Here is a 144,179-nt window from a genome sequence, read left to right as displayed (position 1 = left end):
GATTGTTTTTGTGCAGCTGCAGTCACTGGGAGGACGTTCTGCTGGTTGAAGAGGTTCCCACTATCAAATGGGGTGATAGACGATACTGTTAACGTGAAGGCTCTCATCAAGGTAGGAAATTCTAATTCTTCTCTTCAACCTCAACCTGGTTTTCCTCCTCCAGACTTGGGTGGAAATAAGAAGAAGAATAGAGAGAATTTGATCCTACCCGGATCAATTCTTTTGGGAAGCTCTGGGTTTCTCAACTTACTACTCTTATTGATAATTTCTTTGGCTATTTATTATGGCTCATACCATAAGAAGAAGCTAAAAACAAAGATATATCCCAGCATAATTGGAGTGAACCTAAGGTCTTTTACTTACAAAGAACTTGAAGAAGCTACAGATGTGTTCAAGGAAGAATTAGGTAGGGGTGCTTTTTCGACAGTCTATAAAGGGGTTCTAGAATCATATACTGGAAGTCTTGTTGCAGTTAAGAAGTTAGACAGATTGGCACAAGAAACCGACAAGGAATTTAAAAACGAAGTCAGTTCAATCAGCCAGACCAATCACAAGAATCTAGCCAAATTAATCGGATTCTGTGACGAGGGCACCAACAGGATACTGGTGTATGAGTTCATGAAAAATGGTTGCTTGGCAAACTTCCTCTTTGGAGGTTCAAGGCCTGAGTGGCATCGAAGGATTCAAATAGCCTTTGGGATTGCTCGAGGGCTCACATATCTTCATGAAGAATGCAGCACCCAGATCATCCATTGCGACGTAAAGCCTCAAAACATACTTTTAGATGACGCTTTTGTTGCACGAATTTCGGACTTTGGATTAGCAAAACTTTTGAAGACTGACCAAACTCGAACAAGTACGGGTATCAGAGGGACAAGAGGGTACGTCGCACCCGAGTGGTTCAAGAAGATGGCGATCACAGCTAAGGTGGATGTCTACAGTTTTGGCATCATGTTACTAGAGATCATTTGTTGTAGAAGAAATGCTGAATTTGAACTGGAGAATGAATATGCAGTGATACTGTCAGAATGGGCTTATGATTGCTGTGTAGAAGGGAATCTCCAGTTGTTAGTGGAGAATGATGAAGGAGCAAAGAATGATGGCAAGAGGTTGCAAAGGCTGGTCATGGTGGCTATTTGGTGTATTCAAGAGGATCCCTCCTTAAGGCCTACCATGAGAAAGGTGACACAGATGCTAGAAGGAGCTGTTGAAGTTTCCATGCCCCCTGATCCTTTGTCCTTCATTAGCTCAATTGTATAAGATTTATTCGCTTTCAACAAATGGAATCATGATCCTCCACAAATCTAAGCATGTGTACTAGTCCCATATGTATTATACAAAGCCTATGACTTCATAATAAAAAATGTTGATTTAGTTTCTTTATTGGGTTATTAGTATTGATTTGCACATAAGTACTTCAATAATACAACAAAATTAGTGATTTGGATCAAAATCCTAACCCAGAACCCCACTAAATCTATTAGTTGCATCATATCAATACTAAAACTGAATTTACCAATTGAAGTGGATGTAGATTTGATTTGTAATCAACTTTAAACAAACTGAGTCCCCAGCTTAAAACAATCAATTATCATCACTGTTTACACCCTATACAAATTTCTAGAGTCGTGCTTCACCATTTAACTCAATGTTCCTTCATATATATTCTCTTACTATCTCTATCCATGTCATTTTGGTTCTCTTGCCATTTTAAAATCCTCAAGTTGCAGCCAAACGCTGTTCATCAGTATTGCTTATTGTTTGTTATGCAAATTCTCAAACCGCATTGTTTATTCTTTGCTATGCAAATTCTCAAACCACTATACTTAATTTTATCTCCAACTGGAGATATTTCCAAATCCTCTAAGTATACTCATTTCTGATTTTGCTTTTCCTAGTTTTATTGCTCAATGTCCTCTGTATGCTTATTATACGAACATGTTAGTTGTCAATACAAACATATTGTTTCTTGATAACCAAATATTCAGCTACACATATAATGGCTGATCTTGATCACGTAACACTATAGAAGCACTCTTCCACTTTTCCACCCATCATTGATTCTATAGGTCACAATCCCACCAATTACTCCCATCTTTTTGTATAATAATTAACTAGCGTTTCATCATTGACTATATTCTAACTTGGTCCAATTTATATTAAAACCTTTCATTTTTCGAAGTCACTTAGCAAGGTCTTAGGATGAAATAAACATTCCATCTATTAAACAAGAATTGTTCTCTCATACGGCTAGTGGAACTTAGTCTTCTAACTGGTGGGTAATAATTGTCGTCGTGAGGGGCTCCAATGATGGTTGTTCGAAGGTTCAATCCAATCATTGTGTCCCCAACATTTTGATTGAGTTTAATCATTGTCAACCCTCTATTAACATCCAAAATCCCATATAGACATTATGATTTAAAGCATATTGGTTTTTTTTCAATCTCTATTCACTGCACTCTAGCCCTTTTTTCATACGACCAACCCCACTTGATGAACTGGTCATTTTTTATGTTGGTGTTTAATTCAATCAGCCTGGAAATGGAAACATTTGGGCCCTACATGATACAGTTTAAAATACAATAAAATACGAAGTTTTTGCAATTACAACATTGTAAATTAATTTCCAAATATTTTCAAAACATATTTCCATTTTCAGGCTGACCGAAATGTACACCAAAATTGAAATTTAATGCCTTGATTAGCTCTCTTTTATGTCTTATTTTCAATTCTAGCTAAGCGCCTGCACCACCATCACAATCCATGTAGCTTCTTGTGTTATACAGGCATCATGAATTGGTATTGATGTAGGCATGCTACAATTAACATGTTGAGATCAAAAGTCAAATCCTAGCTCACCCACACCTGAAGGTAAATTATAGAAAAAAAAAAAAAAACTAATATAATACAATCAATTCAAGAACCATTAAGCATCTATTGATAATATATTGAAAAGAAACTCGACATTGCCGACCATGTGAATGTATTCCCGGGAATGTTCCTTATATGAAAGTTCTAACTCACTCACTCTTGAATCCATGGCTTTTAAATGACATGGATTGCAATTGATTTAAATAAAATGAAAAGAGATAATAATTGTACATGTATGTATAATAATGATAAAAATACATGTTTTTATTATATAAAACTAACATAAACATTTCAATGCAGATTCATTTTTTACAAGAAAGAATGATGTAAAGAACTGAAAGTTACACATGGGTTTATGCTTTTCCTTTTCTCTTGTCATATAGAGCCTGCATGGAAAAGATGAATTACAAATCCATATATGAAAATCTAATAAATGGAAACTAAATTATATTATATTCATAGCAATTCTAAAGCTCTTAATCTACACTATAAACTTGCATTTGGGGTACTTAATCTACACTATCATGAGACCACGAAGCTCACACCTTATGAGGTTTTGTATGGACAACTGCTACCAACCATTGTGGTTATGATGGACTATCCAATGTCCACCATGTGGATCGAGCATTACAAAATCGCAATCAAGTTCTCAAGGTTTTGAAAGAAAATCTCCAAGATAATCAAGAACGCATGAAAAACAAAGCCAATAAGCATAGGTCTGAACGCGATTTTCAAATTGGTGATTCGGTGCTCCTAAGGTAGCACCCCCCGTATCATCAAACTTCAGTGGCTACAAGGGGGTCATTCAATTATCTCCAAGGATTTTTGGTCCTTATCAAGTGATGGATGAGTGGGCAAAGTTGGCTACAGACTCGCATTTCCTCCAGTCTAAGACTCATCTGGTATTTCACGTTTCATCACTTAAAAAGAAGCTCGAATCACAAGACATTCACTCTACCACGCTGCCACCAATTTCTGAAAATGGTATCATATAAGTTAAACCTCAAGCAATCCTTGAACGACAAATAGTAAAACATCATAATCAGGCTGTTACCGAAGTTTTTGGTTCATTGGGCCCAGCCCATTTGTCGCCTAAAGACTCCACTTGGGAAAAGTGGCATTTGTTGCAACAAAGATTCCCTGATTTCAACCCTTGAGGTCAAGAATTTTTTTGGTTGTCATTTGTACTTGGATTGCCAATTTTCTCAAGATAGATAGCATATGCATTTAGGGTGGAATCAAATTTCTAATTCAACCAAAATGATACAATGATTCTTCGACTTTTCAAGATTTCAAAATCGCATTTTGAAGTTGTTTGAATAATTTATTTATTTTAGGTTTTAAAGATAATTTTGTAAGTTCTTTTGAGAAATATTTTAATGTTTCATCCCTTAATGCTTAAGATCTCATTTTTTATAATCTGTTTTCAGTCTTGAATTCACACTACTTTGAAAGAAAGAGCTTATATAAGCTTTTTATCTTCCCTCTCTTCTCATCTCTTAACTTATATTAAGTTCCAATGGTACCCCTAATTCTACTAACTAATGTAAATAAATATCAATACTCAGCTGATGTGGCACAAACGGAATTATAGATCAATATCTTCTAGAAACAAAATTGCACATTTTTTTATGAGGATTTACAGTTGTGTATTCCAAGGAAACAGATTTATGATTATGTGTTCATACCACGTCAACTGAAGACTTTCTGGTTACTCTTTTAGAAGAAGTTGCTATGAAATTAGGAAGCGATGAATTTTCATAAGGTTTGAAGTTTCAACTGTTGTGTAGCGAATTGACCTCCCTGTTAGAAAAATTGGTATAGGAGAGAAGTTTGATACACAAATGGAGGAGCAAAGTTTGATTACATTCCATCCAAAAATGCCACGTGGAATAATTTCAGACCACTATCTCTTGATCATTTGCTCCACTCTTGGTGGATCACACAGTTAAAAAAAACTGCCAGGTGTCCATGCGTGATATGCTTAACAGTTAAATAGCAAAATTAAATCCTCACCAAGGAGAAATTGACTCCTTGATGTTATATAAGAAAGTTTTTGTAGACAAAAGAAATTTCTGAAAAATACTCCTCTCAACGTAAGATCTTCACTCTTTATTAGAGTAGAAGTCCTCAACCTCTCTCATATATATATAACATGTTACAATAGAATAAATTTCATTTGTTACTCTGAAACTAACTCTATAACAAAGTCTACAACAAACTCTTCTAACAGAATCAATTAACTACATCCATCTAGAACTCCAGCTGGATCCAAGTCATTATGATGAGCTGGACATGACTCACATGCTGACATGGATTTCCTATGGCTTTCATCCCCCCGCAAGCTGAAAGGTCATGGCACGATGCAAAGTCTGGACTTCAAAGAATCGAACCTTGAGCTTGACAAATGCTTTGTAAGCAAGTCTGCTATTTGATCTTCTGTTGGAACATAGCAAAGTTGCAACTTTTTTTAAGGACTAAGTCTCGAACAAAATGAATATTTATTTCAATGTGCTTAGACCGAGCATGAAAAACCGGGTTGGTTGCCATATAGTTGGAGTTGATGTTGTCAAACCATAGAATAGGCACGTCTCGTTGAGGGATACACAATTCTTGTAAGAGGGACAAAGTCCAGACAATCTCGACTGCGATTATGGCGAATCCCCTATATTCGGGTTCAGCACTACTTCGAGAGATAACCTTTTGTTTGGTTGCAGACCAAGACACCAGATTATCGCCAAGAAACAAATAATATCCACTAGAGCTTCGTCTATCATCAGGAGTGGAAGCATAGTCAACATTAGCATAGGTCTGTATTTGAAGATAAGTATAAGGATGAAGTCTTAAGCCTTGGTGCATTGTACCTCGCAAATATCATAGAATCCGTTTTGCAGAAAGCCAATGTACCGTTGATGGATTATGCATAAATTGACAAGCTCTATTAACAGCAAAAGTTATGTCTAATCTGGTTAAAGTGACATAGTGTAAGGCTCCGACTAAGCTCCTATACTTTGTTGGATCCTCAAAAGGCTCGCCATCATATTGAGATAAAATTTTACCAATAGCCCCTGAAGTTTTTGCTGACTTACATTCAAGCATCTATGTTTTCTCAAGAAAGTTAGCAATATACTTGGTTTTTGACAGTAATGTTTTTTAGGTTTATGGAGTTCATCAATGTCAATATCTGGAGATCACCTATGTTTACTCTTGATTGCATAAACTGATTTGGGTTGAAAACTGATTACGTAATAAGGGGTTATTTTCACATATGTGGAGGGTTCAAGGTGAGGTTGAATGACATTTGGGTTGAAAATCTAGACTGTTTCAATTTCTAAAGTTTTTTTTGAGAATTGTGAAAGTTGCGCAATCTTTGAGGCTAGTATCATCACTTGTGTTTTATTTGTGTTTTAGATTTCTTTCCCTTAGTTAGGTTTTTTTTTGTTTTTGTTTTACTCGAGGACTAGCAAAATATTAAGTTTGGGGGTATTTGATGAATAGGTTTTATATCTACAAATTAACTACTTTTAAATATAATATTTTAGAAATTTTATAATCTTTTAGTTGTTTTTATTTAAGTTTAGTTTGTTTTATATTTTTTTTGTGATTTTGTATTTTATTTGATTTTTATGCTTATTTTGCAGTTTAAGAACAATATGGAACATTGGGATACTTGCTAAAAGTTTAAGAGAAATTCTGGCTTTAAATTGGTTCACTCTAGAAATAAGGAAGCTAAGCATACAAGCTAAAAAGTCTTCAAGCCACAGTTTGATAGAAAACAAGGTTGCAACATGGATTCAAGAATTGCACAATAGAAATATAAAAATACAAGTCGCGGTATGACATGTTTTGAGGCCATGGCTTGCTTACGTTTCCAGCATTACTCGTTAATTTCTTGGGACCGAATTAGAGGCGGATTTTAAGACTCTTCAACCCTAATGACTCCATACCTATAAATAGAAAAGATTAAACCTTTTTGGAGAGGACAGAAGTTCTGGATTTTTCTTGAAGGCACAAGATCGAAAAAGAGGACGAGAGCTAGAGATTCGACTTTTGAGTTTTACTTTCCTGAACATTATCTCTTCTTTTGATCTTTGTAATCTCTAAGAATTGCTGCATATTTTTGTGATTTAGTTTTATTTCAATGATGAACTAATTTTTATTCTAGGGTTATAATGGAACTCATTCATAATGCTTGATTAATTTTCTGTCTTTCTTCTTTGATTACTTCCACATGTGATGGTTTATTTTATCCTATGTTTAATGCGATTTAATTAACTGACCATTGATTGAATTGATTTGGTGAACCTTCATAATATCGGCAGAGTTATTTTGTGTTCATGACCTAGATAGAATAACATATGCTAATTTGAGATAGGCATATACTCACGTTGCGTATGCATCCTTTATAAGGGTTTATTCTTAATGAATTCTTCTTGATTTAATTTTCATAGGCATATAGGGTGTTAGTTTAGAAGGGTATTTTTATATGATCATCAAAAGAGACTTGTAGATAATTTAGTGTTCTTGGATGACAATCATAGTGGATTAATTTATTATAGAAGGAAGGAGAATTTAATCAAGTGGATTATTTGGGGGAAATTATAAACCTAGATTTTATTATTCATTGATCTTAAATCTGTAAATTTATTCTCTACATTATTTCCTTGTTTATTCTTAAATCTTCCTTTTACTTTTGTTGGATAAAATTAGAGTGAAGTAGATTGGTAATTAGCAATAGTTTGATATTTAGTTTTCGTGGGACCGATACTTTCTCATCATTTTATTATTTGTTTCGATACGTATACTTGCATCTTAAATTTAGACAACAAAAAGCCCCTCAAATCTTCTTCAAAAGTATCATGAGGAATACCAAGTTTGTCATGTGTTCTATGATGTTGGGAAAGAGATGGAGGTAACTAGTGCTTCTACTATCCCAATTAGCCTTAACCGATATCAAGGATGAAAGGATTGTATAGAAGTTAACTCAGTTCAAATCAAATTGATACTGTAACAGTCCTAAGTTACGGATTAGTTTGGTTCCATGGCTGCAAAAGTGCAATTTTATAAATTTTTTGGATTCTGATTAGACATATTGGACAATGCAAAGCATCAATTAACTTGCCTCCATTTGAGTCGGAACATATAACAAGGCTGACATTCGACGATCCAAACATCGAACAAATTCCAAATTAATGGATTAAGCCCCTGCATGTTATGGTAATATCAGAAGTCAGAAATATTTATAGCTTCCGTAGTATAATGAAAGAACTCAATATTTAAAGGAAATACCTCAACATTGCCCTTTCGGATCTGCAAATTGATTAGAAACCAAACATCAAGTTATATTCAATCATATGTTTTATAAATGACAATTAGTATACAAAATTGCAACTTTATTGGTGGAAGACTAAAAAATGTAAGCCTCACATTTAAGTAAATTTGTGGTAGCCGTCCTCCCAAGTAAATAGCTACCATTGCCCAACCAAGGAAGCTTCTAATCTCACTACTTCTTTCGGCCTCTTGTCTCATAATTAGTACACCATTATTCTGAAGAACCCAGACAATTGAAAAGAAAAGGAAATCAATCATTAGTACTAAATTTTTAGCAGCATTACCAAATTCCTATCATTTGAAAACTCATTGTCCAAAAATTCTTAATTATAAAAAAATATGTAGCAACTTCAAGTAACCAAGAGAATTAAAAAATCTGAAGGAATGTTTAGAAGATAGAGTTGGAGCTGCAACTTCTACGACTCAATTTCATTTTGCCACTTGAATTGCAAACCCTCATCGGTTGCAATTCCCAAAACGCCTCTAATTCCCGAATTTGTGGAGAAGCTACTCCCACAAAAAAGAGATGGAGTTATTACTGTGTTTTCTTACCTACAAAAGTGTTCTTCCTACTTGGATTACAACTCCTTGGGGTGGTTTTTCTAAAACCACATTATGTCTATTAGACATAGAAAAGTGGAGATTAAAACTACTAACAAAGAATGTCACTGCAGAGATCTTCAACAAAAGAAAAGTTAGAAGATAATAAAATAGAAGGAATGTCAAAACAGATCAACATGCCATTTCCTTTTAAGCTCACCACACATAGCAAGCTTTTGGTGTTAAATGGTGGTGTAGATTGTGTAAAAAGATGGACACCAACCAAAGGCTCGTCAACAGAACGTGGATTGTGAGATGGGATGGGAGTTGTTCTCTTTTGATCATGTGAATGTGCCAAATAAGATCCTGCTTTAGGTGTGTAACTCTTTGCAAGAGATCTCGCTAACCTGACAAATTCATTGAAGTCCAAATAACAGAAAATTGAAAATTTGGAGAAAATTACTATGAAATGAACAATTCCACATGATGCACATGCATACATTTGGATTGGCACTTATCAAGGTCCTGAAACAGTTTATAAGTAAAAAAAAATCCAATCCAATCGGCAACCATAGGACCTCAATGGATGACTAGCTATACCTACATGACATGAACACCCATTAGGCACAGTCCTAGACTTCTACACATACCAATCAGGCATAGTGCAGGACATTTAAAAATAAAATTGTATGTACGAACTGTTGAATTAACAGTTCTAACATATTTTAAATACTAAATAGTGTAAGCATAGAAAAATGCATGAGAAAAATAACAATGAAATTTTCTGACGACTATGCACTACTATCAAGAAACAGGTGATGTAAAGGGAGACGGAATGCAACTCAAGCCACAACACAAACTGTTTCCTGAAATTTGATTTTTCTTTTAATAGGGTATAATAATAACACATACTTTAAAGAGAAAATGGAGAAGCCTTTCAGAAACTTACCATCAATTAGGTTATCAGTATAAAAGACTTTTGCATTTTTTTTTGTTCAAAGTTATTTGAAGAATTCAGGGTTTTTTATAATAAAAAAAATTTTAAAAAAATTATATATGTTCTAGGTTAGTCTACTCGACCTCCACATATCAAGCATGAGAAGCAAAAGCTAACCAACATGTATAAATACATATATGAGAAGCAAATAGAGAAAATAATAATGTGATCTCATATTAAGTCAAAGTGGTGCAAGAACTTACGTTATACAAATCAATCACCAATTCATCAGGGTTAGGTGAAAAGGCATTGTTAACATACACAAACTGTTGAGTGAAGGAAAATTAGTTAGGATCAGAATAGGTGATTGGTACTATGCTACATTTCGAGGAAGAACAAAAGAGAGGAAAAAAAAAAACATTACCAATGTGTCTCTATGAATTTGTCGGTGAAGAAATTCAATTACTTTGGCAAACTTGTCTGATCCCGGTATCTACCAATCCAATAGTTATTAGTAGGCATAAGCACATTATTAATGAAATTTCTAATAATCCAATTTGGAAAATTTTTAAGATCAATTTAAACTGATCAGCTAATTGCCAGATTCGGATTAATTAACCATTTTTTAATCTAATCAAGGTTAGCATTCTAAAATTTTCTTTAGAATTAAAGTGAATAATGAAACTTTGTCTATCCAGGGTTTTCGATTGTTACAACTTGCAACTATCAAATCAAGAAATAAATGATTCTAGGGTTCCAAAAATTAAGTTCAAGCATCCCAAATTCTTAGACAATTTAAGAAAATTGAAAGCAAAAGTAAACCTCAATCATGAATCATGATGATATACAGATAAATATGAATTTGGAAACGAAGAATAAATGCCTTGAACTTGGCTTGCTTAAGTATCGGAACATCTCTAGTTGCCCTCAAATGGACAACCACTGCAGGAAAAATCAGAAATAGATTGATACCTCTATTAACGAACTTAAAAAAAACATGAAACCCTAAACCTAATCTTGAAATCAAACAGAGAAGAGATTTGGAGGGGTTTGTCAATGGAGGAGAGACAAACCTTTGCAGACTGAAGTCAATAGGTCACTTTGAGAGAGACTGTAAGAGAGAGATGGAGAGGACGATCGATCGAGAGAGAGATGGAGAGATCGATCAATTGAGAGAGAGAGAGAGAGAGAGAGAGAGAGAGAGAGATGGAAAGAAAGAGAAAGAACGAGGTCGTTTGAGAGTACAGTGAGAGACAGAGAAGGAGATACAGTGAGAGAGATGAGATCGAGAGAGAGACTGTGAGAGTGAGACAGGAAACATGGTCCATAGGCCGTGGTTTTTGAGTTTTAAAATTCATCGGGCCAGGCCCAACAAATTTTTTGATTAAAAATAGGAATTTTCACGTAGTCTAAGTACTTCAATAATACAACAAAGTTAGTGATTTAGATCAAAATTCCTAACCTAGAACCCTACTAAATCTATTATTTGCATCTTATCAATACTAAGACTGAATTTACAAATTGAAGTGGGAGTAGAGTTGATTTGTAATCAACTATAAACAAACTGAGTCCCAAGCTTAAAACAATCACTTATCATCGTGGTTTACACCCTATAAAAATTACTAGAGTCGTGCTTCACCATTTAACTCAATGTTCCTTCATATATTCTCTTATTATCTTTATCCATGTCATTTTCGTTCTCTTGCCATTTTAGATACCTCAAGTTGCAGTCAAACACTCTTCATCGGTTTTGTTATTGGCTTGCTATGCAAATTCTCAAACCACTATGCTTAATTTTATCTTCAATTGGAGATATTTCCAAATCCTCTAAGTATACTTGTTTCTGATTTTGTTTTTCATAGTTTTATCACTCAACGTCCTCTACTATTTTTATCATACGAACATGTTGGTTATCAATACAAACATGTTGTTTCTTGATAACCAAATGTTCAGGTACATATATAATGCCTGACCTTGATCACATAAGACTCTAGAAGCACTCTTCCCCTGTTCCACCCAAGATTAATTCTATAGGTCACATTCCCACCAATTACTCCCATCTTTTTGCATAATAATTAACTAGTGTTTCATCATTGACTATATTCTAACTTGGTCCAATTTATATTAAAACCTTTCATTTTTTTAAGTTACTTAGCAAGGTCTTAGGATGAAATAAACATTCCATCCATTAAACAAGAATTGTTCTCTCATACGGATAGTGGAACTCGATCTTCTAACTGGTGGGTAATAATCGTCATCGTGAGGGGCTCTGATGATGGTTGTTCGAAGGTCCACTCACTATAGCAAAATAGGACTATAGTGATGGTCGTGACTATCGCTCTAGGGAAAAACACTGTCGCAAAATCATATAGCGACGGCCATGCCGGCTGTTGGTGGTTGTCACTAGAAGCCCCATCACTCACTATAGTAAAATAGGGATATAGCGACGGTCGTCGACTGTCTCTATAGAGTAAAAAGTTGTAGCAAATACATATAACGATAGCCACCCGGACCGTGGATGGTCGTCGCTAAAACCTCCAACGCTATATGTATTATTGACGGCCAACTATATATAAGAGTTATAGCGACAGCTGCTATTTTCCGTCGCTATAGGGTATTTTAATAAAAAAAATATAATTTATCCTTTAGCTACGGTCGCCGACCGTTGCTATAGGGTATTATTTAAAAAAATATATATTTGGTCTCTAACTACGATCATGGCCATCGCTATATGAACTTTTAAAAAAAATTATTTTACACCTACCCCCCTCACATGTTGCTAAATATTAAAGATACCCTTATGTTTTGAAATTAATGACCTAGACCCCAACTAGCAACATGAAAAGACCCAAATGCCCCTCTTCTTCTACTTTTATAAATCTAATTATTTTTTGAACCACCTATTGTAAATTATCTATTGTTAGAAAGTAAAATCAAACAATTATGCAAATCTAACTACTAATCAAAATTCTAGTCTACAATTTAAAATTATCGAGAACCCATTATTAGGATCGATCTCAAATGGGTTCTTCAAGTCCAACTCAACTATGTCCAAATCAAGTGTCCCCATGTATGCTTCGGCTCTTCGAAAAAGCACTTTTACATTGCTAGCTTCAAGCTTCAATACCTATTTTGAAACAAGTGAGGTAAATAAAACAAATTTATTAAAACAAAATAACTTTGACGCAGACCAATCAAATGGAAATGCAATCAAAATTACCATTGAGCACAGCTTAACAGCTTCACTAAACTCCTTCAAATTGGTGTTCTTCAAATTAAATAAGTTATAAAGCATACAAAATTATCAAGTATTTAATAGAATTTAAAAGATAGAACAATCCCACATTCATTCTGAAACCCCAAGAAGAAAAATGGAAGAACTTCATTCATCAACCGAATTTTGAGTTATTTTTAGGAAATCAACAATACTAAGATCTAAAATTCTATAAAATATAACAAATGGATAACTAAAAAGCATACAAACAAAAGCAAAATGAACACAAAAATAAAATAAAGAACTTTAAATAATAGTGAAAAAGATAAAAATAAAATAGAATTTTCCACATGATTGACGCAATTGAAGTAATATATTTCAAAACATGACAAACAATTATAACTAATAATCATGTAAAAGATAAAAATCAAAACTTAGACAAATAACACTAAAGTACTAATTAATGATTAATCCCCAAATCTACCATGTGACCTTCACCAGCAACAACACAACACTATAATCATAGAATACTAGTGACAATATGTAACTGACCTTAACATAATGTCTCAATCAGCCTTAAAACAAACAACAGGGCCATTTAATGGTAATAACGGTGTTAAGTGGTTCTGTTACTAGAAAATCAAGTGCAAAATGAAATAGATTTAAATGAAACTCAATTCATCTCCTTTAATAACTAGCATTGATAGTATAGGAACTTCTTAGATCAAATATACAAGGACAATTAGAATAGTAAGTGTCACCAAATAGACATACCTTTGAAAGATCAAATCCAAATCAACTCATTTGCATCATCCGTTGTGTGTCATTAGTGGCTGCATTAGCAAATACATATGAAACCATAACATCCGAAGATAGTGATAAAAAAAAATAGCAATGCAAAGATACTATATAACATAGTTAAAAAGCCCAGTTCACATATCTATGCTTATGTCTTATAGCTTGTGAAAAAATAACTTTATAATGGTTTCCAATACTCACAATTGTGTATACATGGGTTTTCCAGCCTTAAGACGTACCATAACACAGTTCTCCATAGAAATGAGAAGCGACATACTCTTTATTTCATAGTAGCCCTGCATAACCCACATTAAGTTTGGTAACCCAATCCTATTTGGATTCTTAGTTGCATTTTGATTTAAATGTTGGATTAAATCACACTTATTGTCAAGCATTATGGATAAATCAGGGGCTTGAACTCAAAATCTCACTCTTTCTGGAAGAATGCTTTGGCCATTGCGCCCAATGCTCATTGGTTTATTTCCTAGCAACTCTTGAACCAACACAAAGTTGAACTAGTTGGTAGAAAGTAAACTTACTCTCAAAATCTTATGTAAGCCTCATATATGCAAGAAAATAAGAAGATGTTGTAAGAGTAGAGCTGCAATATCAATTTTGGTTTCGGAAGGGGAAGTGAGAGTGGAAGAAGAATATCGAATGAGGTTCAATTACTTTGTTAAAAAATAATAGGTAGATGCACAAAGTAACTCAAATAATAGGTTGGTGTAGAGACTTATCCCTCTAGTCGCACGCCCCGATCCCACAGAAGTTTCACAACGGCAACAAGATAAGTTAGGAGAACATCGAATTTTAAACACACGAATAAATGGAGCAAACCCCTATCGCTAGTTGTACCGTTGAGCCAACCATTTAGAGGTTCTAAAGATAAGTTAATGATTATGGAGAGATTGGAAATGTCTTTTGAGACAAGGGAAAGAATAGATACATAATTGAAATTCTCTTTAATTATTTTTCTTCTTTACATTTGTGCAATCAAATTTCTCAAGCAAATACTTTACACCTTCATATTTTAACTTCATCAAACCCAACTGAAAATATCAGCAAACTGCAACTATTAGGTTCACAAATTTGTGGGGCATATGGTGTTTGTATTCCACAAACCCAAAAGAAATCATATAATTGGGAGGATCCAACAACCAAGGTCTAGCACAATTTTAAACCTCAAGAATTGACTCGAAACTTGAGCGTGTCAACTCCACTTAACTTGATTGGTTTCAAATTGACTCACCTTTAAAGTTTGTTTTAGCTTACTTGTAAAGTTAGTTACAACATTAAAGGTGAAAGTGGGTTTTGAATCCAGACCGTGGTATCAACATTCACATACTTTAACCAACTTCGTAGGCTAGCACCTTCAGCCTATACTTGATACATTGGGCCATTCTATCTTCTTTATATTAAAGTCTGGGTTCCCAATTATATCAATATTTAGCCTGGTAGAAATGTATAAACACATACGAAATCTCAACTGGTAAACACACAAGATCCAATGGTAGAGTTAAAATTCATATTTTGGAGTTATATCATGCATCCCTTAGGATAAATCTCAATGGTTGGATTTCATGTTTACATGGTCAAGCACGAGTCCACTGATCCCAACAATTAGTATTAAGGGTGTCAATGGGTACCCAATTACCCGATGTACCTGAAACCGATTAGATGGCGGTTTTGGGTCTACCATTATGGACCCGATTAGTAAATTTATTTTAGTTATAACATTTATTATTAAAATTATTAGTCTAATAAAATACTAATTAACAATAAAATATAATAAAGTAAATGTACTTAAACTAAATTAAAATATAAAGAGAACGTAAATTCTTTAATTTATTTTTACTTATTTTTTTCTACGTGAACCAACAAATAAATAGTCCTTACCATACATATCTACAATTTATTCTTAAAAGTTTGATTTGCTTGAAGAGTTCATTGTTGATCTTAACTTTCACTTGAGGAATTACAAGTTAAATTGTTACACTTATAATTTTTTTTTTCTCATTAAAAAATATTATCTATCTTAATGGGTATATGGTACTGGCTATTTGTAGGGTTGGGTTTGGTTCCAAGGATCTCATACCTGAACCAAAATTGATACGAATGGAACCGATCCAACCAAACCATTGACAACCTTACTTAGTATATAGCCATCAATGTGTGAGATATTTATAATAACAATAATGATTTTTTGATGCCCCCTTTAACTTATGCCCTTATCACAGAACCATAGATAATTTCCTCGGGATACGTAGAATCATAAATCTTTATTTGTGTATCCCGAGGTAAACTATCTACAGTTTTGTGAAGGAGGCATAGGTTGGAATATGTCAGAGGGGGGCATCATATTATCACAACCCTTGTTAGCAATCTCTCATTTAATTCTTAAAAATTCATGAATTTTTCGTGTTTTTTTTTCAATGAAAGTATTATTCTCCAGGTTATTAAACTATTCTAAATAATTCACGGATTTTAAGTTTGAAAAGAATAAAACATGATTTTTACGAATTTTTATTAAACTCATTGTAAAAAAAAATGTTACTATAACTTATTGTATGTTGCAAAGTGTAAACTTGTAAATTGTGACGTGTAATACAAGTCGACTTTGAAGTGAGCATGCTTCAAAAGTTTGGAGGAATCCACATTTTTACGTGACAAATGTCTATTTTATCTTTAAATAAATAATGACATGATCCTCTACATTTATTTGAGATTACACCTTAATTTTTTAAATTGATGATTTGTCCCTTGACTTTGGTCTTTTAAAGAACAATAACCTCGATGTCCTCATTATCACCTCCATCATTATTATCATTACCTTCACAATCACCAATTTCATCATCATCATCACTATTAACATCATTGTCATATGGCCAAATATTTGATTTTTGAATTTGTGAAATGAAATGGATAATATACGCATGAAGCATATGCAGTATATTTTTCATTTATCGAATGTTTGACCAAATTTTATATTGGATTTTTGCAATCTAAAATTGAATAGAACTCAAATTTTTGCCATATTCCAAATTGATAACAAGGTTCACGACTCTTATAATAAAGAGGTGTAGCTAGAAGTCTAGCAAGTGGACCCTCATTATGTCCATCTACCTTTGATTGCAACGTTTACAACACGCTTTGCAGGGAAAGAAATCTTTTGGGTCAGCGCAATTACCTTTTCCTTTGGGATACGTTAATAGTTTTAGGTTTCCAGTTTCCAGTTTCGACTCAAGATCTAAAATGGTACCCCATTCCAACAAAATAGGTTAGGTGTCTACCTGGTATGCATTTGTTGGTGTTTAAAACACCTTGGACTCCTAATCAAGCCGTTCACGCAAAAATGTTGAACCCCAATAAAAATATGACACGTAAACACGTAGTATTGTTATTGACGCGGGACACCGTTCTCGATCGTGCAGTTTCTTGTTGCTGCTCTCTTTTCAAGACTGTCTTGTACTTTGACTTTTGTCACATTTCGTTGACTTTTGCAATTGAGACTATAGAATTAGGTACGGATTTGTTAGGGAAAATTACTTGAAGGACCCTGATAGAGGAATTTGTTTTTAAATAATCCTTGAATTATGATCGATAGCGTGATGCTCCATTTAGTAAATTTTTTATTTTATTACAGAGAGATTTACTGGCGACCCAACTGTTGCAATTTTATTAAAAACTCCTACTGTATAAGTATCTTACATGAACAAACCTTACTTTATGAAACATACTAGAATGACTAACTTAGTAAGATTTAAAATCTTACTAAGGGTAGTTGGGCCCACATGGATTATCAAATTTACAATCCAACACCACAGCCTTTTGAATTTCATGGAAAAAATCAGATTCAAAGGAAAACATTAAAAAAAACAAAAAAAAAAAAACCTTTTTGATCTTGATCGCAAACTCCCAAATTTAAAATTAATATTCTACGGTGAAAATAAAAAAGAAAAAATTATATATTTTTTTCAAAGTTCTTAAAATTTTGTATTTTATAACTTGGCCATCACATCATATTTTTAAGTGCCACAAATTGATGCAATTAGAATCCACTCCAAGGTATGTTAAGTAACAAATTAACCCCATAAATTTTAATTTTATGAGGTGGATCTGGACTCGACGATTTGTTGGGTAACAAACTTCATAAAGCTAGGTTCCCATGGAGTTGTCAGAACTCCAAGAGAGTTTTTGTAATAGAAGTGCAACAATTGGGTTTGTAGGGTAAATCTCTCTTTTTAATAAACTCTCATAATTGTGAGGTCACCTCTTTTATTGTGGAGCTCACTAATTTTTATTTACAATCCATTTTGATTATAGTTATCCAATTCATTGGTGAGTTACCAAAGCGTGAATCAATTCGAACCAATCCAGTTTGCAATATGGTTCGCTGTCAATTTGTGAAATGCAACAAACTCAAAGAATTGTATTTTTCATAAATTTATTAGATGCCCCTCCACATGTTGCTAATATTTGAGGCATTCCTCAAAAATCTTAAATCGATAGCATGTCCCTTTGACCATAGTCTTTATTAATAAAATGATGAAAAATAATACCCTCATCTTCAACCTATAAAATATAAAAACTTGATTTTTCTTTTCTTCCCAGAATCTGTCATCTTCAATCTAGCTCTTTTTCACCTTACAAATCACTTCGACCTTCAAATTCCCTCACTTATGTCTATCCTAACAAATCGGGTTCATTTTCGAGTGCCAAACCACGAACCCGAATTCGAACCAAGCAACCCATGAATCAGGTAACATAGATTTAGATCAAAATAAATAGAGAGAAGAGAAGATAACAAGAAGATAACAAAATGCAACTTTCTCTCCACTTTGTTTGGATATATACAAGAGAAAAGAAGAGAAAATAATAGAATATGAAGTAATTTTTTTTTATTTTCTCACTTTCTCTCCAATTTGGAGAGAACAAAATTGAATATTTTTTTCTCTCTATAAACTTTCTATTCTCTCCTCACTTAACTCCCAAAATAAGAGAAATGGGGAGAATATCTTCTCTTCTCTTAATCCAAACAAAGTGTTATTGTCATGGTTAATATTTTTATTATCGAACTCACCATTTTTTATTGTCAAGTCTGACATCTTTTTTATTGTTGAACTTGACAATTTTTATAATTTATCTAATTCGACTCTGTAAAACTCACCCATTTTGAAAATTTTCGACTAATGGAAAATTGACTAAAAACTTTGCATAATAACTAAAATACCTTTGATCGATTTTCATCCAAAAATGAATAAAATTTTTGAAAAATTCCTAATTTTTTACATACGTCTACAAAATACTTGAAAATGACTTTTTCTTCTTTCTCAAATCCTTTACGTTTAAATGGAGTCTTTGAAATTCAATTGGGATACCAAAAATCCATTTTTTAGATGAAAATTATGCATTCAAACGATTAGGGCACATTCGACATTTCAATCGTGAGAAATGAGATTCAAGGACTGACTAGAAATAATTTTTTTACTAAATGGACTATTAAGAGAAGCCCTGTAACTTAAGGATTAATTAGAAAGAAATTCCCCCATCAAGGTCCTCCAAGTAATGTTTTCAATTTACTGATTATGGAATATAAGTTTCAAATCAATTTAAATCTTATCTAATAAAGGAAAAAGTGCACAACAAATGTAACATATAATTGAAGACTTTTAGCATAAAAGTTCCATAGGTTTATGACAATGATAAAAAAATGGCCATCTTTTTTTTTTTTTTAATATTCAAAATAAGACTATTTGCTATAATAACTCATGTTTTTGGATAGAAATGCCCTCACCAATAATTTCTCTAATAAACCCATGAAAAATAATCTTCTAAGTTGTAACTTCCTTCCTCCCAACATTTAATACCATCGAAATACAAAGAGAGATTCATTCTCTCTACGAAAGCCAACCAAAATGTCATTGAAATACATCAAAGAGGCTATAATTTGAGGATCAATAATGAACTTTGTAGATCTATGCACTCTTGTGTTCGATCTACAATCTATTGAAGATTTCCACCAAAGATTATCAATCTCTTCTCTAATTCTTTTTCTTTTTCTTTTTCTTTTAATTATTTATATATTCTTATAAGCTCAATACATTTCTCATCCATAGTTATATAAATGAAAAATGGTAGCACAAGAAAACAAAAAAAAGATTTTACAAAATTTTTATGGTTTTGTTCATAAAATTTACCCTATGTCAAACATTGACGTTGAAATGTATTATAGTGTCGATGCTCAACGATACCTATTATCAAGGTTCAATGTTGTGAATATTTTTCACTTACAGAAACTTCCATTAGAGAATTTCGTCAAGGTTTGACAGTAGGTACCGTTGAGGCTCAATTATATAAGATATTCCCACGTCGAGGTTCGACATTAGGTGAACTTAATGAACAAAATCATAAATATTTTGTGAAATCAATATTTATTTTTTAATTTTTTTTATTTTTATTTTTATTTTTATTATTATTTTTTTTTGCTACCATTTTTTATTTATATAATTGTGGAAGAAAAATATATAAACGATTTTAAAAAAATGAAAGAAATAAAGGACAAATTGATACCTTTGGTAGAAATCTTGTAGATCTACAAGGTTCACTATTGCTCCTCAAATCTAAAACCTCCAATGACTTTTTAATAGGTTTTGGTAGAGAGAATGAATCTCTCTCTCTCTCTCTCTCTCTCCCTCTCAGCTGTAAAATGTTGGGAGGGAGGAAGTTACAATTTAGAATATTATTTTTCAAGAGTTTATTAAAAAAATTGCAGGTGAGGGCATTTATGTCAAAAACATAGGTTACTGTGGCAAATAGTCCTATTTTAAGTATTAAAAATATAAAAGTGATCATTTTTTTTTTCCGTTGCCTTAAACCTATGGAATATTTATACTAAAATTCTTATAATTAATGTATGTATATATATATATATATATAGGGTCGGGTTCCTGCAACACACATTGCGACACACATATAGACAACGTGTTTGTCTTATATGGGCAAAAATGTTTGGAATGGGCTGATTTTTTGTGAGGATGATCTCTGTGATGAGGGGAGCATCCTGGCAAAAAATCATCCCATTCCAAAACTTGTAACCCCATCAAAATTGATTTACAAAAATTGGACGGTCTATAATTTTTCAACAAAAATTGGACGGTCTAGAAGTTTCATAATGAGCTGATTTTTGGCAAGGATGATCTCCTCACCACAGAGATCATCCTCACAAAAAATCAGCCCATTCTAAACATTTTTGCCCATATAAGACAAAACACGTTGTCTATATGTGTGTTGAAATGGTTGTCGTTTGAACCTGACCCATATATATATATAATTAGATTCAAACTTTTTTGGAACCCCAAAACTTGATCTGAATCTTTAATTCTTGGATCAGATTAAATCATGAATCAGATGTGAGGTACATCTGAATTTAAATTTTACTTGGATCAATGGAATTACAAGAAAATCATGTTGGACAATCTATTATACTATTATATATTATCGTAAAATGATCAACATAGCAAACTTTTTGTCCACTTTGATTTTAGGGACATGAGCAGATCAAGTTCAGATCAAATCATGATGGATTTTGAAATGATGCAATAGTAATTAGATTTAATCCAATGTATTATCATACATGTTTGTTTTAAGATTGAACTCTGTATGCATCGAAATTTTGAGGAAGTCTTCATAAATTTTTATGAATCAAATGAAAGTCCCTACATAAAAAATGGACTCCCAAATCTAAATAGAGTCCATTATTTATAATGAGTCTTGTATGGTTATGATTTGAGTTTTCACAGATAAAGCCCATGATCTAAACAAAGTCAAGTGATCCATATTAAATATTAGCACCTACACCCAAATAAATGGGTTTGACTCACCAACAATCAATAATCCTTAAAATTGGATTTTGACGAATTTTTCTTTTAGATGAACCAATCAAATCTCTTTAAGTCGAGTCATAATTGGAAAGTTAAATTATACTTAAGTTTATAAATACCAAAGTCTCCCTCAATTAAAAGGGGGATCTTGATCACTTTCTCTTAGAAGACAAAAGTTCTCTTTTTAGAAAAGTAGAAACTTTCAAGCCCTCCTCTAAAGATGAAGACAAGCTCTTCAAAAGAGACTTGGATTCTGATTCAAGAAAAGATCAAACTCAAAAATCCTTCTTCAGATGTCAAGAAATCATTTTCAATTGTAAAACGAAAAGCTCAAGTAGAAAAAAAAAATCAATATAAACCTCTATAAAAGATTAAAATCAAAAGCCCTTCTTCAAAAGTTAAAAAATTATTCTCAACCAATAAAAGGTGAAGTCTGAAGTGAAAAAAAAAAATCAATATAAACCTCTATAAAAGATCAAGCTCAAAAGTCCTTATTCAGAAGTCAATAAATCATTCTCAATCGACAAAGCGTGAAACTCGGAGATAAGAAATATCTAAAAAAATCTCTACAGAAGATCAAGTACAAACAAAATCACCGTCAAAGCAACCTTATCGATCTATCATGCGTGAAACTCAGAGAGAATAAAGTTACATACTTGTTCAAAAAATCCGAACCATCTTCTTTATCCATTCTCTCATTCCTCTCCACCATCACTACTTCTCTCTCTCCTTCAATCTTCTTATTCTTCATATTCATCAACTTTTGAATATCATGAGAGGTTGAATTAATGAAGATTAGTTTTTAGAATCTTTTTTCCTTTCAAAGATCTTATTTTTTATTTTATTTTATTTTTGCATTTAATCATCAAAGAAGATGGAAAAATTACTATAAAATATTCACAACAACGATTTTGAATTGAAGAACTTAGAGTTTTTTGACAAATTTTATTTGGTAGGTTTAGAACAAACTTGTTTTAGCCAATTCAATGGACGCCTATCGATTTTTTCTTCTTCTTCATGTAAGCCTAACACTTTCAATCGCTTCTACCGAATATATTTTGTAATGTTCGATAGTAAGTTAAGTCCGATAGGATACTTATCGAATATTCTAAAATAAGTTCTGTCTGAACCTACTGAACAATATTTATAATAATAAAAGAAATCTATGAATGCTTCGATAGGTTCCCACAGATTCAATTTTGTAATATTCAGTAGGAACTTATGTTCAGTAGGATACTTACTGAATCTACTAAAATAAATTTGACCTAAACTTATTAAACAAAATCTTTCAAAAAACTCCGAGTTCTTCAATTCGAAATCGTCGTTTTAAAGGTTTTAATACTGATTTTTTCATCTTTGATGATTTAATGTAAAAAAAAATAGAAGAAAAATCAAAGAAATTAGATTATTGAGAAAACAACCTTAAAACCATTACTACATTGATTTAACCTCTCACAAAACTCAAAAAAAGATGAATATGATGAAGAAGAACAAGAAGATTGAGAGAGATGTAGATGGTGGAGAAGAATGAGATAATGAATAGAGAATATGATTGAGATTTTTATTTTGTAGATAGATAGATAGATGAAGAAGATAGTGGCTGTGTGGAGTAATTTGATGAGGGTAGTAATGTAATTTTATTTTTTATTTTGTTTATTTTTTAAACTTATGTGGGCAAAAAGAGCATAAATGGTGGGTGTTAGTAAAAGGACTCTAAAAATAAATAAATAAAACAAAAACAAAAATTGAGAGGTATCTACTTGTGATTTGCTTAACAATGAAATAGCAACAAAAAGAAAGTTGTAATAAAGATGGTTTCAAATCTCACCCGTGACTAAGATGACTCCATCTCGGTATTGTTCAATAACGATTGAGATAGTGCATATGAATCATCTCGCACAATGTCTTACTTGACAATAATAGATGACTTGGACAATATTTTGTAAGGTCAAATTGGTAAAACTTGACTGAGTCAAGCTTTTTTTTTTTAAATTAAAACAAAAATCTTTATAATTTAAATATTTTTCATTTTAATGAAAAATATGAACTTATGACTACTAATCTTCTAATCCACTTTACTTTACTGAAAATTTTATAATTATTACATATAAAAATATATATATTAATAAATAAATATAAACAAGAGTTATTTAGATTGGTGGGGGTGACCAGAAGAAATACCTAAAAGTTGACCGAAAACGCACCTGAGTTTTAATAAGAGATTGACATGTGGAGCAAATGCTGGGATCAGGAGATTGACTTGACTAATCTCGATTACAAGAAAATTCTGCCCCAGAAAAGAGACGTGTATGACACACCATGAGATATTTGACTGAATAATTGTGGAAATCGAATACTAAGTTGGAATATAGTAAGAGCAGAGAAATATTCAAATCCTATGTTCTACACTATAATGGCCATAGTTTGATCAAGAACTCCATTACCCTTCAAAGATGAGCTGAGATTCTTATCTGGGTTTCTCTTTGATTTTCATTTCCCATTCATAATCTAGAGATATAATTCTCATCCCTAATTTAGCAAATCAGCTAAATTTGGCAGAAATTTTTTTGTTTGAATTGTACTCTTGCCATTTCAGGATTACAATTCACCTTTAGTAACAATCACCCCATAGGCTTCTTTGTTTTGCATTTCCAATTAAGATTCTAGAGAGAGAATTCTCAATTTCTCACCTCTAATTTAGCAAGAGCAGCTAAATTTGGCAGAAAAATGTTCATCTGATTCTTCTCTTGGTTTCAAATTCAGATTTAGTAACAATCCCATAATTCCTTCAATGACTTCTCTGTTTCCTCATCTTCTTTGTCTCTTACTTCTACTGCTCCCTCTCTCCACTTTTTCTCAAACTTCCTGCAATTCTCTATCAACTCTTCAGGGAAACCTATACTGCTCTTCGCCTTCGGGCGAATTCGCTTTTGGGTTCCATCCTATTCAAGGAGCAGATCATTTCTTGGTAGCAATCTGGTTTGCTAAAATTCAAATTGAAAACATTGTTTGGACAGCAAATGGAGGTAACCCAGTGCAGAAAGGTTCCAAAATTGAATTAACATCCAATGGTGTTCTTGTCCTCAATGCTCCAAATGGTACACAACTTTGGAAGGCCGAACCCACAGACGGTACCCGAGCTACCTCCACTGCTATGCTTGACACAGGAAACTTTGTGCTGAGGAACTCACAATCCATTATCAATTGGCAAAGCTTTGATGCACCAACAGACACAATCTTGCTTAACCAGACACTAGGCCTTGATAGTAAACTCATTTCTCGACGAACCAAGGACGACTACTCGACCGGAAGATTCAAGTTTATTCTACAAGGTGATGGTAATCTTGTTATGTATCCCTTAGCCCGGCCTAAGGAAAACAATTACAAAGCTTACTGGGCAAGCAATACTGTGAGTAATGGTTTAGCGGTGGTCTTCAACCAATCTGGCTATATTTATCTAAATCTAAAAGATGGGAGCCAATTCAACTGGTGGCCGTCAGACACGCCAATTTCAACAAGGGACTTCTATCATAGAGCCACCTTTGATTTTGATGGAGTTCTCAGGACATACACATACCCAAAAACCTCCCCAAACAATGGGACTGAAGCATGGTCTTTGGAATCGTTTTTACCTTCAAATATCTGCACAGCACCATTCGGAGATACCGGGAGCGGATTTTGCGGATATAACAGCTACTGCAAGCTAAACCAGGACCAGAGGCCTGAGTGTAAATGCCCAACTGGGTATACCTACTTGGATCCAAACAATACGTTCAGAGGATGCAAACAAACTTTTGCTCCACAGAGTTGTGATAAAGAAGGATCAAGCATTGCAGACGGATTTGAAATGAAGGAGTATATTAAATCTAACTGGCCATTCGGTGATTATGAATCGTTTCAAAATGTGGATGAAGATTGGTGCAAAAACGCTTGCCTGAATGATTGTTTTTGTGCAGCTGCCATCCTTGGGGGGACGACCTGCTGGTTGAAGAGGTTCCCACTATCAAATGGGGTGATCGACAATAGTTTTAACGGAAAGGCTCTCATCAAGGTAGGAGATTCTAATTCTTCTCTTCAACCTCAACCTGGTTTTCCTCCTCCAGTCTTGGGTGGAAATAAGAAGAATAGAGAGAATTTGATCCTACCCGGATCGATTCTTTTGGGAAGCTCTGGGTTTCTCAACTTACTACTATTATTGATAATTTCTTTGGCTATTTATTATGGCTCATACCATAAGAAGAAGCTAAAATCAAAGACAAATCCCAGCAAAATTGGAGTGAACCTAAGGTCTTTTACTTACAAAGAACTTGAAGAAGCTACAAATGGGTTCAAGGAAGAATTAGGTAGGGGTGCTTTTTCGAGAGTTTATAAAGGTGTTCTAGAATCATATACTGGAAGTCTTGTTGCTGTTAAGAAGTTAGACAGATTGGCACAAGAAACCGACAAGGAATTTAAAAATGAAGTTAGTTCAATCGGCCAAACCAATCACAAGAATCTAGCCAAACTTGTTGGATTCTGTGACGAGGGCACCAACAGGATACTGGTATATGAGTTCATGAGAAATGGTTCTTTGGCAAGCTTCCTCTTTGGAGGTTCAAGGCCTGAGTGGTATCAAAGGATTCAAATAGCCTTTGGGATTGCTCGAGGGCTCACATATCTTCATGAAGAATGCAGCACCCAGATCATCCATTGTGACGTAAAGCCTCAAAATATACTTTTAGATGACTCTTTTGTTGCACGAATTTCGGACTTTGGATTAGCAAAACTTTTGAAGACTGAACAAACTCGAACAAGTACGGGTATTAGAGGGACAAGAGGGTATGTTGCACCCGAGTGGTACAAGAACATGGCGATCACAGCTAAGGTGGATGTCTACAGTTTTGGCATCATGTTACTGGAGATCATTTGTTGTAGAAGAAATGCTGAATTTGAACTTGGGAATGAAGATGCAGTGATACTGTCAGAATGGGCTTATGATTGCTGTGTAGAAAGGAATCTCCACTTGTTAGTGGAGAATGATGAAGAAGCAAAGAATGATGGCAGGAGGTTGCAGAAGCTGGTCATGGTGGCTATTTGGTGTATTCAAGAGGATCCCTCCTTAAGGCCTACCATGAGAAAGGTGACACAGATGCTAGAAGGAGCTGTTGAAGTTTCCATGCCCCCTGATCCTTTGTCCTTCATTAGCTCAATTGTATAAAGCCTATTCTCTTTCAATAAATGGAATCACGATCCTCCACAAATCTAAGCATGTGTACTAGTCTCATATGTTTTATACAAAGCCTATGACTTTAGATTAAAAAATGTTGATTTAGTTTGTTTATTGTGTTATTAGTATTGATTTGGACATGAGTACTTCAATAATACAACAAAGTTGGTGATTTGGATCAGAATCCTAACCTAGAACCCCACTAAATCTATTATTTCCATCTTATCAATACTAAAACTGAATTTACCAATTAATTGGAAGTAGATTTGATTTATTATCAACTTTAAACAAACTGAGTCCCAAGCTTAAAACAATTAATTATCATCGTCGTTTACACCCTATACAAATTACTAGAGTCGTGCTTCACCATTTAACTCAATGTTCCTTCATATATTCTCTTACTATCTCTATCCATGTCATTTTGGTTCTCTTGCCATTTTAGAATCCTCAAGTTGCAGCCAAACACTCTTCATCGGTTTTGTTATTGGCTTGCTATGCAAATTCTCAAACTCCTATGCTTAATTTTATCTCCAATTGGAGATATTTCCAAATCCTCTAAGTATACTTGTTTCCAATTTTGTTTTTCCTCGTTTTATAGCGCAGCGTCCTCTGCTACGCTTATTATACGAACATGTTGGTTGTCAATACAAACAAGTTGTTTCTTGATAACCAAATATTCAGCTACATATATAATGGCTGATCTTGATCACATAACACTCTAGAAGCACTCTTCCACTTTTCCACCCAACATTAATTCTATAGGTCACATTCCCACCAATTACCCCATCTTTCTGTATAATAATTAACAAGTGTTTCATCATTGACTATATTCTAACTTGGCCCAATTTATATTAAAACCTTTCATTTTTCGAAATCACTTAGCAAGGTCTTAGGATGAAATAAACATTCCATCCATTAAACAAGAACTGTTCTCTCATATGGATAGTGGAACTCAGTCTTCTAACTGGTGGGTAATAATCGTCGTCGTGAGGGGCTCCAATAATGGTTGTTCGAAGGTTCAATCCAATCATCGTGTCCCCAACATTTTGATTGAGTTTAATCGTTGTCCACCCTCTATTAACCTTGAGAATCCCATATAGACATTATGATTTAGAGCATATCGTTTTTTTTTCAATCTCTATTCATTGCACTCTAGCCCTTTTTTCAAACGACCAACCCCACTTGATGAACCGGTCATTTTTTATGTTAGTGTTTAATTCGATTAGCCTGGAAATGGATACATTTAGGCCCTACGTGATATAATTTAAAATACCATACAGATGGTAATCTTGTTATGCATCCCTTAGCTCGGCCTAAGGAAAACAATTACAATGCTTATGGGGCAAGCAATACTGTGAATAATGGTTCAGCAGTGGTCTTTAACCAATCTGGCTATATTTATCTAAATCTAAAAAATGGGAGCTAATTCAACAGGACATCAGAGAGGCCATTTTCAACAAAGGACACCTACCGTAGAGCCACCCTTGATTTTGATGGAGTTTTAAGGAAAAACGCATAGCAAAACCCTCCCCAACAACTGGGACTGAGTCATTGTTATGTGGCATGGTTTGAACCTGAAAACAACTGCACAGCAGGTTTCAGGGATGTCGGGAGCGGAGTTTGCAGATTTAACAACTACTGCAAATTAGACCAGGGACCAGAGGCCTGAGTGTATTTGCCCATTTGGGTATACTTATTTGGATCTAGGCAATACATTCAAAGGATGCAAACAAAACTTTAATCCACATAGTTGTAGAATAGATGGGTAGGGGTGCTTTTTCGACAGTTTATAAAGGGGATCTAGAATCATATACTGGAAGTCTTGTTGCAGTTAAGAAGTTAGACAGGTTGGCGCTAGAAATCGACAAGGAATTTAAAAAAGAAGTCAGTTCAATCGGACAAACCAATCACAAGAATCTAGCCAAACTAGTTGGATTCTGTGACGAGGGCACCAATAGGGTACTGGTATATGAGTTCATGAGAAATGGTTCCTTGGCAAGCTTCCTCTTTGGGGGTTCAAGGCTTGAGTGGTATCAAAGGATTCAAATTGCCACTACAGGAAAAAAGGCAAATAGCTATGACTTTTAGTGACGGTCAGACATTAACTGTCACTATAGAGTAATTTAAGACGCAAATCCCACTCTCTCACTGAATCACTCTCTTTGTCTCTCGTCTCAAACTCGAAAACTCTCAAACTTGATAACCACTCTGATCTCACTCTCTCACAGAATCACTCTCTCTGTCTCTCATTGAATCATCTATCTCTCTCTCATCTCAAACTCGATTTACATTGATCTTTGTCTCTCGTCTCAAACTCGATTTACACTGATCTCCGTCTCTCATCTCATACTAGAATTAAGGTCTCCCTCTGTCGATCTCTCTCTTTCTATTGATCTCTCTCTCTCTCTCTCTATCTATCTTTCAGACGTGTGAGAGTTCAATTTCAATAGATCCGATCCGATCTCGACCTCTCGAAATTTGAGAAATAAACTTTCTTTGACAAAAAATGTATGTTTTCCTACATATTTTGTTGATTTTTTCTCTCCAATCAATCCCTAACCCTAGATTTTTTTGTTATAGGGTTTAAACTCTTGGTCTCACTTGGTGATATATAAATATATATATATATATATATATATATATATATATATATATATATATATATATATATATATATATATATTTCTTTTGATCTGTGAGGTTGAGCTCTCAATCTCTCTCTCTCTGTATAATCATAATTTGTCTAGTGTTGATTCAAATTTTGGTTCCATTTCAAACCAAAATCCCAATTTCTATAATTTTAATTCAATTTTATAGCTAAGATTTTAATCAAAGAAATTGATACTTTTTATTACAGTGTAGCAATCGAACCCTAAACCCTAAATTTCATTTTCTAGGTTTTTAATACTTTTTCTAAGAATTTTTAGTAATCAAGCTTGATTATACAATGTTGTATTGGGATCTGTACTAATACTCTTTAAATGTTTGCTCAAATTTATTGTTGTTTTGCTAAGTTGGCATTGATTGAAGATTATCGCATGGGTTCAAACTTAAGACAGAGGAATCTCAAATCATACTTTTGTCCCTGTTTTGATATTTGTTATATGTTATTTCAGGTTGCCATGTTTAGATATGGATTTTGTTTTCATAGGCATCAAACAACTTCCCATTAGATTAACTACAAAACTTCGAAAACAAATTAATGGGAGTGTTATTAATTGTTATTAGAAAAGTTGTTTCTTATGTGGTTTTCTATTGACATAGATATGGATTGTTGGAAATATACATAGGAGGAGGTGGGGGAGTTCCCACTGGTTGGAAAACACAACAAGGGATGTCATTGCAAGAAATCAGGATGCCCCAGGAAATTTCCATTTTGTGCTTATTTTGTATTATTTTCTTTTGTTTCTCAATTCCTTTGTTTACTTTTCTGGTTGTTTGATTAAGTTAAGATTGACATCCGGTGCAATACTCCTTTTAACATTCTAAATTGGCAATGCAGGAGAGGAGAACTTTTGATTTATGTTTCTGGATAGGACCGTAGTCTTTATTGGCGTATGTTGCTGCCTTTTTCCTATGGGATCATGCTCAGTGCTGTTTGCAGAATTTCTGTAAGAGTTATTTTCAAGCCAACATGAGCTGGGCTGACAAACAATTTTTTTTCTCTACTGGAAAATAATTAATTATAAAAATGTGCACAAGGTAGAAAAGAGAAGCCATTGCCCAAGTCATGTGGCCCATGTTCTTCCCACCAAGCAAGGTTCAAATGGCGGTTTGCTTTCGATTCCTAAATACGTCGTTAATGAGCAAAAGACATTGTGATGGGTGCCTGACTATTACAGAGAAGTACACATTCACCTATCTTGGAGGATGAACACCGGTGTTCACCCTTTTGCCTATGCAAAATATAAAAAAATAAAAAAATTGTGGACCATTCGTCATGTTTAGTCTAACCAATCTAAAGAATGCAGTGAAATCAGATGAATGTTGAATAGTTTATTAAAATCTATATTTGGTTTTGAATTATCAAATATTGTCTTTATACTCACATGTTCTATGTGCAGTATTCCATTTGGCAAAAAGGAAAAGAAAAAAGACAGAGCAACAAAAACTATGGTCTAGTACCCCCGAGTTTAACTTTTCACCATTGCAATTGCTTTTAGTTGTTTGTAGAAGTAGGATATTATGACATTATTGTCTATGAACTTCTCCCATTCTAATGAAGTGAGGAGTCTCTTGTATATGCAGTGATGCATCATTTGCTAGTTCACATTATGAGTCAAAGAAGATAGCTTACTAGTTTTCAAGTTGGTGGTTTCACTTTGAATGATATATGTGAAGTTGATAAGCTTCGAAATATTAATATAAAATTCCCGTCTCTCTCTTCACTTTTTTGTAGATCATTCCCATTTTGACTGGTGATCGAATGACTACAGCAAGCTGCTGCTGCTCAGCAGTGGAAAACGTGGAGTCCATCAATGTGACTAGTGACGAGGAGGTCACTCCTGAAACAAATGTATTTATTCCTCCTTTTCTATATGGGTTACTCTTTGATACCTATTTACTAGATCATGCTGATTTTCTTATTGGGGTTGGTGTTGACATGATCTAGCCCCACCCCAACCACTGCTACCACCAGGGCTCCAACTTGGGCGGTTTGGCCTAAACTCAACCCAGGCTCAACCTGATTGATGGCAAGCCTGGGCTGAGTTATGTAAAAGATGAGTTGAGCTTAGGTTAGAATATCTCAACCTGATCTCAATTCGGCTTGAGGGCTCGCGCAACCCAACTCAACCTGAACCTGATGTTATATGCTAATATATAAATATTCCATATTAGTTATATATATTTTAAATTATTTTTTCCTATAACTAAGAAAAAAATATTTTGTCTTTTCTTTCTATTTGAGTCCATTGCTCTATATATATATATATAGTATGCATAGATTTCTTGAAGATGAAGATTCATTTTATTAATGATATTGACATTAAGGACTAAGAAATAAAGGGAGGCATCATCGAGCATTGGTCGAATTGTGTTTTTATATTGATTTATATATCTTATCGCCCGCCTATCTTTGATGATCTTAACCTTTGTTCAATTTAAATTTTTTTTTTTTTTTTTTTTTACTAACAAATTTATCGTAAATCTTTCTATTCCATTGTTCTTCCTAATTCTTATAATAGTCTTGAAAGACAGATTAACTAAGAATGATACTGCATAGTTTTTTTTTTTATTTTTTTTTATAAGTATAATATATTTATGAAGGGGAAGAAAATACATGGAGGTCGAGGAGGCCTCTCAAAGAACAACAACAGAATGAAAGATGAGACGTTAATTGTTACAAAAAGAATTCCATCTAAAGAGAAAGTCATCAAAAGTAACTCCTGCAAAATTTATGTTCTGTTTAGCCCAAAGATACAAGTAGCCCAAGATCTCCAAGAAACTATCACGAGTATTTCTCATCTTATTATTGAAAACCCTGTTATTTCTCTCGTTCCACACCCCCCAAGCAATAGCCGAGGGAAGAATAGCCCAGAAGAACTTTTTTTCTGGAAGAGAACACATTGTTAGCCCACTCTTCTAACAACGAAGAGAACTTACCAGGAAAGGCCCAATGAGTACGGAATAAGCCAAGGAAAATTGACCAAATGTTATGAGAAAAAGAGCAATGAATTAAAACATGATCTACGGTTTTCCTATCCATCAAACAAAGAGGACAACAGTTTGGTGTAATCCATCCCCGAACAATCAAATTATCTAATGTGAGAATCCTCCCCAGAGAAGCCAACCCAACGAAAAATGAGATTTTAGAAGGGGTTGGCTTGGACCAAATGGTGGATCCCAAGACTGATCTCTTGGCAATAGAGATTAACCAGTTATAGAACGTACTTACAGAGAATCTTAAATCCTTGCTCCTCATCCATTCCCATATATCTTGTTGCCTTTCGTTGAGATGAACCGAATGCAGGAGATATAGGAAAGATGCCATCTTTGTTAGTTCCCAATCATTAAAGTTTCTCCTGAATCCCAAATCCCAAGTAGAGCTAGAATCGTTGGGAATCGAACACTGCTGGATGGAACGGTTCTTCTTCAAAGAACATGCGTACAATGACGGAAATTGAGCTGCAAAAGGCAATGTGCCACACCAACTATCCTCCCAAAATCTAATCCTATCTCCCTTCCCCGCTTTAAATCTAATCCCTCTTTCGAACTCCTCGCTAACTTTAAGGATCTCTTTCCACACATTACACCCATAAGAACCTTTAGTCTCACTACTATACCAATCTAACCTCCTTTCCCCATACTTGCCCACAACTACCCTCTTCCACAAGCTACCCCTTTCCTCACCGAACCTCCAAAGCCACTTCCCTAAAAGCGTTTTATTAGCTAGTTTAAGGCCCCTAATCCCCAACCCCCCATATTTTTTGGGCAAACAAATAACCTTCCACCTGACCAGGTAATACTTCCTCCTCCCATTCTTGTCATTCCACAAGAAATTTCTCATTAGCCTTTCCAATCTAATTTCGACGGACCTAAGAAGCGTGAATAGGGATAGAAAGTAAACTAGGATACTCGTCAATGTGCTTTTAATTAATGTAACTTTCCCTCCTTTCGACAGATAGTTAGCCTTCCACGTGCTTAACCTTCTTTCCAATCTCTCAATCACTCCATCCCAAATTTTGATACTATTGTAGGGTGCTCCTAGCGGTAAGCCCAAATATGATGTGGGTAAGATGTCATACCCACACCCTAAAGTTGCAGCCATCAAATGAATGTCATTCACCTCACCCACCCCAAAAAGCTTACTCTTCTGCAAATTAATATGTAATCCAGAAATAGCCTCAAAGCAACTCAATAACACACGCAACACCCTTACCTGATCCCTCGAGTGGTCTAGGAAGACCAGTGTATCGTTCGCAAATTGTAAATGGGAGATCCATGGACCAACATTCACCCTAAACCCCAAGAGCCTCCCTAGGTCAATTGCTCTCCTAAACAGTCTATCCAAAGCTTCTACTACTATAAGGAACAAAAACGGAGAAAGCGGGTCCCTTTGCCTCAATCCTCTCGACCCTCTAAAGAAATCAGCTGGACTCCCATTAACAAGAATAGAATAGGACACCGTTATAACACACTTCATGATCCACCTGATCCACTTAGCTCAAAAACCCATTCTCCCCATCATGTATTCTAGGAAGTCCCAACTTACATGATCATAAGCTTTCTGAAGGTCTATTTTCCCTACCATCCCCTCTTTCTTATCCTTAATCCTTGAATCGAGACATTCATTTGCCATCAAAACTCCATCAAGAATTTGTCTTCCCCTAATGAAAGCCCCTTGTTCTTCTCCGATAAGCTTAGGTAATCGCGAGGTTAGAACCTTAGCTACAATTTTGTACATTGAGCTCACCAAACTGATGGGTCTGAAATCTCCCAACTTTTCCGCTCCAACTCTCTTAGGGATCAAGGCCACAAATGTGTTATTAAGGCTATAATCCAGGCAATTCTTCTCTTGCAACTCTTTGACCACTTTCATAAAGTCTCCCGAGATGATATCCCAACAATGTTTAAAGAATCCCATAGTAAATCCATCGGGTCCCGGTGCCTTATCCCCACTCATAGAGAAGAACCGATCTAACCTCCTCCTCCCCGATTTGTCTTTCCAACCACTCCCTATCTACTTGATTTAATGAAGTGAATTCTAGGTTATCAGGCCGAAGTCTCAACGATTCCTTTTCCTTATACAAATCTTTGTAGTATTCTACCACGCCTACCCTTATCTCCTCTTCACCTACCACCATGATATCATTAATGAAGAGCTTAACGAGCTAATTACTTCTTCTATGGAAGTTAGCGACTTTGTGAAAGAATTTTGTGTTATTATCCCCTTCTTTCAATCATTTAATCCTCGATTTTTGTTTCCAACTTATCTCCTCCATAAGCGTTATTATTTGAAATTCCAGTTTCAACTCCATTCTTTTGCCTCTTTCTTCCACATTTAACGTCCCTTCTTCTTCCTTCTTATCCAAAATCTCAATTTGCATCATGATCTCCTTTTTTTCACATCGACTCTCCCCAGGACCTCTTTATTCCACACTTTCAACTTCTCTTTCAAGAACCTGAGCTTATTCTTAAACACACAACTCGGGTTTCCTATGGCAAGGCTCTCGCTCCACCAATTCTTAACGAAGTCTACAAAGTTAGGTTGAAGAAGCCACATGTTTTCAAATCTGAATGGAATGGGATGTTTTCTAGGGTATCCAGCTTCCAGAAAAATAGGAGTGTGATCAGAAACTGGATTGGGACTGGCTGAATGAATAACATTATGATACTTCTCCTCCCATAGAAGTGATTAGTGAAGCTACTAAGTTGTGTTCAATGGTAATCTTGATTGCATTTCCATTTGATTAGTCCGCGTCAAAGTTATTTTGTTTTAATAAATTTGTTTTGTTTCAAAACAAGTATTGAAGCTTAAACCTAGCAATGTAAAAGTGTTTTTCAGGATAGTCAAAGCATACATGGAGATACTTGATTTGGACATAGCTGAGTTGGACTTAAAAAACGCACTTGAGATCGATCCTTATAATGTGTTCTCGATAATTTTAAATTGTAGACTAGAATTTGGATTGATAGTTAGACTTGCATAATTGTTTGATTTTACCTTCTAACAATAGATAATTTACAGCAAGTGGTTCAAAAAATAGTTAGATTTACGAAAGTCGAAGACGAGGAGCATTTCGGTCTTTTCATGTTGCTAGTTGGGGTCTAGGTCATCAATTTCAAAACATAGGGGTATCTCCAATATTCAGCAACATGTGAGGGGGCCATGCGTAAAATCAATTATTTTTTTTTTCAAAAGTTCTTATAGCGACACCCTTGACCTTAGCTAAAGACCTAATTTTTTTTTTTTTAATACCCTATAGCGACGACCAATAGCGGCTGTCACTATAAGTCCCATACAACATATCACCAATGGGCAGCATGGCTGTCGCTCTATGTATTAGCCACAGTTTTCCCCTATAGCGACGGTCGGAGACCGCCGCTATATCCTTATTTTATTGCAACAAGGTTGCGCGAGGGCTCACATTTCTCCATGAAGAATGCAGCACCCGGATCACCCATTGCGACGTAAAGCCTCAAAACATTAAGGTGACGCTTTTGTTGCACGAATTTCGGACTTTGGATTAGCAAAACTTTTGAAAAGGCGATCATTTGTTAAGGTAGATGCCTACAGTTTTGGTATCATGTTACTGGAGATCATTTGTTGTAGAAGAAATGCTGAATTTGAACTGGGGAATGAAGATGCAGTGATACTGTCAGAATGGGCTTATGATTGCTGTGTAGAAAGGAATCTCTAGTTGTTAGTGGAGAATGATCGAGCAAAGAATGATGACAGGAGGTCGCAAAGGCTGATCATGGTGGTTATTTAGTATATTCAAGAGGATCCCTCCTTAAGGCCTATCATGAGAAAGGTGACACAGATGCTAGAAGGAGCTGTTGAAGTTTCCATGCCACCTAATCCTTTGTCCTTCATTAGCTCAATTGGATAAAATCTATAAGATCCTCCACAAATTTAAGCATCTCTACTACTCCCATATGTTTAATTTCTGCAAAACCTATGATGTTAGAGTAAATATGTTGAATAGTTTATAATTTAGTTTCTCTGTTGGGTTTGTCCTGACTTGCACATAAGTACCTAAATAATATAATGAAGTTGGTTATTTGGATTACAATCCTAACCTAGGTCCCCATTAAATCTATCATTTGAATCTGATCTATAGTTAACCTGAACTTTACCTCTTGAGGCGGTAATAGATTTGATTTGTAATCAGCTTTACCACAAAGTGAGTTGTAACCTTATCTCACCCATACACCACCTCAAAAGTAGCTTAAGTGTTCATAGAAAATGTACTCAAACTACATGATGCACCATCATCTATTTTTAGTGATCGAAACCACATTTTCACTAGTAACTTTTGGAAGGAAATTTGTCGTTTGAATGGTATTACATGTAAAATGAGTACTTCCTTCCACCCACAAATAGACGGTCAAACGGAGGTTGTTAATTGCTGAATTGAAACCTACCTAAGATGTTTTGTACGGACGAAGCCAAACCAATGGACCCATTGTCTATGGACTGAATAACACTTGATAAATGCAAAAATTATTATTATTTACCCCAATTTATGGTGATTAATTTAAATACTAATTGAACCTAATTAATTGAATTTACATATTTTGTATTTGTTAAAGGTCAATGAAGAGAAAAAGGTTAAATATGGATTTTTAGTGAAGAAAACTTATAAAAGAATAGACGAGCAATTATGGTACTAGTTAAAAGAATGGCTAAAGAAATAAAAGTTTCCAAAAAAAAAAAAAAATTTTATCTTATTCTAAAAAATCTTATATATCTTTTTTATATCCTTTTGTTTCTATTTCCTAATCTTTATCCTCCACATGTTAAACTATCTTACCTTCCATATACCTCTCATTCTATTTTATTATTTGTTTCTATTTTGCCTATTCTCCCACTATTATTTATTTTCTTTAGACCGTTCATTGTTCTTCATCTTCCTCTCCAATCTCTCTCTCTCTCTCTCTCTCTCTCTCTCTCTAGTTTTTTCTTTAATTTCTTTTAGTTTATTTTTTTAGATTTTTTTATTCAACAATTTTAATAGATTCATCTATGAAGATTATTGGTTAAAATCCTCGGTAGGGTTAAGAGTGAAACTCGAAAATTGTAATTTTGTTTTGTACAATAATAGTGGATTAATTTTTATATTTTTTGAATTGATCTAAGATGAGTTAATTAATTAATCTAGTTCAATATCCATAAATTCTTTTTGAGTTTTTTTTTGTACTCATCACAATAAATGCTTTAAAAAATTTCTTGATTCATTATGGATGAATGTTACGTTAATTGCTTAGAGAATCCCTATGGTATGTGAGTGTATTACATGTGGAAATCTTAGATTTTTCAGAATATTTAAAAAAATAGCTTTTTAGTTTAATTGTTATATCTGGTTACGGGGAATCTTTATTCGAAACTAATTGCAAAAAAAGTTAAATGAAATAAAATTGTGATTTTAGAATAGATCCTTGATACCTTAACACTTCTTTATTTTTATTTTTATTTTAAATCTTTTAATTTTTGCTCCATACATAAGTGTGGACAATCATCTATTTTCATGTTTTAGGTTAATCTTCTTTCAACTCACACATATTTTGTTTCAATTTTAACACAATCCCCATGGATCGATTTCGGACTACCAATATTTTATACTTTGCTACAACCTTCCACTTAGGGTATTTAATCTACACTATTTTAGTCGTAGCAACACCAACTATCATGAGGTCACAAAGCTCTGTTCTCATAGTTTAGGCCCATCTTCTCTTACCTCACACGTATTTTGTTTCAATTTTAACACAATCCCCATGGATCAGCCTCAGACTCCTGAGTTTTTAGTTACTTCACCACAACCTTGCCCTAGGGGTACTTAATCTACACTATTTTAGTTGTAGCAACACCAACTATGAGGTTGTGACCGAAGTTTTTGGTCCATTGGGCCTGGCCTATTCGTCGCCTAAAGACTCCACTTGGGAAAAGTGGCATTTGTTGCAACAAAGATTCCCTGATTTCAACCCTTGAGGTCAAGAATTTCTTTAGGGAGTAGGGAATGTTATGGCCCAAGATTTGGATTTCAGATTTGATGTTGTGCCAAAATCTAATCGTAACTTCTTTTGGTTGTCATTTGTACTACGGTTGCCAATTTCCTCAACCAAAATGGTACAATGATTCTTCGGCCTTTCAAGATTTCAAATTCATGTTTTGAACTTGTGTAAGTAATTTATTTGTTTTAAGATATATTTTAGGTTTTAAAGATAATTTTGTAATTTCTTTACAGAAATATTTTAATGTTTCATACCTTAATGCTTATGATCTCATTTCTTATAATCTGTATTCAATCTTGAATTCACACTAGTTTGAAAGAAAGAGCTTAGGTTCTTTATCTTCCCTCTCTTCTCATCTCTTAGCTTAGGTCCATTACCCTTCAAAGATGAGCTGAAATTCTTATATGGGTTTCTCTTTGTTCTTCATTTCCCATTCATAATCTAGAACATCAGCTAAATTTGGCAGAAAAAAATTTATCTGAATTCTTCTCTAGGCATTTCAGGCTTTCAATTCTCCTTTAGGAACAATCGCCCCATAGTTCCTTTGGGCTTCTTTGCTTTGCATTTCCTATTAAAATTCTTCTCTTGGCGTTGCAGCTCTCAAATTCAGCTTTAGTAACAATCCCATAATTCCTTCAATGGCTTATTTGTTTCCTCATCTTCACTCTCTCTTACTTCTACTGCTCCCTATCTCCACTTTTTCTCAAACTTCTTGCAATTTAAGAACTCCTTTAACAACTTTTGATGTAAACCCATACTGCTCTTCGCCGTCAGGCGAATTCGCTTTTGGGTTCCTTCCCATTCACGGAGGGGATCACTTCTTGTTAGCAATCTGGTTTGCTAAAATACAAGTAGAAAACATTGTTTGGACAGCAAATGGAGGTAACCCAGTGCAGAAAGGTTCCAAAATTGAATTAACATCCAATGGTGTTCTTGTCCTCAATGCTCCAAATGGTACACAACTTTGGAAGGCCGAACCCACAGACGGAACCACAGCCACCTCCACTGCCATGCTCAACACAGGAAACTTCGTGCTGAGGAACGCACAATCTGTTATCAATTGGCAAAGCTTTGATGCACCAACAGACACAATCTTGCTTAACCAGACACTAGTCCTTGGTAGTAAACTCGTGTCTCAACGAACCAAGGACAACTACTCGACCGGAAGATTCAAGTTTATTCTACAAATTGATGGTAATCTTGTTATGTATCCCTTAGCTCGGCCTAGGGAAAACAATTACAAAGCTTACTGGGCAAGCAGTACTGTGAGTAATGGCTCAACGATGGTCTTCAACCAATCTGGCTATATTTATCTAAATCTAAAAGATGGGAGCCAATTCAGCTGGTGGTCGTCAGAGATGCCAGTTTCAACAAGGGACTTCTATCATAGAGTCACCTTTGATTTTGATGGAGTTCTCAGGAAATACACATACCCAAAAAACTCCCCAAACAATGGGACTGAGGCATGGTCATTGGAATCGTTTGTACCTTCAAATATCTGCACAGCACCATTCAGAGATTTCGGCAGTGGATTGTGCGGATATAACAGCTTCTGCATGCTAAACCAGGACCAGAGGCCAGAGTGTAAATGCCCAACTGGGTATACCTACTTCGATCCAAACAATACATTCAAAGGATGCAAACAAACTTTTGCTCCACAGCGTTGTGATAAAGAAGGATCAAGCATTGCAGACGGATTTGAAATGAAGGAGTATATTAAAAATAACTGGCCGTTCGGTGATTATGAATCATTTCCAAATGTGGATGAAGATTGGTGCAAAAACACTTGCCTGAATGATTGTTTTTGTGCAGCTACCTTCTATGGGGAGAAGATATGCTAGCTGAAGAGGTTCCCACTATCAAATGGGATGATAGACAATAGTGTAAACGGAAAGGGTCTCATCAAGGTGGGAAATTCTAATTCTTCTCTTCAACCTCAACCTGGTTTTCCTCCTCCAGACTTGGGCGGAAATAAGAAGAATAGAGAGAATTTGATCCTACCTGGATCGATTCTTTTGGGAAGCTCTGGGTTTCTCAACTTACTACTCTTATTGATAATTTCTTTGGCTATTTATTATGGCTCATACCATAAGAAGCAGCTAAAAACGAAGATCTATCCCAGCATAATTGGAGTGAACCTAAGGTCTTTTACTTACAAAGAACTTGAAGAAGCTACAGATGGGTTCAAGGAAGAATTAGGTAGGGGTGCTTTTTCGACAGTTTATAAAGGTGTTCTAGAATCATATACTGGAAGTCTTGCTGCGGTTAAGAAGTTAGACAGATTGGCGCAAGAAATCGACAAGGAATTTAAAAACGAAGTCAGATCAATCAGCCAGACCAATCACAAGAATCTAGCCAAATTAATCGGATTCTGTGACAAGGGCACCAACAGGATACTGGTATATGAGTTCATGAGAAATGGTTCCTTGGCAAACTTCCTCTTTGGAGGTTCAAGGCCTGAGTGGCATCGAACGATTCAAATAGCCTTTAGGATTGCTCGAGGGCTCACATATCTTCATGAAGAATGCAGCACCCAGATCATCCATTGCAACGTAAAGCCTCAAAACATACTTTTAGATGACGCTTTTCTTGCACGAATTTCGGACTTTGGATTAGCAAAACTTTTGAAGACTGACCAAACTCGAACAAGTACAGAGGGACAAGAGGGTATGTCGCACCCGAGTGGTTCAAGAACATGGCGATCACAGCTAAGGTGGATGTCTACAGTTTTGGCATCATGTTACTGGAGATCATTTCTTGTAGAAGAAATGCTGAATTTGAACTGGGGAATGAAGATGCAGTGATACTGTCAGAAATGGGCTTATGATTGCTGTGTAGAAGGGAATCTCCAGTTGTTAGTGGAGAATGATGGAGCAAAGAATGATGGCAAGAGGTTGCAAAGGCTGGTCATGGTAGCTATTTGGTGTATTTCCTTAAGACCTACCATGAGAAAGGTGACACAGATGCTAGAAGGAGCTGTTGAAGTTTCCATGCCCCCTGATCCTTTGTCCTTCATTAGCTCAATTGTATAAGATTTATTCTCTTTCAATAAATGGAATCATGATCCTCCACAAGTCTAAGCATGTGTACTAGTCTCATATGTATTACACAAAGCCTATGACTTTATAATAAAAAATGTTGATTTAGTTTCTTTATTGGGTTATTAGTATTGACTTGCACTTAAGTACTTGAATAATACAACAAAATTAGTGATTTGGATCAAAATCCTAACCTAGACCCCACTAAAACTATTAGTTGCATCTTATCAATACTAAAACTGAATTTACCAATTGAAGTGGATGTAGATTTGATTTGTAATCAACTTCAACCAAACTGAGTCCCCAGCTTAAAACAATCAATTATCATCAATGTTTACACCCTATACAAATTTCTAGAGTCGTGCTTCACCATTTAACTCAATGTTCCTTCATATATATTCTTTTACTATCTCTATCCATGTCATTTTGGTTCTCTTGCCATTTTAAAATCCTCAAGTTGCAGTCAAACGCTGTTCATCGGTATTGTTTATTGTTTGCTATGCAAATTCTCAAACCACTATACTTAATTTTATCTCCAACTGGAGATATTTCCAAATCCTCTAAGTATACTCATTTCTGATTTTGCTTTTCCTAGTTTTATTGGTCAACGTCCTCTGCTACGCTTATTATAGGAACATGTTGGTTCTCAATACAAACATATTGTTTCTTGATAACCAAATAATCAGCTACACATATAATGGCTGATCTTGATCACGCAATACTATAGAAGCACTCTTCCACTTTTCCTCCCATCATTGATTCTATAGGTCACATTCCCACCAATTACTCCATCTTTTTGTATAATAATTAACTAGCGTTTCATCATTGACTATATTCTAACTTGGTCCAATTTATATTAAAACCTTTCATTTTTCGAGGTCACTTAGCAAGGTCTTAGGATGAAATAAACATTCCATTCACTAAACAAGAACTGTTCTCTCATACGGATAGTGGAACTCAGTCTTCTAACTGATGGGTAATAATTGTCATCGTGAGGGACTCCAATGATGGTTGTTCAAAGGTTCAATCCAATCATCGTGTCCCCAACATTTTGATTGAGTTTAATCATTGTCAACCCTCTATTAACATCCAAAATCCCATATAGACATTATAATTTAGAGCATATTGTTTTTTTTTTTTTCAATCTCTATTCACTGCACTCTAGCCCTTTTTTCATAAGACCAACCCCACTTGATGAACCGGTCATTTTTTATGTTGGTATTTAATTCGATCAGCCTGGAAATGGAAACATTTAGGCCCTACGTGATAAAGTTTAAAATACCATAAAATACGAAGTTTTTGCAATTACAACATTGTTGATTAATTTCGAAATATTTTCAAAACATATTTCCATTTTCAGGCTGACCGAAATATACACCAGAATTGAAACTTAATGCCTTAATTAGCAGTCTTTTATGTCTTATTTTCAATTCTAGCTAAGCTCCTGCACCACCATCACAATCTATGTAGCTTCTTGTGTTATACAGGCATCATGAATTGGTATTGATGTAGGCATGCTACAATTAACATGTTGAGATCAAAAGTCAAATCCTAGCTCACCCACACCTGAAGGAAAATTATAGAACAAAAAAAAAAAAAACTAATATAATACAATCAATGCAAGAACCATTAAGCATCTATTGATAATATATTGAAAAGAAACTCGACATTGTCGACCACGTGAATGTATTCCCAGGAATGTTCCTTATATAAAAGTTCTAACTCACTCACTCTTGAATCCATGGCTTTTAAATGACATGGATTGCAATTGATTTAAATAAAATGAAATGAGATAATAATTGTACATGTATGTATAATAATGATAAAAATACATGTTTTTATTATATAAAACTAACATAAACATTTCAATGCAGATTCATTTTTTACAAGAAAGAATGATAAATAAATTTGTAAAGAACTGAAAGTTACACATGGGTTTATGCTTTTCCTTTTCTCTTGTCATATAGAGCCTGCATGGAAAAGATGAATTGCAAATCCATATATGAAAATCTAATAAATGAAAACTAAATTATATTATATTCATAGCAATTCTAAAGCTCTTAAAATGTCACCTATATGACCACTAATCTATTTTGAATCATGTAAGGTTTGGTTTTTCAATTTAAATATGGATAAATTTTGTGTGTAAGCAACGAAACTACGTAAAAATGGATAAAAAAGTTTAAATAATGAAGAAATGTTAGATGGGTTGACTGGAAACATCTATTTTGTAACATTACCAAATAAAATCTGGGCATTTCACATATTAGTTTGACTCCATTGATCCCGTAACCATGTTATAGGGCCAGGAATGAACTGACAAGCAAAACTCCTGACCTAAACTATAAGAAGTGGTTCGCCAAAAGCTTAACACTCAATTTTCTATTGAAGCATTAATCTGGTTTTTCGGTTCCTAGATCATGATTGCATGAAACTAGAAGATTTTGGGTAAGTGAAGGCTTTGATGAGGAGGACGGCATTTTGTAAGTTTGGTTCTATATTGTTTAGTCGCAATCTGGTTAACTATAGTTTGAAACAATATTAAACAAAGTAGACAATTAAGAGTATGCTACTTCCTTTCCAACCAACATTGACCAACAGACCAGACTTAGATATTGGACCCCTACTACACCATATCAACAAGCATAGGCTTAATAAAATATTACCAAAAAAAGTATCACTTATTCCAAATTAATAAATATTTATATTTGTATTTTGTGTTACCTAATTACCACCACTGAAGGATTTAGAATATCTCAATCTATAAATACTTTTCCTGCATTATCTGATAATTGAGGCAGAGGTTTTAGATTGGATCATGTCAGTCTTGTAAAATTTAGGAGATTGGATAACCTCATTAACATAATAGAGCAATCTGTTGTACAATGCTTTTCTAGATGATGACGGTCCTGTTTTTATTTGCCTACAGAATTTTCTTTAGTTCTTTATTAGCAACATGAACTTGTTAAGAGGTGGAGCCAAAAATTTTCTTGGAGGATCCCTATTTCAAGGTCAACTATCATCCAAAAGGATGACAAATAATACATTCTGCAAGTCTCTAGGATGGTTAGGAAAAAATGGCTAACAGTCCAGAAGAAGGTTTAACAGTTGACAGCTTGTCTATCCATCTGGTTGATGTACAATATATACATGGTCAGTAAACATGGTTGTGCAAAACTTTTCCATGGACCATCTACATTAAATTCAATAACTAATCACAAGTACATTACCATATAATAGACCAATTGAGAAGAAGGAATACCTTGTTTTGGAAGATTCTCATGGTCAACACAAGAGTGTCACGCATTCTACAAAAGTTAACGAATATTTTTAGGCAATAAGTCATGAATGAGATTCAATAAATTCAACATAAATCAATTACAAAAGAAAATATTTTGGAATTTGTTTTCCCATTATATCAAGATAAGGAATCTATCCAAGTGACCCAGTGACGAAATATCTTAGACCAAGAGAAACAAGCACTATCAAAGGTAAGTACCACAAGATATATTTTATCTACAAAATCAGAAAAACCATTCATGCAAGAAGTTAATCTACTCCCTCTTTCATCCCCCCAGTTCCAAGTATGGCTTCAATGGTATCTAATTTACTACAATTTGCTCCAAGAAGAAGGCCAATCACTCACCTTGAGGAGACCATACGGCATTGGCCGAACCCAAATAAATTAATCATGATGCAACAATTAAATACAAATGTAGAAAACACCTACACTCATGCCCCATTGTTCAGGATTTCCTTTTTGTCTCAAAATGTCCCAGGTGAGATGTCTCAGTCTCAAAGGTGTCTAGAGAAAGAAAATTGGAGTTTTTCCTTAGTATGTTCAAGTCAAGATGTCTCATTTTTCCAACTAGTTGAGATATACCTCAAGTCTAAGATAAATTTTAACTATACTTATTCCACACACCGAGTAGACAACTATAAAGAAAAAGCAATGACATCTTTGAAGATAGAGGATTTCTGATTTGATGATAGAAAAGATAAAAGCATGATACACCATTGGCCATCCATACACTTAAAGATGTTATTGAACTGCATTTCAACAACATCATCTTTAAATGGAAGAGGCTATCCATTAGTCTTCTAGTTTCTTCAACCTCTTGGTAAATTTTGTATAGTTTTTTTTATTCCAATGAGAAGCATCCCTCTTTGTCCCTTTTTTTTAGCCAACTACGTCTAAATGATGATGAATTAAATCAATAATATTTCAATAAAAATGTAGGAGCGATGTGAGCACTATGAAAATCCTTTCTTATTTTCTCTATAAATAGAGGTAAACGCATTAGGTTATATACCTCTCACAAATGAAAATAGAGATCAAATAACATTTTTTTTTCTTATGCTTCAATATCTTATACAAGATAAGTTATTGAGATGAGAGTGTTTCAACATTTTTTTTACATAGGACTACAAGTTCTAGCTTATGAAGAAGACCATGACGCACTCATAATATTACTTTTCATGTCAGAGCTCTAAATGTAGGTGTTAAAGGGTGATTAAGTCAACAATTGTCGTTATTACCATGTAGTCAAGATCAAATGAAAAACATATTATAATAGAAACTAATTAGTAAATGTGATTGCAATCTCCTTCCTCTTAACAAAATCTTTTTCAAAGCAAATAATTTCGAACAATTTTTTTTAGGATTGAACAATGGAACATGATTCATGTTTACAATTCGAATAGTTGGTGGAGAGAGTTGGAAGGAGACTAAAATCTTGGAAATCCAGATTTCTGTTGATGAGAAAATATTAATTATTTCTAGTATTTCAGTGTATTACATGTCTCTCTTCTCAATTCCAAAGGCCAAAATAAAACAATTGATGAGTGATTTCTTGTGGAATGGAAGCAAGGATACTCCCAAAAATCATTTAGTAGACTTGAATAAATTCTGCTCATCCAAAACAAGTAGTGGCCCGGGCTTTAGAAATTTGAAATTTGAACGTAGTAATTTTGAATGGTACAGTGGTATAGTGAGACCATCATATGGGTGTCATGTATGGAAAGGCAACCTAAAACCAGTCTAATTTCCACAAGAACTTAAGCTATAAAATAGAAGAAGGATAGAATTCGCTTTTGGAATGATAGTTGCTAAGGAGATTCTCCATGATAACTCAGTTCCAGATTTCTAATTTAGATTTGCAAGACATGATCGGGTGGTGATGCTTCCTAGACCTTTATTTTAGAAGAAAATTTAATGACTAAGAGATGTAGCAAAACTCATGAATGTCATGCATATCATCTAAGGATGAGGAAAAACAATTTTAGAAGATAACTCCAAATGGATCTTTTTCCAGTCAAATTATATTATTGTGTGTTTGTACATTGTAGTCCTTCCAATATTCTCATTTCCATGATCTGGGGTTCCAAAATCCCATCCAAGGTGGCCTTTTATATTTGAACAGTAGCTCTAGATAAGATCTTGACAATTGACCATCTTATATTTCATAGAATCATCACGATGGATTATTGTTCCAAGTGAAAATTGAACAAGAAAACAATTAATCATCTCTTAATCCATTGTAGCTTAGCTCCATCTATTTGGTTCCATTTTCTAAAAAAATTCGATGTAAGTTGAATCTTGTCCTAAGTTGTCTAATCCTCATGAAATCATTTATTTTTGCTACAAAATGATTATGTGGCAATCGTTATCATTTGATACTTGTTGGGGGCTCTGGAAGGAGAGAAATAGGTGAATTTTCAATTGCAATGTGCGCCCAGTGTAGCAAATCATCATTACTATCAAAACACTCTTATTTGTTTGGTCCAAGTTATTTAAACGAATTTGGTGGTTAGTTTTCCAAGGACCTTGTTTATAAGTGTGTGTGTGTGCGTGTGTGTGTGTGCACCTTTGCGAACACAACTGTGGCACTATTGATTTTCCATTTTTCTTTTAATTTAAACTTTTCTTGCTACCTCCAAATTAGGTAGTTTCCTCGACCACCCAAATCTTGTATACTTCTACGATTCTTTGGAAAAAAATACTTACATATAGGCTGGGATGAAGACTTGACTCGTGAGAAAACACATGATCCCTTCCCCACTGCTTAAACAACAGTCGAGATTTATAAATATCCTAATAACACATATCTTGAACCCCAAAGATAAATCCTAATCGTTGGATTTTGTGTTTACAAGGTGGGGATCATCTATTTTTTCCACGAGCCATTCTTCATGAGTCACCACAACCTGACGCATATGTATACATATATGTTAATGATTCACTTTACTCATAATGTTAAGTGTTAACAAGAGAGAGATAATGAAACTTAAATATATTCCATGGACGCTTGTCATCATTGACTACACATTTTTCCAATTATTAGGGTCAGCAACATGAATCCCATTTCGCTATTTAGCTCTCACACATGATATCCGTAGTCTAGACATTATCCCCCATTTCTGATTTTGAGTTTGCAAACTTACAAGATTTTTTATGTTTTCATTCACTGGGCATCACAATAAGAGATTCATGGTGAAACTTAGTACTTTATGGATGGCTATGGCTAAAGAACATACTTGAAAATTGGAGATCAAAATTAAAAAGAAGAGTTTTGCAGAAAAAAAATGCATTCATACCGAACATCGTGGGTACTAAACGGATGAGAACTCCTATCAGAACAAGTTAAAATAAATTGTGTTGAGAGTCCACTAGGAACTTTGACCTGCAACATCAACGAGGAATAAATGTTAAAAATGAACTTGATATAGAAACCATATTCCAGATTTTTCAACTTGGACTTGAAAAAATCATGAAAAAGACCATTATATTTATGTAGAAGTTGAGTTATGTTTTGGATTTTGTACTATATACTAGTGAAAAGCAATGGAGAGAAAAGTTATTAGATTGATTAGCCCTAATTAGGCTATATAAGTATTACATAAGAGAAAGAAGTGAAAAGACTAAAATAACCCTACAGACTTATTTAACACTCCCCCTCAAGTTGGTGCGTGGATATCAACAATGCCCAACTTGGACAAGACATCTTCAAATGAGGTTTTACTAACACCTTTAGTAAGAACATCAGCAAGTTGTTGAGAGGTAGGGACAAAGGGAGTACAAATCTGTCCAGAAACTATTTTTTCTCTAATGAAATGACGATCAACTTCTATGTGCTTCGTTCTGTCATGCTGAACCGGATTTGCAGCTATGTTAATAGCTGATTTATTATCGCAATATAGTAAGAAGGGGACCGGCACAGGAAGACATAGATCAGCTAGTAAGATTTTGAGCCACAACAACTCGCATATTCCAAGTGCCATGGCTCTATATTCTGACTCAGCACTTGACCGAGAAACCACATCCTGCTTCTTACTACGCCAAGTTACCAAGTTACCACCAACTTTAGTACAATACCCAGAAGTAGACCGTCTATCAGTTACTGAACCAGCATAATCTGCATCTGTCCATGCCTCAATGCGAAGATGACCATGATTGTTGAATAAAATACCTCGACCAGGACATCCCTTAAGGTATCTAAGAATACGATAAACAGCAGCAAGATGAGATGTTCGAGGCGAGTGCATAAACTGACTTACAACACTAACAGCATAGGCAATGTCAGGGCGAGTCATAGACAAGTAGATCAATTTTCCCACAAGACGCTGATATTGGCCAATATCGGACACACACTCCCCCTCAGAATCAGCCAACCTGTGATTCTGCTCAATAGGAGTATCAGCTGGACGAGATCCAAGCTGACCAGAGGCACTGAGTAAGTCAAGAACATACTTACGCTGAGAAATAAATATACCAGACCGGGACCGGGCAACCTCAATACCCAGAAAATAGCGAAGATGTCCAAGGTCCTTAATCTCAAATTGACGTCCTAAGTAAGTTTTGACCTCGGTAAGGCCATTGGCATCATCTCCAGTAAGAACAATATCATCCACATACACAATCAGAGCAACAGTTTTGCCTCGGGAGTGACGCAAGAACAAGGTGTGATCAGCAGAACTCTGATGGAAACCAAACTGATGCATGGCCTTAGTGAAGCGCTCAGACCAAGCACGAGGAGACTGCTTCAAACCATAAAGAGACCGGCGAAGACGACAAACATGTGCAGGAGAAGCAGAAGAAAGAAAACCAGGAGGTTGGACCATATAGACTTCTTCTTGAAGGTCACCATTGAGAAAAGCATTCTTGACATCTAACTGAAAAAGAGGCCATCCTCGAATAGCAGCAACAGAAAGGAGAACACGAATGGTGGTCATCTTGGCAACCGGAGCAAAAGTTTCCTGATAATCAATCCCATAAGTCTGAGCATAACCTTTGGCCACCAGACGGGCCTTATAACGAGCAATGGAACCATCCGGATTATGCTTAAGCGTGAATACCCAACGACAACCCACAGCTTTCCGTCCAGACGGAAGAGGCACAATTTCCCAAGTTTGAGTCTTTTCAAGAGCAGTCAACTCATCAATCATAGCTGCACGCCACTCAGGATGAGCAATAGCATCTGCAACAGTAGTAGGAAGAGAAACAACGGAAACAGAAGCAAGAAAACTCTTATAGGAGGGTGATAGTGCAGAGTCAGATATATAATTTGAAATGGGATAAGTACAAGTGCGCTTACCCTTACGAGTGGCAATAGGACGATCATCACAGGGAACAGACGGAGGCGGAGCTGGAGGCGAGGAGGCGAGCTGGTCGGACATAGAAGTGATGGTAGTATCACGTGGACGTCGAGTGTAAACCTGCAATGAAGGAGAGGACGAACTGACGGGGGGTGGAGAGGGAGGAACAGGCATGGGAAGGGGAAATAAAGAAGGAAAATGATCATCAGGTGAATCTAGAGGAAACCACTCAGATTGAATGCCAACGGACCCATTATAGTAAGGAGTATGCTCAAAAAAAGAAACATCGCGAGAAATGAAACGTCGTCGAGAAGGAGGATGGTAACAACGGTAGCCTTTCTGGGTAGAGGAATAACCCAAAAAGATACATTTGACGGCCTTAGGGTCAAGTTTAGAACGATTTTGGTCAAGAATTTGAACAAAACAGACACACCCAAAAACACGCGGAGGAAGTGGAAACACGGGACGATCTGGAGAGAGCTTAGAAAGGGGTGTGACAAACTGAAGAACACTGGAGGGGGTCCGATTAATAAGGTAAACAGCAGTAAGAACTGCATCAGCCCAATAGGATTGGGGCACGTTCATGCCAATCGAAATAGCACGGGCTAACTCTAGAATATGGCGATTTTTTCTTTCTGATCGGCCGTTCTGCTGAGGGGTCTTAACATTGGACATTTGATGCTCAATGCCAGACTCTAAACAAAGTTTCAAGACCTCACTATAAGTGTACTCAGTACCATGATCAGAACGGAAGGTCTTGATGGTACGACCAAATTGGGTTTGAACCATAGCAAGAAATTGCTTAAAGATCCCATAAACCTCACTCTTGTGTTTCATAAGATAAACCCAAGTGGTACGACTGTGATCATCAATGAACAAGACAAAATAGCGAAAACCAAGAGTGGATATGACGGGGGAAGGACCCCACACATCAGAATGAATTAAGTCAAACATAGCAGGTGTTGTAGGATTCATACTAATAGGATAAGAAGAACGCACATGTTTAGCTAATTGACAAGTTTCACAAGAAAAATCAAGCACATTGTTATTATTAAATAAATTAGGGAACATGTGTTTCAAATATCCAAAAGAAATATGACCTAAGCGTAAATGCCAACGCATTACAAGAGCCTTATTAGATTGACTACTAATACTACTAAGCTGAAGAGCAGAATGGGTGCTAGGGGAATCGGGAACATCCAGGAGATACAATCCATTCACTTCACGTCCAGTGCCAATCGTCCTCTTCGACTCCAGATCCTGAAAGACACAATGAGAAGAATAAAAGGTTACACTGCAGTTCAAATTTTTGGTAAGGCTACTAACGGATACCAGGTTAGTAGTAAGTTGAGGAACATGTAGTGTGTTAGTTAAGGATAAAGAGGATGTAACAGGTAAAAGACCTTGACCAGCTATGGAAGACAAAGAACCATCAGCCAGGCGAACCTTGCGATGACCAGAGCAAACACTATAGGTTTGAAATAGGGAGGACATACCGGTCATGTTATCTGAGGCACCAGAATCAATGATCCATGGTGAGGGAGTGGTGGAAACACTGTGTGCAGATGCAAAGGTACCTGAGTGAGCAAAGGTAGAAACCGGCTGAGATGAAGTCTCTATCTGATTGAAGAATTTTCTGAACTTGTCAAGCTCGGCTTGGGATAGAGATACCGAGTCTGATGAGGATGTAGTAACTGAAAGAGGTGTTGAATCAGTAGTGACTGAGAAACTATATGAGCTGAAGATCGTTGAGACTGTTTACGTTGCTGATTAGGATGACCATGAAGTGCATAACATCGAGCCTTCACATGACCTAACTTTCCACAATGATCACACTTATGTCGTTGACGGGTAGGCATAGACCCACTGGGGGGTTGTGTAGAAGATAAGCGAGTAAACATAGCAGAATGATCCCCTGAAGAATGAGGTAGGACAGCTGCACGACGACTCTCATCCGCTAAGACATATGAATAAGCAGTCTGTAGCGACGGAAAAGGATCCATACCCAATAAATGAACTCGCGCATACTCAAATTCGTCCCGGAGACCCGCTAGAAACTGAAAAACCCGATTCTTATCCAGAATTGACGAATATAATGTCTCATCAAAGGGGTCCTTCCAAGCATAGGATGAGGAATAGAAAGTCAGCTCTTCCCACCGAGCACGTAGCTGTGAGATATAAGTGGTAACTGAAGAGTCTCCTTGGGAAAGACGAGAAATCTCACGCTCCAAATTGAAGATTCTGACATTATTCTGACGTTGTGAGTAAATACTCTTTGCGGAATCCCATATCTGTTTTGCTGTAGAGGAAAACATAAAACCAGCCGCAATGTGTGGTTGCATAGAAGTAACCAACCAAGAACGGACCATAGAATCATTAGCAAACCAATGGGAGTAAGAACTGTCAGTCTGTGCAGGTTGTGTGTCTGTCCCAGTGAGGTAGCCGATTTTTCCTTTTCCACCAATGAACATTTCAACTGATCTTGCCCAAAGGAGATAATTAGGACCATCTAATTTTACGGTAGTGATCTGAATACCTGGAAAATCAGTTGAGTTAGAGGGAAGACCACTCGATCCATTACTATTACCAGTGATTGAGGAAGAAGACATCTCGGAAGCCATCAAAGACTAGATGTGCTTTAGTTTGAAAAAGAAACTGATCGCAGCACCCTAAAGGTGGCAATACACGATCGTAAGAGGCGTGGAAGATGATTAAACACTGTTGTATGTGACCCAAACAACCATCAAATCAATGGTAACACACCAAGGAGTGGTTCTGCCGTTGTCGTATGCCTCAACTAGGGGTCCAGGTGCTGTTATGTGCCCCAGAACTACCCAAACAGCAACCTGCTGTTGTTGTACCCCACTAACGATGGCCTGACAGCCACAAAAAACTAGTAACTGTCGTTGCTGCAGCCTCCTAAACAGCACCTGCTGTTGCCGCAGCCCAAGAACCAATCAACTGCTGCTGCTGCAACCCAGTAAACAGCATCTGCTGTGGCCGTAGCACAATAACCAGCCAACTGTTGTTGCCGCAGCCCACCAGACATGCACCTGCTGTTGCCGCAGCCCACTAAACAGCCAACTGCTGTTGCTGCAACCCAATAAACAGCATCTGCTGTTGCCGTAGCCCACTAAACACCCAACTGCAGTTGCCACAGCCCACTAAACAGCCAACTGATATGATTAAGGGTGTCTACACTGCTGCCATAAGGCTTCAAGAAGATCTCAAGGCCCTATCACATGATGTGATTAGGGTGTGGAGCAAACAACCCCCGTAGGGGTGATCTAGTTATTGAAGTCGAGAGTTGTTGACGATAGGTTTAAGGAGGAAGAGGACTATGAGGTTGTAGCAGGAAGGAAGGGATGGGAGAGAGGGAGGGGACGATGGAGCCTAGGCTCTGATACCAAGTGAAAAGCAATGGAGAGAAAAGTTATTAGATTGATTAGCCCTAATTAGGCTATATAAGTATTACATAAGAGAAAGAAGTGAAAAGACTAAAATAACCCTACAGACTTATTTAACAATACTCAAATCTCATTTTTGGGAATTTTATAGGGAAACTTCTCAATAAAAATTATTTTTCATATTTATTAATTTAATTGTATTTGTTGAGAAAATTCAAAATTTTAAAAGAAAGGAAAAAAAAATGGAATCATGTGTTCAAAAGTTAGATATACTAAAATTTTAAATCGTAATTTTGAACATGAGAAGTTGTAGATGATCAAAAGCATTCTATCATTTGGGTTGGTCTCGGGTGGAGGGAGACTTCCCATTTTCATAAAGTACTCATATTATATATAAAACAATACATCATCTTGTACTAAAAGATTAATTTAACTGCTATAAAAATTGTCTTTAGAGTATATGCATTACATAAGAAGTATTATTTCACTAAATATTGTAATTTTTGTTTAATAAACACTAAAGAGTTTAGTTTAAAGTATCTTCCTATCTTCACGTAGCAAAATATATGATTATTTTACCATTGTAGGTTTCTGCCTCATTCAAGACAATCTCATTCCATCAACTTACTGATATGTTGAATAAGAACACAGATAAAAAGTAGAGAACATACAGACAAGTCAACAGAATATCTCTCCTCGATTATCACATCCGAACTATTGATCTTAATTTGGTAGCTGGAACGTTTCAAAATAAAAATTGTTGGCTGCCAGACCTCAGAAGAGTCTACCTGTCGAGCATGGCATGTTAAACTAGTGTCAGAATTTTTTATTAAAAAGAAAATTTGAACATAAGAAAATTCTGCCAAGATTATAAGAAGTACACATATATATATGGGTCAGGTTCAAGGGCCATATACAAAACCAAACATTGTGCCAAACATTTTTCAATGTATGGGTTAGAAGTTTCGGAATGGGTTAATTTTTTGTGAGGATGATCTCTATGGTGAGGAGATCATCCTCACCAAAAATCAGCCCATTCCCCAAAACTTCTAACCCCAGTTTACAAGTTGAAGAATCGTGGACCGTCCAATAAACCACTTTTGATGGGGTTAGAAGTTTCAGAATGGGCTGATTTTTGGTGAGGGTGATCTCCTCACCATAGAGAGCATCCTCACACAAAAAAATCAGCCCATTCCAAAACTTCTAACCCATATATTGAAAAATGTTTGGCATAATGTTTGGTTTTGTATATGGGCCTTGAACAACCCCCAATATATACATATATATATATATATATATCATAGAGTTCAACAAACAAAACATTGCACAACTTGAGAGCTTGGAGAAAATAAGATACAGAAAAGAAGTTTATTTGATAAACACAATGGATTCTTTCCCACTTGTTGGGAACTTTTATACAGCTTTAACGAATGAAAAGAATCAAGTGACATGGTATTATAAAGATATCAAAATGGAAGATAGAATGGTTTATGGAAGACAATCATGCATACAAAGGATTCAGACAAAAACAGAGCTACCCCAAGTGTGCAAGTATCTACAGTTGACTAACTCAACAACACAAATAAAACACTCAGAAATGAGAAAGAGGTTCAAATGTTAATCTAAGCAAAGATTTCTAAAAAAACATGGAATTCCATATAAATATAACAATGTTATACTATTGAGTTTGTATTTTGTATTCCCCAGATTTTCCCACGCCCCCAAGACCCATGACATCTAGTCTATACTTTCAAACAACGAGATACAACAAAAAAAGGCCCAAACCAGTTTGTGGGATGCAATGATGGAATTTCAATAGAGTGCATAACAATTGTATATGATTAAAAGCTCTCATAATATGAGTCTAAACTCAAAATAATGTAATCGGCAACAACAACAACAGGTTGTACCTAGGAAAAAAATTTCTCCATAGAGACTTGAAAATATCTTCCAATAGGTGAACTTCAATTTCAAAATACAGAGATTTCAATGCATACTAGCAATTTATCTTATTGTTAGATGGCATTGTCAAGATGTTGCATAAGAAAAGGATGATAAAAATAGAAATACACTTTCTCAATGTCAAAGAAACAAAGGTTAAAACAAAACCCAACCTACCAATCGTAGGACATTAAATGTGGCTCGACCTGCCGAGATATAGTTTTCAATCTCCAATTGCATATCTGGATCTGTAGTACATAGAAATTTTGATCCTTGTTACTTGTTAGAAGGACAAAAAATATAGTAAATTCACAAACTGCCATTTTTGACTACCTCCCATTCAGAAGAAATATGTAGCCATTTGAAGAATATGCTTAACGACATATAAAATAAACTGGGCTTAGATCCATTGCTCAGTTGGTTTAACACATTGCAAAGCAACTTTGGGGTTGTGGGTTCAAGTCCAGCTTACCCATAAAACACATAAAAATCAGTTTCAAATGCAAATACACTTACCACAAGCTATTTTTTTCTGATCATTGGCAAAAAGCTTCACCAATTCCCCCTACAATGAGCAAACGGTTTAGCTGTGATATAGAACAAGGAATAGTATCTCATGGTTTATGAAGAAAGTGAAATCTTGCACTTATTATGAACTGAATTATATACTAACAGAGAAAAATATCTAAGTGTATATATTAACATATTATAATATATAAATAGCAAATATGAACATGAGAACACAGAAGATTTGGTTTCCCACAAAGAACATTGATTCCAGATCTATTCAGTTGGTATGGCTACTATCAATTGAACACTAATGATTAAGACAGGAAGGTAATGTAACTATTTGTGAACTTTAGATAGTAAAGACAGCTACCAAGTCCCCTGACAAAGCACCCGCCTTAATGGTCGAGGACAGAAATAGAAGAGTTCCCCTACTTACAAAAGCAGGCCTTACGGATTTTCAACTATCCTAAGGTTTCTACATTTAGAAAGCCTTTTTTATATAACTAGTTAAAATTACAATCTGACTTATCAGCTTCCGTATTGTCCCACTTTGGTGCCACTTTGTACTCCACATGTTTGTGCGTTGTACTCTCTGATCATCGTAAGTAATGGGGCATGCTCTTCTAGTTATGAATAGCTAAAACTTATAATAAATTCCAGTATAAAACAACAGAATTTTCAAAACATTTAATGCTTGGAAAACGTTATTGTTCGATCAAGGTTAAAAGTTACTTGCTGTTTCAGAATGTTTCGGCTGAGACTGAAATGAAACATTGACCTAGAAATGTTCAGTGTTTTGAAAAGTTAGGGAACATCTCGGTCGAGACAATTTCGATTTTTCTCCTGACCAAGAGATTGCCTCCCATGTCAAATAATAGAAATTATAATCTTTCCAAAACAAATATTAGTTTATGAGTCATGTTGGAGTGACTACACAAGACACTACGTTTCACACTACGCTGATGTGGAGGTGCACACAAAACCATAGATGTTTTTCACTCGTATATCGAAGAAAAGCATTTATGGTTCCATGTACACCTCCACATCAGCACAGTGAGAAACTAATGCAGAACACAAATCAAGTCAACGGTCAAGGGTTACGACGAAAATTTTGTAATTATTTAGGTTTTGACTTTATTAGGTCTAAATTTATCATTCGAGATTGTTTTAGATTAATTGTTTTTTTTAGTTTTGAATAGTTTTAGGGCTTAAATTTTATGTTTTGGGGGCTTATTTTCATGTTTTATTGGCACATGGTCTTAGTATAATGTTTAGCGGTAGTTTAGTAACTTTAGTTTATCTTTTATTTAAGTTTATTAGGGTTGAGAAATTATGAGAGAGAATGTTACGAAAATTATGTTATTTTATTTGGTATTTTAGTTTGATTAGGATTCTTGAATTTATTTTCTTTATATATAAATTGTATTAGGATTTTCTTTTTAATGAAGAGAATGAATGGAATAAACAAAATTACAAAAGTATTTGTTTTCTTTTGAATGATGGTGCATTCAACATGGTTGATGCAATGGAAATCATTGGGACGATTCTAAGGTAAAATATTATTTTTTTTTCCTTTAATCTTCTTCTTATCCTCTATCTTCTTTTGTTTATTTGTGAGAGATTAAAAAATCATTAAGGACCCTCTAATCATTTCAAGAACCCAACCCATAAGCTTTATTTTTTTGACTTTTCAAGAATTCTTGAACCTTGAAACCCCTTTCTTGATTATTGATTCTTGAAACCTACAAACCCCATTTATTTTACCCTTAATCCTTTCCCACTTTCTCTAACCCTTACTTCATTAATCTTCCTAACCTTTCCCTATTGTAATTTCAAAATGTGGAAAATCCAAATACCCTAAACCTCCCCCAATCGTGATTTAAAAATTTTGTAATTGGAAAACTTTGTGTTTTACATTCAACATATAGCCAATTCGTATTTTGAAAACCATTTTCCTATTGTCACCCAAATCCCCAACTAGATTTCCCTAACCCTATTTTCCCTTTCTTGCCTCACCGTCCTACATCAAAAACGCAGTGTCCTGCGCAATAACTTCAACCTTTTCCTTAGTTTTTTTTGGAACAGGTCCCATATGTCAGTTCTACTTAATTTCTATCTATAGTCAGTTAATAATATTAAAATTTCAAGATTGGTCATGCCAAATTTTACATTGAAAGAAAATGCTGTCAACTGTTGGTAAATATACTGACAAGTGTATCAGAATAAGAAAAAAGAATGAACTACTGAAATATTTGTATATGAAGCTACTGAAAAAACCTGATAGCCATTGTCATCCATTGGTATGCACTCAACAGCAATAAGTTTATCAACATCATCAGCATTGACAACATAATCTGGGTTAGTGGCCCCTGAATCATAAAAACACAAGAACACTTAAAAAACCAAAAGTATAGAAGTCAAAAAATGCTGAATCTTTGAAACAGAAACAATGTTTTCTGAACTCTTTTTAATGCTTACCCTCGATGATGTCTCTAGTGCCATCCTGAAGATGACGAATCCACTAGATACACAATCCAATAATGCTCACATAAGGTAAATTATGTCATCAAAACCAATAAACAAAATACTACTTAAGCAATACATAATATCAGTCAACGAATTGGAAACATCGTTAAAATACAAATGTGAAGAAATTACCTGAAAAATGCAAAGAGAAGTCCCACGTACAGGATAACCACATGCTTGCAATGTGCATCCTGGTTTAGCATCGCCAATGATTTGAAACCCTTCTATGCCAGGTATTAGGCCTTCAACTAATAGAAACAAGTCATATGAGATTTCAAGAAAGAGTTGTGGTGCAGAATGTCTACCAATTGAACAATGGGCTCAATCCCTAAATCACTATTACCTTCTGAGACAGTCGAACCATTCTCTTCTTGTGTAGTGAGCACAGGAAAGTGGGTATCAATGGTTGCTCTTTCACTGTTTGTCTTGACAAAACCATCTTCAAAAGAACTGAGAGCTGGGAGACCTTCAGCATCTCTGTGAGGACAAAGACTCATAAGTACATACAGAATTGACACACGTTTAGGTACCAGATCATCAAAAGTCTCATGTTTGAATCCATGAAGTTACACTTATGAATATGCACGAACACCAAGAATTACAACTAAATATGCCAACTTCTCTTGGTATGAAGAACATGCTAAAAAAATGAATCTACAAGCTATCAATTATTATCAAAACCATCTGTAAAGGGAGAAACTGAAAAATGAAATAACCGAATACACACTCAATAACCTAAATGGGATTCATATGTGTTGGTAGATGTGTTTAGAGTTAAATATATTAAAATAATAATTATAGGGGTATTTTTGGGTTTCTAGTTTTTGCCACATATTGGGGGCAGTTATGCAAGTCTTCTATTAAGACAGCATAAAGGAAAGAAAAGGGGTGTGTGTGTGCAACATCCCAAAAGAGTCCATTATACTCTCCCATGATGAGTATTTCAAGCTACTCAAAAGTCAACAATCTTCAACTAAGGCACAAACATCCTACTCTGCTACCTTTGTTCAATCAAGTAACATTTCTTTTGTTTCACGTACGTATACTCTCTGGGTTATTAAATGTGGATCTAGTGTGTTCTCTTCCATTCATGATTTCTTTGGAATTTTGCTACAATAGATGATGGAACGTTGTCTAATTTCCTTGGACAAGGTTCAGTTCATCCTTGTAAGTCTATACATTTATCTTCAGTTGTATTTGTTCCCAAATTTCTTGTTAATCTTCTTTTGGTAAGTAGACTTACCAAGTTTCTCAACAATTTGATTAAAGTTTTAAAGTTTACCCCTCTCATTGCAAATTTCAAAATCTAACTATGAGGAAAACAATGAATAAGAATAAAGTTTCACGCCATATATCCCTTTTCCCGCTTCAGTGGAATTATCATCTTGGACACTGACCCTGTCAAACTTACTTCTTTAGTTCCATTTTGTGGAGTGTTGTACTTAAAGTGTGAGAAGTGCCATTCAAGTAAACAACATCGTGAATAATTTCCATCTCACATGAACAAGTGTGTGATACTTCTTTTTCTTTGTTACACTCCAATATTTGGAGACTCTCTCATGTTCCAAGTAGGTGTGGATTTTGTTATTTTGTTCATTTATTAATGTTTACACAAGGATAAGTTGGTTATATTATTAAAGCTTGTTTTGAATATCATCACATCTTTGTTCAATTCCATGCTAAAATTGAAAGCAATTTGCTATTGTATGGGTGCAAACTTAGATATGATAATGGCAGATAATGTGTCTTGTGAGTTAAAAAAATACTTATCTAATTATTGAGTTTTGCATCAAAGATCTTGTTCTATTAATTCACAATAGAATGGTGTCTGGGAAAGAAAGAACAATCACCTCATTTAAGTTGCTCTTCCATTAATGTTGAATATGCATTTTCCTAAATATTTTTGGGGCAATGTGTCCTAAAAGATTTTTTTAATTAATCATCTTCTAAAAAAATTTCCTATTTTTTCCTTCTTTTCCCTTCCTCCCCAAATATTTTATGCCCTTTTTGTGCATAATTTGGAGATAGGCAAAGATAAGTTTGATCATAGTGCTATAAAGTGTATTTTCCTGTCATTCCCAAATATAGAAAGGGTATTGATGTTTTATTACCTAGCGATGTGCATTCTTTTGATCAACTCTATTTTACCAAAATCAGATTATAGAAGGCACACATTCAGGCCAGGTTGATGTTATTCTTATCACTTTTAATGAGGATGTGACCACAAGGCGTCAATATAAGTTGTATGTTTGCAAACCGAAATGTTAACAAACTCCACCAACCGAACCTACTCCAACGTCTCTCTCAACGGAAAATGCATCTCAGAGATAGAGTCTGATAACATACCAATAGCCCTTCGAAAAATCAAGCATTCATGTAATGACCATCCTATTTCAACATTTGTTTCTTATGATGAGTTTTCATCTTTATTCATCTCTTCATGTTTTGCTCCTAAGTCTTATCATGAAGTTATGTCTCACATTGGTTGGAGAACAGCTATGGAAGATGAAATCTCAACCCTATACATGGATCATACTTGGGATTTGACAACTCTTACTCCTGAGAAAAACGCAGTTGGTTGCAGATGGGTGTGTACCATCAAATAGCATCCAGATGAGACAATTGATTTGCAGAGGAAGAACATAGAGACAAGGGAGAGACGAGAAGTTGGTAAGAAGATAAAAGAATGTCATTTCTTACGCAGCCTTCCCTTAGAACATAACAATATAGTATTAGGGTGAAAAGACCATTATACCCCTCATATAATAAATACTACAACATTAACAGATATCTCATAACATGTTGAAAAAAAAAAAAAAACTCCAACATATAGTAGATGACCACCTAGAACAATAACATTGCAATATTTTTCAAAATATGGAGGATTCCCTATAGCGTGTCCGCAGAAAATGGGTTGAAGAGTAACATCTTTGCATTTCAAAAAGAAATGCCAAATAGACATTATTAGCATTTATGATTCTGTTGCCTAACAAATGATCAAGGAAATGAACAAGATAAATTCAGTGGTAGCAACAATTAAGTATGATAAAATACAAACTTATGAATATTGGATGAGAACACCCTCGGATTTTCTTTGGCAAATGGATGGTACATTTCAACACTCGGCATTTCGTCTTTGATACCAATCAGATCATGATCCTGAATAACTCTTGACATATTAGAGGTGGATTCTAAATGATGTTCATGTAGATTGAGGTTATAAGGAGAGAAGACATTTGGAACCTACACAAAGAAAATAATGTGACAAAATGAAGATGAACAACGTAAAACCCATAAAAAAATATTAAGGATATGAAATAATTCCCAACTATTATACCGTGGATGTTTCAAAAGGTTGACCTTTCAAGCCATTTGAATTTTGGTGGTCTTCATTGGAGGAGCCATCCCTAGCTTGAATTCCTAGCATAGAATTTATATCCATAATACCAGCCTGTAGTAAAAGGAATGCTATTAGAGAAGAAGTTTCAAGAAGCTATGATCTGTGTTAAAAAATTATACTTAGGATCTTTTAGAATGAAGCATAATTATAATCAATAAGAAATCATAGACTCGGTTTCTCAACAAAAGGGGAATGCTTATAATCTGAATGTAATAACTATTTAGCCATGTGTAAAGAAAGTATTTATTATGATTTTTGAGTATATGAATCAGGTGACAAACAAAAGCAGTTCCAGAACTCGATATTGATGAAATCAGTGAGAATCTAAAGCTAGCTACAAAAGGAGAAAAAAAAAATCTAGCAATGAAGATTTTTGGCAAGTCAAGCTCACTGCAAAGATTCTGGAGTTTCTAGGGAAGCAAAAAAGATTAGGGAGACAGAAGGAAGCTTTAAAGCATGAAAGCGAGGTCAGTACTGACAGATGAACTTAGGTTGGTGATAAGTACATCTCTATATACAGCCTTTTTGGAGACATCTGGCATGAACACTTTTATAAAGGGACAAGTGCTCTTGTCGAAGACATGTCAGATTTGCACTCCACAGTCTCATGTGACAATACTGAATTTTTTTCCCCTTACTGCAAGGTATTGTTAGAATTTGTCATGTATCATGAAATCTACCATTTCCCATTGGTTTTCTTTTGTACAATTGTACTATGATTTATTTCCATTTGTCACAAAATGTCCCGAACAAACCAAAAACAAAACACTCAATGCTTCAATATTGTCTTAGTCGTTTTATCCTGACTACAACAATGCCCCAGGACAAAATTTTAAACCTTGAATATAACAGTGAGCTATTTATAAGATACACCTCGTAAGATATACCATCACATAAGCCATTATTATTTATTCTTCCATACAAGTAATAACCGATTCCAAATAAAGTATCAAGTCTATGAATCCTATTTTTGCAGTTTATTGTATCAGAGACACTTTGTACCCATTTCATACTCTGACACTTGTGCCCTTACCCATCTAACATGGTTAGAGACCTTTTGCTTACAAGATTTTCTTTTTTATGTAGTAATTTATTCGACCATGGCTCCCTCCAGAACTTGATCCAAGAGTGCAGAAATTGTTTACATGCCATCTCGATGAACCCTATCATTTTATTTTTCTCTAGTTTTCGGGTACTTACAAGATGTAATCTGCATAAAATGTAAAACCAAAAATCTGATGGGTGTAAGTCACTCCTATAAACATATGAGAAGACAAAAACATCAAAAGACTTGCTTACTAAAGGTTGACTGAAAATTACTAAAGAGGATACTTTGATATCTCACTAACTAGTTTTAGTAGTATTTACATTTTATTACATATTTACATTAATGAATGGTAGTTTAGACATCTTACATAATTTGTAGCATAAAGGATGTCAAATTCGTGTAAGGGGAAGAAGCTACTGTTTTGTGAACCTCTTATCAAGTTTTTTTTGCTTGGTAATCCATTTTTACTCTCTATTTTTGTTGAGTACTTCAGCTATGAATAGACACCAAAAATTTATTTCAAGTTTATTAAATAAAATATGAACCTAACCTAGGAAATGGGTAGTTTAACTTTCAAAAAAATGCTGATTCATAAAATAGATTCTGAGTCTAGAATATAAACCATGTCATAGCCAACAGCCAATCCAGTTCTTTGTACATTGAACTATTTCACATGGCTCAAGTAGGCACAGACAACAACAAAGCCTTATCCTAAAGATTCAGGGTCAGCTAAATAAATCCTATTCTTTCATTCTAATATGTCTAGAGCCAAGTTTAAAGTTACTGAAAACAAGTTCATATCTGCTTTCACTATCTCCATCCATGTTCTCTTGGGTCTTTCTCTTGCTCTTTTAGGACCTTCAATTTGAGTATTTCTTCTAATTGGGAGCTCTAATTGGCCTTCACTGAACAAGCCCAAACCATCTCAGTTGACCTTCTCTTAACTTATCACTATTGGAGCAACTCCCATATTTTCCCAAATGTGTTCATTATTAAGTTTTGGGTGTGTTCAATTGCAAGGAAAATACTTACTTGGCAAATGATATACTGGCAAATCCTTTTCCACTGTTAGAGCACATAATGGAAAATCATGTGAAAAATCTCTTTATGTTCATTCATTTAAATTGGGTCATCTTTTCAATTTTTTTAGTAAGTCTAGCCTTACTAACTTGGTGAGATTCTAAATCTTACAAGGGTCTTTGAGCTCACCTTGTAGCATCCAAAAACATGACCCAATGCCACAAGAATGCAGAGGGAAAACTCTATGAACTTAAAAATAAAATAAAATAAATTATTTTTCACCTTTAACTTTTAATTTTAAATTTGGGAGCTCGACATCCATTTTCAAAACCTTTGATCAAGTCCAAAAAAAATTTATGTTTTTTTTTTCTATTTTTTTAGGATCTGAGTTTTTCCATGAAATCAAGAGGGCTATGGTGCTGGATTGCCAATTTGATAATCCATATTTGAGCTCATTAAAGGGTTTTCAAAGATTGTATAACATAAAAAAGAGAGGATATTTTGTAGTTCTGAAAACTAATCACCATGATTATAGGGTCATTGGTTGCTATTTTATTGGTTTTTGACCAAAATGACCATACTTACATCAAGTTTAAAGGTAAAACTGAGGGCATGTATGAGATCCAAATTTGGTGCCGTGTGGCAATCATTTTATTTGGGGGAGGGGTGAGAAAAGATTTGCCACCTCAAGCGGCAAATCTCATGGGAGTGAAAAACGATTTTCCCCACTTTTTGTATTTACTTTGCAATCAAACACCGTATATTCAAGTTTTCCATGGCAAATCATTTTCCTTATGATTTGCCGTGCAATCAAACATGCTTGTATATTTCCCAGTCTTTCCGCTCATCCATCAAAATATATTCATCTCTGCTATGCTGAATTTATAAACGCGATGCTTCTTGATCTCTTGACACTCAGTTCTATGAAGCATACTTGGTCTTAATACCATCTTACAAATTATTTTAACAAATTTGTGACATTAAGACCATATGCCCTATGATTAGCTTCATTTACCAGTCTCTTTACTTTTTTTGTATTTTTATATTCTTCTAAGTTTTCTTCAGATCTAATTTTTTTCCACAACTTGTAGTGGATCTTTTTTCTCTAATGATCTCTTGGATATCATCATTCCACCACCAAGTTTCTTTCTGTGTGATTTTTTTTTTTCCGTAGACTCCCCAAGGAACTCTTTCACTACTCTCTTAATGCCTTGGCACATCACTGTGGTATTTACCACTAAGTTCCATATTTACCATGAGAACTATCAAATTCCCATTAAAAACTTGCAATGCCTATGCTTTCATGCCAACTAGGATATGACTGAAAGTCTCAGGTTTAAAACATTATTAAATGGATTCCATTGCTCGAAGTTGAGAGATGGTTCACAGATATAAAATTTCATGCGAGCAGAGCCAAAAGGCTCCTTTGAGGACACAATTCAATATGAGCATACCACTAAAAATGAGTGGATATTAGTATATGACATCATACAAACAGTAAAATTTATCAAGTGTAATGACAAAGTATGAACGGAACCAAAGGACATAAGTATTAGACTGTAGAGGAGAACATCTTTAACTCTGTCATCTGCATGTCAAGATTTATGGCAACAAATGTGTAGTTCACTAGACAGGAAGCTTACTTGAGAAGTTCTAATTTTCCACTGCAACTGATCATATAAAAGCTGCAAACAAAATAACCGAAGAAAAGTTAACTTGATTTAAAAAATACATTAATCCATCAGTAAATAGAGCAGATTCTATTGCATAAAAAAGCTTAATGTCTTCAAAAATGAAAAAGGAAAATCTACAAAGAATGGAATGAAATGTTGAAGTTACCTAAGATAAAGCATCATTAAAAACTCGTCATGGTAAACAATGTCTACCCTAGAACATATACTAGAGGAACTCTCACAAATATTTGAAGACCAGTAAAATAAAATAAAAAAGATATTCGATATGATGTTTGAAATGCAGTCGGTCTCCTCATATAAGCCAGTGTCTTCTACCTGTTACTTATCCAATTGAATCCTCATTGCTAATTCAACCAAAGATAGCAATGGAGTTCAAGTATGTTTCTGTAGGTAATGAAGTTCTTATTATTTTATATTCAATTGGATAACATATGGCCCCTTTTTCGTTGAGGGGAGGGTGGGGAGAGAGAGATAAAATATGAATTGATTATGATTAAAAAAATCACAGAAGTCGAGGGAATAGAGCACTAATTCTATTTACACCAGTGAAGACACTTGGATAAATAAAAGATGTGACTTCAGACAGAATTGAATAGAGGAGCAGAATTCATTCATCTGACACCATATGCTTCATTATATTCACACCACTTTTTAAATCACTTAACCCTTAGAATGTATTGAAATATAATTCTTCGACTTGTAACCAATTCCTCAATATGATCAATAACATTTGTTATTCTCCACAAGCTCTAGTATCAACTCCCCACTACTTGAATAGCATTTGACGAATCACATTCAGCATATTACTTATGAAAGGATATTTCATTCTTCCATGGATAATTCATTTTTGTCACTTGCACTATATCATAATAAATATATAACCAAATGAACTGATAAGAAAGTACTTTTATACTAGTTGTGCCTTCAAAAAGCTGATCCCATTTATCTCAGATCTTTTATTGACTTTAAATACTTTTTTTTTTTTTACCTTTATCATGTGTCCTCGTCATCATCATCAAAGCCTAATTAAAAATATTTGGGGTCAGCTAAACAAATCATTTTCCTACATTCAATTCTGTCCATAGCCATGTCTTTTGTTATTGAAAGTGTCTTCAAAACGGCTTTCATTTCACAATCCACCTTCTTTTGGGTCTTCCTCTCAATCCTTTAGCTCCTTCAACTTGTATCCTCCTTCTAATTCATTGGAAAAGCAACCCATGCAAAAAAGCTAATTCACCCGTGACTCTCTATCCGTATTTCCCACAATTCTAACCCAAAAGATATGAGGGTAATTATTCTACCAATAGGTAAGATCTAAGTATATTTTTATTACAGATCCAATGGGTGGGCACTGGGCAATAAACTTTCGTTGTTTTTTGACGTTTAAGTTTGAAAAATTATTATAAATAGGTGATCACTTGATCAGTAGAATAGTTATTTCAATAGTTTTTTTTTTTTTTTTTTTGGAAAAATTAAACCCTTTTTTGGGGAGACTTTTCTCATTGTGATGACCAAATCCACGTGTAACATACGCATTATGTGTTGGTGTGGTGTGTATAGAATAGTTAGTGCGGTGTGTATAATAATAGGATACATTTGTAATTATATATATATATATATATATATATCCTTAGTTGAGCACAATGCTCACCAAAAGAGATTATTCCTAGAACATCAATTTGGTATCAGAGCACACTCGGTTTTGTTTGTGTTCTTCATCGTTGATGACATCAGCCCTCGTTTTCTTCCAGGTTTGTTTTGATGATGTTTGCTATGTTTTTTCTAGTTCTAAAGGATTGTAGAATAGTTTCCTCGAAGCTTGTATTTGGCAATCCAATCATGATCCGTTCTTCTAATTGCAAAACCCCCAAAGAGGGATGGTCATTTTTGCCCCTAGAGGCCATCTATTACCCCCATTTTTCAATTCGTTGGCTGTTTAATGGCTTTTTAGGACCTCTATTTGTGTCATATTAGGGCTTGGACCCCAATCATTGTTGTTTTCCTTTGGATTGCTTGGTTTTATTCCTAGAGGTCATCTATTACCTCTTTTTTCCAATCCATTGGCTGGTTGATGCTTTTTTGGACCCTCTTTGTGTCAAATTAAGATTCGGTTGCTATTTTTTGGTCAATCTTTTTTGTTTCCTTCTTGGATCTATTTAATCCACAACGCAATCTTCTCTAAGATTTTATTCTCTTATATGAGGTGTGTAAGTTTTCTAATATTGTGAGTCGTGATCTTAAATCTAATGAAGTTCAACAGTCTTACGCCATCATCTCTTTCTGACAGGAAGAACTCCTAAGTCTCTGCCTAGGATGCTGACAAATGGGAAGCTGATCACTACATTATGCTAGGGTGGATTTTGAACTCCATGGAACCGCAATTCGCTACAAATTACATCTTCTATGATAATGTTCCTAATCTTTGGAAACCTCTCATAAGGACCTATGCTCTCATAGAGAATGATGCTCATATCTATCCGTTGACACGTGAGATTGCTCATTTCCAACAAGATGAGAGTTCGATTAGTGAGTACTATGGAGCTCTTCAACGTCGATGGGAGGAGTTGAGCCACTATGAGTCCTTATCAAAGTTGTCAACTGAGTCAGCTAAGATCATTGACAAACACACTGAGAGACCAAATTTATGATTTTTTGGGTGGTCTTCAATCCGAGTATGAACAACTTCGGACTCAAATACTTGCAACGACGCCTCTTCCCTCTATTCAATATGTATACACTACTGTATTTGGCAAAGAGCAGTGTTATGTCGTTATGACTTTTGGATCTCCTTCTCTTGGTATTCCTCGAAAGTGTATTGCATTTGTTGGTTCTCACCTTCTGTGGGTCCTGTTAGAGGAAATGATCGAGGTCGTAAAGGAGATTGTGGTAGTGGTCGCTCTTAGGGGTGCAACTTGGTCCGGTTCAAACCGAGAATCAAACCAAACCGATAGCTTTGGGGTGGTTTGGTTAGGTTTGGAACAAGTTGCAGTTCGGTTCCAGGTTACGAAAATGGAGAACCGATCAATTTGGTTCAACTCTCAGATCAAGCTTGTATAGAACCGAAACAAACCGAGAACTAAACCCCTATGCAATAACTAAATATATGTGAAAATAATTATTATTATGAATTATTTTAGAAGTTAAGACATGGATTAGTATTTTTTTGTGGATAAACTAATGACTTTTTATGGATAGATTAGTGATTAGTGTAAGAAATTTTATGTTTATTATATGTTTGTTTTTTCATTAAAAAATATTACTTACAATTTATAGAATATTGGCAATCCATAGAACCGAACCGAACCAAACCAAACTGACTTTAGCTCGGTTTGGGTTGGTTCCAATTGAATTTGGTTCAGTTCTGGTTCTTATTTAGTGGAACCGACCTATGTTGGTTCGGTTCCAATTTGACCTCAAACCGAACCAAGTTTCACCCCTAGTCACTCTACTACTACTTGTTTTTATTGTGGGAGGTCATGACTGTGATCACCACTATCGGTTACATGGGTTTCCTGGTCATCCTGCTCGTACAACTGCTTATACAACAGTCACTACTACTTCTGGTTCTCCATCTGATATTGTAGTTGCTTCATCGACACTATTAGTTCATTGCGGGCCCCAATCGTTGAGATAATCCACTCTAAGTTCAGCTCTCAGGCCCCTCCTTCTAATACATCTGGTACATTTTCATCATCAATTCCCTTAGGTGTCGATGTTACCTCTGCATTTGTTGTTATAGTATCTTCATCATCTCCTAACTGGGTTATTGACTCAGGTGCTAGAGACTACATGACTAGTGAGTCTCAGGGATTTTCTATGCTCTTTGCTCCATCCACCTCATCCACTTAGGTTTACTTGGCGGATGGTTCATTTACTCCTGTTATGGAAGTAGAAACCACTTTCGTATCCCCTTCTCTTTCATTGTCCCATGTGTTGCATTTTCCATCTCTCTCTACCAAACTTTTATCTGTCAGTAGTCTTACTAGAAGATTAAATTGTTGTGTTATCTTCTACCCATCTCAATGTATTTTTCAGGAGCTTACTACGAGGAGGATTGTTGGTAGAGGTGTCGAAAGGGGGGGTTGTACTACTTGGATGAGCTACCAACCCAACCTGATGCTCTTAAAGTTGTGGCTACTACAATTTCTTCCAAATCAACTTGAATTTCTGATTCTCATTTTTCTTTTCCTCTTGTAGTTACTCATGATACATTATTTTTGTAGCATGCCAAACTTGGTCATGTTGATTTTCAGACTTTATGCCTTATGATTCCTTCTTTTAGCACTCTTTGTAAGTCTGTTAAATTTCAATGTGATGTATGTGAACTCTCTAAACATATTAGGCATGTTTATCCATCTCGTATGCATAGATGTAATTCTCCTTTTGAGCTTGTTCACTCTGACGTACAGGGTCCGTCTCCTATTCCATCTATTGATGGTTTTTGATATTTTGTCACTTTCATTGATAATTGTACTCGAGTAACTTGGGTTTATTTGTTGAAGTCTAAGGATGAAGTTTTATCTAAGTTTCGGAAGTATAACTCTATGGTGCAAACCCAATTTGGCGTTCTCCTCAAATCTCTTCGTTCTAATAATGGTGGGGAGTACGCCTCCCATTTTTTTCTCCATTATCTCCAACAACGTGATATGGTACATCAATTCTCATGTCCATAAACTCCTCAACAGAATGGTATTGCCAAAGGAAAGAATAGACATCTTCTTGGTGTGACCAGATCCTTGTTACAAGGAATGCACATGTCAAAGTCATATTAGTCTATGTCCTTGCTTACTGCATGTTTCTTGATTAGTAGAATTCCCTCTCGAGCCCTAGCAGGTCGTACTCCTTATCACTCTCTTCGCCCTCATGCAACCCTTTTTCCATTGAACCTCGAGTTTTTGGTTGTACATGTTTTGATCAAAACCATCATCCTACTAGAAAATAATAGGATGATAAAAGTTCAAATTAAGAGAGAAAGAGATTGATTGATTCATTAGCCCTAATTAGGCTTAAGTATTACATAAGATAATTAAAGAAGTGAAAAGACTAAAATAACCCTATAGGTTTATTTAACACTCCCCCTCAAATTGGTGCGTGGATATCAACAATGCCCAACTTGGACAAGACATCTTCAAAGGAGGTTTTATTAACACCTTTAGTAAGAACATCAGCAAGTTGTTGAGAGGTAGGAACAAAAGGAGTACAAATCTGTCCAGAAACTATCTTTTCTCTAAAGAAATGACGATCAACTTCTATGTGCTTCGTTCTGTCATGCTGAACCGGATTTGCAGCTATGTTAATAGCTGATTTATTATCGCAATATAGTAAGAAGGGGACCGACACAGGAAGACATAAATCAGCTAGTAAGATTTTGAGCCACAACAACTCGCATACTCCAAGTGCCATGGCTCTGTATTCTGACTCAGCACTCGACCGAGAAACAACATCCTGTTTCTTACTACGCCAAGTTACCAAGTTACCACCAACTTTAGTACAATACCCAGAAGTAGACCGTCTATCAGTCACTGAACCAGCATAATCTGCATCTGTCCATGCCTCAATACGAAGATGACCATGATTGTTGAATAAAATACCTCGACCAGGACATCCCTTAAAGTATCTAAGAATACGATAAACAGCAGCAAGATGAGATGTTCGAGGCGAGTGCATAAACTGACTTACAACACTAACAGCATAGGCAATGTCAGGGCGAGTCATAGACAAGTAGATCAATTTTCCCACAAGACGCTGATATTGGCCAATATCTGACACACACTCCCTCTCAGAATCAGCCAACCTGTGATTCTGCTCAATAGGAGTATCAGCTGGGCGAGATCCAAGCTGACCAGAGGCGCTGAGTAAGTCAAGAACATACTTACGCTGAGAAATGAAGATACCAGACTGGGACCGTGCAACCTCAATACCCAGAAAATAACGAAGATGTCCAAGGTCCTTAATCTCAAATTGACGGCCTAAGTAAGTTTTGACCTCGGCAAGGCCATCGGCATCATGTCCAGTAAGAACAATATCATCCACATACACAATCAGAGCAACAGTTTTGCCGTGGGAGTGACGCAAGAACAAGGTGTGATCAGCAGAGCTCTGATGGAAACCAAACTGATGCATGGCAGTAGTGAAGCGCTCAGACCAAGCACGAGGAGACTGCTTCAGACCATAAAGAGACCGGCGAAGACGACAAACATGTGTAGGAGAAGTAGAAGGAAGAAACCCAGGAGGTTGGACCATATAGACTTCTTCCTGAAGATCACCATTGAGAAAAGCATTCTTGACATCTAACTGAAAAAGAGGCCATCCGCGGATAGCAGCAACAGAAAGGAGAACGCGAATGATGGTCATCTTGGCAACCGGAGCAAAAGTTTCTTGATAATCAATCCCATAAGTCTGAGCATAACCTTTGGCCACCAGACGGGCCTTATAATGAGCAATGGAACCATCCGGATTATGCTTAAGCGTGAATACCCAGCGACAACCCACAACTTTCCTTCCAGGCGGAAGAGGCACAATTTCCCAAGTTTGAGTCTTTTCAAGAGCAGTCAACTCTTCAATCATAGCTGCGCGCCACTCAGGATGAGCAATAGCATCTGCAACAGTAGTAGGAAGAGAAACAGCGGAAACAGAAGCAAGAAAACTCCGATAGGAGGGTGATAGTGCAGACTCAGATATATAATTTGAAATGGGATAAGTACAAGTGCGCTTACCCTTACAAGTGGCAATAGGACGATCATCACAGGGAACATACGGAGGTGGAGCTAGAGGCGAGGAGGCGAGCTGGTCGGACATAGAACTGATGGTAGTATCACGGGGACGTCGAGAGTAAACCTGCAATGGAGGAGAGGACGAACTGACGGGGGGTGGGGAGGGAGGAACAGGCATGGGAAGGGGAAATAAAGAAGAAAAAGAATCATCAGGGGAATCTAGAGGAAACCACTTAGATTGAATACCAATAGACCCACTATAGTAAGGAGTATGCTCAAAAAAAGAAACATCTCGAGAAATGAATCGCCGTCGAGAAGGAGGATGGTAACAACGGTATCCTTTTTGGGTAGAGGAATAACCCAGAAAGATACATTTGACGGTCTTAGGGTCAAGTTTAGTACGAGTTTGGGCAAGAATTTGAACAAAGCAGACACACCCAAACACGCGTGGAGGAAGTGGAAACACAGGACGATCTGAAAAGAGCTTAGAAAGAGGTGTGGCAAACTGAAGAACACTAGAGGGGGTCCGATTAATAAGATAAACAGCAGTAAGAACTGCATCGGCCCAATAGGATTGAGGCACATTCATGCCGATAGAAATGGCACGAGCTAACTCTAGAATATGGCGATTTTTGCGTTCTGAGCGACCATTCTGCTGAGGGGTCTTAACATTGGACATTTGATGCTCAATGCCAGACTCTAAACAAAGTTTCAAGACCTCACCATAGGTGTACTCAGTACCATGATCAGAACGGAGGGTCTTGATGGTACAACCAAATTGGGTATGGACCATAGCAAGAAATTGCTTGAAGATCCCATAAACTTCACTCTTGTGTTTCATAAGATAAACCCAAGTGGTACGACTGTGGTCATCGATGAACAAAACAAAATAGCGAAAACCAAGAGTGGATGTGACAGGGGAAGGACCCCACACATCAGAATGAATTAAGTCAAACATAGCAGGTGTAGTAGTATTCAGACTAATAGGATAAGAAGAACGTACATGTTTAGCTAATTGACAAGTTTCACAAGACAAATCAAACAAATTGTTATTATGAAATAAAGAAGGGAACATGTGTTTCAAATATCCAAAAGAAATATGGCCTAAACGTAAATGCCAACGCATTACAAGAGCCTTATTAGACTGACTACGACTACTACTAAGCTGAAGAGCAGAATGAGTGCTAGAGGAACCGGGAACGTCCAAGAGATACAATCCATTTACTTCATGTCCAGTGCCAATCGTCCTCTTCGACTCCAGATCCTGAAAGACACAATGAGAGGGATAAAAGGTTACACTACAGTTCAAATTTTTTGTAAGACTACTAACAGATACAAGGTTAGTAGTAAGTTGAGGAACATGAAATGTGTTAGTTAAGGATAAAGAAGATGTAACGGGTAAATGACCTTGACCAGCTATGGAAGACAAGGAACCATCAGCCAGTCGGACCTTACGATGACCAGAACAAACACTATAGGTTTTAAATAGGGAGGACATACCGGTCATGTTATCTGAGGCACCAGAATCAATGATCCATGGTGAGGAAGTGGTAGAAACATTGTGTGCAGATGCAAAGGTACCTGAGTGAGCGAAGGTAGAAACTGGCTGAGATGAGGTCTCTATCTGATTGAAGAATTTTCTGAACTTGTCAAGCTCGGCTTGGGACAGAGATACCGAATCCGATGAGGATGTAGTAACTGAAGGAGGTGCTAAATCATTCGTTTGCTGAGAAACTACATGAGCTGAAGACCGTTGAGACTGTTGACGATGCTGGTTAGGACGACCATGAAGTGCATAACAGCGAGCCTTCACATGACCCAACTTTCCACAGTGATCACACTTATGTCGCTGACGGGTAGGCAGAGACCCACTAGAGGACTGTGAAGAAGGTAGACGAGCAAGCATTGCAGAGTGATCTCCCGAAGAAAGGGGTATGACAGCTGCGCGACGACTCTCATCAGTCAAGACATAGGAATACGCAGTCTGTAGGGAAGGAAAAGGATCCATTCCCAATAAATGAACTCTCGCATACTCAAACTCATCCCGGAGACCTGCCAGAAATTGAAAAACGCGATTCTTGTCAAGAATTGACGCATATAATGTCTCATCAAGAGGGTCCTTCCAGGAGTAATACGAAGAATAAAATGTCAACTCTTCCCACCGAGCACGTAGTTGTGATATATAGGTAGTAACAGAAGAGTCACCCTGTGAGAGTCGAGAAATCTCACGCTCTAGGTTAAAAATTCGGACATTGTTTTGACGTTGCGAATAAATACTCTTTGCGGAATCCCATATCTGCTTTGCTGTCGAGGAGAACATAAAACCGGCTGCGATGTGTGGTTGCATCGATGAAACTAGCCAAGAACGGACCATAGAATCATTAGCAAACCACTGGGAGTAAGAACTGTCGGTCTGTGTAGGTTGTTTGTCCGCCCCTGTGAGATAACCGATCTTCCCTTTTCCACCAATGAACATTTCAACCGATCGTGCCCACAGAAGATAGTTAGGACCATCTAATTTCACGGTAGTGATTTGAATGCCGGGAAAGTCGGTTGAATGAGACGGAAAACCACTCGACCCATTACTAGTACCAATGACCGAGGAAGAGGATGACTCAGAGGCCATCAAATAATCCGAGTACTTTGGTTTGAAGAGAGTTCGAGAAGATGAGAGCACAACTCCCTAGGATAAAGTGATCGCAGCACCCTAAAGGTGACAATGCACGATCAAAAGAGCTATAGGGGCTGATTAAATACTGTTGTGAGTGATCCAATTAATCATCACCGCAAGTATAGGTAATCAATGAGCAAGATAAGTGGGAGAACAGCTTCAAACAGCACTCCAATGTGATCGAAAAAACTTCGTAGGTGTTCAAAACACTGCCGGCACCCTCATATAACCACTACGTGAGTTAAACAATTAAAAAACACAGCCACCTGCTGTGATCGTAGGCCTCAGATCAGCGACTTGCAATGTCGATAAGACAGAACAGCCAATCTCTGTGATTGCAGGCCTAAGACTAGCAATCTGCTATGTCGCAAAGAGTCACAGCAGCTACCTTAGGTGTTGCCCAGTCAAAAAACAGCAATCTGCTGTATCGAAAGAACCCAAAACAAAAAACTGTTGTGTCGTAACCAAGCCTTGAGTGTCCACAATCGGAAAATGATAGCAACTGTTATGTCGCAAGGGGCCAAAAACCAATCTGCTATGTCGCCAGGCTCTAAACAGCCACCTTAAGGGTCAAAAAACTCAATTTGCTGTGTCGCCAGGCTCTAAACAGCCACCTTAAGGGTCAAAAAACTCAATCTGCTGTGTCGCCAGACTGAATCTTCAACAAAACAGCACCTTGCTGTTATCGCCAGCCCTAGACAGCAACATTGCTGTGTGTACAGCCTGATCGCAGGCTCCAAGCAGTCCTCAACTCCCTATCGCATGATGCGATTAGGGTGTATGGAGACAATGAACCCCCGTAGGGGTGATATATATTGACGACGAGTGTGTGGAGATTGATTTAAGGAAGAGGAAGGTGATAGGGTTTGTGGCAGAAGTAGTGGGAGAAGATGGAGATAGAGAGAGCTTGGCTCTGATACCAAGTTCAAATTAAGAGAGAAAGAGATTGATTGATTCATTAGCCCTAATTAGGCTTAAGTATTACATAAGATAATTAAAGAAGTGAAAAGACTAAAATAACCCTATAGGTTTATTTAACAATAAAGCTATTCGTTGTGTGTTCATTGGCTATTCTAGTATGTCAAAGGGGTATCAATGTTATGAGCCTCAGTCGAAACATCTTTTTATTTATATAGATGTCACCTTTTTTTAGCAGGTTCCTTATTTTTCTCCTGAGATTCCTCCATCAATTCCCTTATCTCTTCCTCATTAATCAGTTCTAGTATTTGGTTATAATTCTTCTTTGCAATCGCAGGATTATCTCACATATGCTCGCAAACGATTTCGTACTCCATCCTCTATCGCACTACAACTTTCATCCTCCTTGCAAATTGCTCCAACCAGTATTGTTCACCCTTTATCTCCACCTATTAGTACTACTACAATTCCATCTTCTCTTTCTAATCAAAATTTACCTATTGTTTTTCGTAAAGGGGTTTGTAAGTGCGTTTCTACTATTTACCCTTTTATTTAGTTTATGTATTACCAGGCTATGTCTCTTTCCGACAAAGCTTTACCCGGGAGTTGGTCTTTCCTCCTTCAGAGAAGTCAGTTGTCGGTTTTCATTGGGCTTTTGCAGTAAAATACAACTCTAATGGCAGTGTTGCAAGGTACAAGGCTCGCCTGGTCGCTCGTGGCTTCACTCAGTCGTATGGGTTGGATTATAATGCCACCTTGCTCCAGTGGCAAAATTGACTTATGTACGCATTCTTATTTCTCTTGTTGCGAATCGAAGTTGGCCTATATATCAATTGGATGTGCAGAATGTATTTCTTCATGGGCACCTTACAGAGGAAGTTTATACGAACCATCCTCCTGGCTTCCTACTTCAGGGGGAGAATACTGGGAAAGTTTGTCACCTTAGAAAATCAATATATGGTTTGAAGCAGTCACATCGGGCTTGGTTTCATCATTTAAGTGAAGTCATTATTAGCGTGGGTTTCAAGAGATGTCATTTCGATCATATTGTCTTCACTCATTCCAGTGTGACTAGTCGTACTATTCTTCTAGTCTACCTAGATGACGTTATTCTCACTAGAGATGACTCTTCATTTATCTTCCATGTGAAAAGCAAGCTTAGCCGCATATTTGAAGTAAAAGATTTGGGTAGTTTGAAATATTTTCTTGACCTTGAGGTGGCTTGTTCCAAGAAAGGGGTATTTCTTTCTCAAAGGAAATGTGCCCTAGATTTACTTAGAGATACCGGTATGCTTGAGTGTAAACCTACTTCATCTCCTATGGATCCTAAGAATTCGCTTCATGAGGATGATGATGATCTTCTCCCTGATCCTCAAGAGTACAAACGCTTGGTGGGTTGCCTAATTGATCTTACTCTTACACGACCATTACATTTTCTATTAACCTAGTAAACCAATTCATGCATGCCCCTCGAGCATCTCATTTGGTTGTTGTTCATTGCATTCTTCGGTATATAAAGTCGAGCCCCAGTTATTGACTTGTATCACTCTCATGGTCACCTTGATATATCTGGCTACGTTGACGCTGATTGGGCAGGAACAGCTACAGATCATCGATCTACTTCCAGGTATTATGCATTCTTTGGAGGAAACTTGGTCTCATGGAAAAGTAAGAAACAACATGTTGTTTCTCAATCAAGTACTAAGCCTAGTATCGTGCTATTTGCACATGATTCGTGCTATGGCTAGGCTCCTTTATTTTTTAGTTAGGATTTCCCATCATTGGTTCCATATCACTTCATTGTGATAATGAAGCAGCTCAAAAGATTGCATCAGACTCGGTTCTTCATGAGAGAACTAAACATATTGAAGTCAATGTACATTTTGTCAAAGAGAAAGTTAATGATGGTTCTCTTGTCCTTCATTATGTGTCATCTTCTAAACAACATGCATATATCTTCACCAAAGCAGTTGGTCCTACTATTCTTCATGATGTTTGTACCAAGTTGAGCATGTTTGATATATATGCTCCAGCTAAAGGGGGAGTGCTGGTGTGTATAGAATAGTTAGTGGGGTGTGTATAATAATATGATACATTTGTAATTATATTAATTTCTTGTTAATTATCCTTAGTTGAGCACAATGCTCACTAAAAGAGATTATTCTCAGAACATCAATTTTATGAGGGTTTCCGCTAGTAACAAGAAAGCAATAAATATGGAAGCATGGGGAAAAGTCCATTCTCAGGACTTGTCTATCTGAAAACCCAGGAAGCAAATGTAAACCTTTTATAACAAAGTAATACTTATTTTTTATCTGGAGAGGTAACATGTACAATAAGAAGTAATAAGAAAATGATAGTCTTAATTCTCTAGAGAAGTATGTTGACACATTTGATTGTGATAAATGAAGAATGTGCTAGCCAAAAACCATCTCTCTTGGTCACTGGTAAGCATAATGACTAATGAGTCTTGCTTCCCTTCCATCTAAACCTTGTAAAGGAACAGGTATCAAAATCTCTAGAATCAACATGGATTTAAAAGATAGTAATACCTTTGTACTGTTGGAAATAGTGGAAGCATTAATGACATGGGGACGGACACCATATTCCGCCAATAGGCTAAGCATGGACGTTGTAAAGATATACCTCTCATCCTCTGCAGCCTGGAGTTAAATATTATTAGGAACAGAGATCATATAGAAGGCGAAATATATGTGCAAGATTTTGCAGCCAAGATAAAGCAAAGCAATGAAATCCGCAGAGTACTTCAAGAAATTGCTTAGAGAAGTAAAATCATGGCTGATATTCGATCACGATCTCAGGAAACACTAAATTTTGAAAAAGTAAATAATTGAAGCAGTACCAAATGAAAATGTATTTGAAGTTCATAATTGCTCATGAAACAAAGAATCTTTGGATTCTAAATCATGTATACATAGGATGTAGCGACTGGCTGGTGAGGGATTGAATTATTTGTTGTACACAAAATCTAGTCAGATCAAGCACATTGCAACTAGGAAGGTGGTTTGCAAGACATTTCTAAGATCCAACTGTGGACATTTGAAGAGTTCCCTACAGATTATCCATATGGATATATGCAGGCCATTTCAGAGAGAGAGAGATGCAAATGCAATTGTGATTTATCATTAGTGTTAAAATATTCTCACATGTTCCTAGCTTAATGTCATTCAGTTGGAGTAAGATGATGAAACTCCTCATAAATTGTCAAGCTGACAAAATTTTCTCAGATGTTCCTAGCTTAATATCTTTCAGAGTAAGCTGATGAACTACTCATAAATCATCAAGCTGATAAGTACATTTGTGCAGCCTTCAGGTTTTTCTTAATGAGAAAAACATCATTCCTTAAATAACCAGACTATACTAAGAGGGAGTAAATCGGCATAGATCCTGGGATGTGGTCTGCAGATTCAAGACGAACCACGTCAACATTTCTTTGTTTCTTCCTTATTATTTTTATTTCCTGATATTTCAATTTACTTTTGTTCATTTAGATCCCTCAAGTTGAGTCCCCCCTTCCCCTGACGCAAAGAAATGTTTGACATATTAAGGTGTATGTAGTTAATATAATGGTCCAACGCTTCAGGATAGTTTCTTATTTTCTGGGAATATTTTGTTGAGACTAGCACAATTTTTCTCCTGGTTGAAACATAGCCTCAAGATGAGATTTTTCAACCTTGGTTAATATGACATTATTATTCTCCTTCCAATATAGAATGTGGTTGTTTTTCACTATTGAGCTTTAAAATACTTTGTGCGTACGTGTAGTGAAATATTGTTGATATTCACTTAATACACTTCATACAGTCGTGGTATTTTATGACTTGTGAGTGCATTTTAATGTTTATTTTATCATTTCCTACGGTTCCAATAAAAAGGTCTTCAATGATTTCAGTGAGAATTGTATTAATTTCCAAACTGAAATATTTCCATTTCCAGGCTGACTAAAAAAGACAATGAAATAAATATTGGATAACTTCATCCCAACCATCCATTTTCCAAAAGATTCCCTTAAAACAAAAATAAATTCCAACAAACCCCTTTTTGACACAAATTCCTCATTTCACCAAAATTCAACCAACCCCCTTATGGTATAAAATCTACCTACTGCCCATGAGAAATGGTATTCTCTAGCAAGAACCTAAATTATTTTTCTCAAGCAAGGGACCTTCAAGTCCAGTATGCATCACCAAGAAGCAATTAGTAGGGTTTTTTCTTTTTTAAACTGCTCTCTCCAGCATAATTTTAGGGGCAACAATTGGTGTGAGCATTCAGCTTCCTGCCTTCCCCAAGATCCATGCCATAAGTAGGGAATCTATAATGGAAAAGAAGCTTGATAAACTCTCCATCATTGTCAAGGATTCATCCTTACAAAAGAGAATTATCGTTAAGGACTATGGTTCAATGAGTCTACTGATGGTTGATCATGGCATCTTCATCCTTAGCATCCTCCTTGTAAAAAATGAGAGCCATCTGACAAAGTCTTCCGTCGATATCCCAAGTGATAGATATTGGGGAAGCCAGATGTGATATGTGTGGAGAGTTCTTGGGACACTAGGGCATCAAAAACCTTAAGGATCTAAGAGGAGACAGTTATAAAGGTAAGAATGCACGTTCAATTCCTAGCATATACATGTTAGGTAAAGATACCTAAACTTTGCCTACCAAATTCAATCATGCATCCCAACAAAGAATAACCCAACTCCATATTTGGGATAGAATACTCTCGAAGCTTGTACCTAAGCTAAAAGGCACCCCGAACTCTAGAAATGCACACATACGTAGAACAAGTTGAATATCTCACAATAGTACAACCTAGATTTCAATAGAGAGGGATCGTATCAAATCCTCAAAATCATGGCAACTCTTGCACATTGTTTACTTGATTAGGGATCCTTCCAATTCCAATTAAGGCATGGTATCTAAAAATGACAATAGGAGTTCAGAATAAACCCATATTAAAGAAAAAAAAAAGGAGAACGAATGAAGAGAGATACAATTTTTCACAATATAGGGGATATGGACATCAAATCTCGAAGAGTAGATTTTAGTTTTTATTTAAATTTCTGTTTTAAGACTTTAATTTTATATTTTTGGGACTTGTTTTGATGTTTTATTGGTCCATGATCTTGGTATAATATTTAGGGGCAGTTTAGTAACTTTACTTTATCTTTTATTTAAGTCTATTAGGGTTGGAAACTTAGGAGAGAGAAAGTTACGAAATTAAGTCGTTTATTTGGTGTTTTAGTTTGATTAGGACTCTTAGATTTATTTTCTTTATATAGATTGCATTAGGGTTTTTTTAATGATGAAAAATATGATGAATAAAAAGAAAGCTTGAGCTTAATCTTCCCAACAATGGGTATGGTGTGAAGCCATTTTGGAGTGAGTCTAATATAACATTCTTTTCTTATAATCTTTATTTTATTTTATTTTTCTCTTAACTTTCTTGAATTTTTGATTCTTGGTTCTCGGTTCTTAATTCCTGATTCTTGATTCTTGAAACCAACAAACTTCAATCCTTAATCATTTCTTTACCCTATAAACCTTTAACCATTTTCATTAGGATTGTGGTCATACTTGCAAAAGGTCATAATTAAATTACCCTAAACCTTCCCTCCAACTAAATACCCTAATCCCTAAACCGTCCCCTAATCATAATTTCAAAATGTTGTAATTGGAAAACTTTGTGTTTTACATCTCAATATATAACCAATTGGGATTTTGAAAACTTTTTCCTATTGTCGCCCAAATCCTTACCCAAAATCCTAAAACCCCTTTATTTTCTTTTCTCCCCTCACCATCCTTCATCACTAAGCCAACGCACTACTAAATTAAAAACTAATTTTAGGCATCAAAGTGAAATTTGCATGCCTCCACCAAAGTTGAAATCAAGATGAGCAAAGGCCTCTCATAGTTCATGTTATTGAACTCTAAGATGTAGGAAGTGTATTATATCCCTATAATTATTATTTTTTATAACAACAAAAATAATTAGCTTATAAAAAAAATCCACTTGTCATTTTAGTTCCATTAGCTCTTTATCTAAAAATATTAATAAATCAAAATTAAGGAACACGATTCCCTTCGTACAAGGATTCTCCATTGCAGTTTGTTTTGCAGCCATGTCCATTTAAAATATTATATTGTAACTCCAAAAGTGAAAAAATAATCATTCATTTACCCAAGGACTTGACTCTTGTTCATTCAAAAGCCATATTCTATTTCTGGTTCAATCTCAACTCAATGGGCTTTGGTTCTACATTACATAGGTTAGGAAAATAAATTATAAAAGAAGTGAGGAAAATATCCCATTCTAATTATGACCACCATAGATAATTTATTCACTTATATTTATATACTATGTTCCTGTAAAAGAATATTTATATATATTCTATATATGAGATTACGATCCAATAATCACCATAAGGGAAATGACTCAACTTTTTTCACAAGAGGAACCTTGGTTGGACAGAACCCCTACCAGTACCAACAACTAACCATAATTAAAAAGATAATTAGATGACTCAAAGCCTTATGAATGCTTAACTCTTGGATCATCAAAAGATCACTCTTTTTAACTTTCTTAGCTTTTTTTACATTTTCCTTTTATTTTCTCAGGAGGCAAGCTTGTAGTAAGGCAAGATCCCAACCATCTCTATTAGTAATAAAATATTTTAAACTTTGTGGAAAGTATGTCCATATAAAAAATTTCCAAATCATCTATGGATGGAGTATGCAATACCATAAATTCAAGTAGGTAGAAAATGAAGAAAACTTGCCAACTACTAAGCTATGTTCTTTACATGCTGGTTTTGGTCATCACACTGCGATTTTGAAACCATTGAAACACCATGTTTACATAAATGGGTATAGTTATGTTTATTGATCATCCAGGATCAAAATATTTCAGAAAGGAACCAGTAGAGTATGCGGACAAAGGGCTATCAGTTTGAGTTGTCACTCTTTCTCATACTTTCACTGGCTAAGTAATCGAGAAATACCAAGGGTACGGTCTCAACCAGGGATCGATGTGACCATTGCACTAAAAAAATCTAAGTATATGACAAGGACATGGCACTGATTTTGAAGTCTTTAGGAAACATAGCTCACCGGCTTCATTTTCAACTTTAGCTACTCAAAGGTTAACAAAACAAGCTGGGGATAATCATTGAAAGCACATAGTGAAGCATGGTGGAGCTAAACTTTCACATGAAGCCATGGAGTAAATAGGAAATTTATATGTACGAATCTTATATTGAGTATAAATTGCAAAATCATACTGAAGAAATTTCTTTATGGTGGGAGGTAATAATTTACCTTTAATTCATGAGCCAGTTTTAAATTTTCTTCAAGATCACCTTTTCTACGAGACAAATCCTTTAAGGCAGAAGTTATTGCATCATTTTGCTTCTCATCAAGTGCCTGTTGCTCAATAAAGTATTTATTAGGAAACCATAAAAATAAATACAAATTAACCTATTCTTACTCAAAATTTGGATAAAGATTTTACAACATAAAGTAATTGTTAAAATCATTTTTATTTCATATTCTGCTTTTTTAACTAGTTTTGATGCTTTGATTTTATAACTTATTATTAGTGGCATATAGTAATTCTTATTTGATAAAGCTTGAAGTGATTAATGTAAAAGAGATAGAGAAAGGGAATGGTTTTCACTATGCTACTTCCTCCTCTCCTAGTTCTCTCCACATATTCTTTTCCTTTTTTATTTTTGGTTTGGTCTATTGATCTAAATCCTTTAACTTTTATATTGTATCAAAACATCTAAGATAAAGCTTATATTTTTCTTTTCTTCGAATCTTTTCTTTTCTCTCTTTTCCCTTTGTTTGAAATCTAGGCTTTTTCTATTTTTGGAGATCAAATTTTCTTCTTGTTTGTGCAGTAATCTCATGGTTATGTTGTGTACTCAAAGACACAGATGGGGTTCAAACTAGATCAGCCTATTTCATCATCAAAGCCTTATCCTAAAGACATGGGGTTGGCTAAATGAATCGTGTTACTTCATTCAATCTTTCCATAAAAACATCTTTTGTTATTTAACATATGACCATATCTGCTTTCGCGATCTCTCATTGAAGCCTGTGAAGTCACATTGTGATAATCAAACTGTCTCTCACATTGACAATAATCAAGTCTGTTATGGAAAAACGAAGCACGTTGAACTAGATTCACTTTACTAATGACATTATGGCCACTAGCAAAAACTTCATACATTAGATCTATGAATCAGTTAGCAGATTCACCAAGGCACTTGGACAAGATCAGTTGGACCATATTCTTTTTTCAAGTTGCCAATTCATGATATCTATGCTCCACTTTGGTGGTGAGTACTAGAATCGTTTAGTCCACCCCTATTTATGTCTAATCTTTAGTTTCCCCTAATTATGGAGTAGTCTTTTTTATAATATTTGGTCTTTTGTTCTAATCCCTAATTTCTTTAGCTTTTAGCCTTTTACAATAATTACTTTCTCAATTGAATACAAACCATTCTTAAATCAGAAAATTTCCTCTCCAGAGCATGTTTCTCATTCAGCAGCAGCAACTCCTGAAACAAATGGCAAACATTTGCTTGCAATTGGAAAATAGATATATACCCAGGCTATTATGATGAAACTGTTTTTTTTTTTTTATAGCAAATTAGATTTAATTAATTCTATACCTTAACATACGCATCTGAAATTCGTTCGCGGAGTAGAAGGATCTCCTCTCCTTGAGCCCTGGTTCTTGAAAAAAGTCCCTGCTCTTATAAATGATTTAGAAAGAAAAAAAAAATGAACTGTAGCAAGCTCTAACTACAACATTGAAGAATCATTACCATTGCTTCTCGGTCCAGAAAATTATTAAAATTGTCATCTCCCATCATGTTCCTAGAACCCACGGGCATTTCAGAGTTATTCCTAAGAAACAAATCAGGGATTGGCTTAAGAACAATAATCTGCAACAGAAGGCCTGATTATATAAGTTGAAAACTTTGCATTAAAATTCTCCCAAACCCAATGGTTTGAGTATCACCTGCTTAAATGATGAGAGCTTGGAGGCCGGCCCCCATCTTCACTGTTCCCACACAAAAAGCTGTTACTAGAAGGTATCGCATTGGAAACTGCTGGTAATCTTGAAAACATCTGATTACTAGTCAGAGAATATTTTACTCGAGCATCTTGCATTTTTTACTTTGTGTTTTTCCTCCAATTCAGATTTATCATTGCCAATGATAATTCAGATTGCATCAAAGCAATCATCACTGGGTTGCTCTCTTGGAAGAAACCTCAACATTTTAACTGAAAGGTCTAAAGTTCAAGTGATGGTCCCACCCTTGATCAGCACAGTATTTTGAAGTTCAACACTATAACAAAGTACAAAAATGTTAATCATTTAAACTAATAGTCAGAACAACCAAAGAAACACCATTGAGGTCATTGCAAAAAGATATGGATAAAAAATATGTACTGCTATTTCAAAAGCTGAGCGGTACCCCCATTCAATTCTCCTTTCTTTCCATTAGGCCCAGCAAGTGTATCCCCCCCTTAACAGAACAACTTGATGCCTTCGGCCCCCCTTTTGTTTGGGAAGGGAAGAGAGCTTCCGGTTCAAATGTGTCAGATTTCATTATTGTACCTGTCAGTAAGGGGGCTTACACTTTCTAGGCCAAAGCACATCAGATTTTTCTAGCCAAAGTGCATCATGTTGTTCTGGACTAAGTACATAAAATCCCCCCCACCCACCCACACGCGCAAGTATTATGGTCTAATTCATGCCACACAAAATCAAACCACTCTAGGTCTAGGCCCGGAAGACTCAGACTTTCAACTAACCACATAAAAGTGGATGGATTTCCTTTGGTATTGTCTAATTGTAACATGAAAGGTAGAGGAAGGCAAAGCTATAAAGAAATTGAAAAAAAAAAAAAATTGAAACTCTAAATCTTCCAAAAAATTGAAAGAAAAAAAAAACAAGATATGCATATTGTAATTCTAATTTGCAGAAAGCTTTCTTCTCTGCAATTTCGAAGTCATTCAAGCAAAAGGAAAATGAAGAGGTGAATGGTAAATAACCCCACCTCCACATCGTGAATCCAACAAATACACACTTGCAAAGAGTATTGATATAATTGGTTCGTCCTCATCATTTGCACCTCAACCTACTTATTGGGATTGGCATTGGCAACATGACCCATATTTTTCCATTCAACTATATCCTGAGAAATGATATAATTAAATAAGAAAACTTAATTCTAACATGGTGAGTGTGAAGAGGGAAAGTGTGAAGAAATGATTTAATCTATGGATTACAAAAATTAGAAAGTTCCTCTTGCAACCTATGTTATTGCCTTGGCCCATTTGAATAGAGGTATCTATGGAGTTAACAAAAGGTATTCTTGTACCACAAGCAAAGTGTAAGAATTGAGTGGTTGTGGATCGCTTGTCCAGGTATGCCCATTTTATACCCGTGGACCATGGCTCATCCAAACATGACAACTCGGGCCTTCATGGAACTTGTCTTCAAGTTACATGGAATGCCTTTTTCCATCATAAGCTCTGCTCAACATCCGTGAACATATGTCTATAGTTAATCATTGTATGGGGACATATCTAAAGTGATATTCTAGTTTGCAATCCAAGCAAATGGGTGAAATGGCTTCCTTGGGCCACGTTGTGGTATAACACCACTACTCACATGACTCCTTATGACACCGTTTACAACTAACCAATAAGAGCTCTCTAATGGAGATGTTAAAATCTACATGTTAAAGGTGCCACGTAGGCACCTTTATCACATATTAGCCACTTGTTAACAAGTAAATCTATTTAATAAGTTCAAGAACTCCAATGAACACACCAGTGTACACATGCTAGCCACCTTTTTCTAACTATAAGTTTTTTTTTTTTTTAAGTCATTGTTTTCAAAACCAAACACATTAGCAAGTTGATGTGGCTAGCCAAACCGCTAGCCACATATAACACACATTAGCATCTGACACACTTAACACATACGTTAGCATGTTCATTGGAGTGGATACTTTGGCTAAAGTTAGTGGGTCTGACGCTAACAGACCCACTAACAAGTTCATTGTGGATGCTCTAACAGATTATTAATAGTGTTGGGAACCACAAATGTTCAACACGTAAAAGTCGAGCTGAGAATTAGAAGCTAGATCCTTATTTTTCTCAAAGAAAACCTAGATATGGAAAGAAAGGAATGAAACACACGCAATAAGTAGTGTACAACATAACAATTTTTTGCCAATGAAATGGTCAATTTGCCTCTTCAATTGTATCAACAGACATTTTAATAGTTTTGAGTATCATTGAAGCTCTATGTCAACACTTTTATGAGTCATATCAAGTTCCTCAAAAAATTCCCTTTGTTTCATGCAAAATTAATTTGCCTTTAAGATTAAAAGTAAATGATCTCAGATGTCTCGTCTCGAAAACTACATTAATCGGGATATTGTTGGTCCAACCATCTGAGCTTGGAAAATCCTATTTTTCTTGTGTTTTAAATAAAATCTTGTTTCGAAAATCTAGTGATCAAAATCCAGATGAAGTAAATGCTTCTTGAAGATAATCTGAGTCTCCCACATGCAACCAGGAAATAAAAGACAAGTTAAATCCTAGAATCGACAAGCCCATACTCAAATACGAGTTTCTAGAGCTTGCATCTCTCTCTCTCTCCCGACCCAAGGATTCCTATGTAGTTGAAAAACTACAATTTCTGATTAAGGCCCATTAATACCCGTAAGGATTTAATCTCATTTCGAGACAATGTTTCAATTAGAAGGGAAACCAAGATGAACTCATAAGAAACATTCAAAAACATCCCAATACAATTTGAAGCATTCAATGTTTCGACACAATGTTTCTTTCTAGTTCTTGAAAAAAATTGGAATATTTTGCCAAAACGTTAGTTTGAGCCATGCTCATGTATGTAACATTGGGTCAATTATGCACTCGCCGACCACTCACGAGAAAGAGTTGAAGGAGAACAAAGTTGCGTGGTTGGGGAGGCTTGAACTCAAGCCTCAACCAAAATCTCCAGTCTCTACATATGGGGGAGTTACCTTGGTCATTGTGTCAACCCACTTTGTTTGAGTCATTAAGTGATTATCATTATATTTCTTATAATATTTTCCAATTATAAAAAAATTTATTTTCATTTGATTTTATTTTTTGATAGGAATAGAGATGAAGATAGGGTTTTGATCCCAAGTCTATGGTATTACCACTCATTTCGAGGTTTTGATACACAATCTAGTAGATATCATGGTTGTTACTAAATTGCATACAATCACCAATAATGAGAATATGAGATCATCCAAATTCAACCTCGAGAAATATTGGATCGGAGGATGCGAAGTGATATACAAGCAATTATAAAAGTTTTAGTTCTTGGACCCACACACAACCTGAAGACACTACATAAGGAGGTTTTCCCAACGTGCAAGACATGTCCCTGATTTTCAACCTTGAGGACAAGACTCTTCGAAAGGGAGGAAACATTAAGAACTAAAAAAGATTAACGATACTTTCTATTTAGATGTTATCTTGTTGTTTTGTTATCTCAATAGGAGGCATGTACATTAGTAGGAAAGCTAGTTACTTTGTTATTTTGTTATTTCCATCGATCAAGCATAATGCAATGGTAGAAAAATTGTCTGGGTGGTTAAATAGAATTAAGAAGAGTAAGAGGAAGATTATCTAGAGATTTTTGGATGAATGATAAATAATAATTTTAACTCTCAAGGGTTGGTGAAATGGCCAAGACCATGCCTCAGGAAGCAGAGATCTTGAGTTTGAATCCCCCCTTAGGGTCGCCCTCAGGAATTTATCATAGAGGGGAGGGGACTGCACGTGCCCTGAGGATTAGTCGGGTGCTGTAAGTTGCATAAAGACCTTGGTTCAAAACAAAAAAAAAATGTACAACCTGCAAGTTGGGCTTCTTTTATGAGAAAATCAATTCATGCTTGTAGGGAGGCATTCACCTAAAAGAGAAAAAATCATCTCTCTTTCTATCTTTTTTCCTCCAATCCTTCATTTCTAATTATTAATTTCTTTAACTGATACCGGCTTGATTCATCAAAAAAGGTTCAAATTTCATGATGGATAGCTCAAATTTATCTCAAAAGTCTGCAGAGTCAAATAGAGACAATTATACAAATTAAATGAAAACCCTTATAGCATCAGATTTCGCGGGAAATTTAAGATAAACTAAGAAGAATATAAACATCACTAAAGCATCGATGAGAATTATATTATGAAGCATTACAGTTAATTATGATTAAATTCAAGCAAATTAGGCATCAATTCTATTTAATTAACATAATTAAACCCTAGAAGTGTATGAATTCAAAGGAAATCAAACAGAATTTAAATAGAAACTAAGGAGAATTCTCGGATTTTGAGGTCATGAACTATTATTACCTGATCTGGAAAAAAATCGTGTCCCTTTGAAATGCGAGTTGGATTTCAGGATCGTTTATAATTCGAGAGAGAGAGAGTTAGTTTACAAAGTCATTGTAGGTCGTTGGAAGTTTTCATCGACAGAGCAGTGTGAAAGTGCTGAATAAAAAGAAGGAATTTTTCCTGGAGTGTCACCACACATTTTATTCGCTGTTAAGGCAGGCATTTTCCTCACACTTGGAAGAAACTTCATACATCTACGTCACATCTTATTAAAATACCTTGTCAATAATGAACTAGGATTTGCTGTTAACAAAATCTATGCTAAGCTCATGACCAATAACAGGACGCCACATGTACAAAGATCGAGATTAAATTCAACCATTGAACTTGCAAAAACTTTCTACCTGCAATTTTCTCTCCCCTAATCAGTACTTATTTCTATTTTGCAATACACATGGCATCAGACCATTGGATGATCAACTTAGCACAGATTTTTGGGGTTCTTTTGATGATTTAAGTGCAATTTTAAAGATTGGACCTAGATAAAACATTTTCATTGTAACTTAAATTTCATGTTTGCAGACCATGGTTTTAAATCTTATTTAGTCTTGTTCAGCAGTGATACGGATATACACGGTATCTCAATATTTACATAGTCTTGCAAGATAAACAAGATATCGATATTTTATAAATCTTGGACAAGTCAATCGGGATTTTTATAGGTTTTGATTAAAATAATTATTATTTTTTTAGATTTTAAATATTTATAATATAAATAAAACATGATTTTATGATTAAATATTTCTTAAAATATTTTATTTTATTACAAAATTATAATTAATTTAATTTAAATATATGTAAATCAATCAATATAAATCGAATTTAATGGAGACGAGTTGGCTTGTCCAAGACAACTCAATCTCGTCCATGGCCAAAACAAGATATCAAATCGAATTTTAAAATCATATTACAATCAAACATGTTAACGTGATCATATCACTCGTAGAGATAATGATGTATGATGGGATGAAAACCTGCATACGTCTTCATTCAATGAGCGAATGCAATTAGTGAATCATTATTTTATCAAGACTTATAAAACAATAGATGACATGAACTTAACAAATCATTGCAAATTTGTGAAAAATTAGTTTCTTGAATTTAACACATGTTGTACTTACTTAAGGAATTTGTATCTTCCATGAGTCCTCTTATTTTTATTATTAGTGTTGTATCTGTCGAAATAGACAAATTTGCTCTTTGATCGCTTACAAAAAAAATTCCCTTTCCTTATATTATCATATTCAAGCTAGTACAAACTACAAATTCGTCACCATTTTCCTTAAGGAAGTGTTGAACTAATTTCATTGGACATTGTGTTGACGTGATAGTGTACATAAAATCATTGAATTTTTGCATTGTATCTCAAGGAAAAAAGTCAATGGTTTTTTAACGTTGTCATGTCAGCGCAATATTGAGTATAGTGACCAACAAAGTCAATTTAGAACGACTCTTTTCCTTATTATCTCCCACGTCTCTAATGAATATCAATCATTTAATATTACATTTGGCAAGGTTCTATTGGTCGAAATTTTCCACATTGAAGTGGTCAAACAGGTGGAAATCAATGTTTGATATACCACCCTAGTCTTAACTTGAAAGTCTTCTTTATTAACAGGGCTTGGGCTTTTGAGAGGACACCTTTTCTCCCTGCCCTAGCAGGAATCAAAGCCTGTTGTGACACTCCATCTATATGCTATCCGTTCTGTTTTTTATTTATTTTTGTTTAATTAAGAAATAAATATTATTGTTCATTATTATTATTTTTTTTTTTTTTTGTGTGGCAGGGAAGATGGCGTCGTGGTTTGACGTTCTCCCACGCACACAACTTCCTCGAATAAAATAGGGGATTGGTGAGGCCTGAGCGCGTTAGGCTGGACTATGCATATAAAATCCACGTGTCCACATATCAAACAATTTAAACCTAAGATCAAAAGAAGAAAAAAAATCTTTTTAAAAAATGTTCGATTTAGACACACCCCTCCATGTTTTGGTAGTGTTTGTGATATCCCTTGACCTTATTCTTCTATTCTTAACTATTAGAAGTAGTTGACACCAAAATTTGGATCTCACAAGTACCCATCTTTACATTTAAAGTTAATATAATTCAAATAATTTTAATCAAAAATCAAGAAAATTGCATCCCACTATCTTATAATCACGTTAATTAATTTTTAAAATTATAAAAATATTTATTTTACTATGTAATCTTCAAAAACCCATCTAAGGGTTGGTCAGGTGGCCAAAATTGCACCTCGGAAGTGGAGATCTTGAGTTCAAATCCCTCCTTAGAGTCTCCCTAGGAGTTCATCCCAAAAATCACCCAGTGCATTTGGGTGCGTCAAGGATTAGATGAGTTCTCTAAGAGATTTGGCTACCTGAATTCCAAAAAATAATCTTCAAAAGACTCCTTAATCAATATTTTAAATTTCAAATAAGTCATTTAAATACATGTACAGTTGCACATGCCACCTTTTAGTATAGATTTATGAAAAATGACGTATATGATCTCATCTTTAACCTCTTGCCAAAAGCCCATCATCTTCATGCTCTTCAACCTCTATGTATTATTTCCCAAAAATCATTTCTTTTTATTAAGGTTTATATGTTTAACTTGATTATGAAAAGTTACCTAAATGATCTCATCTTTAACCTCTTGCCAAAAATCCATCACCTTCATGTTCTTCAACCACTATGGTATTATTTCCCAAAAGTTATTTCTTTTTATTAAGGTTTACTGTTGAACTTGATGAAAATCCTATGGTAAAAATGTTTATCCAAAAGGTTGAAGATTGCTATTTTTAAAAAGAAAATTAGAAGTTAAGCTTAGGGCATTTAGGCTATCTTACATATGTTTCTTTTAAAAAATTGAGGTGAGGGGTTGTGTCATCAATTTGAAAAAATAAGGAATTATCTCAAATATTCAACAATACATAGAAGGAGAAAACAGAAACAAGTAATTTATAATCTGGTTAATCCCTTCACTTTTATAATCAACGAATTTGATGATCAAATACCAATGAACTCGCTATTACCTATGATCTTATTGGTAATTTATCAATGAGATCGTTGATGTTAAAATTAATATTTTCACTGAAAATCACATGTTTTGAAAATTAAAATGAACAGTGTACCGGAGTCGAAATTTTGTCATAAGTTGCACATGTCTTGGAAAATATCTCTTTTTTTTTTTTTTTGTGCTAAATTTCTGTTTTTTGGGTTTAGGTTTTTTTGTTGTGGGTATCCTCACCCTTAAGGTGAGACTAATCCCGCATCTGCCCCTTAGAAAGTCCTAATGCAACTGGTTGAATCAAGAGTCAACCTAACCCTGGAGGTGCCCCAAGGAATTCACTACTTCGTGGGGTTTCAAACACTTGATCTACCCTTCTTGATGAACTTATCAAAACTGGAGTTGCCACTAGGCCAACGCCTTGGGGTTGGGTTTAGGATTTTATATGAGCCCAATCATAATTTTTAAAAACTACTAAAATTGTTTGAACGAGTTTCACAATGTTTTGTGATATTGAGATTATAATCTAAGCCAAGGATTTCTAATGTTTAAAGAGTGTGTTTTAATCTTTAATTGGTGTGTGATAAATAAGTTAAGAAAAAAGGGTGTAATAAGTAAAAGTTGGGGTGTCAATAGCAACTCTCAAAAAAAGTATTCAATGAACTAGGAATCAATCTAGCTTGCCTTTGATAAGATTTCAAATCTTACTAAGAGTCGTTGGCCCAGACAGATTATTTCAATGGCAATCCTACACTTCACGCCACTAGATTTCATGGAAAAATTCAAATAAAAAAAGTCTTGATTCGAGGTGCTGAAAATGGATAGTCACTAAACTCTCAAATTTAAAAATTAAAATTCAATAGTGATAAATGACCTTTTTTAAATTTTTTCTCAAAGTTCTTAGAATTTTGTTTTCTACATCTCTATGACATCAGATCAAGTTTTTGGATGCCACGAGGTAAATGTGGTCAAGCACTTTTCTCAGTTAGGGAAGTGCTTTTAATTGCTTTATTGGTGGATCAAGTTTGTCTCGAATGTCCCCAACGTTGAGTATACTCAACAACTCATTGGTGGGCTGAAATGAATCAAATAAAACTATAAATATGAAGTTCATATAAGGGTTCAACTATACACAACAAATCGACAACCCAAGTACTAAACAAATGGTAGAGCAACTAGGCTAAAGGTTTTCTTATAATCAATTTTTCTTGGTCGATGGATTTTTGTAGAGTTCAATCAGTCATTTACTAGGAATCAGCCAAGTGAGATCCTTAGTATAATTTAGATGGGAAGCATGAAGTTCTTCATTGATTGCTTGCATTGAAGTAGGATTTTTTGAAGCTTCTTCATAATTTAAAGAGTGATTTTGGAGACCTTAGGAAACCACACATTCATAGTGGTACATTAGTACACGTGCATTGAAAGCATCACAACGTGAGTATAACATAGTTATTTTTGTAAATTTGGGATGCCTACAATACACGTGGATCAATAGTGTTACAGTTTCTATATTTTGGTAGAAAGATTATGGATTCTATATTTGAACAGCAAGATTTGGACAATTTGCCTAATTAGTTGATTATTTTGTTTCCTTATTATAACATTCTTTTTTTTCTGTATTTCTATTTATTTGTAAATAGCCTTGTATAGATATTCTTTCAATTTATTTATTTATTTATTTTTTATTTTTTCCTTCTTTGTAATCACTTCTTCTATAAATTTAATAATAAGTGAAAAACTACTCAGTTGAGGAAAAGAATCCAAAACTGTGTACACGTTTACACGGTATCACAGCAAGTCATCAACAATCTCTTTTCATCAATTTTTTAGTCTCTTTCTTTCTTTGGTTCTTTACTTGCTTCTTCAATCGCCAAAAATTGTACAAATATTGGAAACTCGTCTGAGACTAACGAACTGCAAGAATAGAATAATTATCCTCTTTTTGTCCATCACTCAGATAGTCTGACCAATTGCATTTGTTGCACCTCCTCGGACTGGTGATAATTATGGTACTTGGTTTCATGTCATCACCATGACCTTATGTGCCAAAAACAAGCAAAGCTTCATGGATGGTACCTTGGAAAGGCCGGTTATACCAAGTAAATTCTCTCCATGGGAAAGATGTAATGATTTAGTTGCCTCATGGATTCTCAACTTGGTCCTAGACGAAATTTGTAGTAGTATCTTATATTTCAACACTGCAAGGGAGATTTGGTTAGACCTATCGAAGCGATTTTCTCAATCTAATGCTCCACAGATTTATCAATTAAAATAGTTCATCTCTTCTCTCAAACACGAAGACATGAGTGTTTCAACTTATTTTACAAAATTCAAATCACTATGGAATGAATTATCTTGTTACCATCCAACCATATTTTGATATTCTTATGGATATGGGAAAGCTTCTGACGAACGGCTCCAACAAAATAGGGGGGTGGAATTTTCACAAGGACTTCATAATAGATATGCGGCTCTTTGAATTCGAATTCTTCTCATGGAACCTTTTTCTAGCACAACAAAATCATTACAACCGCAACAGTCACACTAAAGATCATTGCTTCAAAATTATTGGATATCATCCAAAGAAAATTGATGCAATTGTTAATATATCCAAATTTAAAGAAAGTAAAATGGTCAATGCGTTCGTTATCACTCAGGAACAATACAATAAATTATTGGTTCTACTCTCTTCATGTAGCATTAACTCTAATGTTAATCTAGCATGTATTGCTCTTACAATAGCCTTTAAATCAGTATGGATCATTGATACCTGAGCAACCAATCACATGTGTTACTCTTTATCCCAATTTTCCTCTTACAAATCATGTCCAAACCCTAATTTTGTTCAAGTTCTAGATGGATCGAATGCCCCTATCACACATATTGGAACTGTTCATCTTTCATCCACCTTTAAATTTGAAAATATTTTCTTTATCCCATCCTTTAAATTTAATCTCTTATCTATTAGTCAATTTGCACAAATCAATCATTTTTAGTAACTTTTTCTTCTATTTAATGTCTTTTTCAGGGCCCATCAACAAAAAAGATGATTGGACAGGGTAATGTTCATAAGGGGCTATAATATTTTCAAGCGATTTCGATAATGACAATTATTAAACCCCCTTCCATTGACCTCTGATATTGGCGGCTTGGAAACTTATCTTATCGTTATGTCACCCCCAAAACACTAACACAAAGTCTGACATCAAATCTCAAGATACTAGGTGGCACCTCGAAATTTCAACATGGTTTCACATGTTTATAGTAGTATTTTAAGGCACTAATTACTTGTTTTACCTGATAAATAATATACATTATATCATGCATATATATATACAAACTATAATAACAACGGAAGCCTATATACATCTAATAATGTATAATAGATCAGAGTGCAGAAGGATAAATAAAATACAGGATTATAAAAAAATTCTCTACTCTAACAAAAGTCCCAAAGCTCTACTAAAAGCTATAATACAACCTAGGTTAACTAATATCACTAGGGATTATAACCCCAATATTCTCCAGACAACAGACGATAATCGTCTATCTGACTCACCAAATGATCCTTACTCGTGCTTTATACTTGTCTCACCAAGCATCGGATTTGAAACTAAAAAAATGGAGAAGAAAATGATAAGTAATAATAGTTAGCCAATAGAAAATCAAATAATTTATACTAATAACATCTCCTAACATGAACGAATAAACATACTGAATCATTTTAACATATACAAAATTTTATAGAATAAATTACGATTAACTGGTATATATAACTAGAAATGAGCAACTAAACATTTTTAAAAGTCATATTACATTAATCAACAATACTCACTATCGCATTTTCTTTTTATACAAATCTAATTGGTTAAATGGAAACATTAAACATGCATTTCATTTTATATATCAAAATAAGACAACAGATACATAACACACAATGATGAAGTAATTGAATTAGATAGTTAGGATTCACGACTGGATCGCTCCCAATCGGGACATGATGTTACAATACTTTACTAGGAGTCGAATACTTATTCACATGATATGATGAGTCAAATGTTGTTTCTTAAATGAAGAAAAAATTGAATGAAAAAATAAAGAGATTGAGAAAATTTGGACTAATATTATACACCTACGCAAAAATTTGAAAAAAAAATTAGATCTAAAAAAAGATGAATAAAATTTTATGTAATTCAAAATTTGGGTACAATAAATTGTATTTATAATTTAAAATACCAAATCAAATTATCTTTTACATGTATGACCTTTTTATTATGTGTGATGTGAAGTATTAGTTAAAATAGTTGAACAGACAGTATTTTGTGATTATAACGATTGAAAAGGATAATATAGTCAATTTGTCAATTTTCAATATTAAGTAACAAATAGTATTATGTAATTATAACACTTAATTTGAATCAGTTCAACACAATTCAGACCGGTAAATAGACAACAACCTCAACACTTAAATTCAACGTTTATAAAATTTCAGCAATTATAATCTTTTAACACTTACTTTGTCTAATTTAACAAACGGCCCCTAATTAGTTGACTATTTTGTTTCCTTATTAATATCATTCTATTTTTTATATTTCCCTTTATTTGTAAATAACTTGTATAGAGATTCATTCCTTTTCTCTTATTTTCTTCATTGTAATTTCTTTTTCTATAAATTTAATGATAAAAAATTCCTCAGTTGAGAAAAACAACCCAAAATCACATGTACCTTTACAAATAAAAATGTGGGGCTTCTTGTGGTCTCCAAAATCAAGTACTAATTTAAAGGCTCGTAATGAATTAAAAATAGTATCTAGTAATAAATTCATTGTACTTGAAAAGAAATTTTTGATCTAGCATGTGGGGCAATAGACATGCTTAAAGAGGCAATGAAGTAGATGTTTGTACAAATGTGTGATGCAAATAAATGTTATGGTGATCCGGTGGAATGTTTGCATGGACCATGGGTATATGACTTAACCAAATCGTGAATTAGGTAAAGGTACATCTGTACCTAGTTCATGAATACAACAAATTCACACTAACTAATTTCTAAATCCATCATTTCAATTTGCAAATCGCAAATTTTGTTATTAACTTTAGGGAATCAAGTAACACAATATTAAAGATAACTCAATGAAAATAACACATATTATGCCAAATTAGATATAGATTAACTAATATTTGAAGTAAATATATATGGAATATTCTACCAGATTGATCCAGATAATAAGCCCAAAAATGTTTGGGTGCATTAGAGTGAATAAGTACTGCACATGTAACTTAACGAAGGTGAGGGTTCTTTCTTTCACTAACATCATTTTGTTGGGAATTGCTCGAAAAAAATTCAAAGTTAGTGAACGATACCATTTTGTAAAAGAAAGATTTCAAAATAAATTGAAGTGTGTTCCCCTCAAGAATAGCTGTTAAGGGTTAAGTTGGGAGAAGACAATGGCACAAAAATTATGGAAGTAATGTTCAACCTTCAATTTATGACGTAAAAGAATAAATCTTTGAGTAACGAGAAAAAAGATTTTGTTAGGGCACATGTTAAAGTACAATAAATACCCTTCGGAAATTGGAATATGAGGGTATTATGGTAAAAAAAATAAAAAATTTTAAGGGTATTTTGATATTAAAAAATTCAATGTTCAAAGTGTATTTATTGCACTTCAACGTGTACCCTTAGGGCACACATTAACAAGACTGCGAGAAAGATTATCAACAATAATGAGAAGATAAGTGAAGTGGGATCTCCAACCCAAAATGGGAATCCAATGCATGGTGTGAGTAAGTACTCCTACCACTTCTCTTTTAACACATTGACCTTAAATGTCCGGCTCACACCCATTTGATTAATCAAGTTGCTTTCATTGGATATTTTATAACGGTTGATGTTTAAGGTCCATGGAGGGGTGAGCCAACCTTTAATGCGATAGTAAGGATTGCCAATGTATTCGATCGAACCCAAAATTTGATCCATTTCAATAGGATCAAATAGCATTGTGATAAGGAGTAGGGGTGCAACTTGGTTCGGTTCAAACCAAGAATCGAACCAAACCGATGACTTTGGGATGATTTGGTTCGATTTGAAACAAGTTGTGGTTCGGTTCCGGATTACGAAAATGAAAATTTGATCAATTTGGTTCGGTTCTCAAATCAAGTTTGTATAGAACCAAATCAAACCAAGAACCGCAATCCTATGCAATAAATAAATATATATGTATATAATAATTATTATGAATTATTTTAGGAGTTAAGACATATATTAGTGATCTTTTATGAATGAACTAATGACTTTTTATCGATAGATTTGTGATTTATTGTATAAAATTTTATGTTTATTATATATTTATTTTTTCATTAAAAAATATTAATTACAATTTATTGAATATTGGCAATCTGTAGAATCAAACCGACTTTAATTCGGTTTGAGTTGATTTGGTTCCAATGGAATTTGGTTCAATTATGATTCTTATTTAGTGGAACTAACTTATGTCGATTCGATTCCAATTTGACCTCAAAGCAAACCAAGTTTCACCCCTAGTAAGGAGTATTGTAATACACCCCCATAATATTTTCAAAGATATTAGAATAGGATTAATTTAAGATAAGATTAGATGAGAAGAGAAATAGGTTCAATTGATTTACATTAATTTAAACTATAAAAATATATATATATATATATATATATATATATATATATATATATATATATATATATATATATAACAAATCCTAACAAGAGATTTATTGTATCTCTTCCAATTTAATAGTATCTTAAACTAATCATATCTAAACTCTTGAGAAAATATGATACAAATATTACAATACACCTTATTATTACAATGTTTCATAATTTAATTGAATTGATTTTAGAATCAATCCAAAACTATTGATTTTTCATTTGGATTGATTGCCTCTGAAACAATATACATCATATTGAACCGGTCCGGTACCAAAAATCAACCTGGTCCGAACCAGATCCATTGACATCCCCACCGAAAACAAAAAAAAGAGCTCCCTTTGGCATTTCATGATGATGAGGAAGACCAAACTTTGTGCAATGTGTTTGTAATTCACCAATCAAATTAGTTCTTTCTTGGGTTCTCTCAGGATGTACCGTCGTTGGACAGAAAAATGTCCGACAATCCAATAAGAATGAAAAATTAAAAAGAGAAATCGAGGATAAAACCTCAGTGGCATTACAGTAAATTTATATAAATTTATGAGCATTTAAGTGAAGTTATGCCGAAAGGCACGATACTCAATACACACCGTTCCGTCTACCAACACACACGTATCATTAACCGTCCAACTTAACCATAGTTAACTGCAAACATACTTAAGTTAACCAAAGTAAAAAATTTACCTCAACAAAATAATCATCTAACCGCACACCACATCTCCTCAATAACTACTAACATAACTGGCTAACCGCACACCACATCTCTCCAATATTTAAACCAAACTGCCCCCACAAACCAGAAGACGAAAAGAACGAGAGAGAGAACGAGACAGACAAGAAGAAGAAGAGATGGGGTTTGTAATGGAAGAAGAAGAATATTGGAAATGTCGAAAACACCCCTCGAAGCATCGAACCACAGGAGTATGTCCTCTCTGCCTCAGAGATCGACTCATCAACCTCTGTCCCGACTGTGCTAACGTGCGCCCTTGCGCTTGTTGTTCCACTACCTCCTCATCTTCATCTTCTTCATCGTTTTCTCTCTCATCCGCATTCGATGCGCCGAGTTCCACCTCGGGAGTTGGTATCGTAGGCCGCATGTCTCATCTCATCGAAATCGAGCCTTCGTTTCGACGGTCCAGATCTTCTGCGTTTCAGTTCCTTCGACCGAAGTTCTCAGATCCGAAGTTGTCTGATAAAGATTATGGATCTATGCGTAGTAGATCATCGATTTGGTCGTTTTTTAAGGCGAATAAGACGAAGAAAGTGGAGGAAGTAAAGGAGAAAGAAGAAGATGAGGAGGTGGTGAAGAAGAATGCAATGATGAGGAGATCGAAATCGGTTGGAGTTTCTTGTTACTCAGATTCCGGTCAGATTTCAGGTCGTGATGTCAGAATGAAAGGACGGAGTTGGTATTTTCCGAGTCCGATTAAGGTTTTCCGGCAACCTAAGATCACGAAGATTCTTCAAGAACAGTCTCCTTTGTGCAGAGGATAATTATTCGCGAAAAATCAAGAAAAAAATTAAACTAAAAATATCTGTACGTTTTTACTGTATTTTTTGCCCTTTTGTTGAATATTTTTTTTGGGATATAATTGTAAATTTGTAATTGGTTGTCGCGAAGAACATCTGAGATGAGATTATATAAATTTTCTTCTTTTGCTTAGCCAACAATATTTTAATCTTTTTTTGCTTTTAAATTTTCCTTAAAAATGGAGTTATTAACTTATTGTCGTTATTTTTTCTTGAATGAATAAATAAATAACTGATTCGCTGTTTTAATTGGAAATACTAAAATGCCCTCGCACTTAAGTTTCTAATCATACGTTGGCTTTGATGCAAATTTAGGGTTTTCAATTGCATAGCGAAATACCTTATCAAAATTATAAATAGTTGAGTAATGCTATTTAATAGTTTATCAGAATTTCTTCACGACTTCTATTTTTGTAGAGAGATTTTTTGCTCTTTATTGAGAAGTTATAAAATTCTATTTTTGTGCGAAGAGATTTTTAAGTTTTGCATGAAGAGATTGAATTTTTGCTCTTGTGCGAAGAGGTGTATCCACACAGGACCTTAGTTGAATCCTTCTAAAATTGATTTAGATAAATATATTATAAAATATATAAATTACATTAAATCACTAAATAAAAAATTTTAGGTAACTTTGATTAATCAATCGTTTTGTTAATCAATATTTGTAGAATTTCTGTATTTTGTGGTACTAGATGAAGGTGACTCCGATCGATCAAACTTTTCCTCATGAATTTCCTACTCCAGAAAATAAAAGTCTAATATTGTTTTGAGACCCAGATAACTTGTTTAGCACTAATTTTTAAGTCGATAGAACCCTCTTCGCAACATTACATGGTGATTTTTTTGTGTTTATTTTATACTCTTTTTCTTCAATATTTTTGGATACCTCCTTTGGTTAAAAGTTTTTTACCTAATTTTTACAATCATGATTAACATGTCTAGTTGGAAGAAAATGGTGATTCAAATGTTAGGTTGTAGTTCTTTGTCCTTTTCATTCTGGTCAAGGTCCACTAAGATATTTTTTCTTAAAGATCTAATACAGTTAATTAGTTAATAATTTCAAGAGATTGATTCTGAAAACGACCGACATAAACGTTAGCTAATCTCACCAACTGTAAGCTCTATCTAACTTATAATAATTACTTTTCTTTATTAAGCAAGACCTTTGAGTCATTATTTTAATTTGTGGTGGTCTCTTTTTGGGATTGTTTTACAAAAATGCCCTGAGTAATTTACTGAAATTACGAGTTCAGATACTCCTTTGAAATTTTTATCAAAATGGCTATATGATATTTATTTATTTTTACCAAATAGATAGATATCAACTCAACATAAACTGAATTTTATCTTTATTCCCTTATTTTCAGCTTGAATTAAACCCTAAATCTTAGTTCTGACTTTTTGATACTCTTGTAAATAAAAATGATTTTTTATTTGAAGTCAATAAAAAAGTTAAAAAGTCAAAATTACTAATGTGACCATAAAGAATATAACCATTTTGTAAAATACCAAAACGGGTATCTGATTGGATCAGTAATTTTGGTCTCATACAAGACCTTTGTAATTTTTTTATTATTTAAGCATATTTTATTTTGTATAAGAAATTTGCTTTGGACTGGTGCAAAGTAGGATAAATTAGTATATTATTCAAACCTGTGTTGGACCCATTTGGGCTGCAACGACTTTTGAAGTTTGTTGGGTTGTCAAAGTGGACTTCTACCAGAAGCATCCATTAAAGTTTACGTTGGAAACTGAAATAATATCTAGTAGAGTGGTAGATCATTTGGGTCCTTCAGCGGGTTTGGATCCCAAAGGGGTTATTTTACAAAATTGAATTTGTCATTTTTTATTATTATTGAAGTATAAATTTCCAAGTAACTGTCGAAGTTTTCAAAAATATTAAAAAGTGTAATATGTGTTGACACAACCATCATGTAATACTGACAAAATATTATCAAATTGTCAATATTACAAGATGACTTTATCAATATTATTAATGATTTGGAGATAAAGAAAACTTTTGTAATTATTCAGAATTTACCCTTTTTTAACATAAAAAGAAAAAACATGAACTCAATTGTGTACTGGAGAAGGGTAACATTCAAGATCTTATGGGGATATTTGCATTCTTCACCATATTCATTTTACAATAAATATTTATTTACATTAAAGACATTTTAATCTTATAGTAAAGGATTTGATAATTAATGCCAACAAATATTTATTATGTAAAAAACAAATATATCCTTTATTTTTTTTTATTAAAAAATAATAATAATAACTAAGGGTATTATTAAAAGGTGAATGCGATAGTAAATGCTGATGTCTTCATGAAGTTTTGGATGTTAGCATTCCCTTTTTGTAATTATTTAATTTAATTTTTTTTTTTTAAAGTTATATATTGAATGATCCCATTTGTTATTTACTTGTTTACCCTTTTCATTAACATTTTACTTTTCTCAACTAGGCAAGCAAGCGGTTTGTAGTTAACAAAGCAGAGGGTGGATTCAATGGAATTTCTACCTAGATCGTGGGATCAACACTCCTCTAGCCTTTCTAATTTAGCTAAGTTGGCACCTTCACCCCTTCCTATAAACTTTATATTCAATTGAAGGGTATACAGTTAAATTCATTAATTATTTGTATGATAGTGTCAATTAAATCATCATTTATATAAAAGAGAAAATTAGAAAATGAAAGAAAGTTTGGTGGTAGATTATGTTAGGGGAATCAAACGCCAACACATGTATCACTTAAATTTTGGCATTGCACACCCCAAGGGTTGGTGATATGGTCAAGATCACACCCCCAAGAGCGAAATTTCTTGGGTTTGAATTCCTACTTATATGGACCATCCCTCAAGGATTTATCCCAGAAATTATCTTATGCATGTGGGGGGTGAGGGGGCTGCACGTGCTTCGAGGATTGAGTAGGTGTTCTAAGAGACCCAAATACCTCAATTCCAAAAGAAAATATATATTGACATTACAAAAAATTTAATAATAAAAATGTAAATAACAGTAAGAATTATATACAAGAAGATAAATAATTATATTATTTTCATATCCGTCATTTCAATGGACATTATAAAAATAACTATTAACAAAAACTAATTTTATATCAATTTTATTGCAAACCTCAAGAACAATATAGGACTTGGGAAGTTGAAGAGAACAAGCTTTTGGAAAAGAAAAAGAAAACAAGAAGACCGAGGTCTACTAATTTTAGAAATATATATATTGTAAAATTATAAATGTGGCTTGAAATAAATGGGCTAAAAGATCCATACCTTGTAGAAATGTGAAATTTGGACCGTGCATCAATAAAGATAATCCTTTTGCATTTTATTTTTTTGAAAGTTTGAAAAAATTGTCTTAATTTTTAGTAAACATTAATTGTAAGTGGTTCTAATTGAATAATTTCATTAAGGTACTTTGAGACGCACTTCGCATGTACGCATCGTCTCACAATGTTGGGGAGCTTTAAAATTTTCAGGATACAAAAATATCTAATGGTCGTGGTTGATTTGTCACATGTGATGGATTGGGTGCACAATCACGTTAGTATCTGATCGGGAACCAATCATATACGATGAATCAAGTGCATTGGATCAAGTTAATACCCGATCAAAATCGGTTAGGTGTGTTGATTCATGATTGGTATCCGATCAACAATAGGTGTTAATTAAAAGGCATAAGACACATACCTTCGATAGGGTGTGATCTGGATCGTTAGATCTGAAATCAGATATAATCCAACGACTATTGAACCAAGCTATATTCAATCATGACTCTTGATCAATAAACACAAAATGGCTATAAAAAGTCAACAGAAATCAGATTTCTTCACTGAAAATTTTTATGTTTTCTTTTTTCTAAGCTTAAGTACTTGGCATCGCTAGTTTCTAATTTTTTGAATGTTATAGATTAAATTGGATTATAAATATTTCGATTTAATAATTTGAATGTAGACTTCTCTGTATCCTAAAGACATTTGTTCATTGATTCTTTGTGTGTTGTAATTCTAACCAGTAAAGGGGAATATTTATTTAAAAGAGATCAAATTTGATTCGAGCCTTGAAGTTCTAAAAATCTCCTTTATCGAATTTTTTCAGTTCACCTAGTAATTTTCAATAGTTCTTGAGGTAGTCAAGAAAATATTCATAATCATTGCATGTGTAACATCAAAATAAAAAGTTATTGAGTTCCAACTCCTTGAACGAGTTAGAAATCCAAGACCCATCTCCTTTGGCCAAGATCCAACTCTAATGTCGGAAGAGCCTTTGCACAAGAAATAAATTATATTGTAATGGAAAGGGATCGTTTTGGATCCCAAAAATCATGAAAGCCACTGCAAACAATACAAATTAGTAGTGGTCCCGGTGAATCTAGGTTGATTCTTGAAAACAGTCTATTAAAATTAAGAATCGTGATGGAGTGAGACTTTAAAATTGACATTGATTCACACTTTGCTAATGTGGAGGGCCATACGGAACCATAGATGGTTTTCATCAAGATACAATTGAAAATAATCTATGATTCCATGCACACCTCCACGCCAGCAAAGTGTGAATCGATGTCAATTTTAAAGTCACTCCCTTACTTTTCTCAGATTAAATGCTAAAAAATATTATAAATAGAGGGAAGATCATAAGGAGAAGGTGTGCAATTTTGGTTTATTTTTGGCTCATGCTTATTTCCCATATGGACTTGATCATCATGAAGATCAAGACAACAGAGAAGTATCGAAGATCTCAACACTTTTGATGCAAATCTTGAGATGTATCAGGTAAATATTTTTTCACCAACTACAAAGATTGGTGAAAAAAATATACCTGGTAGGGTATGGTCATGACCCATTGAAACTAAAAATAAAAATAAAAAGCAATATAACAAAAATCTTTGTAAATCAGCAATAAAATTAATATTGCATATAAAACCAGCAATATGGGTCATCGTCAACCCTAACTACCTGTCCCAAAATTTGGGTTCATCTAGTTCCTTTGGTCAATTATGTATAGTCATGTCTTTTGTCAATTCTAAGTGGGGCCAATAAAATAAAAGGAAGAAGTAGTGCATAAAATCAATCAACAATATTGAAATAAGTATGAAAATTAAAATTTCCATAAATAGGGGTACACACATTCTTTAGGAAGGGCTTCGACTTTGGGGCTCGGATGCAAATAACTTAGTTAGTCGATGAATGACCAGCCGAACTTATCCATAAGAAATAAAATAATAATAATAATAAGAAGAAGAAGAAAGTCGTACATAATTAACATCAAATGGAACTGTCAAATGACGAGTTTGGGTTTGAACCAAGTTGAGTCCTAGCGTAGCCCTATGTAGCGGGTTTGCCATATCATAATCCTTATCGAGTTTTAATTGGCCAAGCTCTATTCTAGACTAGATAGGCCTTGGTCGAGAGTGGATTTTGTTAAAGTTGATAGTTTAAAAAAAATCGGTACATATTTTTCAATTTAAAAGTTTTTTTTTTTTGTTGTTGTTGAGGTTATGAGTATCATGTATTTGATTGAATGAGATATATGATTTATTTGAGATACAAATAAAAATCTTTTAAAGATGAGCTCAAGAAAATAATTGAAAGCTTATAAAGTTCTCAACCAAACAAAGAGTACTTAGACACTTATATACATGTAATTGAGATATTTTAAACTTGTATTTTATAATAACATAGAAAAAATTTTAAACTAAAAAATATATATTAAAAAAAAAAATAATCTATGAGCACAAATATTTTTTGATAATCTTAGACTGAAGTGATGGTAAGCAATTATGTAATGATAAATTAGTGAAATATAAAGAGAGAATATGAAATATATTAAGCATGCTAATTGAGATAGAAAGAAAATTATATCCTTTACCCACGTCTTTAAAGATTTTAATAAGATTGCAGACATACTTATTTTCTATTAGAATAGTTTAGATTGTACTGAATTAGATTGTGAATTGCTCTTTAATAATTTTATCTCTGTTATTTAGTAGGATACTTGTGATATCCTGATCATTCAGTTGTAACTAGTTTGAGTCTCGCTTGACCTGGTAGATATTTCAAAAAAATATAAAATAAATTAGGGTTCATGTGTTTTTACCCATCCTTATTTTTTTTATTTGTTTCAAAATTTTGGAATGAATTGAATTGTACAAAAGTTGTGATCGATTGTTGATGGTACGAGTAATTAGAGAGGTAGGATTTGAGGCCGGACATAAAGGCAGTTTGGATTTAACACGTTGGTTCTCAACTAGGCAGGACAAGGATGAGGCCCACCACCGTAGGGAAAAGGTTTGGGGTGTAGCTCAAGAAAACAAAAAATAATTAATATTGGAAAGGCCGTGTCCACACATAAATGATCCGTGTATAACAAGTACACGTTGAGTTGAGGAAAGTTGAAAAGTGGGGGATAGATTAGTATAGATGGACTTCCAGCTTTTAGTTTGTCTTTGTTAAGGGACTTTTTTTTTTTTTTTTTTTTGTAATTTTGACAGCGTGAATGGGATCGCACGAGGCGCTTCTTCACAGGACACATTTATATTCAACTTTGCCCAAACTCCAAGGATTTTTCCTATCCCATGACAAGACAGACACCACACCAAGATTCCCAACACGAGCACCTCACCCAATATCAAAATTCCCTTTTACGATTCTACCCTCTATAATAATAATAATACTACTACGTGAAATTCTTTCCTTACTCCCGTAGTAAGATGTAGAACCTTACTAAGGATCATTTTGCTCAAATGGATTACCACATCATAAATCCAATACCACAGCTCTCTAAGTTTTATCAAAAAACTTGGATAAGAAAAAAAAATAATTTCCTTTGAAATAGATCCAAGGTTTTGAAATTTGACAATTGTCACAGTTCTACATAACTCCCAAACTTTATAATGAAATTCAACAGTTAAAAATAAATTTCTTATTTTTTTTATATTAGTAAGGGTGAAATCCTTGCTAACTTAGTAAGAATAGGGGGACTCTAATAATAGCGAGCTTTTAACATTTACATGTATGTCTTGACGTGTAAATCTGAAGATAATCAAGGGTTAGAGGTTAGCATGAATGTGGTGGATTAAGCGAGTTGTGTTTGAACCTAGGTTGTGAGATCAACGTTCTACACATTGTACTGACTTAGCTAAGTTGACATTATTAGATCTCGAAGATCCTTTTCTTGAGGATAAATCTTGATCATTGTGAATTGGATTTATAAGGTCATTATATCTCATTTTTTATGAGTAATAGACAAATATGTGCATAACAATTCTTTCTTTCTTAATGTTTTATCTTGTAAACCCTCACTAGTAGAACAATCATCGAACTTGAATCATAATAATAATAATAGTATTATTAAAATTTTAAAATAATACATTTAAGTAAAATAACAATAACAATAACAATAACAATAATAATAATAATAATAATATATCTTATATCTAAATAACATATAAATATATGCCATTTATATATTTCAAACGCATTATCAGATTGAGCCCCAATCGGAACCCAAATAATTTTTGACCTATTGTTATCAGATCAACATGATGAATTATTTTGATTATGATCCAATCCATTGGCAGTCATGGAAAAAAATAATGGTATATGGTAAAATAGGCATATTAAATCAAAGTAATATATATCACAAATTTGAGATGTTTAAGGAATCTTGCTCCTTTCAAATCCACATATTCTTTTTAGGGAAATGTTCAGCACCCTAAGTTTTACCACACACTTTAACAAACGTTTTTTGTCCTATATGGGTTAGAAGTTTTGGAATGGGCTGATTTTTGGTGAAGATGATCTCTATGATTAGAAGATCATCCTCCCAAAAAATCAGCCCATTCCGAAATGTTTAGCCCCATGTTTACACGTTGAAAAATCGTGAACCGTCCATTTTTTGTAAACCATTTTTTATGGGGTTATAAGTTTTGGAATGAGCTGATTTTTGGTAAGGATGATCTCCTCACTTACCAAAAATCAGCCCATTCCAAAACTTCTAACCCATGAAAGACAAAACACGTTTGTTAAAGTGTGTGGTAAAGCTTAGGGTGCTGAACGGGACCCTTCTTTTTATTACAACTGTGTTGATGTTCTCTATTAATACTTCAATCTACTATTTTGGATCTTTATCTTGTTCTTTAGGATTTTCAATTAAATACGAAGACATAATATTGACATTGATCCCCAAAAAAATTAGACTCAATTTAAAAGGTTATATTTATTACCCAAGACTATAATAATAAAATTTATAATGATACATTATGAGTGAAGTACGAGCGGCATTTTTCAAGTCAGTCTATCTCGATTCTTTTATACTTGATATATAATATATTAATATAAATAATTTAATTATCTATTTAAATGATAAATTTTATTTTAAATTTATTTTTCTAATTTTTTAGATACAAAATTTCTATTTAAGCTTTTATATTCAACTTTTGTAAATATATAATTTTAATAGATAACGTGGTTGGTAGGTAACATTATTCAACTATTTTAATATATAAAAGTAACCTAATTCATCTTTGAATTTTTTTTATATAATTAATTAATAAAAATTCTATTTTTTAAATTTCAAAAATACAATAGTTTTTTTTTTTTTTTTTTTTTCATGTTTTCCTATGAATGATAATACCGCATATTTTCTATTTTTTTATTATAATATTATAATTTTATTTTCATTGGTAAAAGAGTCCACTAAAAATTCTTTATGATCAATTATCTTATAAAAACCTAATCAGAATATGTCATATAAATAGTATTACCTCACGTAAATCTTTGGGATTAACAAAATTGACGATGATGAAATAAATATCGATCAAAATTATTTTTAATTAATTTAAATATTAAATTTATTTGTATAAAATGTCATGTTTATGTCTTAATACTCCAAATAAAAAAATAACCACTAGTTAGCTCTTTTAGTTGTTTATAGAAAAAGATGGTAGTATGAAAGAACGAAAGAAAGACCGAGAAAGATTTTAGGGAGAAAATGGAAGTTTGTGTTTGGAATTTGAAAGATGAGAGTAAAAAACTTGAGTGAAAAGAGGTAACATAAAATTATTAGGAGTTATATATAAGGGGTAGATCATGAGACATAAGTAAAAACATGTGTAAAAAAATGGATTTTCAAAATATAGGTTAGAAGTTTTGGATTGAGCTGATTTTTTGGGAGGATAATCTTTATGATGAGAAGATCATCCTCACAAAAAATCAACCCAATCTCCAACATCTAAATCCATCAAAAATGATTTACAAATTATTGATAAAAAATTGATAGTCCACATTCTAAATCACTTTTGATGGGATTAAAAGATTTAGATTGGACTATTTTTTTCAGGATGATCTTCTCATCATAAAAAGCGTCTTCACAAAAAATCAACTCAATCCAATACTTCTAACTCATATTTTGAGACGATCTAATCCATCAACAAAAAATTTATCAAGGCACTTGGTTATCGGAGTGGAATGAATTGGATTCCAAGACAATCTAATCCATCAACAACCCTAATTTTAATCGATCAAAGGCTAGGGAGCAGATAAATTCCTTTGACTTGTTGTTGCAATCCTTCAATTTTTTGAATTGCTAAACAACATCATAGCTGAAAAGGCTTGGTTTGCCATCTAAAGGTGGTAGGTCAATAACTTAATTTGATATAAATCTTTAATCAATTACATTAATCCTCTCCTTTCAAATTAGGTTCACGCTCGTCTTAACAAATAACTCTTTCTCACGATTTATTTTTTTTTGTTTTTTTTGTTTTTTAATAAAGTCTGACTAACCTTACTAATATAGTGAGGAAAAAAGCCTTACTAAACCTCATCCACCATCCAAAAGATCTCGAAATTCGTTAAATAAGATCTTGAGATTTGTTAAAACAAGTCCTTAAGATTCATAACAAATCTTTTTGGCTGGATGAGGCTTAGGAAGGCTTTTTTTACTCTCTATGTAATCTCCTTCATTGTATCCACTTGGTGGCCGCTTTTTATTACTAAAACTTTTGTTGTGGAAGAACACGTTGTAAGAAATTTTATTACTTTTATATGAGTCCCTCGTGGTAGATGTCCCACCTAAGACGTTAGTATGTCGTTTCTTCTTTGGTCGCACGTGTATGGACTCTTATAGTCAATACTTCATCCTTTAATTTGTCGAGTCCTTTTCAGGTTCAGGGATGTACTTTTTTTTTCACACACGTGAACACTATATCAATTTGATTGGTGATCTGGTGGTATTTGATTTAAGTCCCAAATCAAATCTTTCAATCTTTGGAGTCAATCAACTTGTTTGTTGGTACATCCATCATATTTTAATTTTTTTAATAATAATAATAATAATAATAATTCTAGCCTGAAACCACATTAGATGATTGAGATTTTTCAGAAAATAAATCCTTAAGAAATTTGTACTAATCTCTAGGAAATATGTGTTTTATTTATAAAGTTTTATAAACTAAGATCAAACTGGTACTACAATCATATCTAAATGTCTGATTTTTTTTTTTTACTGTTGATAAATTTGATTCCCTGCTAAATGGTCAATTTTTGTTAGTACAATATTTTATAAAATAAATAAAATTAACTGAAGAAAATAATATATCGGTGTTTTTTAAATTTTAGAAATTTATACTAATCTTTAGGAAACATGTGTTTTATTTAGAGTTTGACCAGCCTTATTAAGTTAGTAAAGATTTCACTTTACTAAGAGTCCTTGGACTCACCTCATGACATCCAAAAACATGATCCGATTCTTCAAGATTGTAGAGGATAAAATTCTATGAACTTTGAAAAAAAAAAAAAACAGTAATTTTTCATTGTTGAATTTCAATTTTTAAGTTTGAGAGTTACGTGGAAGTTCAGTATCTATCCATTTTCAAAACTTTGGATCAAACTCAAAAGAAAATGTTTTTAGAATTTTTTTTTTATATCCAAGTTTTTAGATGAAAGTATTGGATTACTCAAGCGATAATCCATTTGAGCAAAACCACCCTTGGTAAAGCTTAAAATCTTACTATGTTAGTAAGAGAAGTGTTTCACTTTTATTTACAGTGTTTTTATAAACTAAGTTTGGAGTACCAATTCTCCGATCGTATCTAAAATGTCTAAACAAATTTTTTGATAAAATTGATTCCCTTGTCAATTTTTGTTAGTGTAAATTTTTCATTAGAAAAAATAAAATTAATTGAATTTTTTTTTTATCATTTTTCAAAATTTCAATAAAAATAAATCAATTCAACGAAATTGAAATAGGATCAAACCACAAACTTACCAATTAGACAAATTATTGGTCCAACAACGGGTTCAATTTTTATTGTCATTGAAAATTGATGGAATTCAACCTATTTTACTCTATAGATTATTTTGGAGTAGGGATTTGTTGTTAACAAATAAGGGTGTTAAGCTATTACGTCAACAACAAACAACCATTTGTGCCCCAATAAATAAAATTTCAATAAGTTAATTACCTTACCCACATTTATTTGTGTGGTTTATCGTGGTATTTCTACCTTTGGGTGAAACTAATCCCACGGTCACAATCACCACCCCCTCATAAATATCACCCACATTTGTGCTTGATTTCACTTTTTTTGTCCTTCTGATTCGAGCTTCAAATGTTTTGTTATTTGAGCTTAAATTCTTTTACTCTTAATATTTTTTAGATTTATTTGAGGCATGATTTTAGCTAAATATTTTAAGAATAATTGCACTTTTAATTACGAATAATGCTGAAGTAACCTCAAGATTGAACCTCACATCATACATCTTAAAGTGAATTGTACGAGACTCATAAATGCTTTTCCTTGAAATATGAGTGAAAAAGCATCTATAATTTCTATCCATTTTCACGTCAAGATGTGTGATATGAGATCTAATCTTAAGGTCACTCAAGCAAGACTCTTTAATTATGTCAATTTTATTAAAAATATAGTTATACATGTTGTATGTAAATTTAAAAAATTTCCATCAATTTGAACATGAATGCAGTTGTTCCCAACTTTAGGCTGTGTTTGGATTGAGGGAAGGGGAGGGAACGGAAGAGAAAATTTACAATTTTCTCTTCTTTTCTCCTGTTTGGATTGTTAAGTGAGGAGGGAAGAGAAGAAAAATGGAGGGAAGGGAAGGGAAAAATGATAAAATTTTGTTCCCCCCAAAATCGGAGTGACGAGGAGGGAAGGGAAGAGAACATATTTTCTATTCCAAAATTGCCCTCACTCTTTTATAAAATTTCCAAAAGAAATAGATATTGAAGGCTCTAAAAGAAACGATAATGCTTTGACAAGCGTGCTATGCATGGCAAGGGTGCCATCAAGGTGAGTCAAATCGAATGGTACTTTATTAGATAAACGGTCCAGATTTTTCACATCAGCCATCCATGTGAAAATAAAAATCCATCTTCACAAATTTTCTTATTTTTATGCTCATTTCCCTTGCAAATATAAAGTAATAAAGTTGATTAGATAGCTTGCGAGACACTAAATCCTATCTCATTCAATTTAAAATACATTTTTATCTTTAAGTTAGGAAAAAATTTGAAGTTTTCCTCTAAAAAATCATAAGGTTTCAACTTTCTTCTTTATTGAAATCTTCTTCTGATATTTTAGACTATGAAGGGTATAATAGTCATTTGACAAGAATAATTTCTCTTCTCTTCTCTTATGAATCCTATCCAAACAAAAGAAACTTGATTTTTTCTCTTCTCTTCCCTTTCAATCCAAACAAGGTGAAAAGAAAGTAGCCTTCCCTTTCCTTCCCTTCCCTTCCCTTTATGAGTTTCCCTTCCCTTCCCTCCCCTTCCCTCAATCCAAACACAGCGTTAGTTGCAAAATTTATTTATTTATTTATTCAAATTATTACGGCAACCTTTGAAATTCACCATGTCGACTTCCAAGTATTCTAAATTCTGTATTATTGTGTGGCTTCAAACATCGAATCGACACTCAAAAAGCAAAACTAGTAGGTGGAGTGTCAAGGGCTGTCACTGAATCAGTGGGTCCCAATTAGGGCTGTCAATGGATCAGACCCAAAATCCGATCCATCCCAATCCGATTTCTTTAGATGATTGAGAATTTGGATTCCAATAAATTAACGGTACGTGACGGGTGGATTGTGACTGGTCACAAAATTCTCCAAAGTTTTCCATAAGTACATAAAATTCTTAAAATAAGGGACTGACCGATTAAATCAAGAAATTTTACCATTCACCCCTCAAGATTTTATTTTCTTTGACATTTAAATCTCAAGACACGATGTGATTTTTAGAGAAGTTGAAGATGATGGATTTTAGTCAGAAATCCAAAAACATAATTTGTATATTTTCCGATTTTTTTTTTACAACTTTCCTCTGGCAGGGCAGCTCAAACCAACATGAAAGGAGTTGTCTTATGTATAAAGTTGGTGTGTGAATAGAAAATGGTGCCACCATAAAATTGATCCATTATAAGAAAAGGAGTAGGAGTTGGTGTGAAAATAGTTCTCATAATTTTTATTGCTTATTATTTTCAAAAAAATACAACAACAACAAAAAAGAGACAATTTTTGTAGAAAAAAAATCCCTCAATTTTGGACAATTTGATAATAGCCCATTTAGTAAAATTTTAATTTCTTAAAAATCTCCGAACCTCATCTCCCACGATTAAATGCCTATCTGTTTGTTTTCATAAAAAAATTTGAATTTTTGACATCCCAATTGAGTTTCGAAGACTCCATTCCGTCGATAAAAATTTAGAAGGAAGAAAAGCCATTTTCAAGATTTTTTTTTTTATTAATTTTTTTTTATGAAAAATGATTCTTTTGGGTTGAAATCATCTAAACAAATTGTTATCTCAAATTTTTAGTTGACCGTTCCATGTATTTTAGTTGAAAAAACTCAAAAATTGAAAATGAGTGAATTTTACCTATGGTGAACCCGACAGTAAATAGTTGGTGAGTTCAACGGTAAAAATTGTGAACTCAACACTAAATAAAAAAGCATCGAGTTCGACAATAAATAAAAAGTGGCAAACTCGATAGTAAATAAAAAATCGGTGAGTTCGCAAAATAATGAGGGACCATTAAGAAATAAAAAATTTACTAAATGTCCTATAAAGCTACCGCGCACAACTTTGGTACTATTTAGAAATAAATCCCTCCGCCAGGGTCCTTAAAGTAATTTTCCTAAAAAAATATGCAAGACCATTATTTTGACTACCCCAAAATTTCATCATCCCAACAAACCTCCAAAATTTATATTTGTTTCAATCATATTCAAATGGAATGGAATAATTTAACTATTTTAAGGCAGATATCAAACAAATACACTTTTTTAGGTGAAATCTTGCAATAATGGTAAGGTTTGTTGAGTATTGGAACCAGCCTTTACCATTTGCCGACTACAAAGAACAAAATAAAAAGGAACAAGAATTATGTGCACTCCAAGAAGGTTTTATTTTCAAAATTTTCTCCAATTTTTGCCAAATTTACCAGATTTTCACTAATTTTTCCCTCATCAAATTATTCAAGAATCAATGTGTTTGATAGTTTTTGCCATTTATATAATAAATTTCACACCTCAAACTATGTAACAAGATACTCTATCTTCTAACAATTTGGTACTAAGTGCGCCTCTTCATGACTAGTCGTCAAGATGTCACACTTTTTAATAACAAGGTCTTATTCCAAATATTTGGCTTTATCTAATTCCTCCATTCTACTTTGTCAATGGTCAAGTGTTTTGTCATTGAAAGTAAATTCATATCTGCTTTCACCATCTCCATCACACTTTTTAATTCAAGCAATTTGTTTTCAATTATTACTTACATAATGTTCTTAAGTTTTTAATAGTCTATATAGCTAAATACATCATTCCTCGGTTTAAAGTTTCATGCCATCTTAAAATGTTTTGGGTAACCAAAACGTTGTCTCCAAAACATAAATGTTTTTTTTCACCTTGAAATGTCGCAAAACGTTTCAGTCAAGAAGACACTCCTGGATTTTAAATCCTGATTCCAAATATTACTACTTATTGAATCATGGATTGAAGAGAGAACTCTAAAATTAACACTCTCATCATGTTCCATAACAAAATTGGCAACGACGAAATACAGCATTTAGAGTTATATTAAGTTTGAGAATCAGGTCAAATTTTGTCTCATTATTTGGATTTTGAGATAGTTCCTGGAGACCTCAGGAAGCACTTTTTAGATGTGCAAACCAAAAGGAACAAAATCAGACAGCTATGAAGCACAATTATGAATAAGGAAATTTAAACTTCAGTAATACAGCAGCATCAAGGCAAGGTGAAAAATGTCATATAAATTTTTTATAAGTATATCAGGTATCTGAATTGCACCCACAATGGGGTAATATTATTCAATGGTACATATTCAACCAAATTATCCGTCAAAATATTTTTTTCGGGCCCAGGTGAGATGACAATACCTTCACCTTAAGCCTACAGCAGAGACAAACTGAGGTTTGAATCCTTATCAAATGTGAGTGTGTTTGAAATATGTCCATTAGCATCGTTTGTGGTCCTGGTTTCCCAAAACAGATTAGTACTTGTGCCCAGAAACACAAGTGCACGTCAGACATCTCACCCACGCCAACACATGAAATGAGCTACTCGGAACTTGTTAATACAGTCATACAGCCCAAAATGTTGAAATGAGATGATTTTGTGAGTAATATCCATGCTCACCAATGATTAACCCTTGATTTGACTCCATGTGGGCCACACAATCTTACGTTATCTAGTATGTCAAAAAAATAAAAAAAATATAACCTAACCTGACTATACGTGAAGGAAAGCAACTTAATATATATATATAATTGAAAAGGATAAAAATATCCTAACCTTATCAATCCACACACTCATTATTGTCCATAAGCTGTTGTGACCTGCATAAATACATCAAAACTAAAATTAATTTTGCAAATTTACATGATATTAGTGATCATTCTCCTGCATAGCAGATATAAATTACTATTTCTTCATTTGGGGAAGGTGGCATATTGATGCGGACATCCAATCTATGAGGTGGACTCTGGGTATGGCACCCTTCAAAGTTTCAGATTGAGGGATTGGTGGCACTAAAGTGGCAATATTTCTTTCTTTTTCTGAGCTTAGACCTATAGTTCAGCTGGTTTGACACATTAAAGCAACTTCAAGGTCACGGGTTCAAGTCCAGCATACCCATCGATATTTTTTCTTTCTGTTCTTTTCTGATTGGATGGCTCCTCAACCATGCAATCGATCACATACTTCCGAACATTAAAAAATTGTTTTTAAGGCAATGAACACATAAAAGAATGTTGCTGACAGGATGACAATGGACTTGGAAAGAAGGTCCGTACAACTTCTAATGATCCAACCAAGAGAGGACACTTTGATTAGACCATCCGTAACAGAATTCCATCCAATATCTTTCGATATAATTTATTGGTTTATACTTTTTTACCAACTTACATTCTAGATTGACTCTTGTGATAGTGGAATCTATACAGTTATAACATACAATTATAATTATTAGTTCCTAAAACTGTAGAATTAGAGAAGAATTTGTATACCAATTGAGATACATTCATTAGCACTAAATGTAGTATGTATTATAACAAAACAAAATACAAAATAATAAACATTAAGGTTTTCTCATTGTAGTTTTTGACAACGTGAATCGACAATCATTGTGTGGAATAAAGAAGTTTTTTGAAAAATGGAGAATATTGTTACATGGTTGGCGAAAAATTACCAGATTGAAGTATGATCAATTCCAAGCCCATTGCAGGTAAGTATCATTCCCTTGAATCTGGTTAGATATTCCTATATAAACATGATAGGCCATCCCCACTGATCAGGACGCATCAACATAACTCTACTCAAAATCAATACATGAGCCTAAATAAATTTAAATTGGAAAATCTAGGCAAGATGAGACTCCTTACCGGCAATGTGTATTTATCAATCTCATAATTTCCAGTCAAATCATAATCAAGTCGTTTAACTGGATCACTCAACACTGCAAATCAACAAGCAACTATAAATTAGCTTTTTCCAAGATTGTAAAACTATCAATCTTTTTTATCTAGAAATCCAAGCTTTTGGCCACTTTTTTGCTCTTGAATAGATAGTTAAGATAACAGATCAATATGATTTTCTCAGCTGTCCCCAAGGTCTAGTTCGAATATAAAAAACACAAGAAAAAGAAGACAGGACAGTCCTATCATGATCCTTGTAGGCACTCATATAAGATTCAAGAGAATTACCTCTGTAAGCTTCATTAATCTTTTGGAACTTTGCAGTGACAGCGTTATCACCCTTGTGTTTGTCGGGATGCCACTTCTATGAATAGGAAAAATTTTCATTTTAGTTTTGTTTGTAGGTTCTTTGGTGCATTTAAAGAACAAAATATTTGTTATGAAGCATAGCAAAGTGTGATTCAAGAAGGTAATCAGAAGGGACAGATTACTGACCAGTGCAAGTCTACGATAATTTAATCTGATTTTCTCATCTGTTGCATCATAATCAACCTCCAATACTTTGTAGTAATCCTTGGCATAGAGAAATTTTTTTTTCAGAAAAAACATATTAGGGAAAATTCATGTATTAGTGGAAATACATAGTTTGAACCACATACCATAAACAAGATGGATGAACATATAGCACACATGCACAGGGCGGGACCCATCATTTAATGTGTTCCAAAGAGACGATATTTCTAAATCTGTATAAGGAAGTGTCATGGTGCCAACTATTTAACTAAGAGTCTTGTTGGAAATCAAATGGTCAGGGTCAATTAAGTTGTCAACATTAGTAATTAGAGTTCATGAGATTTTCTCAAGTACAGAAACATGTGACTAAGAATTAGTTTCATACATTTCTTAAAAGAAGTAGTGTCACTGAAACAAGCCTCCTAAATCCATTTAAGTAGGTGTCATGGTGAAGTGAAGGAGTAGCTTATTTGATATTTTCTAGTGAAATTTTCTCTTCTAGCTTGGTCGGATCCAATAAGTTATTTATTGCATTACATTCCCTCAAGTTTAAGACAATCATAACTATAGGAACAAAAAATATTTCATCCCTAGGGATTAACAAAGCTACTAAATCGAGGCAATTGGATTCATTTCAATCGGATTCAACCGAACAAAATTAACATCCGCCTGACTGAAAACATAAGAGGGTCGGCTAGGAGCCGACCCCTCAACCCCCCCCCCCGATCATACTTTGAGGTTTGGTCTCATTGGCCAACTAATGTGGAACACAAATCTATCAACGGTCAAGGGTTTAGACGAAAAATTTGTAATTATTTAGGTTTTCACTTAATTGGACTTCAGATTTATCGTTTGGGATTATTTTAAATTAAATTTTTTATAAGTTTTAAGTGGTTTAAGGACTTTATTTTTATGTTTTTTGGGCTTATTTTCATATTTTATTGGCCCATGGTCCTAGTATAATATTTAGGGGCAGTTTAGTAACTTTAATGTCTTTTATTTAAATTTATTAGGATTTGAAAATCAGGAGAGAAAATTACGAAAGTATGTTATTTATTTGGTATTTTAGTTAGATTAGGATTCTTGACTTTATTTTCTTTATATATAGATGGTATTAGATTTTTTTTAACAAAGATTTGACGAATAAAGAATGAGTTTCTTTCAATGAGTGAAGTGAGTTCTCCAACATTCTTCGTGTGATTCCAAGGTTCTATTTGTCGACAATAAATTTGACAAATCTACCTCGAGATTCGTGAAATAAGATCACAGAAGAATTTCTTAACTTCTGAAGAAAGGCTTTTGAGCTTGATCTTCTTTAGAGGTTTATGTAGATTTTCTTCTTTTCGGGTTTTGCACTTTATCGATTGAGAATGATTTCTTGAATTTTGAAGGGCTTTTAAACTTGATCTTCTGTAGAGGCTTATGTAGATTTTCTTCTCTCCAGGTTTCATGCTTTATTGGTTGAGAAAGATTTCTTGACTTTTAGAGAAGGACTTTTGGCTTGATCTTCTCTTTAATCAAAGTCTAAGTCTCTTGAAGAGCTTTATTTTGTCTCTGGAAGAGGGCTTGAGAGTTTCTTCTTCTCTAGAAAGAGAGCTTTTGTCTTCTTAGAGAAAGTGATTTTCCTCACTTTTTAATTGAGGGAAACTTTGGTATTTATAGACTGAAGGATAATTTAGCTTTCCAATTATGCCCCAACTTAAAGAGTTTTGATTGGTTTATTTAAAGGCTAAATTCGTCCAAATCCAATTTTAAAGATTTTATGGATTGTTTGTGGGCCAAGCTCATTTATTTGGGTGTAAAGCCCAATATTTAATATAGATCACTTGGAATTATAGGATTATGGACTTTATCTGCAAAAACTTAAAACTCAATCTTTAGAAGACTTATGTCCAATTAGCGGAGTCCAATTTGGATATGTGAATCCATTTATGACTTTTACGGACTTTATTTTAATTTATAAAATTTGTGAGGACTTTCACAAATTTTCATTACCCACAAATTGTTTGACAATGCTCCTCAGCACAAGCCTAAATTGTTTGACAATGCTCCTCGACACAAGCCTAAACTATTGGCGATGTTTCTCGGCACGAGCCTAAATTATTTGACAACACTCCTCAACACGAGCATAAACTGTTGGCGACGCTCCTCGGCATGAGTCTAAACTGTTCGACAGCACTCTTTGACACAAGCCTAAATTGTTGGCGATACTCCTTGATACAAGCCTAAATTGTTTGCAACGCTCCTCAACACGAGCCTAAACTGTTGGTGGCACTAATCAACACGAGCCTAAATTGTTCGACAACACTCCTCATCACACGGCATCTTTAGCCAGTTGACGTTGTCCGCTCCTGAGCACCATTAATAAACAACTGCTTTGGAGACTAGCCAACCGACATATTGATGTCTCTCATCATGTGGTTCTTCTAGCCAATTGACATTGTCCGCCCCCAAGCACCACTGACAAATAACTGCTTTGGAGACTGGCCAACCAGTTCAACAAGTGGTTCTTTTAGCTAGTTAACGTTGTCCGCCCCCAAGCACTACTGACAAACAACTGCTTTGGAGACTGGCCAACCAATGTATTGATGCCTCTTGTCATGTGGCACTTCTAGCCAGTTGGCGTTGTTCTCCCCCTGAGCACAACTGACAAACAACTGCTTGGGAGACTAACCAACTGGCGTGTACATGTCCCTCGTTATGCAGCGCTTCTAACCAGTTGACATTGTCCGCCCCCAAGCACTACTAATAAACAATTGCTTTGGAGACTAGCCAACCGACATATACAAATCTTTCATCATGTGGTTCTTTTAGTCAATTAGCATTGTCCGCCCCCAAGTACCACTGATAAATAGTTGCTTTGGAGACTGACCAATAGACATGTACATGTCCCTCGTTACGCGGCCCTTCTAGCCAGTTAGCATTGTCTGCCCCGAGCACTACTAAGAAACAACTGCTTTGGAGACTGACCAACCGGCGTACATATTCCTCATCACACAAAGCTTCTAACAAGTTAACATTGTCCACCTCTAAGCAGACTAACAAAGAGATACTCCAGAAATTGGCTAACAAGGGTTATCAGTTCCCAATCTGTACTTGTTACAATTAATCATAGAAAAAAAAAAAGAGGAAATATGCGGAGATGATAAAGTTCCAAAAAAAAAAAAAAACAACAGAAGTTAGGGAAAGGAGAGCATAGATATTACGATATCTTCTCATCTACTGGATCTGTTTTGGATGCAAATTGTTACCACAATCATCATCGATCATTGCCATTTGCTCATTTACAAAGACTTGTCTTCAAGTAACTAGCCATCTAATTGTGACCTCTATATCAATGAAGATTGGTGATGGTGATTGTGGTGTTGATCTCGTAATCAAAGTGATTACATATCATGGTGGTGGTTGGCATCACCATAGATCTGCATGACTGTAAGCAATAAAGTAAAGCAGCACCACACATCAGCCATCAACCATCTGTTCTTCTTAACCATCACTACTCAAAAGTTCATATAAGAGATTCGGCTTTAGTGTTTCCCTAGCCTGCGACACTGCCGTCAAATCAGCATCTTATTTTTTTCAGTGTTCATTAAATTTGTGGGGTGAAGATATAAAAGTTGAAGTCTTACACACTTACATGCGTGATTATATAGAGTTACTGTGTGATAAGAGAGAAGACAGGAGGATGTCATCCAATACCACAACATTCAAGATTTTATGGAAAAAGATAAATTCAAAAAAAATAATAATAAATAATAATATCTGTTTTGGGACTTCATCCATCATGTTCTAAAAAAAAACAAATCTGCTTTCTTTTCAGACTCTAAAAAAAGAAGAAACATATAGAGTGAGAGGAGAGGAAAGAATAAAGCAAAAAAATAAAAGTTAAAAACCGGGGAAAGGGGTGTGGGCCATACGAGCTGCTTGTGAGTGTCTCTGCAAGAAAAAAAAAAAAGGGCAAAACAAATACAAGAGGAATAAGAGAGAGATGAGATGTCCCTTAGTTGGGAGTCTCTACAATTGAAGAAGAAATAAAAGTGGAGAATCAAAAGAAGAGAGATGCATACATGTACGTGTTTAAGTTGCGAGTAGTTGTCAATAAAAGAGTCGAGAAAAGAAAATAAATAGAAAAAGAAGATTGAGGAAGTGGAATTGGATAAGGAGAAAGAATAAGACAATAGAAGAATTAGTGTTGGTGAGGGATTAATGTTGCTGGAAGAGGAGAGACACATAGAAGTTGTAAAAATAAGTAAGATTCCAATCTTACTAAGGGATGTTGACTTACTTTCAGGCATCAAAAAAATATGATCTGGCGCCATATGCTTGTAGAGGACAAAATTCAGATTGCCCTTAAAAACAAAGATAAATGTTTGGGTTTGACCAAGGTCAGAGAACTCTTTTCCGGTATCTCTCATTTGGTCTTCTCTTGTGCCTTCTAAAATTTCCTTCTTTGTGTGGCTTGCCTCCTTAGGGAGGACTCTTACTTTGGATAAGTTGATTTCTGGTGAGTGGATCACTTCTAATTTTTGTCCTCTTTGTAAGACTGATGGAGAGTCTGTGGATCACACCCTCTTCACTGCTCTTTCTCCTGAGGTATTTAGTAGTCTTTCATGTCTTTGTTTCATGTGTTGGGTTTTCTCAAAAAACTTCTTTTTGATGTTAGAAAGTCGGGCTTTCAACGTCTTCTCTTAGAGAAAAAAACACCTTTGGACTATCCTTCCTTCGGCTATGGCGTGGGGCCTTTGCATAGAAAGAAACAACAAGGTGTTCCAAAGCAAGGAACAATTCACATCCGGTGTACATGGAGATTTTAGGATTGCTGTTTTTTTGGGCGAAGTTAAGCAAGGACTTCTCCGGATTTTCGTTTGAAGACTTCGTTTTTAGATGGGATAGCTTATGTAACTAGCGAGCTCTTTGTCCTGTCTCTTCCTGTTTTTGCTTTCTTTCATGGAGGCTCTCTCAACCCCCCTTGAACTATCCTTCTTTTGTTATTATAAAATCTTTATACTTATTAAAAAAAAATGTTCAGGTTTGATCCAATGCACCCAGGGTGCATCAAGTTATGGGTCTAAGCATTTGGGTCCAATGGACCTTGGTAACTCTTATCCAATCCCAACAATTAGTATGGATCAGCCCACAATAACCTTTACCAATGCACAAAGACCACGTGCCACTTGAATCTTCCCCATTTTATTTATGCCCTCCAAACTTTATATCATTTGAAACCTGGTTCACAATAGCGTTGGTCGACCCATAAAGATAATGGATCTGATCTTGCTTCATTGGAAACTCACAATCATTCCCAACCGGATCCACTAGACTTACCCTTTCAAAAAGCCACTTTGGTGTTTTGATTTCGTTAGAAATAAACGTCGCCACAACATTATCATGATCATCCACTTTGAAAGATGGAATTTTCAACTCCCCAAAGCAATTTTGGTGATCAACCACCTTGCTACTGGTGAAATGGGTAAGCATCAATATCAAATGGAGTGGTGCCTCCTCAAAAGTGTTGTTCTAGAGAAAATAAAATTTGCTTGGAGTCCATCACTAAGAAATTTGGAGTTTGAGGTTTGGAAAAATTTCTAAGCCTAGCAATTGTTTCCTTTTAAAACCTCAAAGTATTTTGAATGAAGATTGCAAGTTGAAGTTACACGTCAATTCCTCCAGGATTAGATGTTCCCAATTCGCCAAGTAAATCTTGGAGAAGACCAAGTCAAAAATACGGATCATGATGTTCGACTTAGACTAACATGGAAATGCCATTAAAAAAAAATCCATCTTCATTGCCGGATTCGTACTTCTGTCAAACATGATCAATAATGCACCACCATCAGCTCCACTTTTGACAATGCATCCTTGAGGGGGCATTTGTGGGCATCAAATTTTTATGAAGGCTTTTACAAAATAAATGAGATCTCTAAAGTCATAAATAGGCCACACATCCAAATTGGGTCCATTGATTGGGAATAGGCTTTCTAAGGAGTGGGTTTTGGGTTTTCGCAAATAAAGCCCATGATCTAAATAAAATCAAGTGATCCACATATTAAGTACTAGGCCACAACCCCAAGTACATGAACTTGGCCTACCAACAATTCATAGAATCATTAAAATTGAATTTGGATGAATTTAGCCTTTAGATGAATCAATCAAAACACTCTAAGTCGGAGCATAATTGGAATGTTAAATTATCTTAATTTTATAAATACAAAAGCATCCCTCATTTGAGGGGATCTGGATTATTTTCTCTCAGAAGCTCTTAAGCCCTCCCTCTAGAGAAGAAGAAGCTCTTAAGCCCTCCTCTATAGACAAAACAAATCTCTCCAAGAGACTCAGACTCTGATTAAAGAGGGATCAAGCCCAAAAGCTCTTCTTCAGAAGTCAATAAATACTTCTCAACCAATAAAGAACGAAGCCCGAAGAAAAGAAAATCTATATAAATCTCTAAAGAAGATCAAGCTCAAAAGCCCTTCTTTAGAAGTCAAGAAATCCTTCTTAACCACTAAAGAACGAAGCTCGGAGAGAAGAAAATCTACATAAATCTCTACAGAAGATCAAGCTCAAAAGTCCTTCTTCAGAAGCCAAGAAATGATTCGCAACTAATAAAGTGCAAACCTCAGAGAGAAGAAAATCTACATAAATCTCTATAAAAGTCAAGCTCAAAAGCCCTTCTTCAGAAGCCAAGAAATCATTCTCAATCAATAAAGCGCAAAGTTCGGAGAGAAGAAAATCTACATAAATCTCTACAGAAGATCAAGTTCAAAAGCCCTTCATCAGAAGCTAAGAAATCATTCTCAACCAATAAAGTGTGAAGCCCAGAGAGAAGAAAATTTACAAAAACCTAAGAAAATCAAGCACAAATAAAATCACCCGTCATTTTTATTTTTGTACTTGACTGTTAATCAGATGATAGCATTGAGATATCTATCTCCTTTTTCTCAAAATCAAAATAAAATCATATGCGATCTTATTTCACAAATCTCGAGGTAGATTTGTTGAAGTTTATTGTCAACAAATTTCTGGCATGTTCAATGGGACAATCTCAACCTCATCTTTCAGTCAACTACAAAAAAAAAACATCAACCAAAGTATCAATGGCATCTCGCAACGTCAACGTTATCACATCTGTTGTTGTTGAGAAAGGTAAGAAAATCATTTCTTCTAACCTTGAATCTATGCAGGTTATCGATCGCAATCATCATATAACACGAACAATAACAAAAACTGGTAGTTTCAAACTAGTTAGACTTGATATTCTCTTTAATCGAAGTCTGAGTCTCTTGAAGAGCTTTGCTTTGTCTCTAGAGGAAGGCTTGAGAGCTTCTTCTTCTCTAGAGGGAGAGCTTTTGTCTTCTTAAAGAAAGTGATCTTCCTCCCCTTTTAATTGAAGAAGGCTTTGGTATTTATAGACTTAAGGATAATTTAACTTTCCAATTATGCCCCGATTTAAAGAGCTTTGATTGGTTCATTTAATAGCTAAATTCGTTCAAATCCAATTTTAAGGATTCTATGGATTGTTGGTGGGCCAAACTCATTTATTTGGGTGTAAAGCCCAATATGTAATATGGATCACTCGAAATTATTGGATTATGGACTTTATCTGCAAAAACCCAAAACTCAATCTTTAGAAAGCTTATTTCCAATTAGCGGAGCCCAATTTGGATGTGCAAATCCATTTGTGACTTCTAAGGACTTTATTTTAATTTAAAAAATTTGTGAGGACTTTCACAAATGTTCATTGCTCTCACTATCTTTTCTATCATCTTCTCATCTTTCCCTTTTTTTATTTATTTATTATTTCTTAATTTTTCTTGAAATTTTGAATTCTTGAATCTATCAAGAATCTTTTTTTCTTAATTTTCTGTTAATCCTTGTTGTTCTTGATTTTCTTGATTCTTGGGATTGTGGTCATAATTAAATTACCCTATCCTACTTAGGGGTGCAACTTGGTCCGATTCAAACCGAGAACCGAACCAAACCGATAGCTTTGTGGTGGTTTGGTTCGGTTTGGAATAAGTTACGGTTTGGTTCTGGGTTACGAAAATGGAGAACCGATCAATTTGGTTCGATTCTCGGATCAAGCTTGTATAGAACTAAACCAAATCGAGAACCGAACCCTTATGCAATATATATGTGTGTGTGTGTGTGTGTGTATAATAATTATTATGAATTATTTTAGGAGTTAAGAAATAGATTGACGATCTTTTCTAGATAAACTAATGATTTTTTATGGAAAGATTAGTGTTTATTTGTATGAAATTTTATGTTTATTACATATTTGTTTTTTCATTAAAAAATGTTACTTATAATTTATAGAACATTGGCAACCCATAGAACCAAACCGACTTTAGTTTGGTTTGGGTTGGTTTGGTTCCAATAGAATTTGGTTCGGTTCTGGTTCTTATTTAGTGGAACCGACTTATATTGGTTTGGTTCCAATTAGACCTCAAACCGGACCAAACTGAACCAAGTTGCACCCCTAATCCTACCCAATCCAAAACCAAATTCCTTAATCCCTTATTTTTCTTTTCTTCCCTCACTGTCCTGCATCACTAACCCTCCTATTTGATTTCACTATAGGTTCAGCCCCCTTACCTAAAGGAGTGCAATTGCATAACTTGACTGAGTCAACTCGAGAAAGTGAACAATCGCCAAGTTGGAACAATTACACATTTAAGATCATTCCTCATGTAGATTACAAAAATCATGCGAAGCGGGTCTTCATTATCATCAAAGCATCATAGACTTTATTACAATAAATGCTAAACAACATCGGGGAGTGGTTACAACTAAGTTTTTACCCTCATTAAATAGCACACTCTATAAAGAGGGAGGCTTCTCCTACTCAAACCGAAAGGCCCAAGCCACACAGAATTCTCTGACTCTTATTATCTTCTCTTAGCTCTGCAATTTTCATCAAGTACTAACTTTATCGTCGGAGGCTCCTTGATCAGCATCACACGAGCGAGTGTCTTTTAAGGTAAAGATGAACGAAGAAGACGATTCAAAAAGGAATGATCATCAGAAAAGACGGCCGCAAAGAAGCATTAATTGTAGTATGGATATTGAGGAGTGGGAGACTTGAAAAATCCCCCACAATAACCATTCTTTCTACCGAAGAAAATCTATTTGCAATACTCAATTACAAGCTCTCCTTAGTCCAAGAAATCACCCAAAAGCTTTAGTGAACCCTATGTAATGTTGTGTCAAACTTCAAACATTAGTTAAAGTGATGAGTAATTGCTAGTATTATTACCAAAAAGTATCAAAAGGTTCACTTGGAGAATAATGGATGTAAGTTGAACATCTTTAATAAAGTTCAGTGTGTAAGTTTAGTGATTTTGTTAGTAGTTGGAATGCCTTAATTAAAGGAACTTTGGGAAAAAAGTGCTAATTTTATATACTTTTGCAAGCTAAAGAGGTTTCCTTCACTCAGTTGTTTATGTACGGGGTCTCCTTTATCATCAGGGTTCTTCCATCTTTCTTCTTTATTAAAATTCTCATTACTGATTTTAAAAAAAAAAAAACATCTTTAATTAACTTCGCTAACAAATTTCATTTTTGGAAACTTTAGAGATACCCAAGTGATTGGTCTTCATATAGGACAACAAGATATGCTTAAGGAACCAAAAGATAGCCCATATCTCTAGGATAGGATGGGGAAGGGCGACTAGATTATCTTTCCCCTTTATCTTGACCTTTTCTAATCTACTTCTAAGTAGACATATATTTGGTTATTTAAGAAGAAAAACACCATTCTCTAAACATTTGTCATTGTTTTACACTGTGTCACACTCACACATCAAACATGAACTAATACCATTTTTTATATTATTATAATGTGCATCAGCTTATTTAGATGTATTCTCTCTATATAGTATGCTTAACATCAACACGACAATATGGACATTATGGCATATCAAGGTTTTTGGGTTTAGTGTGTGTCAGTTCGTATATGGCATGAACGCATGTGTTCTTACGTGATCTCTTGAAAACTAACCAAATATCAATAGCCAGCCCATATTGCATACTAGCAACATTTCTGATCTTCCTATTCCTTTTGAAAGGTCCAAGTTGATCTCTCAACAAATTAATTATTCCAGCTTCTGTTGATCATGGGGAGGATTATTTGTGACCTCTGACCCTCTACTTGGAAGCCTCAATTGTTTTCCAAAGGCAAATTCAACCAAAATATTTCGCATATCTTCCTAGAATGCTTAGTGAAGTATAATTAAAATGTCACTGACAAGAAAAAAATCCAAACAATACACTTGGATACTAAGTGAGTAACACCCAAGCATCACTTCTTGGGACACTTGTAGTAACAGCTGTGCATGTGACCTATCAAAAGTTGAGTCTCAACAACCAGAAAGTGCACCAACAGAAAGATATTCTAGAGGTAGGACTTTCAATTGCTCCAAGCTGCCGAGATGGCATAAATGTCAACCAGCATCCTAAGTTGGTAAAGTCTTGATACCAGTACAACGACCTGGGTTCAGAACCCGCCTTCACCCACTCATCACTAACCACTAACTCACTTGTTAGGGCACCTCAACCAATTTTTTTTTTTTTGATGAACTTCTCAAATCAAAATAAATCATCTATCATGAATCAAACTTATGAGTAAAATTCATTCGATTCCTTGAACAAGACGTCAAATTAGAACACACAAAAAAGACAAAATAATCCCTCCCTCCATGCCCACTTGCTGAAATTGTCAACTACCACACTACAAACTTGGATATAAATCTGCATGAATGAAATGTGAGCAAAATCATAATTTCTGAAGAAAAAAAAAATGGAGAATCTAACAGACAACTCAACAGTTTGGATTCCTTACTCAAAAATTGATTTTGATTGAAGTTTCAAGCAATGTTGTATTAAGCAGAAATCAATATAAAGAAACCCTAGAATTCAAATAGGGCTAATTTGGAGAGATTTTTCGCATATAAGGAGATGAGTTGGGAGTTTACCTTGTGAGATTCAACCTTGCTTTCCATCTGCTAAAATGCGCCGTAGGTGGAGAGTTTTCCTTGAGAAGAAACTTCCACGTACACACTTCATTGGTGGATACCTCTCCCACCAAAGGAGATGAAGTGAAGCCCCAAAGAATCTAAGGAAATTAAAGATAAAAAAACAAAAAAATCCTTGAAATTTAAAAAGAAAATTAATTGACTTTCTGTGGTAGGATTTTAAGATGAAGAGAGAGATCCAATGTCCAAACACACCACAACTTTGGAATAGTTGTCATGATTCAATCTCTTATTTTAGGGTGATTTAGACATACCCCCTCCAGCTTTTGGTGAATATTTGAGATACCCATGTATTTCAAGCTGATGACATGCCCCTTGACTTTCATTGTACTTAAAATACTAGCAAACTTTCTGACCTCTATGCTCTCAGTCTACTTGACTCAGTCAAGTCAAGACAACAACTCGAATTGATTTGAAGAGGTCAAATAAATACTAGGGTACAAGTCGGTTCGGTTTGAAGTCAAATTAGAATCGAATCGACATAAGTCAATTTCACTAAATAAGAACCAGAACTGAATCAAATTCCATTGGAACCAAACCAACCCAAATCAAATTAAAGTCAGCTTGATTCTACAAATTGCCAATAATTTATAAATTATAAATAATATTTTTTAATGAAAAAATAAATATATAATAAACATAAAATTTCATACAATAATCACTAATTTATATATAAAAATCATTAGTTTATCCAAAAAAATACTAATCAATGTCTTAACTCTTAAAATAATTCATAATATATATATATATTACTAATCAATGTCTTAACTCTTAAAATAATTCATAATATATATATATATATTGCGTTAGGGTTCAGTTCTATATAAACTTATTGATTCTCCATTTTCACAATCCATAACCGAATCACAACTTGATTGGTACGACTTTTTTCTTGGACAAAAATATCATTTTTAATTGATAATAATTTCCTTTTATATCCTAATGCATGTTCATCTCTCTTCAACCGATCAACTTCTCTCTAGAACAACACATCTCACCTCTTCAATGTTCGTCTCTTCCACTCCTCGTCAACTTCAGTTGCATTTTTATGATTTTATTGATTTTTTTTTTATGGACAAAATCCCACTACCATAATCGGAGGCATACGAAGCATCAAACCTATCACTAGGGGAAAGCCCCTAACTTTTATTTCAAACAGTATGGAAAATTAGAGTAGTTTTTGGCTTTTTATTTTAGTGTTTTTGCAGAAATGGGGGAATTTGCGTGCATGACGAGGCAACACCACATTACATTGATTCAATCGATTAGCCATCTCATAATTAATTGTTCCAAGGTCAGTTTCTATCCCATTTTATAATCCAATTGTTAGCCATTTCATATTCTATGTCTTCTAGAGTTTTTCTTTTTTTCTCAAATATTTTTCAAGTGTTTATCTTCTACCATAAAAATAAAATAAAATAAAAAAGTGGAAAGAAAATGAGTTTTCATCTGCCTCAAATTTTTTTCGTTTTGTATGGCTACAAAGTTAAAGAGTTGGATTCTTCCATTGTTCTATTTTAGTCTATCTAATACTTTCTTATGGAGAAGAATTATAAGAATATTTTTAATGGAACATTTATCATTTAAGACGCACTTTCTGTACTTGTAAGTGTTAGAAAAATAGAATTTGAAAATAAGAAAAAAATTATTCTGAGGTACATAGTACTCTATGTTGTCTTATAGATAACAAATGCCTCCACTCCGATTAAACATGAAGATGCAGATGGGTTACTGACGAACTTGTCCTCAGGATACAACAGAGCCCAGTTTTATCACAACTGTATATTTCCTCAAAATTTATACTATTTTGAGAAAATCTGTTACACAAAATCTCAGATACACGAATACCTCTTTTTGTAGAAAATTTTGAATTATTTTAAATTTTAACATAATTAATCTTTATAAATAGATAACAATTACAAAAGTCATATACATTCGTAAATGGATTAAGAAACTCAATAGGTATGAAATCCATTGGAACTACTAGGCACCTATTCGGATCAAAGAATCCGTTAAGCACCCTGTGGGTCCTTTCGATACCTATTAGATCGATTTTGGTGCCTATCCAAATTTGGATGGCCCTCTTTAATATTTAATTTTTTTTTCTCTCTCTCTCTTTCTTTTCTTTCTTTCTTATTATTATTATTATTATTATTATATATATATATATATATATATATATATATATATATATATATATATAATTTTTTTTTTCTCTCTCTCTCTTTCTTTCTTATTATTATTATTATTATTATTATTATTATTATTATATATATATATTAATTCTATATAGCTAAAAGCCATTAGGAGCTCTCAAGGAGAGAGTCTTTGAAATAAAGAAAGAATTGAGAATAGGTTTAAAAATCCATCCAAAACATTTAGAAAGCAATGTGGGATTTACAAATTATTTGAAAAAATGAGCCAAAAAAGTACTTTTATAATCTTCAATCTATGTGAAAAGATATCAACCAATAGAAATGTTCTAAAAAATATACTTACTTTTTCATTAACAAAAAGTACACCAATCAAAAAGGTAACTTTCAAATGTCATTTTTAAAACAAGTTAAATTAATTTTATTTGAATCAATTTTAAATAAATATTAATCAACATTTATTTTAACAGTAAGAAGTATAAAAATTTCTATCATAGAATTCTATTATTATGTTCAGGAAAATATATAACAATTGTTGCAGTTGCTACCATTGAGAGGTATTGAAAAATAATGGATTCGTTGTTGAGACTTGAGAGAAGTAAGGTTTTTACCCTTTTGTTGGTATTTACTTTCTGGACGGGGGTAATAACGAGAAAATAAAATTAAAGGAAGCTTCAAGCCATTTTCCCATTCAAATGGGAAAATGTCCATTGGTGAGAATTTTTTCCAGGCAAAATACAAAATCATACATCTAAAAATCATATTTTTCAAGAAAATCATTTTTCTACTGATTTTCCAGATAAAAACATTAGAATCCGGACTAAAAATTTCTAGGACTACCGGAACTAAACCCATGTCCATGTCCATGTCCATATCCAAAACCCAACCCAATCTTGGTTTGGGATACCTAGCCCATTGTCCTTTTTCTATCAACCCAAGCCTAAAAGGGTAAAATTTAGAATGCCATGAATATATTTGTCATACACATAGTGACAAAATTCTTTGAATTTTTTTAAAAGTCGTGATTAATTCACGATTCTATCAATCAATGATTTAATCTTGACTTAATCGCAAAGCTTTGAAAATTAGATTTTTATATCATTTTTATATATGAATTTGTAATTTTGTTTAATATATAAAATATACATTTTATATTACCATAATTAATAGTATATTTTATTTTTCCCCCAATTTTTTTTTTTAAACTTGACTGACTTTTATTATTATTATTTGTAAAAAAAATTTCCCTTGCCATATTTTTCCAAATCCCAACTTTGTCGTTGTGTTTTCAAACCATCATAGACAATAGTTTTCTGGGAGAGACTAACATAATATTACAAAAATCCATAATCTCGCACCCAAAATAAATAAATAAAATAATAAAAGAAATAAAATTGGATGTCCTAATTGGATTTTCAGATAGCCCAATAGGCCTGCCAACTTGACCCGAATTCAAGGGGTTCAGAAAGTTTGGCCCAAGACTTATCCCAAGCAGTGCTCTTAAACCCAATCCAAACTTGACAGTTTGGGCCCATCCAAGTTGCAGTCTCCAGCTAAATTGGGTTATTTTATGCATAGAACACTAGTCTGGTATTGTTTATCAATGAAATATCTCTGAGAAAACTTGATTTGCATTTTTTGGGCTTTCTATGTAATGTGGTACACCTAGGGATTCAGCCTGTAATTCATGTAGTTCAAGATGTGGGCCCAGGGATTTAAACGATGATGGATTTGATCACAACTTAGAAGTTAGATGAAGGGTTGTCAATGGACGGACTTGGTTTGGACCGAGCTGTAAATGATCCGATACTAATTGCCCGGTCTGGCTGGTAAATTTTCTTATACATAGTTTTAATATATTATGAATGCAACTGGCAAGCCGAGACTTGATAAGTTCCTCAGGAAGAGTAGATCAAGAGTTCTAAAACCCAAGAAGCAATGAATTCCTTAGGGCCACCCTCCAATCTGAGGTTGAGCTTGGCTCAACTAGTTGCATGTGGGACTTTGGTACTAGTCTCATTACGATAAGCAAAATAAAATGACAATATTATGGATGAAATTATAATATAAGTTCATTTCGGGCCATCCAACGGGCCTAACTCCCAAACCTGAGCCTGACTCTAGATATGAATTGAGCCCAACATAGCCCAATGACTAAAACTAGGGGTGGCAATCTCAACATGACCTTATCACATAATAGTTGTAATATACCAACAATTATTTAAGAATTTTTTAAATGATTTTTTTTTTTAATTTCCTTAAAAAAATTCATAATATATATGTTTTTTTGTAAAATTCTATAAAATATAAAGGGTGTTTTATGATATTTTTAAATTAATAAATGGTTAAATTTTAGTTTGGGAAAGAAAAAACACTATTATTAATAATAAGTTATTTATTTATATTTATATTTTTTTACTCCATTTTTTCATTAAAATCTAGAGGTATGTGGTATTTAATTTCTAATATTGGAAAAAACTTTCCTTACTAACTTTCCTTACTAAGTTAGTAAGGAAAGTTTTCTGACCACATCACCTTATGGCATCCAAAAGCATGAACTGATGCCATATGATTGTAAAGAACAAACTTCTACAAATTTTGAAAAAAAATTCAAAACAATGTTATTTTTCACCATTGAACTTAGTTTACAGTTGTGTGACTTTATTTTTAGTAATGATGTTGTATTTTTGGTGGTAGAAATGGAACTTATTTTTTTATATAAAGATTAGAATTTTATTAAATAGGTTATAAATGGGTTGGGTCAGGTTTAAGTTTATGACACGATTATTGAATGGGTTTAGTTTGGGTTAGATAAATTTTCATAATACCCTTACCTCAATATAACACGAACACGACCTGACCCATTGCCACCCCTAACACAAACCCAGTCTACGATGGAAAAGACTGGGCCTAAACCAGGCTCATGACAGCCCTTTTTAATGTAAGGGTAAATTACGCTTCTCTCCCTTGTGGTTTGGTATAAGTCCATGTTGACCCCCTAAAATTTAAAATTTTGACAATTGCACTTACCTCACCTTTTGCAGATGGTGTGAAGTTTTAGATGTTATTTTATTCTTTCACCCTCTCATTTAATTTTTTTTTTATTAAAAAAATTAAATTTTAAAACGATAGAAACGCCCCTTTTCATTTACACTCTTGTCGCATGAATCCATTTTTAACAGTGATATTTTTATTTATAAAAAATAAAAAATAAATAACATTTTAAAAAGGGTAAAATGTTTATAATTTAAAAAATAAAACTAATTTTTAATTATTTGGTAGACAACAAGTAGAGGGAAGGGGTCTAAATGAGCCCTATTAGATAACTATAGGGAGGTAAATTTGTCAAAACGGTAGGCCATTGACATAGAATTATGCCAAACTACAGGGAGTGGAAGCATAATTTCACTTAAATTTAAAATAAATAAAAATTTTAAAAAGCGAAAATATCGTCGCACCAACCTTTCTATTAAATCAGTGAATGTTTGGATGGTGGATAAGCATTCTATTTTTCCAATAAGGGCAACCTTTACCATTTTAATGTGTGGCCTGCGAATAACTACAACAAAATGATGTTAGGTTTAACAATTACACTGCTGGGGAATTGATGGTTCATACACGACTTCATAGATCAACTAATTCATTATGTGGACCACAATTATCATATCGTGGGTTAGGTCCTAACTTATCCCAAAAAAGAAAAGACAGCTCATATTGCCACACCAATTTTTAGAATTTATTTTTTTGATAAACGGATATTCCTAGGCTTTGCCCAGTTCATAAATCATGGTCTTGTCCAAGGATTAGTCTTGGGGCACGTGCGATGCCCACATATCACACACGAACTAGGTTTGCTTTAGAGTAGCGAACCCGAATAAAAACAAAGCAAACCCAACAAACTAAGTAACGTAGGTTCAACTAACTCATGAGGACTTGCGATCGTCAAATCGTGCACTGGTTAACTTATTTTACGCATTGTATGAATTGCAGAAGATACTTTTTATCTTTTTAATGACTCCACCACCTTTCAATTTTTTAATGTGGGGATGGTGGGTTCTAGTGGCATCAATTGAGCCAGTAGGCTTGTTACCTCAGCCTCAGCCTACCCAAAAAAGAAGGGTTATGGCCTTAATGTTGAAGTTGCAAAGATATGGGGGTGTTTTAAGGGATAATAATTGTGACAAAATCTATGTAATGATTTTTTGTAAATCACTATTGATGGGTTAGAAGTTTTGGAATGGGCTGATTTTTAGTGAGGATGATCTCTATGGTGAGGAGATTATCCTTACAAAAAATCAGCTCATTCTGAAATGTCTAACCCTAATTTAGAAGTTGAAGAAGTATGGACTATCAAAATTTTTGTAAACCACTTTTGATGGAGTTAGAAGTTTAAGAATGTATTGATTTTTTATTTTTATTTTAAGGATGATCTCCTCACCATAGAGATCATCCTCATAAAAAATCAACCCATTCCGAAACTTCTAACCCCATCAAAAATGGCATACAAAAAATCATTTTCATAAATTTTGTCACGATTATTGTTCCATGAACCACTCCCATATATATATACACACATAATGTACATATAGATGTGTGATTTTTAACAAATATAACTAAAACATATTATGGAATTTTTTTCTAGCTAAGTTGGTAAAGGCTTTAGGCATGTAGAGTGTTAAATGTTGATCCCATGACCTAGATTCAAGTTCAAGTCCTATTTTAATTAAAAATAATATAAAATAGCTCCAAATGATTTCAAAAAATGCATATAATTTTATATTACTTGAAGGGCATATCCAATTTAGGCCTAATTGGAGCATAGAGCCGATCTAAGTCTGTGTCGTTGGATTGCTAATTTTATAATGGGAAATTAGGTCTTATCTCCCATAAAATAACCACCCCCCCCCCCCCCCCCCGAAGGTGAAATGCAAGATGATGTCTATCCCCCCTTGGCTTTTGTTGACTTGGTAAAACCGTTAACAAAAATAGTTCTCTGTTAACTGAAAGTGTGAAATGACTGTAATATCCTCATTTAATAAGTACCCTCACTAGATTATGTAATCTTAACTTCGATTTTCCTCAAAGAATCAAGATCCAGAACAATGTCTACATGCAAGATTTTGTTAGTGTTTAAAATACTTTGTGCTCCCAACACAAGTCGTACATGGAGCCCTATGGGTTTTAAATCAAAACAAAACGTGCCACATATACAAAGTTGTTGATATAGAGCAAGACATCGTTCACGATTGTGACTCTTCCCCACCCCCCAAGAGAAACATTTTCCTAACTAACTTAGTAAATATTTGAGTGATATTAAGGACCGGCTTGCTCAAATGGATTACCACCTTAGTCATTCAACACCACAACCCTCTAATTTGCATCGTAAAACTCATATCCAAAAACAAAATTAGAAAAAATAATTTTTTTTTTAAACTTGATTTAAGGTTTTGAAAATGGATGGCTACCAAACTTCCAAACTTAAAATTGAAATTCAACGGTGAAAAATAATTATTTTTGGGATTTGATTTTTCAAAGTTCATAGAATTGTATCCTTTACAACCATGAAGCATTGGATCATGTTTTTAAATTTCAAAAGTTGAGCCCAAGGGCCTTAATCCTTACTAACTTAGTTAAGCTAGTCAGACTCTTTCCCAACTTGAATTTCAAATCTAATTAGGTCTCTTTGCAACATACACGACTCGTTAATGGTTGTATCATCATAAAACCTTGGCATAAAGAAATCTAGCCACTCGATCTCCAATTAACTAACTGTGGGAGATTCATACCAAATCCCCTCGAATGAAGAAGAAGAAAAAGAGAGAGAGAGAGAAAGAGAGGAGATCCAATTGCAAGCCTCCATTTAACCGAGGGTTAGGATTTAGACGCCATGGTTGATTCATTAGATCTAGGGTTTCCAAACTTTATTCATTCTTCATCGAATGAGGGATTTGAACTCCATTAGATTTTGTTTGAATGAAGGATATTTTGGTAATTTCTCCTAAATGAGAGTATAATAGTCATTTCAAACCTTCTATCAACAGAGAAATTTTTTCATTAACAGTTTGACTAAGTCGATAAAAGTCAAGGGGGCAGACCTCATCTTGCATTTCACGGGAGGTATCACTAATTTCGTCAATTTTATAGAAGGTAAGGCTAAATTTCCTTTTTATAATCCATTTGGGTCCAAGGACTCCTATAATAGTAAGATTTGAAAACCTATTACATTAATCATAATAGCGTGATTCATAAAGTAAGGTTTATTCAAGTAATAAATTTGATAAAGTAAGGGAGATTTTATAATAAAATTACAACAGAGAGGCCTGTCCGGTAAATCTCTCTATACATAATTCAAGCATACATGCTATAATTACAGCTATAATTTTTTTTTCTATTTTAAATTAGAAGTTTAAAACTATATATATATATATATATATATATATATATATATATATATATATATATGGGGACGGTTCGGCAGCCCCAAACTCTTCCAAGCTTCGTGCCAAGTTTTTCAAGACGTTAGATTATAATGCATCCGACGGTTCGGATCTAATATTACGGTTTTAAGTTAAAAAGAAAGTTTATTAAAATCGGACCCCTCTAAAAATCTTTTATTTACTTTTAACTCCTTCTCTCTTTTCAAACCTTCCTCTCTCTCTTCGAATCATCTTCTTCATTCAAACAGAACGAAGCTCCGTGCCCTCCCTCTCCCTCTCCCTCTCTCTCTCTCTCTCTCTCTCTCTCTCTCTCTCTCTCTCAAGTTTTAGATCGAACGACCCGACGCCGTCGATCTCTCTCTCAAGTTACAGTTCACACTACCTTCAGATCTCATCTTCTTCGGAGCTCTGTCAACCCTCACTCGCCGTCGTCGACGCCGTCAATCTCTCGCTGTTTTCAACGAACGGGTATTTATTTAACTCTTTTTTTTTTTTTTTAGGAAAATCGATTTGGGTTTATTTTTATTTTTTTTTATTTTATTATTGTAGTTGTTGTTCTTGAACTTAGGTTTAATGTGGATGGTTTTATTTATTTTTTTTAACTTAAACGATTTGCATTCTGTTACTACCGCTCATAGTTAGTCTATGGAAATTTTATTTTTTTAATGATTGTTTCTTGAAATCCCTCATTACCTCGTTTTCCTGAATTTCTCTTTGAAAATCAAATTTCTTTTATTTATCTATATTTACTCTGGTATCAAGGAATAATAGTTAGGCTTTGGTCTCATGGTTTAGGAAATTGCAGTGCTTCGCCCCAGTCCATGTTTGAAAATATTGTTGCATATATATCTCTTTAAAATGTGTTGTTTACTAACTTAAAAGGCTATTTCACAGTTTTTTTTTCCTGTTTCCTCCCATTGACATGCTTATTAATCCTGACTTTTGTAACATCAAGTATTTCTTGTTACATAAATTGATGGATATTAGCATAGCATTAGATTTTGACTTATCCCACTTAATATTTCTTTCACAAAAATGTTGGCCGTGAAATTTACTGATAGTTTCTTGTAGATATTTCAGCAGAAACTTATTATTCATTTCACAAAATAGTTCCAAATATTTTGGTGGACAATGAATTTCTACCGAAATTTTTTGGGTTCTACTTGTTACAGAATCCCTTTGTTTGAACAATATATATATATATTTTTTTTTAACTCTCTCTTGATTTGTTTTGTTATTTGGATCTTAATTTTTTGTGAAAAAAAATTTATGAAGTCTAATTTCGACTATTTTGAATTGAAACCCCACCAAATAATGGTCACAAACAACAAGTCATAGAGCATAGAAGCTCACAAAAATTTGCTCTGGACCAGGAAAAGGAAAAGAAGACTTGTATAAATTTAGTGTTCTCAAAACACTTCTCTTTCTTAGCAATGGTACCTGGCAAGATCACTTGTATAATGTAGTTTTTATGTGTTTATGACTTGTTTATGTTGGTGGTATTTTATTGGGATAAAGGGACTGCATACCAAATTTATTCATTAAATTTAAAAGAAGTGTTTCACTTGTTATAATTGGTTCATTAAATCAATAACTATCAAGCAGCATATATGCAATTTCTTTTGATCAGTGTGATTTTCTTCGTTCTTTCTCTACTCAAGAATTCGATTGACTCATAACTAGCCCTTGTTGAATTCGACTGTATATTCCTTTTAATTAGAGTTGTAACTAGCCTTTGTTGAATGCTTTTTTTCACACTTGTACTTTATTCTTTGCTTTTTTATCAATATTTTTTTTAAATGTTCATTTTTATCGTAGATTGGAAGACCATTGATCTATGGCCTACCATCGAAAAGAGAATATGGGGTGCAAGACATGTCATCAAGAAGCTGAGGGATGAGCTTGAGCTTACCAAGGTCCTTAGTATGTGTTGTTCCATGCATGAGGGATATTACTAGGAACAATGTACAGACAGTGTGATCAGTTTCTATTACAAGTGATAATTGTTACTGTGTGCATCTGGGCTCTATTTTTCATATTGTAACATTTTTCCCATTTGTGAAAGAAATTTGTAATGGAATGCTACAGCTTATCCAATGAAGGACATGGTTTCATTCTCCTGCAATTATTTACCTTTTGTTTGATCAATCAATGGTATTGTTTCGTGCAGAATAAAATAGATTGGATGGTTAATATCACTTTATCATATTGATTTTGATCTCTTAACCATCTTTAACTAGGGATGTTGATGGGTACTTAATTGATTGGATACCCATCTGGATCCAATATCTACAATTCTTGTTTTAGGACCATTTGGCTTTAATAGGAATGGGAATTAATTTTTATAATAAGATGTGACTCCTGGTGTAAATCTTAACCACCAGAAGCTCCCTCCTAATTGGATAAAAACGTAGTGACTCTCCACTACTGGTGTCCATTTTAGAAAATGGGTGCACAAGAGAATTTCCTTTCCCAAACACAAGCACAATAACTTAGTTTAATTTTAATAATTTCTCCCTTATAGTCCCCAACCATCCATCAATTATCAAAGCATAAGAGCACCCATTTTGGTACCTTAACAAGCAATAAGGAATTAAATTCAATCACCATAGTTTCCTCTTCCATCTACAGCAAGATGAACCTTTCATAGAAGGCTTTGAACTTTGCCTCATTGTTTGATAACAGTCCAAGGTAAGAGTTGTACGCATGATTTTAAAACTTGATTTCACATCTTGTCTCATCTCATCCATTGCACATGATCGTGCGCGCACGTCTATATACTGCAACATGGAATCTAAAAACTGAATAAGCACAACACCATCAATGATCAATCGATTCCATCAAGAAATGGCATGTTTCATTTGAATCCCACCTTGGTGCAAATCTTATTAGATTTAAAATAGCTATTAACAAAAAAAACAAAGAGAAGGAACTAATCTAAGAAAAAGAATAGAGTGCAGAGATTCAATAGAAGATTCCTAATTGATTGTAATTTTTACAAACTTCATGAAGGAAAATTGACGAAAACTAGCATTTAGAAATGGTGGTTGCATTAGCAAAGGAATGATGTATTCTTTATCGGTTAGCATTTGAACCACTTTGGACATGGATGGCCTTAATGAAACTGAAGCCTGTGTGCATAGAAGCCCAATTTGTAGAATATTTGATGCCTCCGTCACTGGAAAATTACCTCTCAAGGAAGGATCAACAGATTCTAGGAATGAATTTGATTTATAATGATTCCAAACCTGACACAGTTAAGGAAAAACGCTCTTATCAGACACCACGTTCATGTTAAAGAACATTTGACACAATGCACAAAGGAGAAAGAATCTTACTGTTTGTAGAATGAAACATGACTCCTGCATGAAAACAGTGTTCTTCCTACCACATACAATTTCAAGAATTATAACTCCAAAACTATAAACATCTGTTTTATTTGTTAGTTCCCCTTGAACAAGATATTTAGGAGCCATGTACCCACTGCACCAAAAAAAAATACACATCATCAAAAAATACATAAATTAAGCTCACATTTCCTTATTGGTAAGGAATTTAAAAGATATGTAAATGTATGAGTAGCCTATATAGGTGATAAGCTAAGGAACATATATAAGTCAATTGAGAGGGTTTGACCCTCTGCAACAAAGACTGTTGACAACACCAATGAAGACTGCTCACATTTGTTATTTTGTGCTCTACATCTTATAGCGCTGCTATTGTTGTCTGAGTAATCCCCATTTCTTTGCAATATTTGCCATAAGTTGCACACGTCTTCTTTTTACGTAGATTCTTTTGTCACACCAAATTTTCCTAATCCCACCACCACAAGATGTGTGCTAATTATTTGATGATTTACATATGAATTGGATTGGCATTAGCAAAAGTTGGGGTCGTTTTTTTTTACAAAAATCAGGATCCAAATAACAAAACAAATCAAGAGAGAGTTTAGAAAAACAATTGTTCAAACAGAGGGATTCTGTAACAAGTAGAACCCAAAAAAATTTCCAAAAATTTTCGGTAGAAATTCATTGTCCACCAAAATATTTTAAACTATTTTGTGAAATGAATAGTAAGTTTCTGCTGAAAATATTAAGTGGGATAAGTCAAAATCTAATGCTATGCTAATATCCATCAATTTATGTAACAGGAAATACTTGATGTTACAAAAGTCAAGATTAATAAGCATGTCAATGGGAGGAAACAGGAAAAACTGTGAAATAGCCTTTTAAGTTAGTAAACAACACATTCTAAAGAGATATATATGCAACAATAATTTCAAACATGGACTGGGGCGAAGCACTGCAATTTCCTAAACCATGAGATCAAAGCCTAACTATTATTCCTTGATACCAGAGTAAATATAGATAAATAAAAGAAATTTGATTTTCAAAGAGAAATTCAAGAAAACGAGGTAATGAGGGATTTCAAGAAACAATCATTAAAAAAAAAAAAAATTTCCATAGACTAACTATGAGCAGTAGTAACAGAATGCAAATCGTTTAAGTTAAAAAAAATAAATAAAACCATCCACATTAAACCTAAGTTCAAGAACAACAACTACAATAAATAAATAAATAAAACCCCAATCGATTTTCCTAAAAAAAAAAAGGAGTTAAATAAATACCCGTTCGTTGAAAACAGCAAGAGATTGACGGCGTCGACGACGGCGAGAGAGGGTTGAGAGAGCTCCAAAGAAGATGAGATCTGAAGGCAGTTCGAACTGTAACTCTTGAGAGAGATCGACGGCGTCGGGTCGTTCGATCTAAAACTTGAGAGAGAGAGAGAGAGAGAGAGAGAGAGAGAGGGAGGGAGAGGGAGAGGGAGGGCACGGAGCTTCGTTCTGCTTGAACGAAGAAGATGAGTCGAAGAGAGAAAGGAAGGTTTGATAAGAGAGAGGGAGTTAAAAGCAAATAAAATATTTTTAGAGGGTCCGATTTAATTAACTTTCTTTTCAACTTAAAAACCGTAATATTATATCCGAACCATCGGATGCATTATAATCTGACGCCTTGAAAAACTTGGCACGAAGCTTGGAAGAGTTTGGGGCTGCCGAACCGCTCCCTATAATATATATAGATTATTATATATATATATAAAGATGAAGAGGCCCGAGCAAAGTATTTAGGGGAAAAAAATTCATTTGCAATATTTGGTTCGTCAATCCCAATGGCAATTCAACAAATGAGAATGGTTGGGTTTACACTACGTTATATTTTACTGACCCAATGCAAATCTTCCCGAGAAGTAGTACCTGATTGGTTCTATTGGTAAAACTCATAGATAATGAATTTTGTTCTATTTTACTTGGAAAAGGAGATTATTCAACCAAACTTTTTTCGATACCACTTCTTGCTATGGATAACCAATCAATTTTTATTTTTTTCAAACGATGGGGTCCTTCTTTCCCTTTTTAGTATGTGGATTACTATGACCAAAGATAATGGGTTTTAACAAACCACACTTTGGGGAATTATATGAGAACAATGACGTGACAAATCGATCTAGTATTAGTGAAAGTTTAAGCAACTTTATTGTTTAATTTGGCCCTATATATTTAATTATTTTAAAATTAAAAAGTGTTAGAACTCTCAAACTCATTTACTCGACAAATAGTGAGTCAAATAAATGTATTAAATATTTAAAAATAATTTATGGGTGACTTATGGAAGAAACACATGATCCTGATTCCTGAACTTGTAAGCATGAAACCCAACTAATAGGGTTTAGACTTGGGATAAGTACCATCGACATGTATGTCATCGAGTTACGTAACTCATTTAATCCTTTTCATTCCTATTCTCTTGGTATTTTCGTTAATTGCAATCGTAGAGACGAGACGACCTCTCAACATTGTAGCCATAAATATAGAGTACCGTCGATGGAAGAAGGAAAAAAGGTCAGTAATACGGCCAATTGTTAGTGTTGACTGATCAAGAAAAATTAAAAGATGATGAAGAAGAAGAAAAGCAAGGAGAACACTTTTTCAATTTTCTTTTTTCTTTTTTGGACTGCAATCAATTACATGAAGTGCAAGGTTGGTGTTTTAGTGATGGATTGCAACTGGCATTACGTGACCTACAACTAATCGGTCCTTTTAAATATTTCAAATATTAAGAACTATATTTACTATAAGTTTCTATGTTGGCTATCAAACTTGGTTTAAACCAGTTTTAGGTTGAATTGAATTAACATTCATTCAAATATTCGATTAGTTAAATCTGTGTATAGAATTGGACCATCAATGAATTGGATTTGAATCAGATTTGTACTAATTCGATAAGAAATTTAGTAGACCCTAACCAATCTGAACCCAATTGAATGTATCGTTTTAAGCTCTAGACCCAATCCAATGCAATAGGGGAATATCGATCTAATTTGGTTCAATTTCATAGATATATTATGATCGTTAAGTTAAC

At 34.3% G+C, this 144,179-nt stretch overlaps 6 protein-coding genes, 1 long non-coding RNA gene and 1 pseudogene across 26 annotated transcripts in view; 4 read left to right on the top strand and 4 right to left on the bottom strand.

The window, feature by feature from the left end:
* Window positions 1-1,379, top strand: part of LOC147391532 (G-type lectin S-receptor-like serine/threonine-protein kinase LECRK3) — a 5,573-nt gene extending 4,194 nt beyond the window's left edge. Inside the window, exon 3 of one of the 2 annotated variants that reach the window (XR_015182941.1) lies at window positions 17-151. Coding sequence is in view for 1 of the 2 variants with exons in the window: in XM_086458911.1 (XP_086315037.1) it covers window positions 17-1,260 (1,244 nt within the window). In the remaining variant the exon portion in view is untranslated. Of the gene's footprint in view, window positions 1-16 lie in introns of both variants that reach the window. The other variant, XM_086458911.1, reaches the window with a different exon arrangement.
* Window positions 1,380-4,380: 3,001 nt separating this feature from the next.
* Window positions 4,381-10,970, bottom strand: LOC147391531 (uncharacterized). Of its 12 annotated transcripts, none has more exons than XR_015183326.1 (7): window positions 10,753-10,966; window positions 10,502-10,621; window positions 10,104-10,172; window positions 9,943-10,005; window positions 8,299-9,149; window positions 8,161-8,181; window positions 4,381-8,076 (listed from the first exon to the last, which is right to left on the bottom strand). XR_015183326.1 is itself a non-coding variant. In XM_086460243.1 (6 exons), exons 2-6 carry the CDS (start codon window positions 10,508-10,510, stop codon window positions 7,981-7,983), a joined length of 315 nt encoding a protein of 104 aa, XP_086316369.1. In that variant the 5' UTR covers window positions 10,511-10,621; window positions 10,753-10,968; the 3' UTR covers window positions 4,381-7,980. The 12 variants fall into 12 exon arrangements, 1 of the variants encoding a protein (XP_086316369.1); XR_015183328.1 differs by lacking the exon at window positions 10,502-10,621 and having other exon boundaries at window positions 8,299-8,880; window positions 8,963-9,149; window positions 10,753-10,965; XR_015183331.1 differs by lacking the exon at window positions 10,502-10,621 and having other exon boundaries at window positions 8,299-8,418; window positions 9,026-9,149; window positions 10,753-10,963.
* Window positions 10,971-23,967: 12,997 nt separating this feature from the next.
* LOC147391530 (G-type lectin S-receptor-like serine/threonine-protein kinase LECRK2) lies at window positions 23,968-26,891 on the top strand. Its single transcript, XM_086459950.1, has one exon. The coding sequence runs from the start codon at window positions 24,363-24,365 to the stop codon at window positions 26,766-26,768; it is 2,406 nt and encodes an 801-aa protein (XP_086316076.1). The 5' UTR covers window positions 23,968-24,362; the 3' UTR covers window positions 26,769-26,891.
* Window positions 26,892-39,091: 12,200 nt separating this feature from the next.
* On the top strand, window positions 39,092-41,519 carry LOC147391529 (G-type lectin S-receptor-like serine/threonine-protein kinase LECRK2; annotated as a pseudogene).
* Window positions 41,520-42,867: 1,348 nt separating this feature from the next.
* On the bottom strand, window positions 42,868-89,550 carry LOC147391528 (uncharacterized). Of its 7 annotated transcripts, none has more exons than XM_086457676.1 (20): window positions 89,393-89,550; window positions 84,987-85,317; window positions 84,790-84,871; window positions 84,634-84,711; window positions 84,460-84,519; window positions 83,273-83,377; window positions 78,487-78,597; window positions 65,582-65,623; window positions 61,808-61,921; window positions 61,529-61,713; window positions 58,814-58,947; window positions 58,603-58,718; window positions 58,423-58,465; window positions 58,222-58,313; window positions 55,951-55,999; window positions 55,612-55,682; window positions 54,165-54,281; window positions 48,089-48,174; window positions 44,754-44,799; window positions 42,868-43,008 (listed from the first exon to the last, which is right to left on the bottom strand). In XM_086457676.1, exons 2-20 carry the CDS (start codon window positions 85,136-85,138, stop codon window positions 42,982-42,984), a joined length of 1,710 nt encoding a protein of 569 aa, XP_086313802.1. In that variant the 5' UTR covers window positions 85,139-85,317; window positions 89,393-89,550; the 3' UTR covers window positions 42,868-42,981. The 7 variants fall into 7 exon arrangements, with proteins under 7 accessions (XP_086313802.1, XP_086313801.1, XP_086313805.1 ...); XM_086457675.1 differs by lacking the exon at window positions 42,868-43,008 and adding an exon at window positions 43,304-43,461; XM_086457679.1 differs by lacking the exon at window positions 42,868-43,008 and adding an exon at window positions 43,304-43,461 and having other exon boundaries at window positions 61,529-61,629.
* A 10,369-nt stretch (window positions 89,551-99,919) lies between these two features.
* LOC147391527 (uncharacterized) lies at window positions 99,920-100,792 on the top strand. The gene has a single exon (XM_086417396.1). The coding sequence runs from the start codon at window positions 99,979-99,981 to the stop codon at window positions 100,621-100,623; it is 645 nt and encodes a 214-aa protein (XP_086273522.1). The 5' UTR covers window positions 99,920-99,978; the 3' UTR covers window positions 100,624-100,792.
* Window positions 100,793-115,933: 15,141 nt separating this feature from the next.
* LOC147391526 (Chaperone DnaJ-domain superfamily protein) lies at window positions 115,934-129,371 on the bottom strand. 2 transcript variants are annotated; one of them, XM_086458173.1, is made up of 8 exons: window positions 129,111-129,371; window positions 118,284-118,370; window positions 118,120-118,197; window positions 117,913-117,988; window positions 117,592-117,665; window positions 117,399-117,469; window positions 116,504-116,547; window positions 115,934-116,399 (listed from the first exon to the last, which is right to left on the bottom strand). In XM_086458173.1, exons 2-7 carry the CDS (start codon window positions 118,335-118,337, stop codon window positions 116,508-116,510), a joined length of 393 nt encoding a protein of 130 aa, XP_086314299.1. In that variant the 5' UTR covers window positions 118,338-118,370; window positions 129,111-129,371; the 3' UTR covers window positions 115,934-116,399; window positions 116,504-116,507. The 2 variants fall into 2 exon arrangements, with proteins under 2 accessions (XP_086314299.1, XP_086314300.1); XM_086458174.1 differs by lacking the exon at window positions 118,284-118,370 and having other exon boundaries at window positions 115,937-116,399; window positions 129,111-129,369.
* An 11,327-nt stretch (window positions 129,372-140,698) lies between these two features.
* On the bottom strand, window positions 140,699-142,811 carry LOC147391525 (uncharacterized). The gene is made up of 3 exons (XR_015183173.1): window positions 142,388-142,811; window positions 141,099-141,243; window positions 140,699-141,008 (listed from the first exon to the last, which is right to left on the bottom strand). It is a non-coding gene; the product is annotated as an uncharacterized LOC147391525 (long non-coding RNA).
* Window positions 142,812-144,179: the final 1,368 nt, after the last annotated feature.

This window comes from Akebia trifoliata, chromosome 11, assembly GCF_017979445.1.
Source record: "Akebia trifoliata isolate Shusen 1 chromosome 11, ASM1797944v1, whole genome shotgun sequence".
Taxonomy (NCBI): domain Eukaryota; kingdom Viridiplantae; phylum Streptophyta; class Magnoliopsida; order Ranunculales; family Lardizabalaceae; genus Akebia; species Akebia trifoliata.
This window is presented reverse-complemented; position numbering and strand designations above follow the sequence as displayed.

Excerpts from the sequence above, each read along its gene's own strand:
- LOC147391531 (XM_086460243.1), bottom strand. Across the intron at positions 8,419-10,103 it reads AAATTCATAGAGACACATTG|AATAATGGTGTACTAATTAT; the intron begins GTAATGTTTTTT and ends TGGGTTCTTCAG. Across the intron at positions 8,077-8,160 it reads TCCGAAAGGGCAATGTTGAG|GGGCTTAATCCATTAATTTG; the intron begins GTATTTCCTTTA and ends CATAACATGCAG.
- LOC147391530 (XM_086459950.1), top strand. The coding sequence starts at position 24,363 with ATGACTTCTCTGTTTCCTCATCTTCTTTGTCTCTTACTTCTACTGCTC.
- LOC147391528 (XM_086457675.1), bottom strand. The coding sequence starts at position 85,138 with ATGCAAGATGCTCGAGTAAAATATTCTCTGACTAGTAATCAGATGTTT. Across the intron at positions 84,872-84,986 it reads AGCTCTCATCATTTAAGCAG|GAATAACTCTGAAATGCCCG; the intron begins GTGATACTCAAA and ends TTTGTTTCTTAG. Across the intron at positions 78,598-83,272 it reads AACTGGCTCATGAATTAAAG|GCTGCAGAGGATGAGAGGTA; the intron begins GTAAATTATTAC and ends ATTTAACTCCAG.
- LOC147391527 (XM_086417396.1), top strand. The coding sequence starts at position 99,979 with ATGGGGTTTGTAATGGAAGAAGAAGAATATTGGAAATGTCGAAAACAC.
- LOC147391526 (XM_086458173.1), bottom strand. The coding sequence starts at position 118,337 with ATGATGGGTCCCGCCCTGTGCATGTGTGCTATATGTTCATCCATCTTG. Across the intron at positions 117,989-118,119 it reads ATTATCGTAGACTTGCACTG|AAGTGGCATCCCGACAAACA; the intron begins GTCAGTAATCTG and ends TCCTATTCATAG. Across the intron at positions 117,470-117,591 it reads TTGATAAATACACATTGCCG|GAATATCTAACCAGATTCAA; the intron begins GTAAGGAGTCTC and ends ATGTTTATATAG.